The sequence below is a fragment of the Micromys minutus genome (assembly GCF_963924665.1).
Source record: "Micromys minutus genome assembly, chromosome: 1".
Taxonomy (NCBI): domain Eukaryota; kingdom Metazoa; phylum Chordata; class Mammalia; order Rodentia; family Muridae; genus Micromys; species Micromys minutus.
The window spans coordinates 126,801,912-126,946,090 of record NC_137969.1 but is presented as its reverse complement, the minus strand read 5'-3'; the positions used below and the strand labels follow the sequence as shown (position 1 = coordinate 126,946,090).

At 34.7% G+C, this 144,179-nt stretch overlaps 1 protein-coding gene across 1 annotated transcript; it reads left to right on the top strand.

Moving 5' to 3' along the window:
- Positions 1 to 30,437: 30,437 nt before the first annotated feature.
- Positions 30,438 to 115,058, top strand: GABRG1 (gamma-aminobutyric acid type A receptor subunit gamma1; the record flags this gene model as incomplete). Its single annotated transcript, XM_080941726.1, has 9 exons — positions 30,438 to 30,541; positions 60,863 to 61,011; positions 86,215 to 86,282; positions 97,504 to 97,724; positions 99,225 to 99,307; positions 101,694 to 101,831; positions 101,956 to 102,108; positions 104,641 to 104,852; positions 114,789 to 115,058. 9 exons carry the CDS (start codon positions 30,438 to 30,440, stop codon positions 115,056 to 115,058), a joined length of 1,398 nt encoding a protein of 465 aa, XP_080797852.1.
- Between the last annotated feature and the right edge of the window lie 29,121 nt (positions 115,059 to 144,179).

Sequence of the window (144,179 nt, the reverse complement as noted above, 5' to 3'; positions counted from 1 at the left end):
TAATGAAAATCAATTAGTCTGTAATATCCATAAAGATTAGTTTTACAAAATACAATATTGTCAGACCGCTGGAACTGTAACCCATTACACTGAATTAACAGCAAGTACTCTCTGTGTACTGCAAGAGTGGAGAAGCCTGATGATTTTATAATCCTATCTTTTTGTTTCATACTTCCCTAAATATTTACTGAGCAAGTATATATCCAAGGTCATTCCTGTACATCTAGGGCCAGTTTGGTGCTGAGAGACTGCGACATAGTTATTATCAGTATTGTTCAAAAACTCCAAAATATAAAGATGTACTGTTCACAAGGGATGCCAAGATAGCAGGTTCTTCTTTGTCCAAGATGGCAGTTCCTAAGGGCATTAAGATTTTTGTACAATCTAGGGTAGACATACTGCTCTCAAAGATCTAAGCTGTTGCTTTGGCTTTAACTGGAAGCCTAGTCTGAACACAAGAATGGCTGTTTCTACCCATTACCAGGAGCCAGGTTGAGGATGAAGCTCTTTGTTCTCAGTCTTCATCGATTTTCACAGGGAGAGAAGAGTAGATGCATAAGTAGCAAGCATTTTCTGAGACTTTAATCTCACCAGTTCTTGCACAAGAAAAGGCAAGCAGGTATATTGTCCTATGACCCAAGATCATTCAGAGTGTAAACAAAGTTTGGTGCTTTCAGAAAGTTAATGGGCACTTCCAGCAGAGTGGGATTTTGTGAGTCCATATACAGCAAAACTCACACAGGCTCTTAAAGAAAACAATAACTTGATGACTTGAGTCCAGAAGTGCAGTGACAACTGATGCATCTGGTAATTTATCTGAATTCTGCATAACACCTTCTGCAGAAATTTTCAGGCCTCTTGTAGTTCATTCCAGAAATTCAAAGATTTATTTTCTATCAAGTAGAATAAAGATCTATGGTCTTAATAAAACTAAGGATTATCCTTCAAACTGACAGTGTTAACAGACTTCTGACTCAAGTAATTGCTCATCTGTATTTGTTGAATCTGAACCAGATGATAATAACATGTGTCTTGTCTATATATTAAAGTATAACAGGTATGCAATGAGATAGGATCTTGTCTGATCTTTCTAGGCTACCTGGAAATTATATAGCGTCCATGGAGAAAGGGTTAATCACTAATATTTTTGAAATCATAAGACAAAATAACTATTCCTCTAGTATGTTGTTTAAGTGAGATGTTTTCCAAGTAATAGAAAAGTAACTTAATTTCTAAATTAGAATTTTTGCTCCATGTCTTCAACCCTTCCTTCAGTACAAATACTAAACTCTTTTCATGTGGATCAAATATTTTATACATAATTTTTACAAGTACTTCCAAGAATTCTGTGTATAAATGCTAGCAACTCTTTTGATGTTTGTGGCAGCTTCTTATGGGACTAAGAAGAGTCTTGTTAATAATAAATATTTTATTCAATTTTATGTAATTATGTTGTTTCTCAGTGGACCAATGATCTCTGCTTCATTCTCTCTGTGTGTGTGTCATAATGATTACGAAAATTTGTTATTCTTCATCTGTTAGTCAAAGTCACATAGGTAACTTATTATGAGCTATAAACCTGATAAGTAGGAAGTTAGGTACCAAATAGGACCATCTATACCTGCCCTAGAGGCTACTATTTCAATGTAGATCTGCTAGCAAGACATTTTAAAAATAAAATATATTAGGCTATATACAAGGTGAGCTGAGTAACTACATAATAAAGCTCTGAGGGTTTTCATTAAATGTCAGGTTGCAATAAATCTTCAAGTACTGAACCCCTTTCCTACAAGTGTCTTGTTCCTCAAACAAGGCTATATACCTTTGAAAAATAGCTGATTGAAGGTCATTCTTCAGAAATTCTTTCTCACTTTTGACATTTTTATGAGATGACCCTTTAAAGTTAAAATATGAAAGGTTTTCATGTCAAATATGCCCTAAAATGTAGCCACTGAAATAACAGTATCAGATAACCAGAGTGGAAACTATAGTGTTGGAAAAAATATGAGTTGTTTTCTTAAACACATGTGCCATAATTCATTTCTAGACATTACCATCAAGCAGAAATTTCAGATATGGATTTTCTAACCTTACTTTCTAGGTTCAAGCCCTGCTTCTGCCTGTCACTTAATAAGTCAGGAAAGTTAACTCTCTGTCCCAAGATTTCTCACTTAGTGAATAAAGAAATAAAAATAATTGACAACAGATAGGACTTTTAAAATATTTAAATATGTCAATCTCTCCAAATAAACAAGAGAACCAATCCTAAGTGAACTATGAGTATTATCTAATTGTCAGCATTTGCAAGTTTGTATTTCTAAAGAGTAAAAATAATATTGTGACAGTCTAGAAGATAAATGCAGTCTGAATTAATGATTGTAAACATATTTAAAGTAAAATATAATAATTTAATAAATACCATAGTATATGATAGAATGCCATTTTATTCATTTTGGTGTCTTTAGCATATTAAAGAGTCCTTGAATCTCAGGTGTTCTGTGCCTTCTTCAGTTAATTGAATCAATGAATTATTATAAGGCAGAATAGTGTCAGGAAGTAAATGTGCTGAGTGCCACTGGATGTTAAAATTGGACAATTAATTCATATTGAGAAACAAAAGATTCTTGGAGGACATTTTCTAAGTATAAGAAATGATTGAGTATGTTAAGCAAATTTAAATATCAGAATTGTCTTTGTAAATAAAATTACTTATACACACACACACATACACAAGCGCGCACACACACAAACACATACACGCATGAATGACAGATAAACAGACAGTCATTGTAAATATCTAAATAAGAGCTGAAGCCACTTTGAATAGTTGTCAATAAATATCTAAGTTGTTGTGTTATAGTATTTACAATTAATTGTGATAAATGCATATATTCATGTAGATTAGATTGAATATGTAAAATATTGGTATATTAAGAAAATAAGCTAAAGTGATATTTCATGAAGACATATTAATGTTTAAAAAGATAGTATAGATAATATACTAAAACATAGCTAAATAAATGGAGAGATGAGATAACAAGATACTGTGAAGCACAGAATTTTGAAAATAAAGAGATGGCCAGCTCCACCAGACACACATCAGAGATCATATTGGGACATTCTCTCTTCATATTTCTCACTTGAGCAATAAAGAAATAACATCAATAAACATTAGAAAAGGCTTTAAAAACATTTAAATAAGCCAAACTCTCCCAAAAATAACAGAGCCAATCATCAATGAACTATGTGTATTTTCCAGTTGCCAGCTCTTGCATGCTTGGATTTCTGAAGAGGAAGAATAACACTATGATAGTCTAGGGGATAAATGCAAGAGCATCATTGGTTCACAGAGACAAAAGCCAATGAGAGTGTTTAGTGAGGGGACATGAGATGAAGCAATAGAAAATGGCTATGGATGAGAGTCACACCTCCAAAGACAAAGAGGAAAAGGACTTTGTGTTTTTGTAATTTTTTTAGATTAAAATTTATATATTTTTTCTTCTTTCCCCTCCTCCAAACACAGTTGTGTATACCTCACAACATATACTGACAATACCAAAAATAGACAAAATGTGTTAGCAAATAAATACCCATGTTAGGAATGGACTATCTCTCATTGAGTATTTGACTTTGTGGTTGCACAAGCTCTCAAAAATTATATTGATGATATTCTTGATTACCCTCCAGAAATTAATGGTAATTTCTATTGTTAAAGACAACATAATCAAGTCATAAACCAGAAAATGCAAGTCAGACCTGATTAAGGTACGATGGATGGTATTTTAAGATGCAAGTAATGAATTTTACCTAGTCTTAAGCTACTAGAATGCCTTTTCTGGTACATTAGTATCACTTTTTAAGTTGGATTTATGGCATGTTCTGCAAGATACAACACCTTAACAAGAATTGGTGACTAGCTAAGTCATAGACCATAGAAAACATCCAGTACTATTATTTTGTTAAATGAAAATAGTATTAAAATGACTCTTACTGACTTACTGCTCTAACAATAGACTAATTCATATTTCAACCCTTATTCGAGTTGATTATTTCTGCTATAGTTTACAATTAACAGAGAGCTTTAAATCTAGTCAAGATTCCGAGAATTTGAAAACAAAGAATGCTCAATTCTAAATAGGGTATCATCTAATACACTCCTTTCTAAAGCTTGAAGAATATAACAGAAGATGGAACAAAACTCTTCCTAATTTTCAGTTAGCTTCTGCAAATCAAAAACCTGATTGTGACAAAAAGTATGGTCTTCCCGTGAGTAATGAAGTATTTTCTCCAGCTAGATTTCAGAGTGGCCTTTTTTCCCCCTGTCTTCGGATTTGATTAGAAATATCAATTGTTTCTTGCCTTTTGGCCTGCTGACGTTAAATTTGGTATTAACTGGTAAAGTCCTGGGTTACCAGCTTGCCAATTCACCCTACACATGACGAAAATAAGCTGTGTTCATAACCATATGTGCAAATATTTTGATGCCTGTTTGTATCTTTAAGTGATGTTTTCAGATCGACACTGAAAGCTTCACACAACCCAGTCTTATACATAACATGTTCTGTTCTATAAACATCACACATAACCTGTAAACGAGACAGCTAAGAGATTAATAATTACTACTAATCAAATAGAATGATCAATATACTATAATTAAAGCCATGTGATCACACACACACAAACACACACACACACACACACACACACACACACACACACACACAAACACACACACAAGACTCAGACTTGGTTGATGAATTCAAAGAACCAATGTTTTCTGACTAAGAATGGTGACTTCATAAACTAACTAATAGCACTGATGACTGTGTATGAAAAACATCAGCAACATGGAGAAAGAAGGTGGAACTGAAATTAAACTCCTATATATAGATAGGTAGAGAGCTATCTATCTGTCTGTCTGTCTATCTATCTATCTATAAAATAAAAACGAATGACACATTTTCTTCTAAGTGCACAATCAAGCCATGATGTAACTTTTTCCAGTAATAAGGTACTTACTTATACATAAAGGAACAAAGAAAGAAAGATAGAAAGAAAGAAAGAAAGAAAGAAAGAAAGAAAGAAAGAAAGAAAGAAACGAAATGAAAGAAGTAAGAAAAAAGAAAGAAGGGAAGGTGGAAAGAAAAAAAGAAAAAATGAAGAAAGGAAGGAAGGAAAGAAGGAAGGAAGGAAGGAGGAAGGAAAGAAAAAAGGAAGAAGGAAAGAAAGAAAGAAAAAGATGGTACTAAACTTTGATTGGATTACAGAATAGAAGAAAGAAAAGTACAGACCTGGTGAGGATCCTTGAAACTTACAAAAGAAGGTGTTACTTAGTTATCAAAATGTGTTCTCTGACCCCAATAGGCAGCAGTTTAATAAGAAAATGACAACCAAACACTTAATTAAAAAAACTGAAAAAAAAACTAAAAGAGAGTAATAAAAATAAAATAAATACAAGTGACTAACATATGTGAATGAAGCTATAATGTAAATAAAATTATATATTCCTAAATCTAAATCTAGGTTTCTGCAAATTTTGTGTTATTTCTGTTTTGTTTAATTTTATTCCCATTTTTGTTTTTCTTTTATCTTTTTTGCTTCTGAATTGATCATGTTTCTTTGCAATACAAAACACACTGTGATTCTAGCTATTGGTTTCTATAAGATATTTATGGACCATTGTCTCAAAAGTTATGAATGAGAAAATCTTATCTTTCTTAGTTGTAAGTTATTTATAAATTATTTGTTCCAATGATGAAAAAATATAAACACAAATAACTATGTATAACCAGTACTTAAAAATGTGATATGACTGACTTATACTACAGAATATATTTAGTGATCCATCAAAGATTTCATTACAAATGCCAATAACAAATATGAAAAAGTATTAAGTAGACAATGGGGATGAGAAAGAAGTCATATATGACAGACAAAAATACTGTGCTATTTAGCAGTTAAATTAAATAACAATGTAACCTTTCTCCTAAGAAGACAAATATTCATATAACATTGAGAGTATAAAAGATCATTTTCATTCATTTTCTTTCGACTTCAGACTTGAACTGTGCTGTACCATGGTCAGAACAAAATTCCTTATATTTGAAATATAGCATGAATGACATAAAAATAGGTAACTAATATTCATAGTTATTTCTGTTATCTAAGCAATTAATTAATTTTATGAACCACTCAATGTAATCCTAAAAATGCCTTTGCACACTAATAAGAACTCACACACACACAATCATACACACACACACACACACACACATTCACACAGATATATACAATGGGTAGATAGTTAGATGACTAAAAGATAGTCCATTGATAGGTAAATGATACATAACTATGAAAGATGGATGATAGATAGATAGATAGATAGATAGATAGTGAAACAATAAACAAGAGCTGAAAGGTTGGCTCAATGGATAAAGTGCTTGCTTTCCAAGAGTAAGGGATGGAGATTAGATCCCTGACAATACTTCTAAATAGTAAGCATAGCAGAGAGTCATTTATATAGATCTTGTATTGTGAGACATAGGCAGGAGAATTTGGGTTTTAATACAGCCTCTCTGGCAGTAAGTCAACTCTATTCTTAAGCTCCCTTTTAAGATGAGAAACTTCCTAAAATTATAAAATAATATAAAAAGTATTAGAAGTGAATGACTATCTGCTGTTGGCCTCTGGTCTACCCATGTCCATGTATATCTGAATCTACATACACACTTATATTTGCATATTCACACCTACACATACACACACACACACACACACACACACACACACACACACTTGTGGAAACAAACTTCCTACCACACAAAACTAAAATAACAAAAGAAACAAAGTCAAAAAGCAGTACCCTTGCCACTATATTTTTTATTGTAATTTATTTCAGCATGACCCTAGCCAGTTCTAAGGCTGAAAGGCAGTTTTAATTCTTCCAGTCTGCTTTAATACCATTTTTATTACATACAGGTAATAATGAAGTCAGTTCTAGGCTAATGGAACAAGCATGACAATGAACACAAATAGACAGGGAACAAGCAAGGCTATAAACAAAGTCCCATGATCACTATTTCTAAGGTCTTGTAAAGATGAGCAGAATATGAGTCTACTTCTATTTTTGTTCTAGCCTAAAATGAGATTCCTCTCTGAGCTTACTTCCCTGTCCTAGCCCAATGTCAAATTCCTGCTAAGTGACCCCAAAAACTTTTTACCCCCCCCCACTTTGTATTTCATGAACAAGACTGCATCTATCTTAGGTTGTTCTGAAATGAGAGCCTTCCTTACCTATTCTGGAATATGAATTATCAAAAGCCATGCATTTCTGTCTTAAGTTGGTAAGGCTCTGTGCATAATCTTTCTTGTCCAACTGCCAGCCTGTTATTACTCTCAGGGTCCATTATTAGTTTAAAGCCATGCATTTTGGCTTCCAAAATATTGATGTTGTTAAAGGCAAGCTTTATCACAATAGGCAGGAATAAAAATATTCCCAAGAGAAGAAGGGCTAGCATGATCACACTATATATGCATTTCTTGAAGCTTGACAGAGATAGAAATACTGATTTCAGGCCATGAATAATTTTATCAGAAATATCTGCAACATAAAATCTTTGTGGAGCAGCATTCTTTAAATTTATAATCTCAACATGCAAAGTTAAAACATCTAGAGAGGTGTTAGTATCATGCAAAATACCCGGCAAATGTCTTTAAACTTTTTCCAATTATAATTACTATAATTGTAAATTTTAGAAGTAACACAAATTCATTAGTATTTAGCATAGGACTTAAGATGGCTTCTTAGTTTTAAACTCTAAACTCCCTCTCCAAAGATTTGAATGGTATCAAAAGAACATCAATCCACTGTTCCATATGTCTATCAAATTTCTTAGATACTCAGAAAATTAGTAACATTTTGTGCTAAATGTTTAACAAAAGTGTCTGTTTTAAATTATTGTGTCAACGCAGTTGCAGAAACAGTGATACTGGCTATTAATGTAATTAAATCAGCTATACCAGCAATAACTAAGCCCACTAACCTCTTCATTCTGCTTAAAGTCTGACTCACTTCTTATAGTACTAGCAGGCCTTTTCCAGAATACCAGTGTCCTGTAATATAGGCCATAAAACAAAGGCTGGTTGATATACCACAATTACAGACATAACATATTTTACTGCACTAACAGTTATAAAGTATATAAATCAATACAACTTACATTAAATACAGTAGAAGAAACAAAAGTAATTTTAGCATGACTAATTAATAAAAGTTTGGAAGCTGTAACACATGCACTAACACTTGTTCAAAGTCCAAATTCTGTCCCAATTTTATCTATTTCTAACATATCTCCATAAAGAACTGCAGCTAACTTCCAAATATGTCTCGGAAAATGCACAGAACTGGTGTTCCAATGAAGACTATCATTTCCTATATTCAAATTTTGAATTGATTTCTAGATCAGTCCATGATTGACTCAGAATAACTTGTCACATTAAAGAAAACAAAAAAGACATTATAAATTCTTTTTAAGTTTTTTAAGATGGGTTCCAGTCTCCATGTTTTCTGTCACACAAGGTCTAAAAGTTTGAAGCAAGGAAACTTTGTCCAATCTGAGACACAGGCAAGCAAATGTGGGTCAGGAACATATGCCCAATTGAGCTTTATTGTCACCATTGTCAGAGCATTCAGTAGACTCACATGATAGCATCATTTTTTGTCCCAGCATCAGCATGTCTCACCAATTATTCTGAAATCCATCACTATCCTGCAGCATCCTGAGAAAAAAACAGAAATATGCCCTCTTCCCCATATTAAATATCTTATCAGGATCATGCCATATACCAGTATGTGGAACTGTCCATTTCACCTAGACATAAGTATGCCTAGTTGTAGCGTGCCATAGAAACTCAGAATTCCTTGGCATCCAAATTTGTAAAATTTAAATAATTGGTTCATAACCTCTGCTAGTTTCACTGCCTCATGTTCAGTTTCTGCTTCCGTAATCTATCCATTGATGAGAGTGGGGTGTTGAAGTCTCCCACTATTATTGTGAGTGGTAGAATGTATGTTTTGAGCTTTAGTAGGGTTTGTTTTATGAATATGGGTGCTCTTGTATTTGAAGCATATATGTTAAGGATTGAAAATTCCCCGCATAAATTTTTCCTGTAATGAGGAAAAGTGTCCTTACTTAACTTTTTTGATAATATTTGTTTGCAAATCTATTTTATTTGATATTATAATGGCTACTACAGCTTGTTTCTTGGGGCCATTTACTTCTTAGGGTTTTTTTGCCCCCAACCTTTTACTCTGAGATAGTGATTGTCTTTGTCTCTGAGATGAGTTTCCTGTATGCAGCAAAATGCTGGGTTCTGTTTATGTATACAGTGTGATAGTCTATGTCTCTTTATTGGGAAATTGCGTTCATTTATGTTAAAAGATATTAAGGAATAATGGTTGCTGTTTCCTGCTATTTCTGCCTTTAAAGGTAGAATTTTGTCTGTTTGTCTTTCTTCTTTTGGTTTTCTTGTTAGTAATTTCTTGATTTTCCTATAATGTAGTCTCCCTCCTTAAATCTGAAGAAGGAAATTAAAGAAGATCTAAGAAGATGGAAAGACATCTCATGCTCATGGATTCAAAGGATCAACATTGTAAAAATGGCCATCTTACCAAAAGAAATATACAGATTCAAAGCAATCCCCATCAAAATTCTAACTCAATTCTTCATAAAGTTGGAAAAAGCAATTTGCAATTTCATCTGGAATAACAAAAAATCTAGAATATTGAAGTGCACCCTCAACAACAAGAAAACATCTGCGGGAATCACCATCCCTGACCTCAAGGTACATTTCAAAGCAAATGTGTTAAAAATTGCATGTTACTGTTACAGAGATAGGCAGGTTGATCAATGGAACAAAATAGGAGATCCAGAAATGAAACCTCACACATATATTCACTTGATTTTTGACAAAGGAGCTGAAAACATTCAATAGGAAAAAGACAGCATCTTCAACAAACGGTGTTGGCTCAACTGGCACTCAGCATGCAGAAGAATGAACATAAACCTTTTCATATCTCCCTGTACAAAGCTCTAGTGCAACTGTATCAAAGATATCCACATAAAACCAGGTACACTGAAACTATTAGAAGAGAAAATCTTAGAACATATGTTCTAAGAACATAGGCACAAGGGAAATTCTCCTGAACATAATACCAATGGCTTTTGTTCTAAGACCAAGGATCAATAAGTGGAACTTAATGAAATTGCAAAGTTTCTGTAAGGCTAAGGAGACTGTCAAGAAATCAAATTTGCAGTCAACAGATTTGGATAAGATCTTTACCAATGCCACATCTGATAGAAGTCTAATATCCAATATATACAAAGAACTCAAGAAGTGAGCCTCCAGAGAATCAAACAATCCTATTAAAATATGGGGTACAGAGCTAAACAAAAAGTTCTCAACTGAGGAATATTTAATGGCTGAGAGGCATCTAAAGAAGTGTTCAACATCCCTAGTCATCAGGGAAATGCAAATCAAAACAGTCCTGAGATTCCACCTCACACCAATCAGAATGGCTAAGATCAAAAACTCAGATGACAGCAGATGTGGGCAAGCATGTAGAGAAAGAGGAACACTTCTCTACTGTTGGTGGGGTTGTAAGATGTTACAACCACTCTGGAAATCAGTCTTTTGATTCCTCAGAAAATTGGACATAGTACTACCTGAAGATCCAGCTATTCCACTTCTGGCCATATACCCCAGAGATGCTGCAACATACAAGAAGGAAACATGCACCACAATGTTCATAGCAGCTCTATTTATAATAGCCAGAAGCTAGAAAGAACTTAGATGTCCATCAGTAGATGAATGGATAAAAATATCATGGTATATTTACACAATGGAGTACTACTCAGCCATTAGAAACAGTGACTTCATGAAATTCCTAGGAAAATAGATGCATCTAGAGAATCTCATCCTGTGTAAGGTATCCCAGTCACAAAAAAGCAGTCACTGATAATTGGATACTAGCCCCAGAATGCTCTGAACACCCAAGAATCAACTCACAGAATATATGATGCCCAAAAAAAGAATGGCCAAAATTTGAAACCCTCAGCCCTTCTTAGAAAGCAAAACAAAACCAAAACAATAAGTGTATAGCACTCTTTCAGAGTGTGGTACACCTAGACCTTAAATCATTAATAATGCAAGAGCTAAGATTATAGCCTTGTGACAATTTCTGGTGTTCAAAGATCATTACTTTTAATCTCACCAAGAAAACTCTGACTGTTTCCATGTTACATTCTGTTCTACATGTACACTATGCTTATTGTAACTAGTGGGATTTCAATATATGCTATCAAACCTCTACAAGAATTACCAAAATGCTTTTAAAAATCTGTATATATACCTCTCTTCTTTAAGTGAAGTTGCAAGAAAAATTTAAATAAAAAGCATGATTTAAATAAATTTATGGTGCACAGGGAATATAACTCTCCCTTTTTTACTTTATGAAGATATTGTTTAAAAGTTCCATGGGCTCATTCCACAATAACTTTTCTTTGAGGATTATGACAAATCCCAGTAATATGGGTAATACTATATTGTTGACAAAAAGTCTCAAATGCTTGATTGCAGTTGTTCCATTAACTACTTTAATCTGATTGGGAACACCCAGTGCAGAAAAACAATGTAAGCCATAACTAATTATAATTTTAGTTGCTTCTCCTGTTAAGGCACTTGCAACTATAAAGCCTGAGAAGGTGTCAATGGGCACAGATAAATAATTTAATATCCTAGAACAGAAAAGAGTTGAAAATAATTTAAAGTAGGTAAATTATACTTTCTTATTTGAACATTTTGTGTTAACTTGTTTAGAATACAACTGATGTTCCAAATATTACAATAAATATTACACCTGTGTCATTTCTGGAGAAACAACCACTTCCCAAATTTTTAAAGCTTGTTGTATAAGCGCAAATGCTTTTGGTAAAACTTCTTCAGAGGGTTCAGCTAATTAAAATATACATATTATGAATCATATATACTAAAGGATTCAAAGTACTAACTTCTTCTATTAAAGAATCGACAGATTATTTTTCACATAATGAAGAACTTTTACCCATTCTTTGAGGCAAAAGTTTCTAATGATATCTCTTCATGTGTTCTTTAAAATTACATGCAGGTACATCAAATGCAAACCATTTACAATCACCAGGATGCAAAGGAACAGTATTAAAACAATCCTCCAAGTCTATAATTCTATATGAATTTTGTAGAATGGCAGGCGAAGTAGGCAAGCCTCATCACCCCTTTAAAAACTCTACAACAATCTCCACCTGCCCAATACTTTCTTAATGACAAATATGTGTGTGTTAAAATCATGAGCATGTGATCAAACTGCAAACTCTAGCAAATATGAGACAGAAAGTTTAGTTATAATTTTCAAATTTCCCTTACAACACCAGAGCACAACTTTATGTTTGGAAAGAAAAACTCAACTCCAACAAACAATCCAATCTTTCCAAAATCAACATGAAATGTATCAACCCCATATTACAAATCTTGGCTTCCAATTCCTGCACACAAATGCACAACAGTGTAGCCTCCAAAGAGACACTGCCCTAAATCCTCTATTTTATAATCTGGTTTCTAGGATAAGGAAATATTACTCAATTTAGTTGTATCTTAGGGATACCTTTCCCACATCATGTGTTGGCTCATGCCGTGTGGTCACGTGTTGTTTTGAATTACTCCAGCCCTGAATTACCAGCTTTAAGCCAATTTTCTCTTACTAATGTTGTAAGTTTTAATCATACCCAATAACTTAAGCCAATAATTTATAGAAAAGACATGCAGAACATATTTATACTTTTAAAACAAGTCAGAAACAAAAAATAAAGTTGCTACACACATTTACTTATTTAAACCACACAAAATTCTTATTTTAACTAGCTGTAATTTCAGGAGAGGAGTACTTTGTCACCTACTAAACCCAATAATCACAGATTTTTTTTATAGGAGAAACAACCATCTGCTTCCTCACCATAAAAGATGAGAAGCTGCTGCCACCTTTAAGAGCAGTTTATCGGGATAGCCCTAGCAGGGCTTTTCCAGCTGAGCTAACCTCCTAAGTACAGGTACAGAGCTCCAAAGGCCAATTGAGGCTAATTTTTATTTTACCTTTTGTTTAATGGGCTAAAACTAGATCAAGGGGTGAAAAATCAGCAGATAAAATTTAACCATTTTTTCTTGGAAATGTGAAACACAAAACAACATTCAAGAAACAAAATAAAATCCACAGACATAAACTGACAGACATGAACAGATTGGTGCTCTATAGACAGAGGGGAGAGGGCTAGATAGTGTCTCAGAGGTGGCTTTCAGTAGCTCTGTTAACTACTAAAGGAACAAATAATATTGGAGTGATTTCTCCCAAAAAAAGAAAGAAAGAAAGGAAGAAAGAAAGAAAGAAAGAAAGAAAGAAAGAAAGAAAGAAAGAAAGAAAAAGCTGAGAAGGCAATCTTAAGAAGCTGAATAAATCCAAAATCAGAGAGGAAAAAAAATAATAACAAAGCCACATTTTCTACACATTTTTTTTTTTCTCATGCATTTGTTTGTATCTGGATTGGTCATCAGTTTTATGTGGGGTTTACATTGAGGACTGTAGTTTCACCCTGTGTTTCCTTAGCCCAACATAATTCCCTCTCTAAAATTCCATTTGTGAACCAGGCTGTTCAGTATTAATCAGAAACCAGAACGTGAAACTAAATGGAAAATGTGTCTTTGAGAAACAGTTTACTTCTATTCTCCACATGCCTTTCTCAGATGAATGCCAGGAAGAAAAGACTTGGTATGACACTGTAATACAGTGCTAGTATTTGTTTTGTTGGTAGTGGCTGTGAAACATTCTGTGTAGTATGTTTTGCTTCATGAACAATAAATCCAAAGTATTTCTGAAACCTTAAAAACGGCTTAAAAGCTGGTTTCAGTGGGAGGGGAGTCTCTTGATCCTGTGGAAGCTTGATGACCCAGTGTACGGGATTGATGATATGCCACTGAGGTGAAAGTGGTTGGCTGGGAGGGGACACACTTATAGAGGTGGGGGGAGAGCAGACTTGTGGAAGGGAAGCTGGAAAAGGCGATAATGTTTGAAATGTAAATAAATAAAACAACCAATAAAAAGTTAAAAAAAAACTGTTAAGCAGTCATATAAACAAATGGATTGCAAAATCATTGTGAGGCCTCTTTCACATACAACAATTACTACACATAATCACGGTGTCTGTCTCCTACAGCACTGAATGATTCTGCTTTTTTCACTGTTCTGTTTTGTTTTTAAACTCAAACCTCAGCAAAACATATCTTTAAATGTTTATCTCACTTGGTTTCCCAGTTTTCAGATTTACTGAATCATTTAACTGAAGAAGCCTGTTTTGTCTATATGTATATTTTAGCTCTTCAGCAAACTATTAATGCTTTAAGTGAGCTGATCATGTACAGATAACTCTGGACAGTCTACTGGTGAAAAATCTTAATAAAGTTCCTGACCAGGGTACAATACTTACATACTATACATAGGGCTCTGGGATCAGTCCGCACATGATTAAAAAAAAAAAAAAAGCTGAATAAGATGCAGCTCTGATTTTATTTTAACTGAAGCCTTCAAATTATGATTGAGACATTATGTTCACAAAAAAAATTGTAAAACGTTTTGTTATTAATGTTTTCAATTAGTTATAAATACTTTCAATTTAATGGTTATTTGTTCTTATTTTAAATGTGTATCTCTGTGTTGAATATATATTTAAATATTTGCTTGTATCTTATAAATCTGGTTATGTACGATATTTTGCACACATAAATGTGCATTCACATTTGATAAAGCCTTTACTATCATTTTTCACTTTAATAAACTGAATGACATTCATATGTATGTTTACATTTTAAATATTTGCAATTTTAATATATTATATTATGAAATTTTTGTATTGTTTTTAAAAGAAAAAGATGATTATAAAAAACTGCAGCATGGCCACCAGCTATCTCTGGAGATAAAAGGCCAATATTCTGAGTTTATTTTTATTTTTATTTTTCTTCTTACAACTTTATTTTTTTAAAAAGAGGGATACATATATAGATTTTTAAAGGCATTTTGGCATCACACTATAAGAATATTTTTGTCAGTACTTAATTATTTTAAAGGTTTGATAGCATGCACTGAAAATCCCACTAGTTACCCTAAGCATAATGTACATGTAGGGCAGAATATAAGATAGAAACCGTTTTCTTGGTGAGTATAGATTAAGCATAATGATCTGTGAATGCCAAAACTTGCCACAAGGCTGTAATCTTAGCTCTTGATTTACTAATGATTTAAGGTCCAGATGTACCACAGTCTGAGAAAGTGCTATACATTTTTTTTTTAAAGGACCGAGGCTTTCACTTTTTGGCCTTTAGTTTTCTTGAGCTTCATATAGCCTGTGAGTTGTTTCTGGGTTGTTCAGAGCTTCTGGGCTTAGTATCCAATTATCAGTGACTGCATGTTATATATGTTCCTTTGTGACTGGGTTATCTCACTAAGGATGATATTCTCTAAATGCATCCATTTTCTGAGGAATTTCATAAAGTCATGGTTTCTGATAGCTGAGTAGTACTCCATTGTGTAAATATACCACAATTATTGCATCCATTCATCTATAGAAGGACATCTGGGTTCTTTCCATCTTCTGGCTATTATAAATAGGGCTGCTATGAACATTGTTGTGCATGTGCATTTTTGTACATTGGAGCATCTCTGGGGTATATGCCCAGAAGAGGGATAACTGGGTCTTCAGGTAGTACTATGTCCAATTTTCTGAGAAATTGCCAGACTGATTTTCAGAGTGGTTGTACCAGCTTAAACCCCACCAATAGTGGAGGAGTGTTCCTCTTTCTCCACAACATCGCCAGCATCTGCTGTCATCTGAGTTTTTGATCTAAGCCAATCTGACTGGTGTGAGGTGGAATCTCAGGGTATTAAAGTGGGGTATTAAAGTCTCCCACTATTATTGTGTGGGGTGCAATGTATTTTTTGAGCTTTAGTAGGGTTTCTTTTATAAATATTGGAGCTTTTGTATTTGGAGCATATATGTTAAAGATTGAGAGTTCCTCCTGACAAATTTCTCCTGTAATGAGTAAAAAGTGTCCTTCCTTATGTTTTTTGATGACTTTTGGTTGAAAATCTACTTTATTTAATATTAGAATTGCCACTCCAGCTTGCTTCTTGGGGCCATTTGCTTGGAAGTATTTTTTCTCATCCTTTTACTCTGAGTTAGCTTCTGTCTTTGTCTCTGAGATGAGTTTCCTGTATATAGCAAAATTCTGGGTTTTGTTTATGTATCCAGTCTGATAGCCTATATCTTTTTATTGGGAAATTGAGTCCATTCATGTAAACAGATACTAAGGAATTGTGGTTGCTGTTTCCTGCTATTGTTGCTTTCAGGGGTAGAATTGTGCCTGTGTGTCTTTCTTCTTTTGGTTTTCTTGCTTAGAAGTTTCCTTGATTTTACTAGGATGTAGTTCCCCTTGTTGTATTGGGGTTTCCACCTATAAATTGTTGTAGTGCTGGGTTTGTGGTCAGATATTGTGTAAATTTAGTTTTGTCTTGGAATATCTTAATTTCTCCATCTATGGGGATTGAGAGTTTTGCTGGGTTTAGCAGCTTGGACTGACACTTGTGCTCTCTTAGGGTCTGCATGATGTCTGTCCACGCTCTTCTAGCTTTTATAATCTCTGTTGAGAAATCGGATGTGATTCTGATTGGTCTGCCTTTATATGTTACATGACCTTTTTTCCTTACTGCTTTTAGTATTTTTTCTTTGCTTTGGGTACTTGGCATTTTGGCTATTATGTGTCAGGCAGAATTTATTTTCTGGTCCACTTTATTTGGAGTTCTGTAGGCTTCTTTTATGCTCATGGTCATCTCATTCTTAAGAGTAGGGAAGTTTTCTTCTATGATTATGTTGAATATACTTACTGTACCTCTTAGGTGATATTCTTCACTCTCTTCTATTCCTAATATCCTTAGGTTTTGTCTTCTCATTGTGTCTTGAATCTACTAGACATTTTGTGTTAGAATTTTTTGTTTTTTTCATCATTTCTGACTGTTTTGTCTATGTTTTCAATGTTGTCTTCTGTCCCTGAAATTCTCTCTTCCATCGCTTGTAGTCTCTTGGAGATCCTTTTATCTGTGGCTCCTGATTTCTTTTTTAGATTTTCTATTTTCAGGGTTGTCTCTTTTTGTGTTTTCTTTATTGTTTCTATTTTCATTTTAAATTCCTTATTCAATTCCTTCATCTCTTTGGATCTGTTTTCCTCTTGTTCATTGATTTTTTTTTTCTAAGAAGGATTGAGGCTTCCACATTTTGGCCTTTTTTTTTTAAGCTTCATATGGCCTGTTAGTTGTTTCTTGGGTATTCATAGCTTTCTGAGGCTAGTATCCAATCATCAGTGACTGAATATTGTGTCTGTTCTTTGTGACTGTGTTTTCTTACTCAGGAAGATATTCTCTAGATACATTCTTTTTCCTAAGATCTTAATAGAGTCATTGTTTCTAATAGCTGAGTAGCAGTTCACTGTGAAAATATACCTCAATATCTGTAGCCATTTATCTACTGAAGGACATCTGGGTTCTTTCCAGTTTCTCACTATTGTAAATAAGGCTGTGATGAACATTGTGGAGCATGTGTCCTTATTGTATGTTGAAGCATCTTTGGGGTATATGCAGAGAAGTGAAATAACTGACTCTTCAGGTAGTATTATGTCCAATTTTCTGGCCAACCCCCAGAATGATTTCCAGGGTTACTAGCTATCAACTGCACCAACAGTAGAGGAGTGTTCCTATTTCTCTTCGTCCTTGCCACCATCTGCTGACATCTGAGTTTTGATCTTAGTCATTCTGAGTGGCATGAGGTGGAATCACAGGGTTGTTTTCATTTGCATTTTCCTGATGATTAGGGATGATGAGCATTTCCTTACATGCTTCTCAGAATACTCTCATGCATGCTATCAGATCACCATGGAATACGGTTGGCATTTAAAAACAATGAAAGACAATGAAAAGCCCACATATACCTGGAAGCTGAACAATACTCTATTTAATGATAGCATGATCAAAGTAGAAAGAAAGAAAAAATTTAAAGATTTTCTAGAATTTAATGATAATGAAAGCACAACATACCCAAACCTATGAGATTCAATGAAAGCAGTACTAAGTGGAAAACTCATAGCTCTGAGTGCCTCCAAAAAGAAACTGGAGAGAGCATATACTTGCAACTTGACAGCACAGCTGAAATCTCTAGAGCTAAAAGAAGTAGATACACCCAAGAGGAGTAGACAGCAGGAAATAATCAAACTCAGAGCAGATATCAAGAAAGAAGAAACCAAAAAAAAAAAAATAAATAAATACATAACATGCAAAAAATCAACAAAACAAGGATGTGGTCCTTTGAGAAAATTAACAAAATCAATTAACCCTTAGCCAGACTAACTAGAGAGCAAAGAGAGAGTATCCACATTAATAAAATCAGAAATGAAAGGGGAGACATAACATCAGAAACCAAGGAAATTGAAGAAATCATCAGATCCTACTACAAAAGTCTATACTCAACAAAACTGGAAAATCTGGAAGGAAATATAAATTTCTAGACAGATACCAGGTACCAAAGTTAAGTCAGGACCAGATAAACCATTTATACAATTCCTTAACACATAAAGTAATAGATGCAGTCATAAAAAGCCTCCCCCCAAAAAAAAGAAAGAAAAAAGAAAAAAAAAAAAAAGAAAAAAAAAAAAGCCCAGGACCAGATGGATTCAGTGCAGAATTCTATCAGACATTTATTGACAACCTAATACCAATACTCTACAAATTATTCCACAAAATAGAGTCAGATGGAATAATACACAACTCATTTTTGAAGCCATAATAACTCTCATTCCCAAACCACACAAAGACCCTACAAGGAAAGAGAACTTCAGAAAAATCTCCCTTATGTACACTGATGTCAAAATACTAAATAAAATTCTTGCAAACAGGATCTAGGAACGTATCCAAATGATCATTCACCATGATCAAGTCGGTTTCATCCCTCAGATGCAGGGACGGTTTAATATATGAAAATCCATCAACATAATTCACCATATAAACAAAGGAAAAAAAACCCACACGATTATCTCACTAGATGCTTAGAAAGCATTTGACAAAATTCAACACTCCTTCATGTTAAAAAGTCTTGGAAATAGCAGAAATCCAAAGTCCATACCTAAACAAAATAAAAGCAATATACAGCAAACCAATAGTCAACATCAAAGTAAGTGGTGGGAAACTTGAAGCAATCCCACTAAAATCAGCCTCTAAACAAGGCTGCCCAACCTTCTCTTACCTATTCAACATTGTATTGGAAGTCCTGGCCAGAGCAATTAGATAGCAAAAGAAAAATCAAAGGAATACAAATAGGAAAGGAAGAAGTGAAAATATGACTGTTTACAGAAGACATGATAGTATAATTAAGTGACCACAAAATTTCCACCAGAGAATTTTTACAGCTAATAAACAACTTCAGAAAAGTGGCTGGATATAAAATTAACTCAAACAAATCAGTAGCCTTACTCTACTCAAAGGACAAACATGCTGAGAAAGAAAATAGAGAAGATACCCTTCACAATAGTCATGAACATCATGATTAACCTTGGTGTGACCCTAACTAAGCAAGTGAAGGACCTATATGACAAAAACTTCAAGTCTCTGAAGAAGAAAATTGAAGAAGATCTCATAAGATGGAAGGATCTCCCTTGCACCTGGACTGGAAGGATCAACATTGTAAAAATGGCCATCTTAACAAAAGCAATCTACAGATTCAATGCAATCCCTTTCAAAATTCCAACTCAAGTTTTCATAGAGTTGGAAAAAGCAATTTGCAATTTCATCTGGAATAACAAAAGACCTAGAATAGTGAAATCCATGCTCAACAACAAGAAAACATCTGCGGGAAGCACTATCCCTGACCTCAAGCTATATTACAAGGAAATTGTGCTGAAAACTGAATGGTACTGGTACAGAAATAGGCATGTGGATCAATGGAATAGAATAGAAGATCCAAAAATGAGCCCTCACATATATGGTCACCTGATTTTTGACAAAGGAGCTGTAAACATTTTATGGAAAAAGGACAGCCTCTGCAACAAATGGTGTGGGCTCCACTGGCAGTCAGCATGCGGAAGAATGATAATAGATCCTTTCTTATCTCCTTATACAAAGCTCAAGTGCAAGTGGATCAAAGGTCTCCACATTAAACTAGGTACACTGAAACTATTAGATGAGAAAGTCCGGAAAACCTTAGAACTCATAGGAAAAGATCCTTACCAATCCCACATCTGATAGAAGTCTAATATTCAATATATACAAAGAACTCAAGAAGTTAGACTCCAGAGAATCAAACAATCCTATTAAAAATTGGATACAGAGCTTAACAAAGAATTCTCACTTGAGGAATATCTAATGGCTGGGAAGTCAATTTGAATTAGTCAGCTCAGAGAGGAGACTTTTGCCATAACAGATGAGTTGAACCAGCTCTTCAGATTTCTGAAACAACTAAAAAGAGTGAGATTATTTATCAGCAATACTCTAAGAGGATAATAATCACATCCATTGAATAAAAGTTACTTTTACACTAGTTATCACAAGTCATTTTGTAATATGATTTAATGGCTAAAGGGAGATAACCCTGGAGATAAAAAACAGAGAAGAGATCAGGAGTCACAGATGCTATCATCACCAACAGAATACAAGAAATAGAAGAATCTCAGGTGAAGAATATATGGTAGAAAACATGTGCACAACAGTCATTGAAAATGCAAAATGCTGAAAACTTCTAACCCAAAAGATTCACGAATTCCAGGATACAATGAGAACGCTAAACCTAAAGAAAAAAATAATGTAGAAGAGATTGAAGATTCCCAACTTAAATGGCCAGTAAATATCTTCAGCAAAATTATAAAAGAAAACTTCCCTAACCTAATCTAAAGAGATTCCAATGAGCATACAAAAAGCCTATGGACCTCCAGATCCAGAAGAGAAATTCCTTCTGTCACATAATAACCAAAACAGCAAATGTACAAAACACAGAAAGAAAATCAATAGCAGTAATGAAAAACAAAGTCGAGTAACATGTAAAGCAAACCTATCATAATAGCACTATACTTCTCACCAGAGACTCTAAAAGCCAGAAGTTTTCATACAGACCCTAAAAAAACACAAATGCCAGTCCAGGCTGCTATACTAAGCTAAAGTTTCAATTGCTATTGATAGACAAACCAAGATATTCTATGACAAAATCAAATTTACACAATATATTTCCACAAATTCAGCCCTAAAAAGGTTAAAGATGGAAAACTTCAGCACAAAGAGGAAAACTATACCCTAGAAAACGCAAGGAAGTAATATTCTTTCAACAAATCCAAAATAAGATTCCCAAAAAAACATAATTCAACCTCTAACAACAAAAATAACAGGACGCAACATTCACTGTTTTTTAGTATCACTTAATATCAATGAATTCAATGCCTCAATACAAACTATATAGATTGCTTCTGGTTTCTGCCTGTACCCAGAGCTGACCTGGTGTCAGAGTCCATGGTACAGACACCCTGCTGAGAGAGAGCCTCCTGCACTCCCAGGAGTGCTGACACATTGAGCGCACAGTGAGACTACCACCTCCATTCAAATCCCTGGCCCAAAAGGAACCTGCCCAGAGCCCCTAGGGCACAGGAATTGAGAAGCAGTCTGGGACAGGATCCTTGAGGTTTCTGCATGTGCCTGCTGCTGACCCTGTGCCAGATCTCTCTTTATCCAGACTCCTCTGAGAAAGAGTTGCTCTCCCAGAAGTACTGACACACCTGAGATCACATGTAAGTCCACAACTTCTGCTCAATTTGCTGGGCCAAGAGGAACCCACTTGGAGACCTCAGGACCCAGGAACTACAAAGAAGTCTGGGACAGCATCCTTCCAGTTTCTGTGTGCATCCCAGGCTGACTCAGTGCCACAGCTCTCTGGACCCAGATGCTGCTGGGAGAGAGCTGGTCCCCCAGCAGTGCTGATACACAGGCCTACAGGAGGGCCAAGCCACTCAGAATCAGCAAGACAAGCTAACCCCAGAGATAAGAAGATGGCTAGGGGCAAGTCCAAGAACCTAAGCAACAAAATCAAAGGCCATATGGTATCATCAGAACCCAGTTCCCCCACCACAGCAAGTTCTGGATACTACAATACACTGGCAAAGATTCTGATTTAAAATCACGACTCATGATGATGCTGGAGGAGTTTAAGAAGGACATAAATAACTCCCTTAATGAAATACAGGACAACACAGATAAACAAGTAGAAGCCCTTAAAGAGAAAACACAAAAAGCTAATGGAATCGAAGAAAACCATCCAGTATCTAACAATAGAAATACAGACAGTGAAAACAAAACAAAGCGAGAAAACCCTGGAGACAGAAAACCTAGGAAAAAGATCAGGAGTCATAGATGCAAGCATCATCAACAGAATACAAGAGATAGAAGAGAGAATCTCAGGTAAAGAACATAGAGTAGAAAACATTGGGACAACAGTCAAAGAAAATGCAAAAGGTAAAAGGCTCCTAACTCCAAACATCCAGAAAACCTGGGAGTCAATTAAAAGGTCAAACCTGAGGATAACAGGTATAGAAGACAGAGAAGATGCCCAACTCAAAGAGTCAGAAAATATCTTCAACAAAATTATAGAAGAAAACTTTTGTAACCTAAAGAATGAGATGCCCATAAATGTACAAGAAGCCTACAGAACTCAGAAGAGACTAGACCAGATTTAAAAAGAAAAAAAAAAAAGAAACAGACCTTCTTAATGTCACCTAATAATCAAAACACCAAATGCACAAAATAAAGGAATATTAAAAGCAGTAAGAGGAAAAGATCAAATAACATATAAAGGTAGACCTATCAGAATCACATCAGACTTCTCAATACAGACAATAAAACCCAAGAGATATTGAGCAACTGTCATATCGTTCCTAAGGGAACAAAATGCCAGCCCATCTTACTATATCCAGCAAAACTCTCAATTACCATTGATGGAGAAACAAAGATATTCTATAACAAAACCAAAGTTACACAATATTTTTCCCACTTATCTAACTCTACAAAAGATAATAGATGAAAAACTCAAACACAAGGAGGGAAACTATACACAAAAAAAGGCAAAAAAAATACAAATAATCTTTTTTTTTAACTAAGCCAAAAGAAGAGAGCCACACAAACATAATTCCACCTCTAACAACAACAACAACAACAACAACAACAACAACCACAAAGACAGGAAACAAAAACCATTGGTTCCTGATATAGCTCACTATCAATGGATTCAATCCCCCAATAAAAGACATAGACTCACAGACTGAATACGTAAAGAACCCAGAGTTTTGCTGCATTCAAGAAACAAAATTCGATGACAAAAACAGACTCTACCTCAGAGTAAAATGCTGGAAAATAATATTCCAAGAAAATGGTCCCCCCCCCAAAAAAAAAACCAAACTAGAGTAGCCATCCTAATATAGAATAAAATTGACTTTCAACCTAAATCTATCAAAAAAAGATAAGAAAGGACACTTCATACTCATCAAAGTTAAAATCCACCAAGATAAAATCTCAATTTTGAATAGCTATGCTCCAAATGCAATGGCACCTACATTCATAAAAGAATCTTTAATAAATCTCAAAGTACACATTACACCTCACACAATAATGGTGGGAGACATCATCACCATACTCTCATCAATGGGCAGATCATGGAAACAGAATCTAAACAGAGACACAGTTAAGCTATCACGAGTTATCGATTAAATGGATTTAACAGATATCTATAGAACATTCCTAAAACAAATGAATGTATCTTCTTCTCATCAGAAAACTCAAATCTAAGTGGATCAAGGACCCCCACACAAAACCAAATGTACTGAAACTAATAGAAAAGTACTTGTGGAAAAGCCTTGAACTCATGGACACTGGGGAACATTTCCTAAACAGAACACTAATGGCTTATGCTCTAAGAACAAAAGGTGACAAAGGGGACCTCATAAAATTGTAATAGTTTTGTACATCAAATGACAGAATCAATATGACAAAAGGACAACCAACCAACTTAGAAAAGATCATTACCAGTCCTACATCAGATTGAGGACTAATTTCCAATATATACAGTTAACTCAAAAAGTTCGAGCCCAGAGAATCTAATAACCCTATTCAAAATGTAGTACAGACCTAAAGAAATAATTCTCAACTGAAGAATATTCAATTGTCGAGAAGCACCTAAAGAATTTTCAACATTCTAGTTCATCAGAGAAATGGAAATCAAAACAACCCTGAGATTCTACCTCATGCAAGTCAGAATGGCTAAGATCAAAAAACTCAGATGACAGCAGAATCTGGTGTGGATGTGAAAAAAGAGGAACACTCCTCCATTTTTGATGGAATTGCAAACTGATACAACCACTCTTGAAATCATTCCAATATTTCCTCAGGAAATTGAACCTAGTATAACCTGAAGACTCAGGTCTCGCACTTCTGGGCATATACCAAAAAGTTGCTCTAACATCTAATAAGGACACACGCTACACTACTTATAGTTCCACAAAACTGGTAAGAACCCAGATGTCCTTCAACAGAGGAATGGATACAGAAAATATGGTATATTTACACAATGTAGTACTTCTCAGCTATTAAGTATAATAATTTCATGAAATTCTTAGGGAAATGGATGTAACTAGATAATATCCTCATTGACCTAACCCAATCACAAAAAAACACACATAGCATGTACTCACTGATAAGTGGATATTATCCCAAAAAGTGTGGATTCTTCAGTTCATCTTAGAAGCAGGAAGAAAGTACTCACAGGAGGAAACAAGTAGACAAAGAGTAGATCAGAGACTTGAGAAAAGGTCATCCAGCAACTGCCTCATGTGGGATTCTTCACACATACAGTCACCAATCCCAGATAACATTATGAATGCCAAGAACTGCATGCTGTCAGGAGCATTATATAGCTGTCTACTAAGAGACAAGACCAGAGCCTGACAAAAACGGAGGCTGCATGCTTTCAACCAACATTTGGACTGAGCACAGGTCCCCACAGGAGGAGTTAAAGAAAGAACTGAAGGAGCTGAAGGGATTTTAGGAAGAACAGCAATATTAACCAACTTGATCCCAGAAGCTCCCAGGAACTAAACCACCAACAAAAGAGTACACATGGAGTGACCCTTGGTTCCAGACTGATATGTAGCAGAGGATGGTCTTGTTGGATATCAGTGGGAGAATAGTCCTGTGAAGGCTTGATGTGCCAATGTAGATAAATTCCAGGGCTGGAAGACAGGAGGGAGTGGGTGGATACAGGGGTACCCTCATAGAAGCAGGAACAGTGGGAAATGAGGTTTCTGGAGGGGAAACTAGGACGGTGGATGACACTTGAGATGTAAATAAGGAAAATATCTAGTAAAAGAAAAGAAAAAAAAATCTTTAAAAAGTCTTAAATCATTAGGTTCAGTAGCTAACCTAAGTTTTTTTTTTCTGTGAGTACACCAGACTTTTTTTCTAGATGAAAAGCAGAAACAATCCTCAAATCTTTTAAAATTACAAGTCATATGACTATGAGTTGATAGTCACTATGCCTATGTAGAATTTTAATAGATATGTAGTCGGTATAATTATATATCATATATAAAGAACAGAAAGAGAGAACATTTATATTCTAATACATCATTAGAAATTACTTTATGACTATGTTCCCCTATCAAAATAAAGTCAGAGTATTATTTAGCCCTCTTTAGGGTGGAAGCTTCTTCTTCTTCTTCTTCTTCTTCTTCTTCTTCTTCTTCTTCTTCTTCTTCTTCTTCTTCTTCTTCTTCTTCTTGTTCTTGTTCTTGTTCTTCTTCTTGTTCTTCTTCTTCTTCTTCTTCTTCTTCTTCTTCTTCTTCTTCTTCTTCTTCTTCTTCTTCTTCTTCTTCTTCTTCTTCTTCTTCTTCTTCTTCTTCTTCTTCTCCTTCTCCTCCTCCTTCTCCTTCTCGTTCTCCTCCTCCTTCTCCTCCTCCTCCGCCTCCTCCTCCTCCTCCTCCTCCTCCTCCTCCTCCTCCTCCTCCTCCTCCTCCTCCTCCTCCTCCTCTTCTCCTCCTTTTTTTTTCTTAGCAGATGGTAAGTAATAGATGGACACATAACTGACAACATGGAGAATGTAGTAGTCTTTGGAGTATTCAGGCCTAAATCTGATATATTTATCAAACCTTCCCTTCAAATGTCAGGGATCTATATAAAAAAGAAGACAAAAGCTATAAGAGCTAGAGGTAATGTATGATTCCAAAGAAATGTTTGCTTCTTCCATACACAAATGACTTTAAAGAGACTCTGAAGGTACACATAAAACCTCTATAGGCTCAAAACAGACACATTTCCATGACAGAAAGGAAGAACAACACACAATGTTTTACCCCTAAACAAAAAACTGTTGGTAACTGATAGCTCTTAGGAGAGAGAAAGCAGTATTAAACAACGGAGTGTTACTGGTTCTGTCAACTGTACTTCATGTCATGCCCCATTCTGTGTAGTTCATGCCAACCACTGACTCCATATCTCCATTTCATTTTATTTATTTTATTTTATTTTCTTCTCTCTTCTCTTTTCTTCTCCCCTCCTCTCTCCTCTTCTCTACTCTAGTCTCCTCTCTTCTCTTTTCTCTTCTCTTTGTTTCTTTTTTGTTCATTAGAAAATTTCAGTGTAGATGAGTAAGTGACCCACTCATTTCCAAATTTTTAACCCAAAATTGCTTCCATTTATAGGAAATAGGAAGACAAAGTGTGGAACAGAGACTGAAGGAATGGCCATTCAGAGACTGCCCCTCCTGGGGTTCTGTCCCATATATAAACAGCAAATGCAGATACTATCAGGGATGCCAGTAAGTGCTTGCTGACGAGAGCCTGATATAGTTGTCTTCTGAGAGCTTGTCTGCCTAATCCTGACAAATAGAGAGGTCGATGCTTGCAGCCAACAATTGGACTGAGCACAGGGCTCTCAATGAAGGAGTTAAGACTGAAGGAGGTGAAGAAGTTTGTAACCTACAAGAATAACAGCAATATTAAACAACCCCCCAAGAACTCCCAGGGACTAAACCACCAACCGAAGAGTACACATGGAGAGACCCATGGCTCCAGCCACATATGTAGCAGAGGATGGCCATCAGTGGGAGTAGAGACCCTTGGTCCTGTGAAGTCTTGATGTTCCATTGTAGGGCAATGGCAGGGCAGAGCCAGAAGTGGGTGTGTGTGTTTGGAGGGGAAGCACCCTCTTAGAAGCAGGGGAAGGAGGTATGGAATGAGCAGCTTCCAGAGAAGAAACTAGGAAATATGATAACATTTGAAACATACATAAATAAAATATCCAACTGAAAAAGAACTTTAGTGTAGGTGACATTTTAACCATTTTTTTGTTCCTTATTTTATTTTCATTTCTTTGTCTTATTTTTTAAGAAAATAAAGTACATGAAGTTGGTGGATAGGAAAATGTAAATGACCTCAGAAGTGAAATATGGTCAAAACGCATGGAATGATATTTGTTTAAAAAGATAATTGCAACCCAAAACTCGGAGGCAATGGCTGCGGCTCAGTCATTCAGAAGAATGTGTAAGGTAAGGATGACTTTAACAGATATTAACAAAAAATATTTTGTAACTGTGGTCAAGTCTAGTTAGCCAACCTCTGTGCTCATAGCAAAGGTTGGCACTACTGAGACTTCACATTTGAATTCTTTATCACAAGAGGAGTTTTGTATATTTCAGAGTATAAATCAAAAGCAAAAAAAAAAAAAAAAAAATGTTAGCTTCAATTTACTAGCATTCAATAACCTATTCCACCTTTCCTCACTCCAGAACTGCAACAAGAAAAACCTGCCTCCCAAGGTTACTGAATCTCATGTGAGCAAATTATCCCCAAGTGATAAGAAGATGCCTAGTGGTTCCCTGCCACCTCTTGCATTCATAGCCACTTTGCACCTCCTAGACTTCAGTCAATAGGACATATGACATGTTCTTCCTAAAAACTTAGCATGCCTTTTTTTCTTTTTTTTTCTTTTTCAGGTTGCAAAGCGCTTACATCTATTTTCTGTATATCAGAGCAAATTGGAATTAGCCAATGTAGCTATAGATAGTAAGAATTTTGAGAAAATTGGAAAAAAAATATTTTGGAAAACCCAGAAAGCTCCCATCATTTTATCTCTCTCTCTGTTCTGTGAATGTAAGCAGGGACCTTATCACTATCCAAGGAAATGTCCTTGTCCTTCGCTTTTCCTTTCCATTAATTTCTTATAACTGCCTCCAGAGCCTTCCAGTCACATATGAGAAGAGTGAGATATTTCTGAAAGTTATTGATAGGGCAGCATAAGGTTACTGTTGGGTGACATTAGATGGTATCATATATTGATAAAAATGTGGAGAAAACCCACTTAATATCAGCCAAATGCAAGGAGTAACCAGGAAGGATTTGCTATTCATTATGTAGTAGAAGTGAATTAATTCCTGCTGTAATGGCTAATCAGATCGGTGGATTTGTGTGTGCATCCTGTAAAACAGTTAAATGATCCTTCAAAACACTGTTAATTGACAGAAAAATAATAAACTTAGATTTATTTATATTGACGTCATGGACTACCTCAATGCACTCGGTTCAGAGTCTATTATAATGAACTTTAATTGCTATTTGAATTATTAGGCTTGAACTGCTTTAATTAACATACTTTATGGACAAGAACAATGGTAAATAGTGTGGAGTAAGAGAAAAGGAAGAAGGAAGGTCAATACACATTTTCTGATGATGGGGAGTCCCAAAGAAGAAGGGAAAAAAATAGCAATCTATGCTATTCTGAGCAACATGACAGAAAGGATAAAAAGAAAGGCAGAGAGACAAAGAGAGAAAGTCAGTCTCTTGCCTGCCATGCTCATCTGGTTCCTTTAATGGATTTCAGCGGCTACTGTAGCAACAGTGTCCTTACGCCTGGCATGCCCAAGCACTATTACTTTAGCTTCGAACAGTTTGCTTCTCACGTGAGTACATGGTACATTTCACTTCATTTCTGAAGTTGGGCAATTCCAGGTGGTGTGGAGTGATTAATGATGCAGCCTAGGACCCCATCCTTGGGCGACAGCCCTAGGAAGCACGGATTTAGCAAGGCGTAAAAGGCAGAAGATGGCTGGGCACTGAGCCTGTTTCTCCACAGCCATGGGTCTTTGCAGTACAGTTGTTCCAGCTGCCAGAGGCTTTCTGGTTGCCATGGCAACCCCAGGCTCTCTGTTGAGAACTCAAAGCAGAGCCTCTGAAGTTGGGAAGGGAACACAGGAGCTCCACAAATGCAAATGAAATGCGCTTGGGCAGGGGTAACGCAACAGGGTCTTCCATGTGGAATGTTCCAACGTCTTTGACTGAAGGAGCCAGTACAATCAGTGTTGTGAGTTTTGTGTTTGTAAAATAAGAGAGTGCTTGCCTGGTATTCTTCATTACTGTCATTTTCCAGGGACTGATGAGAGATGTACATTGCAAACCGGCACACTAGAACGCAGGCTGTAGGAGGGGGTGGGGATGGAAACGTGCTTAATGGGAATGAGTCCAGCCTGCCCATTCATTCTCCGAGTTTTACATTCCCCAGCTCCAGAGAGCTCATTTGTGCAGAGCATCGAGTCAGGTCCGACCGATGTCTGCAAAGAGGAACAAGACACTGCCCGGTATCAAAATTAAGTAACAATAATTAATCAAAAAATAATAATAACAGCATTCTCGCCAGCTCAGAGTAAGGCTCTGTCCACATAGAGACACTTCCCGGAGCTCTCTATTGAAAACAAATTAGGAATAAAATAAACATAAACAAATAAACAAGAGATTCCTAGCGAAGGAGAAGGAAGAGGTAGTGGTCCCGTCATAAAACCGCAAGGCAGCGAGAGAAGCAGCGTTTCCCTTGGGAACACGTCTCTCAAGGCCACACCAATGTTTCTCAGGGGCAGGGACTGAGAAGAGGTTTATTTTTCTTTTACAAAAAAAAAAAAAAAAAAAAAAAGAGCCCTTTTCCCCACTGGGCTTGATTTCTAGTATGGGAAACCCCGCCTTTCTGGAACGCTTATTGGTCCAATTCTTTTTGAGATAATTTATGCCTCATCTATCCTGTCTGATTGGCTCCTTAGCTCAGTTCTGCTGGGAGTCGCATCCTACCTGCTTCGGAGGTGTACTGCCTATCCACACTGCTGTACTCACTGTGCTGCTGCTGAGGTGTGAGGGAAACTCTGTGCCTGTGTGCTTGGGGACTGAGCTAGTGGAACAAGGACCAGGAGAGCGACCTGATGGGTTCTGGGAAAGCCTTCCTCTTCTCTCCTTCCCTCCTGTGGAGTCAAACTAGAGGAGTGAGGTTGATATTCTTGTTACTAACCCTGCATCTGGGAAACTGGTGAGTACATTCAAGGACTTGAAACTGTCTCCATAATATTCTCTTTTCTTTACCAATATCATTCCAAGTAATTTGCATTTTCCCAGAATACGAGCAATGTTTGCCATCACTGTATATATATATATATTTATTTTTATTTTATTCTACTTACTTGGAGAGAACATGAACTTGGCCTACTTCTGAAGAAAGACTGTTCTTTTTTTTTTTTTTTTTTTTTTTTTTTTTTTTAGTTCTAGAGGGTTATAAATTAATGTAGGCTCCATTTCCACAAAGAAAATTAGGAATAGAAATGACTTTGCCAATATATTTGGGGTTGAATGCTGTTGGTTAACTTTCTGGATGATTCTGCATTTTAAAGACAAAGTTTTTCAGAAACTTTGTGTTAGATAGCATGATGTTTATGCTGTTTGTGTATAAGCAACTATTTTGTTTTTTTTCTCAATTATTTTTGGGTAACATTCTTGATTAGACTGTTCTTTTGTAAGCTAAGTTTGACTATGTTCCTATTGGCTATAAAATTATATATTCGTAAATACGAGAAATAACTCTGTATTTTATTAGAAACAACTTTGAAAGTCTTGCAGGACAGTATGAATGTCTTGCTGTATTTCTGTGGAGCACTACCATACGTAAACTTTCAGTGTGACAAGACTGGGCTGTAAAGCCTTTCAAAAACTTTAAATTCATCCTGGGAGTGAAAGAAAATCTCATATTTGGGCTGTGGAGGAGGCAGAGTATAAAAGATGTTGTCATGTTTGGTTAAGGCATAGATACGTTAAAAGTTTTTATATACCATTCATGCATGGTTTCAGTTGCTTTAAATACATTTGCATTCATGTGATGATATTCTATGCTTTATTGCTGCTTAGAACTCCAGTAAAGCACAATGAAGATAATTTTTATATATGGATTTTTTGTTGTCATTGTCAATAAATAGACCATCTGTATATCCTTATATACAGAAACGTAAGCAATATTGGCCTTTCTGGATTCAGAATTTGATACTTAGTATGTTTAAGTTTTATTTGAGTATTACAGTTCTATTTGTTCCTTTGCCTTAGACTTTTAAATGTTCTCTATGTACAGACAATGTAATGAATGATTCATCCTATAGTCTATGCTGTAATGGCTTAAGTCTTTGAATATATCAGGTTTAATGGAAGGTATTTAAGGAGAACTGGTACTTTCATACCACTGCCAAGGAAAACTCAGATTGGCTCAGGGGTTTTCTGGAGTAATGACCTGCACACGCTTTTTATCTTTATCACTTCACATTTCTATTTCAGTCATGTAGGGATTCTGTCTCACAAAGAGCATATTGTCTATCCGAATAGATGTTTTGTTCCGAGTAGATTCACATCCCGTTCATTGTAGCTGGCTCTCAAATTCTCATCAAGCTGCTTGGGGTAAAGGGCTCTGTAGTGCAGTGGACAGGGACCTCACAGGATGCATGCTTTTACCTGCCACAGCCCTTTAAACTCATTCGATACAGTAGTTTCGTCTACAATATTTAGAATAGCAATGCAATATATGTCTTCCTGCTTTAACTATTCACAGTCGGCACATCTGAGATTTGAAATGAAATATGCAGTGATTTAAGGGTCTGTTTTTGAGTCTGAGTGCTACTGAAGAGAAACATTCTAATGTGACTACCACCCCCATTTTTATTGTATGCACGAAAGAGTGAAAATAAGTTACAAGGTTTAAATTTACAACTAATTCATTAACAATAATTTATATAGACAAATTGGATTACTTTTGTCAGATGAACAAATACACATTGAAACAAATATAAATATTGCCACTATTCCTATGGTCTGAGTGTCTAAATTATGAACACTTAGGGCTTTATTTAATAAAGCAGCCAAACTTGTGATGAATTTTATAATTTTCTAATGCGCATTTGTAGAAAATTGTCATCAATACTTATAAACTCTGCGTAATCATAGATATTACTCTTCCCCATTAATTTAAGGTTTCTCTTCATGACATATTAAATGTTCTGTCTGTAAGAATTTCAATGTCATAATTGTTTCTAAAACACACATTCAATGTCTCTAATTAGAGCTTTACTAACTTAGGTTATATTACTTTTATAGCAAATCAATGGAGAGGTCTTGTTTCCATATTACTTTCCATAAGGAGCAAGGGGAGACAGTATATTGACTTTTCATATTGCTGAACTATGAAAACTGATCCTCTGGTATCTAAAAGGTCTGGTCATAGATCCTAGGCTTCATTCTCAGGAGGGTCTGTTGTATCTTGAAAACTTGGTGTATGCTTCACCAGCTTGATTTCACTATTGTTTGTGTGTGTATGTGTGTATGTGTGTGTGTGTGTGTGTGTGTGTGTGTATGTGTTAATCATGTTTACATATAGTTGCAAAAAGTCTCTTAATTTCAGCTGTTCCAGAAAAAAAAAAAAAAAAAGGCCATTGTAACCATTGTCTGAGAAGTTACATTTTGGGAAACCTGAAGAAATATAATATATTTAAACATTTCCAGTGGGTTAAAAAAATCCACTGTAGCACTCAGTTTGTCACATGAAAATATTCAAATGCATCTACTTTTAAAATATATTATTTTAGGTCATTACAGAAATAAATTTATGAGTGTGTTAGTTAATTAAATACTTTTAAAAACATTTTCTAGCTTTTAGGCTTATATTTTTAGTACAATGCCAATGGTAACCATGTAAATGTCCCATACTTGAACATACTGAAAGGACATCAGAGACAAATTGATTTTGAAATGAGATTATAGTTGATGAAAGTTCTTGATAGAATATCTTTTAGATTGTCTAAACACACAATTTCTGTCCAGTTGAAACACTTTGTGCTAACCAATAAAGGAAATGCTTTTTAGTGCAATCAGAGTTCATAGACATTTTATATTTATGTACAAGGGGTTATACTTGTTTAGTCGAATAAGAATGAACGTAGGGTCCCAAGAAATAGGAGTGAGTCAAGGTAGGAAAGGAAACAGAACAAGTTCTGTTGAGGTCCTGGGAAAATGAAGGTCACATTTGGCAAGTGAGTTCCTAGCAGGGAGGGAATGTGTGGGAATACCTTAAATGAAAGACTTCTGTAGAGTATTCCTAAACAGAAAGTATCAAGAGGGAATCCTCATCTTCCTTATCAAATTTCAATTTCTCTTTCAGCTCTCATTTCTTTCTGAATGATTTCCCAGGAACCACTGGGGCATAGAAAACTCATTTTCCAAAATTAACTCTAAAACATTAGAATATTTAGGAAAATTCCAGCAAATAATAGTTTAAGAAGGACATAGTCTCAGATAGTCTGTAGACTTATCATAATTCTAACATCATTTAACTTTAAAAGTGTTTTTAAATGCAGTATAATTAAATATTAAGTTATATTTTAGATTTTAATGAGATGATTATTTATTTCTTAAAACATATTTGTTGAGTATCAATGATTACAAATGAAGTGAATAATGGTAGATTTTATTGAGCAAATGATGTAAGCACAAATGAATCTGATCTCTCTGCTAAGTTCTATAAGTGGTGTATCAAAGAAAAGTATATAGCCCAAATAAGGGAATGGAATGTCAAAAGTTCAAAGAAATCTTGCTTATAGATCTTCACCTAAGGGTGAGTTTCTGTGGAATTTCCTTCTCTCATGCTGGGATGTCAAATGGCATTTTGTTATTTAAGTTTTGTTTAATCAACTCGATTGTAGAGATTTAATGTGGTTAGCTTCCATGGCCTATCAAAGAAAAGCTCTCTGTCACAGTGGTTCTCAATCTGTGGGTCAGCACTCCTCTGATTTTGCATATCAGATATCCTATACATGAAAAATTTAGATTATGATGCCTAACAGTGGGAAAATTACAGTTATGACCTGGCAATAAGATAGATTATATGGTTGGGGGCCATCACAACATAAGAAATTCTATTGAAGGGCCGCAGCATTAGGAAGGTTGAGAGCCACTAGTCTATCTGATAGTGTCCTGATAAATTGGCCTTCACAACCTTTTCACCTCCTCTTATTAAGTTTTTCCTTAGATTTCACAATAGAAATTTCATGGAGGAGATAGAGGAGATGTATAGAGAGAGGGTCAGGAAATTGAACAGATGTGTTTAGCAATGGGGGATGAAAAAGTGGGGGTAGCAACTAGAAAGTCACAGATATCAGGATAGGAAGAAGAGCCTTCCAGGACTCCATAAGGATGACATTAGCTGAAATATCACACAAAGGAGAGGGAGAACCTTTTGAGACCATATCAAGAGGTTAGGCATGGCCCAGGCTGAGGGATAAGACCACCCCAAACATCTCCAAAATTTTAAACCTGAATTGCTCCTGTCTAAAATAAATATAAGGACAAAGAGTGGAGCAGAGACTGAAGGAAAGGCCATCTAGAGACTGCTCCATCTGGAGATCTATCCCATATGCTGACACCAAACCCAGACACTATGGTTGATGTCAAGAAGTGCTTGCTGACAGGAGCCTGATATAGCTGTCTCCTGAGAGGCTCTGCCATGTCCTCACCAATACAGAGGCAGATGCTGAAAGCCAATCACCTGAATGATCACAGGAACCTCAATGATCGAGTTAGGGAAAGGACTGAAGGAGATGAAAGGGCCTTATCTGGCATCAGTGGAAGGTGAAGCCGTTGTCTTGTGAATGCTTGTTCCAGTGTAAAGGAGTTCTAGGGCAGTGAGGCAGGAGTAGGTGGGTGGTAGGTATAGGAGCACCCTCATAGAAGGAGGATAAGTGGGGATGGGCTGGGGATTTGCAGAGGGGAAACTGAGAAGTGGGATAACATTTGAAATGTAAATATCTTTAAGTTTCTTCCATTTGCCTAGGAATTTCAGGAACTTGTTTTTAATAGCTGAGTAGTACTCCACTGTGTAAATATACCACAATTTCTGTATCCATTCCTCTGTTGACATCTGGGTTACTTCCAGTTTCTGGCTATTATAAATAAGGCTTCTATGATCATTGTTGAGCATGTGTCATTGTTAGATGTTGCAGCAAATTTTGGGTATATGCCCAGGAGTTGTATAGCTGGGTCCTCAGGTAGCAATATGTTCACTTTTCTGAGGAACTTCCAAACTCATTTCCAGAGTGGTTATACCAGCTTGTAATCCCACCAACAGTCGAGGAGTGTTTCTCTTTTTCCACATCCTCACCAACATGTGCTGTCATCTGAATTTTTTATCTTAGCCATTCTGATAGGTGTGAGGTGGAATCTCAGGGTTGATTTTGTAGCGATCGCCTATTTCACCAACAAGGAAGACTTGCCACAACAGGATCCTTCTACAGGCGTTTATTGCGGGCTTGATTGCAGTAGCGAAAGACCCGAGCCCAGAAACCAGCCCTCCTTATATATGCTTTGGAGGACTGTGCCGCCACCTGATTGGTGCATTCTGTGCGCCCTAATTAGCATACTCAGAGTCACCATGATTCAGCAAAAACAGGCAGGCTTGCATGCACACTCAGGTTGTTTATCTCAAAACTGGCCACCCTCCCTTCCGGCTGGGTGCCATCTTGTAATGGCGGATACAGTGACTTCCCACAGATTTGATTTGCATTTCTCTGATAACTAGGGATGTTGAGCATTTCTTTAGGGCCTTCTCAGCCATTTGATATTCCTCCACTGAGAATTCTTTGTTTAGCTCTGTACCCCATTTTTAATAGGATTATTTGATATCTAGAATCTAACTTCTTGAGTTCTTTGTATATATTGGATACTAGCCCTCTGTGAGATTTAGGATTGGTGCAGATCTTTTTCCAATCTTTTGGTTGCCGTTTTGCCCTTTTGACAGTGTCCTTGGCCTTACAGAAGCACAGCCAAGGCACTGAAGTGGAGAGGGTGATTGAGAGAGGGAACACCTTCATAAAAGCAAGTTTAGGGGGAAGAGGAATGGAAGAGCAGGATAGGGTATAACATATAAAATGTAAATACAGAGAATAACCAATATTTTTTAAAATAAAAATTAATAAATATCTAATTAAAAACAGGAAGTAGAAATAATAGTCAGCACATATAGGTATATTTATCCACAGTCTCAATTCGTAATGTGTTTGACAACAGAGACCATATAGCAACTCAAGCTAGAATGCATTTATTTATTTTTCTCAAAAGATAAATCTGGGAATGATTGTTCCTGGCTCTGCTGCTCTGAATCATTTTCCTGCTTTCAGGTTCTTTGGTCTCTGGGTCTTTGTTCTTAGCAATTATTAGTTTATAATGAATATTACATTTCCAAACATTGTAACAAAAATTAGAACAATAAGAACAAGACAACAGTAGTCAGCTCTGACCTTCATTATTATAAGAGAGAAGGCTTTCCAGAATCACATCTACCCAGTGGAAACCTACTTACAAAGTTTTGTTGATCATAATTATGCTACAGGGACACACTGAACTGCAGACATTATTTAGAATCTGGTTTTATTCCTATAGCCTCCAAAATTATCCTGTACATAATGAAATTGTGAAGAATTGTCAGAAACCATCTAGGAAAGGCTCAGGCTTGCAAGTGCATTTTCTGGAGATGGACAACCATTTTGCATTACCTGTGATGGGTAAGCTCTGATATACAAGGTCATCAGAGACATCAGCCCAAGATTGCATCTTGCTTTTTATATGTCTTTTTCTGTCATTACATTAGCCTCATGGGATTCCGAATTGGAATCAAATCATTTTTTTAGAAATCAAAGCTACCTTTCTATTTATGTGAAATTAGAGTGTATGCTTTCTATTTTAATTTTTCATTAAATTTATTTATTCTCTCTTAAATATAGGCTCTCTGTAAGCAAAACATTTGCAGTAGTTGTGTATCTATGTGACGCCATAATAAATTGAACTCAACTTTTCAATTTCTTAAAAAATTATTTATTCAATGTATAACCCAATATTAGCTCTTTCCCTGTTCCCAGTACCCCCCCCCACACACAAAAGTTGTCTCCCCATTTTACATCCTCCTTCTCTTATGTGAAGGAGATAATTCCGATAATTTTTTTATTGTTTTTTTTAAATGACTTTATTTTACAAAACAAAGATAAATGTAAAGATTTTAAACATTTTTTGCTTAAAATTATACATTTTTGTCAGTACTGTTTTTTCAGACATTAAAATAATTTTTACATAAGAAAAAAGTTTAAAGAAATAGTTGTAGTTGTTTTGCTGAAAGATACAATAAAAATTAGAGTCAAGAATACAATGTGCCTCCTCCTCATAGAATAGTAAGTAAAGGCTGGATAATGTAGAATACAATTAGCTTTCATAAATTATAATAAGAGGAGGTATAGGCTTGGGACAAATTTGTGATCAAGGAAAACCATTCATGCTAGATCAGGTCCAAGGATGAAGTCACAGGTGTGCACTGGGATAAAGTGAGGTTATATGAAACTATTGTTCAAGATTGTACTTCTGTAACTCCCCTTTTATGTAACACTTTGCCTAAGAGGTAACAATTACATAGAGAACTTTTTGTCTAAAAGCTATAAAAGGATAAAGACAATAATAAAGTTTTGGTGTAGCCATTTTTGCTACATAAAGAATAAAGAAAGAAAGAAAATGTCTCAATTGAGTATAGATACTCAATGGAGTGGGCATTTTGACCAATTGTGGATCTCAGAAATCCTTTCTATTTGTAGCATAAAAGCTTACTTGTTGAGAGGTTAGAGATACTTTTATCTGTAAATATAAGAATAGTTATTGAGAATAAAGTTAACAATTTTATTGGTTTAGGGAAAAGGTAGTAAGATGTGCCTGATGTCTCAAATCATGAGTAGTTGGTTAGTTTGTAGACTCAGTCATTACTTTCCTTCCACTGAGCAATCCTTAAGAATGATAACAAAGCTTTTTGTTATCCTTCAATTAAATATAGTATTACTGTACCAGTGATGGTATCTCATTGGGTTGGCAACTGTGATGATTTATTCGCTTTTGTGATGGGTAAAACTACCAACTGACTGTCTTCTCTGGGAGATAACTCAGCATTTTCTGATACCGTAGGAGCTAATCCTCAAAGAGGAGGTTGTTAGAGCACTTCCAGCTTGATTGCTTCAGGTTCTTTATCTGGAGTTTGTGGAGTCTTCAGCAATAGAGTTTTATCTTTGAATTTTGTGAAGCAGCCAAATGCAGTGGTAATAGAGTATATCATTTTGATAGTCTATTGAAGTCATCTGATCAACTGTGCTCAACAGGCAGTTTGTTATGCCTGTTATTTGTTTGTTAGCTAGTATTTGGTTTCTAGGGTATGTATTATGACCCCATAATGAGCAACATTTTATATATATATATCAGATAATGCAAAAATGGCTTTTCTCCAAAAATAAGCTACCTGTGAGTTTATCTAATCTCATTGCTCAGCCACTTAAAATTAAGAGCAACACTACATGGGTTCTATTGAAAATACATGTAGTTATAGTGTTTATGAGCTTTGTATATCTATAACTAGCATGTATATGAAACATGAAAGGAGATTATATTCTGGCTACTGCTCTTTGAGTAATTTTACAAATAGAAATGAAAAGGCATAGATACTTTTAGAATCATAGAAGAGATAAATCATAAAAATTCACATGTTCACTGACCAGAACCTGCATTTTTAATACCATTTTATATAACAAATGCATTGTAAGCCAAATCAATGAATATAGTTCTTGAAGGATGGAGACTGGAGAGGAACGAAACAAGGAAAATATATATAATGAGGGGGGTAGACAGAAGAAAGGGAAAAACCATGGAAGTGTATTTGTGAATTCATTGATGCAAACACAGTAAGTAGAAAATCTAGTGTATACCTCTGTCATAGGTTATTGAATTATGCTATATTCATTATGTTATGGAGAAAAGGCAAACTGGAGTCCTGGATCATTAAAAATGACAAGAATTAAAGCAAGAACTTTCAGTTTAGATATAATTTGTTTTAAGGAGCAGTTACTTATTGTTTCAGGGTTCTGTAGAAAATGACTGTGAGACTGACTATGTATAGGTGTATCACACACTAGAAGAAAGTAATGAAAGTCACAGGAAGCCACAGCTTCTCTACAAAAAGATAATAGATGCCTTATCACCAGACCCATTCAAGCAGAAGCTTGTTAGAGTGTTCTTGTACTCAGTGGGAGGTTGATGAGATTTATGGTTTTTATCTATTTTTAAGCAGTATCTAATTTTCTCCATACTAAAATAGTTTGGCCAATTGAATTCTAATGCTTTAACAAATAGCCTTAGCTATTAATTCATTCAATGAGTATTTCATGCCCATTATTCATCTAACAACTATTTACTCATTGCTCACTATGTATTAACTAGTGTCCTGGAACTTGTTGCTAAAGAGGTAAGCAAAAAAAAAAAAAAAAAAAAAAAAAAAAAAAAACCTTTGGCCCCTTATGTTTTTAAGAAAAACAAACAAACAAACAAACAAACAGACAAACATTGTTAAGACACAGGGCAGATATATGAGTTCTTCTTACAATTGAGGTCAAGTCCTGTTGCTCATTGTGTTGAGTTTGTTAACAGAAATGAATACATACAATAAAACCCTGTAAATTGTTCCACATGTGCTAAGTGCTAATGGTTAATGCCCTGCTATCAATGCAAATCCAAGTAAAGATCATATGCTCTGGACTATGTTAGACAGCAATTGGTCCTGAGAGCTTGAGAAATATGCCACAGTCATGTGTGTGTATGAGTTGCTATTAGGAATTTTTGGTAGTTTTTTAGAAACTTCACTGCTCTGATCATCTCATGTAATATTATAATAGAAATAACATTTTTGTAAAGCTTTCATAATTTTCTCTAACAGTCAAGTTCTGAATTATAGACATCATTTTCTCCTAGAAACAACCCAGTCTGTTAATGGTCATATCTCTTTCTGTTTTGACAGCCGAGTAGCAATGTTAAGTGACTACCAAACCACAGGGGTATGGAAACACACTTAGAGATTCTAGATAACTTGCAGCTGCATGGGTACATTAGAAAATCAATGCTCAATACATGTTGGGTTTAATATTAACATTTTATTCTTGGTGTGGTCAAGTTTCTGAAATAGATTCAGAAGTGATAGCATTAATGATTCTGGCCATTAAATAATAATTGTGTATACTTTTGAGAGGATCACTTGAGGTTGTGCTATATGAGAATTTCTTAAATGCATTTTCTCTGCTGTCATAGGAAATGCATGTAATTTACAGAACATTCATCTAATATATGTAATTCAGTGTTTTCAATAAAGCATATATTTTTTCCTAAACAAGTCATGATGAATACATTAAATTTGATCTCATTGAAACAACTCCAATTTATAAGGTATTTTGTTATTTGTGCAGGTGATTTATGAACAAATGTATATTTCCAGGATTTACTTAGTAGCTATCCCATTTTAACAGCACAGATTGTCACAATTAGCATATATAAGAAAAAAAATGATTGCTTCTTTCTGTTACACTCAATTGTATCCCTAGCCTTCTGGAGGAAGGGTTTCAAAGAATATTATATCAATAAATCTTATACTCTATTAGATATCAGGACAAGAAACTGGCATGGTCTTCTCTTTGGTTGAAATAAATCTAAATCCTTTTCATTTAAAGATTTTAAAAGTATTCTATAATTGAATAAGAATCAACATGATGACTTGACTTTGAAAAACTCTTGCAGCTTTAAAGCATGAATGTGATGTATAAAGGCATCAGACTTTAGAAAATGTGTCTGGAAGGATTGTGTCATATAGAAGCCTAATTTATGTCTTGTCAGACTCTATGGATGTCAATTGTAATGGAGACTTTGATGTGCCTTTTAATATAATTTATACACAGTGACTGACCACTTGAAACAACTGGATTGAAGATTGTGCTTGCTTTCTCTTCCTCAAACAAATAAAAAAAAAAAAATCTCCAAGGCAATGGGGTGGAATGGGTGATAAGAAGGGAGTGTACCTTTGTGAAGGCAAATGGAGGGGGAAGGAGGATGGGAGAGGAGTAGGGTAAAAGGATAACATTTCAAATGTAAATACAGAGTATCTAATTTAAAAAAAGAGATACAAAAATCTCCTATGGAAGTGGTTACAAAGGACATTTATAATATTTGGATATTCACTACATCCCTTAAGACTTTTCAAAAGATCCTTGGTTCTTAATTTTCTTTTTTTAAGTCAGCTTAAGGGTCTGAAGAGCTGATCCAACATTTAGGGTAGTGTGATTTCAGGAGACCAAAGTTTGATTCTAGGAATTTGCACTGGGTGACTGGAACTTTTCTGTACCTCCGTCTTCAGGGTCTCCACCATCTTGTTCTGTTTTCCAGAGGCACCTGTGCTTGTTTGTATATCCCACCCCACATACACACAGACTCCAAAAAAATCTCTGATTTTAAGTACCAAGTTAACCCAGAAAATAATAAAACAGACAAAAATCAAAATGCTGGCAACTTGCATGCCTTACTATTAATATTCGCTACTGTTTTACCATAGTATATATCAATAAAATAAATATTTTGAAATGAATATAAAATATTAAGAAAATATTTTTATCATTTTTGTGCTTCTAAATATATGTGTCAAGTTATAATTTTTTTCAAAAATCTACTCTGTTCTACTTCTTTCTCTTTCTCCTTAGTGTAAAAGTTTTCAATCTTGCAGCTCTAATCTGACTTAATAAACTATGTTGCAAAAGCTTAAGAACTGTTTTAAATCCTTTTGGAAAACAATGACTGGAGAAGACTTTACTCCTATGGAAAGAGCCATGGAGAGGTGAAACTGGGAAGTCAGGGAGAATCACTCGCTGTCCCTTTAGGGACCTTTCTGCTGGTAGGTTATTCCTGCCATTGATGGAATGGAACTAATATGTGAATGGGTAGACCTCATAGGACCTAGCCGCTTATTAAAAATAAAAGCAAGATATGAAAAGAGGGCATGATCTGGGAAGGAGTTGGGGTGAGCACTACAGGAGGTTGGTATAGTCAGGTGGTAGGTCTGGTTTTGATCAAAATACAAATGTGATTTTAGTATAATAAGAATTTATAAGGTAAACAACGGTATTAAAACATACTCTATGAAAAAAAGGCATATCTATAGATAAATAGAGTTAGCAATTCTCCTTTTTTATTGTTTTATTATTCTATACTAAAAATGACCATTAATTATAAAAAGTTTTTTTTTCACAATATATTCTGTCTCAGTTCTATAAACATGAATTTTGTGTTTGTGTCTGCATATGTTAATAAGATATATGACTTTTACTTCAATAAATTAATCAATACTTACAAATTTAAACAGAGCAAGTCTCAGAGACTATTATGTGTTGTAAATGCCATTTATCCATCTTTTTACTGGTGATGGACTATTTAATAATTTGACAGTATAATGCTTAAAAGTATTTAAAAATTTTAGTGTATTTTATATTATTATCAGTGAATGTTAACCTTGTTCCATATATTTAGTGGTTTTTACAATCTTTGAATTCTTATATGCATGTTGTACTGTGTATTTCTTTCTTGTCTTTAGTGATGTCTAAAGTGAACTTTCTTGTATATCTTTTTTATTTTTCCTCTCTTTCCTATTGTTGTTTACATATGTTCATTAAGAATTGTAAGTTTATTGGTTTTCAAAAGTAACTGAATCTTCAATTTTCTGTTTACAATCTAATTTTTATTTCTCATAACTGAGGTAAGTACCAATACATTTTGCTAGATATTTCACTATTTTATTTCTAAACAAACTAGACATTCTTCTTCTACCTCTTTTTTGTAATTTAGCAACGGTTTTATCTCAGATTTTCTCAGTAAATTCTACACCCCATGAAATGTCCACATCATGAACTCAGAGCCAAATGATAGGACATAATTTGCCCACCTAGACAAGACAAATCACCATATACAAATCCATCTTTTATAAAATATTTATAAAAACTTATGGCTATACAGAACCACAGAGATATGGTCCATGCTTGTCTTCCTCCATCTTGACTCTTCCTTTCCCCCTTTCTAAAGCTATGTTCCAATCTACCCTCTCTTCTTGTCAAATGGCAGGCCTTGTTTTATTTTGTGCATAGCTTTACCTGCGTAAAGACAACCACATACACTTCCTTAGCCTAAATTACAGTCTTTAGGTGATTGCATGTAGCTGTTTTGTCATCAGACACTGAGAGGATACATTCATCAAGACACTTTATTAAAACACAAGATTGATTGAGGAATCTCTTCATCACATCTTTATAACTTGATATTCATAAAGAAGCCAGAAAATAACAATTTATTGACATAAAGGGTTAATAACATTTCTTTACATTTTTTAACAAATTAAACAACTTTATTTTAAAAAAAACAAAGATAAATGTACAGATTTTAAGCATTTTTCATAAATGTATATGAATACATTTTTGCCAGTACTTGATTTTTTTAACGGTTTGATAGTATGCATTAAAATCTTACTAGTTACAAGGACCACAAAGTACATGTAAAACAAGATGTAACCTGGAAATAGTCAAGGTTTTCTTGGTGTGTAAAGATTAAGCATAATGATTTTTCTTTTTTCTTTCTTTCTTTTTTTCTTTCTTTCTTTCTTTCTTTCTTTCTTTTTTTTTTGGCCTTTGTTTTTTCTTGAACTTCATATAGCCTGTGAGTTGTTTCTGGGGTGTTCAGAGCTTTCTGGGGTTAGCATCCCACTATCAGTGACTGCATATTATGTCTGTTCTTTTGTGTCTGGGTTATCTCACCCAGGATAATATTCTCTAGATGCATCCATTTCCTTAAGAATTTCATTGTCATTGTTTCTAATAGCTGAGTAGTACTCTATTATGTAAATATACCACAATTTTTGTATCCATTCCTCTACTGAAGGACATCTGAGTTTTTTCCAGCTTCTGGCTATTATAAATAGGGCTGCTATGAACATTGTGGTGCATGTGCCTTTTTTGTATGTTGGAGCTTCTCTGGAGTAAATGCTCAGAAGTGGAATAACTGGGTCTTCAGGTAGTATTATGTCCAATTTTCTGAGGAATCGCCAAACTGATTTCCAAAGTGGTTGTACCAGTTTACAACCCCATCAACAGAGGAGAAGTGTTCCTCTTTCTTTACATCCTCACCAGCATCTGCTGTCATCTGAATTTTTGATCTTAGCCATTCTGGTTTGTGTGAGGTGGAATCCCAGGGTTGTTTTGACTAGGCATTCTTCATACTCACCAAATTTCCACATCATTGGATGTGATTCTGAATATTTAATTTACTCCCATTGACGTATTTTTGTTGTCTAAGTTTGGAAAACTTGTGAATTTATTGTTAACATTACCATTATTTGAGAATTTTTGCATGCATACAGTGGTCGTTTGAATAAGAGATTTCCCTATAGAGTCCAGCTTTTGAATATTGTTTCTACTTGGTGCTGCTGTTTGAGGAGATTTAAGAGGTATGTCCATATTTTTTCCTGTGAGTATTTTGTTTTTCCTTTTAAGGACTGAAGCATTCACATTTAGGCTTTTCTTTGTCTGGAGCTTCATGTGGTCTATGAATTGTATCTTGGGTGTTCTGAACCTTTGGACTAATATCCTCTTATCAATAAGTGCAAACCATGTGTGTTTTCTTGTGTCTGGGTTATCTTTATTCAAGATAATATTTTCCAGTTTCTTCCGTTTGCCTAAGAATTTCCTGAAGTCATTATTTTTAAGAACTGACTAGTATTCCAGTGTGTAAATGCATCACATCATCTGTATCCATTCCCCTGTTGAACTATATCTGGGTTATTTCCAGGTTCTAGATGTACTAAATAAGGCTGCTATGAACATGATGGTTCATGTACACTTGGAACATGTTGGAGCATATTTTTTGTATATGCCCAGGAATAAGATAGCTGGGTCCAAAAGTAGCACTATGTGCAATTTAATGAGAAACATTAAGACTTTTCCAGAGGATTGTAGAGGCTTGCAATCCCACAAATAATGGAAAATAGTGTTCCTCTTTCTCCACACCCTTGCTAGCATCTGCTGTCACCTGAATTTTTGATGTTAGCTATTCTGATTAGTGTGAGGTATAATCTTAACATTGTTTTCATTTGCATTTCCCTAATGATTAAGGAAGTTGAATATTTCTCTAGGTACTTTGTGTCCTCTCAATATTCCTCAGCTGAGAATTCTTTGTTTAGATCTGTACCAAATTTTAATAGAGTTATTTTATTCTCTGGAGTGTAACTTCTTGAGTTATTTTTATATATTGGTTATAATCTCTCTATGAGATAAAATATTGGTAAAGATCTTTTCCCAATCTGTTCATTGTTACTTTTCCTTAGTGGCATTTTTTTTGCCTTATAGAAGCTTTGCAGCTTTAAGAGGTCTTATTTGTTGATTGTTGATCTTAGAGCATAAGCCATTGATTTTCTGTTCAGGAAATTTTCCCCTGTGCGCATGTGTTCCAGGATCTTCCCCACTTTCTCTTCTATTAGTTTCAGTGTATCTGGTTTTATGTGGAGACCCTTGATCCAATTGTACTTGAGCTTTGTACAAGGAGATAAGGATAAATTTATTTATTTCTGCTCTTCTACATGCTAACATCCAGTTTAACCAGTAAAATATGTTGAAAATGCTGTATTTTTTTAAACTGGATGGTTTTAGCTCCTTTGTCAAAGATCAATTGACCATAGACATGTGGTTTCATTTCTGGGTCTTCAATTCTATTTCATTGTTGTACCTGCCTACCTCTGTACCATTCCCATGTAGATTTTATCACAAATATTCTGTAATACAACTTGAGTTTAGGAATGGTGATTTTCCCTGACTTTTTAAATTGTTGAACATAGTTTTCATTATCCTGGATTTTTGTTATTCCAAGGAATTTGAAAATTCTTCTTTCTAACTCTTAGAAAACTTGAGTTGAAATTGTGATGGGGATTGCATATCAAAGGAGGAAATACAGAGACAAACTGTGGAGCAAATAGTGAAGAAAAGGTCATCCAGAGGCTGCCCCACCTGGGGATCTATCCTATATACAGTCATTAAATCCAGACACTCTTGTGGGTGCCAAGAAGTGCATGCTGACAGGAACCTGCTATACCTGTCTCCTGAGAGGCTCTGTCAGCCTGACAAGTACAGTTAGATTAAGAATGGAATCTGAGAGTTGGTTCTTTGTGAAAATCAACAAGATTGATAAACCCCTAGCCAGACTAACTAGAGGGCAAAGAGAGAGAATCCAAATTAACAAAATCAGAAAGGAAAGTGGGGACATAACAACTGAAACTGAGGAAATTCAAGAAATCATCAGATCCTACTACAAAAACTTATACTCCACAAAATTGGAAAATCTGGAGGAAATGGACGAATTCCTAGACAGATACCAGGTCCCAAAGTTAAACCAAGACCAAGTAAACCATCTAAATAACCCTATAACACCTAAAGAAATAGAAGAATTCATCAAAAGCTTTGCTTGTCTATAGTTTCTTGTTTTCCTAAAATATCCATGTGTTGTGTATTTAAGAAAAAATAAATGATGCATGCTAAAAGATTAAAAAAATCCAATAAAAATTAATTAATTAATTAATTAATTAATAAATAAGTATGGGATCTCCAATGGAGGAATTAAAGAAAGGACTCAGGGAGTTGAAGAGGCTTCTAACCCTATAGGAAGAGCAACATTATTAACTAACCTACCCCTGCTAGAGCTCCCAGGAACTAAACCACCAACCAAAGCATACATATGATGCAACCCATGGTTCCAGCTGCATATGTTGCAGAGAAAAAACTTGCTGCACATCACTGGGGAGAGACACCCTTAATTCTGTGAAGGTTAGATTTCCCAGTGTAGGGGGATACCAGTGAATGGATGCAGATGTGTGTGGATAGGTATGTGTGAGAGCACCCTCATAGAAGCATGGGGGCTTGGAGAGGTGTTTTCTGAAGGGGCAATAGAGTAAGGGTATAATATTTGAAATGTAAATAAAGAAAAAAATTCAATAAAAGACAAGAAAAAAATGAGGTATGTCTATGTTGTCAGGTATTAGTCACCGTGGCAGGCACTGAGCTTCAAAGCCTCACACTATCTCTAGTTCACTATTTTTGCCTACTTTTCTCTGTATCCTGTTTCTATTTTCATCTCTAAAATTTGCTTCAATGCTTTCTATAGTGATAGACTCTTAACCTTCAGAAACTCTAAGCAGAATTAATTCTTTCACGAATTCTTTAGGTCATGGGTCTTTTGCAGCAAAAGAAAGGTAGCAATTATACATGCAATGTATCTGATAAAGTTAATTCTCCATTTCTTTTTTCTCCAATTACTACTCCATCCTCCACCATTACTCCATTTCAAATATATTCATTCTGTTTTTCTCATTTCTACATCAAATCTATACAGCACTGCCAGAGGTTATGTAAACAGCTTGAGAACATCTACTAAAACAAGTTCAAGAATTGATAAATGAGACCTCAGGAAATGGGAAAGCTTCTGTAAATCAAAGAACATAGTAAATATGACATATTGGCAACCTATAGATTGGGAAAAATCTTCACTAACTCCACAAGTGCTAGAGGGATAACATCCAAAATATATTAAGAACATAGGAAACTAACCACCAAAAAACCAACTCCCCAAAAATGGTATATAGAAATAAACAGAGAATTCATGACAGAGGAATCTCAAATGGCTGAGAAGTACTTAAGAGATGTCCAAAGTCCTTAGTTATCAGGGAAATAAAAATCAAAACAACCCTAAGATTCCACCTTACAATGGAATGGCTTAGATCAAAATCACAGGTGACAGAACATGTTGGTGAGTATGTAGAGAAAGAGGAAGACTTCTCCATTGCTAGTCAGATTGCAAACTGGTACAACCACTCTGGAATTCAGTTTGGAGATGCCTCAGAAAATTGGAAATAGATCTACCTAAAGAACCAGCAATATCACTCTTGGGCATATACCCAATGGTGCCCCACAATACCACAAAGACACCCTGTTCTACTATGTTCATAGCAGCCTTATACATGATACCCAGAAACTAGAAACACACTAGATGCTCTAGTTGTCTCACAATAGAAGAATGGATACAAAAAATGTTGTATATTTATACAACGAAATACTACTCAGCTATTAAGAACAAGGACATCCTGAGTTTTGCTGACAAATGTAGAGAACGAGAAAATAGCATCCTGAGGTAACTCAGACCCCAAAGAACATGCGTGGTATGTACTCACTAATATATACATAGTAACCAAAAAGTACAGAATACCAAGGATATAATCCACAGAACTTGAAAAAGTTAACAAGCCAAAGGCCTAAGTAAGAGGACCTCAATCCAAAGTGGGAGGGCAAACAAAACATTTACAGGAGGGGGGTAACAAAGGGGAAAAACTAGGTGGAAAAGGGGGCAGGGGGTGAAGATGGGAAATGATAAGGCATTGGATGAGGGGACTATTATTGAAGCTCTGAGGCCAGGAGAAAGAATGGAAACAGGAAACTTTGGTAGGTAGGAGGACCTTCCAGTGTATACCAGAGAAATGGGGGGTGAGAGACTCTCAAGACTCAAAAGGGGACCCTTAGATGAAATGCCTTACAGGGGGAAGAGGGAACTTGTAGATCCCACCTCCGATAGAAAGATAGGGCCACAAATGAGGGTTGGGGTTGCTATCCCACAGTCAAAAATCTCTGACCCAGAATTGTTCCTGTCTGAAAGAGCTCAAGGGACAAAAATGGAGAAGAGCCTGAGAAAAGGAAGGTCCAGTGACCAGCCCAAATTGGTATCTAACTCAAGGGAAGGCTTCAAGGCCTGACATTACTACTGAGGCCATGGTTTGCCCACAAAAAGGGGCCTATTATGACTGCCTTCTGAAAGACCCAACAAGCAGCTGAGTCAGATGTAGACATTTGCACCCAGCCAATGAAGAGAAGCTGCTGACCTCTATGGTTGAATTACAGAAAAGCTAGAAGAAGCTTAGGAGGAGGGTAACCACGTAAGAGGATCAGCAGTCTCAATTAAGCAGGACCTTCAAGATCTTTCAGACACTGGATTTCCAACCAGGCAATAAACACCAGCTGTTATGTGGCTTGCAACACAAATATAGCAGAATACTGCGTTGTTCAATCAGGGAAGATTTACTTAACCCTCAAGAGACTAAAGGCCATAGGTAATGGGGAGGTTTGGTGAGGTGGGACCTGGGGGTGTGGGGACATCCTCTCTCTTGGATACTGGAGAGGGTGATGTATGGAATGTTGAACAGTCAGACAAGGAAGGAGAAAAAATCTGGACTGCAAAAAAAAAGATTAAATAAAAGTAAAAACAAAATAAAACTCAATAAGAGCAGCAAATAGATAAAAAATAAACATATATAAAATATACTAATTTCTTTCCTTTAAAATGTGAAATTTTTCCCAGTCATAGAATGTTCTTTGTAATTTTTTATTCCACATTTATTGTCTTTTGCACAAAAGCTTGCTTTAATATTTTTAATTGACAATGGAACAAGGACAATTTCTAACACTATTTTTGGAAAATATTTACATGTTTAATGAATGCTTAGAATGTGCTAGGCAATTTTCTTTTGTTCACCTTATGGTTTTGTAATCATATAATTTTTGCCTCTTTTCTGCCAATATAAGAGAAAAGAACCATGTATCCTTCTTCCCTTAACTTTGTCAAAGTGTTTTGAACTATATGATGATTCTCATCTCAAAACAAAAGTGCATTCAAGCATACTAAATAAGCTAAGTATCTTCCATTTGGTCTGTGTGAAAGAGGAGATGGAAAGAAAAATCTTAGGGGCAAGAGCAATTGACCCCAGAAAACAGCATCTTCCAGACACAATAAAGTTGTTAAGTAAAGATTCAAAAATTTGCGAATTCACAAGACATGTACAAGTTCAGTCAAACCAGACCAAATCATAGCACAGAGAATAGGAAATTGGTATAAATTCTCACCCCAAGAGAAAATTACCGCAATTTATTTTATAGATTTATGAGAGTTTCCTATTATTGTGTTACAATGAATATAGCAACACAATTTAGGACAAGGGGTTCATCATGCTTAAGAATAGCCGATGAACACAATATGGGTATCATGTTGCATGAGAAAATGAGTGTGTGTGTGTGTGTGTGTGTGTGTGTGTGTGTGTGCATGTGTGTGTGTGTTTATGTATTTATTTATTTAGACTTTTTATTCTTTAAATATTATTGTTATGTATATGAGGGAGCATGAGAAGGGAGGATTTGGGGTAGGGGCAAAAGTATCATCCAAATAAAGTATATGTAATGGAAGAAAACGCTAGCCAGTTGGCACATGACAGCAAACTGCTTTAGAACCTTGAGAAGAAACATAATCATTCTGGCCCATTTCCTGTTTAAATTTGATCATTTTTAGGATCTCTTAAATCTTAATAATTATATACAACTTCACTTATTTGAACTTTCCTAAGACTAAAGGTGTACATGTCTTGAACGAATGTTATGTTATTGACCAAATCCATATTATTATTTACATGAATTATGGTGATATTAACATATTTGAAATTTTTTCATAACCAAGAACCAAAATCCAAGACTAGATAACCTAGAGACTTCCAAGAAAATCAAATATTCTTCTAAAAGGAAAGAAAAAATAGGTATTAATAGAATGACTCCTAATGATGTTCTATTATACCCATTTTATGGTTTTGCTTAGCCATGAGAGAAAAAGTGTCCTCCTGCAGCAGATGGTAACGGAGGCCCACAAGCCATCTTTGCTCAGAGAGTAAGAGACCTTGGAACACTCAGCCCTTACATGGATGGCTGCATCAGCTCCTTCCCCTCATTATTCAGAGAAACTTTCCGAAGGGAAAGTGGTAAGGGGTAAGGGTAGAAGAACCAGCTGGATAGCAAATGTCAAGAAAACAAGGCCCTCTCAGTCCCCATGTGAGGAACCGAAGTACACGTGATGAACGAACTGAGATTGTTGCAATATGCACTATGCAGGGGCATTCACAGGATGGCATCAAGTCATCTTTGCATATATTATGGCTTTTGGTTTGGTGTTCTTATCAGATTTCTGAATGAAGAATGACTGGGTCTCTAATATGTTTTTACCTTCTTCTGGGCCATTTTCCTTCTGCATGTTTGTTTTGTTCAATTCAGTTGTGTTAGATTTTATTTTATCTTACATATTATTTTATTATATTTATTATAAATTATTATCTACCAAAATTTTATTTGTTTTATAATATGAGACAGAAAGTGTGTGTACCCTGATTGAAAAGGGAGGTTGGGAGGGACTGGGTGGATTAGACAGCGGGAAAGAATAATCAAGATACATTATATGAGAAAAAAAAAGATGAATGATTTTGTCTTTAAAAAATTCTCAGGAAATAGTTGCCTTTAGAACATTATTTTGAATATAATAATTACTATGTTATTCCAAGTTACTCTCAACAACATTTATGTATGTAGGCAGTCAAGGCAGGGCTCTCCATGGTGAAAAATCCTCTCCTTCTTCTGTAAGAACAGCTGTGTGTTCTGCAGCTGTTACTGTCTGCTGTTTTCTCAGCCTCACTGAATTTTATTTTATTTTATTTTATTTTATTTTATTTTATTTTGTTTTATTTTATTTTATTTTATTTTATTTTATGCAAGTCTTACAGAAAGAACTTGTATGGCTGCAAAGCCATTTGTTTAAAATCTTCATGAAGAATTTGCCCCTACCTATAGAATGGAGCATTTTTTTCTAGACCCGCCGATGTGTATATCCCTCTACTTACTGTGTAGTCTATGTTTGATATGTTTCTTTACTCATTAGTGGTGATGCTTGGGAAATCATCTTCCATTTTGCTACTTCTTATTGGTGTCTGAGAAACACAGAATACCATACCAATGTGCCATTCCAAAATGCATTATTTGTCTAGATTTTAAAGATTTGCAAATATAAACTGTAAAGTATAAGAACAATCTGGATAAAAAATACTTTTAATGACTTCTTTAATTTCTACAGTTTCATTAACATATATTAGACCTTATACATTCAATGAGTTTTACTCTGGGGATATTGTATTTACCCTTCTATGCTCATCAGCCAGAAAGATGCCAAACCCACAGTAATCACTCGATAGTTATTGTAAATAAGAGATCATCATTTTGCAGATATTCAGAGCCAACACTGTGCGCACAGGGTCTCCAATGAAAGAGTCAGAAAGATACTGAAGGAGCGAAAGGAATTTTCAAAGCCATAGGAAGAACAACAATATCAACCAACCAGACTCTCCACCCCAGAGCTCCCAGTGACTAAACCACCAACCAAAGAGCACATTTGAAGAGATCCATGGCTCTGGATACATAGGTAGTAGAGGATGGCCTTGTTGGGCATCAGTGGGAGAAGAGGCCCTTGGTCCTGTTAAAGTTTGATGCTCTATTGTACAGGAATGCCAAGGCAGTGAGGTGGGAGTGGCTATCTGAGAGGGGGAGCACCCTCATAGAGGCAGGAGGTTGGGTGATGGGATAGAAAGAGAAACTGGGAAAGGGGATAAGAGTAGAAATGTAAATAGAATATCAAATAAATATTACTAAGGACTATAAAATATACCATCATTTATAAAAGTAGCATTAAAATTGAAGTTCAGGTGTCTAATCATTTTTTCCAAATTAATAGGTGCTATATGTTCGTAATTTTTCTATTTTACTGATGTGTCATTAGCAGTAACTTATTTTCTTAGCATTCACAGGGATTACATAGTGTTTCATACACATATTCACAAAATGAATTATGTGATTAAGTCTATTAATATATGATATACATGTGTCATTTAGTGATAAATTTGTATAGATTAAAATAAAATAGCTATAACATTTTTAAGTTTTATAATATTCTGGCATCAATTAGAAAATAAAATAGACTATTTTACACCTTAAATGCTTGTTCAATTCACACACAATTGATAACTGTATTACTATTATAATTCCGTCATTCCTAACAGATTTCTTTCTCACACAATCTCATCCTTTTAGCTCATCATGTTTGCTAGGTTTATAGTATGATACAGCTCTGAATCTCTTATTTGAATAGAGACCCGCACACTTATATAACTAAAATTTTACCCACTGAATCATGCTGACTCTGTGTACATTCAGAACCTTTGGAGAAATCATTTGTCTCTCATATTCAAGTTATTTATATTTAAAATTAAATTATATTATTCTCACTAAATTAAGAGCTCTTTACCAGGATTTATTTGCTGAAAGTTGTATTAATATAGTAAAATATATATTTTATAGCCACTTGCCCTTGATAGGGTATTTAATCACTATACCTTTCTATAGCTCAGTAAACCAACACCAATTACTATACCAAATATTTAGCAAATTTTATTTGCTAACATTAACATGGTGATATGTAAAAGTTAGGCTAATTTCCTTAACAGATTGAAGTGAAAATAAGATGAAAACTTGTAGTCACAATATTGAAGTTGTTAAATGGTGCTAATTCGGGTTCCTTGACCAAGTACGCTTATCCTGTTGCATTTAATGTCCATTGCTCATTCTTATTTCTCAAAAGCAGAGTTATTATACTCCCCCAAAATAATGTAATGATAATGTAATTTGCCAAATTTTTTGGTTTTAATAAAGGTGGTAGTAGTAGTCCCAACCGCAGCAGCAGTAGTAGCTTTCATAGGAATTTTGTTTGTGATGATGTAGTGATCAAATTGTTGGTCCAAAATTTTTGAAGTGTGAACAATGTACCAAAAATATGGATTATATTTATTTTCCAGAGATTTTTCTCCATATATTCTCAGTACCATACGCAATATTGTACTGAATTCCTGTCCTTGTCCCGGTAGCATATAGGGAATACCAAGGCAAAATTTATGACCCTGTCAGTAAACATCTCTTGATATTTTAACCTTTCTTTTTCAAACCATGAACAACAGGCAGATAATACTCTGTTTTTAGAGTTTAGAGAAATTCCTTAGGAAATTCATTAAGATGGTCTGCATTACACAGTGTTTTTTCTTAGATTAATGGGAGAGGCTCTGTTGTGTGTCAGAAACAGAACACACTGTTCTTTTTGTGTGAACTATCTATAGGGTTACTCTATAATTCATCATGCTAAGTAGGTCATTTTGTAAGTGAGAGAGAGGTATTTAAAAATAATTCCAGGACTACAGGTTTGAAATAGACTTGTCCTGAGAAAAGTTAAGGAATTTGCATCTTATGAATGAAAATTGATTTATGGTACTTGATTGACTTGCTTTAGGCACATGTACGCTCTCATTGTGTTAAACATAGCTCATCTTTTGATCATATGACAGAGTCCCACTTGTCTCTTTCTGCTCTTATCTCCTTAATATTAGGTAAAAAGTCTTTCTACATGAAAAACAATTAAGTTTCGTAGCCAGCAAAGCACTTTCCATATGCAATAATTTGTCTTCAGAGAACTTCATGTAATATACTACCTCTAGAGTTTAGGAAGATATGGGAGGCTCTGTCAGAGCCTTGCTGATACAGATGATGATGTTCGTAGTTAGCCATCAGACTGTGTACAGTGACCCCAAATGAAGGAGTTAGAGAAATGACTAAAGGAGCTGGAGGGGTTTCCAACCCCATTGGAAGAACAATATCAATCAACCAGAACCCCCAGAGCTCTCAGAGACTAAACCACCAACCAAGAATACACATGGGAGGACCCATGCCTCCATCTGCATATGTAGCAGAGGATGGCATGTGTGGCATCAAAAGGAGAAACCATTGTTTCTGTGAAGGCTTGGTGCCCCAGTGAAGGGGTATGCCAGGGTATTGGAGTTGGTGGGTAGGAGTGGGACCATCCTTATAGAAGCAGGGGGAGGAAGAATGGCAGAAGTGCGAATCAGAATAGGGGATAATATTTGAAATGTAGATACCTAAGCTATCCAATAAAAAGTAAAGAAAGAAAGGGAAGCATCACACAAGAATAGGTGTAGTACTGCTCTGCTTGTTCTATTATTTCCTAGAGTAGCTACTGGTAGCTAAGGCCTGTAAAGTCTCAGGGCTGTTTGCAGATACCTGAGGCTGGATTGCTACCTGCAGCTGCAGGTTGGAGAGCAATGTTCCCAGGCCATGGAATCTATCATCAAATTTCAGGGCTATCATGATAATTATGTCGACAGACTGATGTTCTGTGTCTCCCCAGAAAAAGCTCCATTTAATTATTCAGTTTTTATGATTAGAATATAATTTCAGAATGCTTTTCTTTGTATAGTCTAAGCAGAAGTTCCTTCTTAGGATGTGATCTCTCCTGTATTAATTTCTCTCTGTTCATTAATATTATAAAATATATATTAAAATTGTATAATACTAGTAAATAAAGAATAACATCTGTGGTTTCACTTCTATAAAATTTTGAATAAATATGCTACCTATTTTCTTGTACAATACTTAGAATCACTTTATACATAAGTGATAAACAAATTGATTAATGTTATATTCATATGTCTTATAATCATAATGCCATATTTTCAAAGATTTCGTAAGTAAGTGTAGAGATTAAATTAAAGACTTCAAGCATGCGAGGCAAGTGAGTTCTCAACTGCTTGGCAGTGTTTCTAGCCCATTTTTTTAGATTATTTTTAATCATTAATTTATTACACATGAATGATTCATTATGTGAATATTTACTTATTTAATAAAACATACTCATATTATTAAATGTCTGCAGTTTATTAACTCAATAAACTCTGTTGTGTGTGAAGTTTCTCAGTATTATTTGTTTGACTACATCTGCTCTGCTTTAGGGAATCTTGACTAACTCAGGAATGCCAAGTTATTTGTCTTTGCATTTCCAGAATTTCACACATTTTAAATACATGGTAATTTCTCCGTAAATGAATGAAAATTGTAAGTTAAAGACCAATCTCCTTAGAAAGCCTTTTTCACAGAGAATGTGTGATTCCTTAATATTCACACTATCAGAAGTGTTATCCCTTGAGGTTATTATTTTACGTCCTTGAAGGCAAAGGAGAGGCGAAGAACCATTCTAGACTTACATTTTTCTATAAGCTTCATACACACCTTATACTGTCTGATACTCCAAAGTAACAAATCCACATCCCATCATCTTTAGTGAATATTAATTGGGTGATTCAGGGAAAGTTCAGAAGAAATGGTTTTTAGCTTATATAAATTTTTAGACACAAAAAATAAATTTTTGTATTATTTAATCCATAATGCATCCTATAAATCAAGCTCTTTCTTATCGATGATAAGGGATGTTTATGTTTCTCCAGAATTAATGCATATTAGATGATATAACAAGTCAAAGAAATCAACACAGGGGAAGGTTAGGCAAAGTTTAAAAAAACCATTGGTATTTAGTAGGCACAGTTGCTGATAATAACATTGAAAACATTAATTATCATAATAGACAATTAGGAACATTCCATAATCAAGACTCAAAGACTCATTGAGGTTACATTTACATGAATTTGAATTGCTTATAGACTTCTTTAAGAATGAATCTAGAAAACTTCTAATGTTAGTAAAGAAAATTAAAGTAAAGTAAATAAAAGTAAATGAATATTTACTTCCTATTGTTGCCCAAAATATGTCGATTTTAGAGTAATCTCCCAACTGTTTACAAGATCTACATAACCAGTTGAGCATAATAATTACATTTCAAAAATAAAATTTTTTTTAAAGTTAAACAACTTTATTTTTAAAACCAAAGAGAAATGTACAGATTTTAAGCATTTTTTGCAAAAAAAGTATACAAATACATTTTTGTCAGTACTTGATTAATTTAAAGGTTTGATAGTGTCCATTAAAATCTTACTAGTTACAATGAGTATAAAGTACATGTAAAATGAAAATTTTAACTATCCAAGTAAGGCCAACATGATATTAAAATACTTAACAAATATCTTTAAACTGTTTTGGATAGCTTCAAGCAAAGTGTAGTGAAATTAGAATTAATTAAATTTATTTTATATAATGAGATAAAATGAGAAAAATAACTCTATAATATTAACAAGAAAAATTTTCTGTGCTGCATATTGAAGGAATAATATAACTCACTATAAATGTCTGTTTTTGTTTATCAAAGCTTTCCATCTAAACCAGGGTGAAAAAATTTAATTTATTGAGAGATTTGACTACAACTAGGTTTCAAGAGAAGGTTATATACTTATATATTCTGTGTCTCTTCTATAACTACCAAACATGTAATTCTCTACAACATGGGTTGAGAGATAAAAGGGAGTTTATACATAGCTTATTAACAATGTCTCAACCACTATAAGTTTACCAACTTATAACAATAACATTCAAAGTTGTCACACCAGAATGAATTCTAGGGATTTCAGTGTTTTCGATGTCTTAGTTTGCCTAGGTGTATACTTATTTATTTTAAGAGAAATAAATGAGATATATTTAAGGAAATTTTATAATGTTATATAAGAATACTTTGCAAAATACATAGAAGTCAACTGAAGCAATAAAACACTTATATAAAATTTTAATAACTAAATATTCATGGAAGTTTACCTTTTATTATTTGTAAAAGCTATTGCTTTATTTGAAGTATAAGAGAAAGCCTTCATTTTAATTTATAAATGTTCCAACTGTGAAAGCAGCATTTCTTTATCTTTGCTGAGCAGTGCAACTGTATGAATCTCAGATCCACCAACAAATCAGAGTCAAATCAACTAATCCCTCAGGTGCTGTTCCCCCATAGATAATGTACTAGAATGCCAATAATATGGCAGAAGCATCGAGCTGTCTATCACCTTGTAACTCTACAAAGGAGATTGCTCAAGGTGGTAAAAAATACATTCTGATATAGTTTGTTTCATCATTTAAGTGGGATAAAATGAAAGAGCAAAGATCAGACTAAGCCTTCCCGTGTACAGGATGTGCCCTTGGTGAGAGAAACTGATGAAAGTTTGGAGAAAACAATCAGAGGCAAGAGTCACAAGGATATGTCTACTTGTTTCCTACGATAGGAAATAAAGACCATAAATGACCACATTGGCTCTATAAGCAGGAAAATACCAGGTAAAACTATGTTGGTTGCAAACTGATCTGAAAAGCATGCGACTTACAAACCACTGTAATTCTTTTATAGCTTCTCCTTGCTGTCTTCATTCTTGGACTGAAGAGACGAAGTGCCCTTTTATAGAACTAGTTATATGCCATGGTAAATTTATATGACATTAGACTTTCTGCTTGGTTATGATTAATAATTTACTTTTTAAATCATTTAAAGAGTCAGATATTAGTTCATGAGACCAAGGTTTGTATAACTCTTTCAGGAAGAACTGACCAAGTCTGAAGCTATTCAGCTGAGAAGTATGTCTTGATAGAGAACAAACACAACGAAAAGAAACTAAACACAACTATTAGCTCAAAACATCAGAAACTGCAGAAATGATTAGGAAACCAAGTTCTTTAAAATTAAGCTTCCCTTTTGCAGTGTAGAAATCGGCTAAAAGTTCCAAGCTCCATACCATGGCACTCCAGCTACTTTCTGTCCCTGGTAGGGGCAGCTCTCTTGGCTAATCTTTGCCCCTGGTGAATTTTCTACTGTGGACCCTGGTCACATTCCCAGTGTCTGCCCCCTGTGGTTATAATGACAATCCCCAGTAACCTGGAAAAATCAAAATTCCTGTTGTTTGTAATTTATCAATAAGCTTTATATCAGTAAATTCTTACTCCACAAAACATCCACACAATAAAAATATCAGAGATAAGAATATAAACTGCACACCTAGGTAAGATAAATTGTCCTATAATAATCTTTCACTAGCAAAACCCAAAGGATTCACCAACTGCCTGCTGTGATGCCTCCACTGGCTGCTTCCCTTACATACATGTTGTTTCCATCTTACTTCCCATCCAAAAGGAAGGCCTCTTTTTGCTGCCTTCAGAAGTCCTGTCTACTCCTTGCCCAGTGATTGGTCCCATGACATCTTTTTCACTGCCTAATCACAGACTTGCCTTATCTTGTACCTGGACTCACCTGCATATAGACTTCAAACACACCCTTTATTGTTATATTTAATGTAGCATTGCTCAACATTTTATACTGTAAAGAACAACAGATAAAATCAGTGCATAAAGATAACAGGCTCCTTTTGTTCCAGGATTTTGTAGGTTTCAAAAAAGTAATTGTTGATTCCACTATGTTGGGTTAGTAAAGCCACACAAATGAGAGATAAAAGCAACAGTGGCCAGCTTGCTAACCTCTTGGAAATCTGGAAGCAAGGTGATATGAAGACAAGGAGATTGATGTTCCACTATACCTTTCAAAAATAAACCCCAATTATGTAGCTATACCATTAGAATCTGTCTTCGAAGATCCTTTAAAGTCCCACAGGCTAGAGATCAAAGTTTTACCCATGGGTCATCAGAACACACTTAACATATAACCTATGAGTACACACATATTTAAATTTACAAAAAAAGAGTGTGTATTTAGCAACAATTTATGTTCACAGCAATAGCTATGTAGTAATAGTGCATAATGACATAAATACACTACGATAAAACCAATGTATATTATTTAGAGCAGCATATTTCCTTGAGTTTTTCAATGTTAGGTTTAGTTGTTGAGCCTCTTTCACTGAATAACTAAAGGGTAATAAAATAGAGTTTGCTGCCTAGTTCCAAATGATTTTCTTTTAACTAGAATGGGGTGGTTAAGCTTTGTATAATAAAGAAATCTATTACTGAATTCTTATGCTTATCATAGATGTATGTATGTTTATATGTATAAATGGAACCAAATGCACATAAGAGTGTAGGACAAGAGTATGTACCCTACAGAAAAGAAAAGAGGAACAGTTAAGAGTATGAAGATGAGTAAGGACAGGATGTAGATAATGGATGTGAGTCAGGATAAAGAATATAAAGCTAATTTTTTTTCTAGTTCCAATTCTGTCATGAATTTTTTTAGTCTGGAGGTATTGAAGGAAAGGATTAGACATAAAAATTCTTACTCCTTGTTTGGTAAAATGTTTCTTCATATGTGTTCTTGATTCTTATAATATACTCATGTTTTATATATTTTGCTAAATTATTATAAATTTCCTTATGATTATTCACTGTTAGTTTTTATCATTTACTGTAGGCATTACCATGTAACCACATACAGATTTGGTATTACATGCTGAATAAGTCTAGGGAGCAAATTCTTATTTTTACTGAATAATCTGTTTATGTTATGAGCAGTTTAAAGACATATTCCATATTTGCTGTTGCATCCTTAATGTGCATAATTTTAATGTGTTTCTTATTTTAGTATTACCTTGTAAATTATTACAATTAAAAGTGTTATATATGCTCACCCTGTTTTCATACTATCATGTAAATTACAATTTTGAAGTGACTTACATATTTATAAATATATATTTAATAAAACTTTTTTTCCACAACATTCTCTTTGAATCATTTAGTGTTGATAAAGCAGATGATGAAGATGATGAAGATTTAACTATGAACAAAACATGGGTCTTGGCACCTAAAATTCATGAAGGAGATATCACACAAATTCTCAACTCTTTACTTCAAGGTTATGATAACAAACTTCGTCCAGATATAGGCGGTAAGTGTGAGGTATTATTCTTAGATCTTTTAGTCATTAACTCACATCCAATAAATGTTTCTGATTGTTATAGTTGAGCATTGTTAGTCGCTGTGGCCAGAGTCTTTGAGGAGCTCATGGTCTGAGAGGAAACAAAAAAACAAACACATTTAATGTGGTTGTGTGTCAACTGGTATCATAAGAGAGAGGCGTTAGCCTGGAGTTTTGATTAAATGTTTTGGAAGACTAAGGAGAATCATAAAAGTGATGGTATTAAAAATAATTGAGGGTTCTAAACCCTGGCAAAGGAACACAAGGGCTGTAAGAAGTGATGGCATAGTTACTGAAGGAATCAACTCTGTTCAACATTTCATCTCCAAGGTCCTCATGAGTAGGTCTGCATTTATCAGAAGGTTCTCACATTAATTTCAAAGCAAAACCAAATAAACAAAAGCCTCCAAATACTTTAATTAAAATTGTCCTAAAATTATGGTTAACAACAAAATCCAAACAAGTAGAAAAATTTCCCGAGACTATAATTCTTAATGGTATGAATTATTTTTTTAAAACTATTATAAGAAATATTCTTCAATGTAATAGATATGTTTAAACAATATTTTAAGAACAGTAATTCTGTTTTCCTAAAATACACATTCAGTCTATATGAATAAAATGAATTTTGTATATGTACTCAGAAGTGATTAACCATTACTTATTGTACAATAGCTCTGCATTTGTTTTAAAGATGTAATCATCTTCTCAGTGATGACTATTTTACTTCTTCGATGCCTTTCAAAATTTCATGGCAGAACTTGAATGCTGTGTCCAGGAGTTTTGGGTTGTTTCTGATCCCAGAGGCCCAATTCACAGTTCAGTAGTTTATAGAAATGATGACAGCTATGAGAAAATGATAAGAGACCCTGCTTATGACATTCCCCTCTTGTATTGTAGGGGTTTTTATCCCCTAAAACTTGAGATAATTTCTGATATAGAGTGTTTTATCAGTATTTTATATAAGCAAGGTTTAATTATTTAAAATCTTTAGGGAAGTTTTAAATTATATATATGTATATGGTGTACTTCAGTACTCTTTTATCGATTTGCATGTTTACCTTAGTGTAAAGCACACATACTAACTTGCAGTTCATACCTCATTTAATGAGATAATATCCGTGTCTGTGTAGGATAGTGATTGGCCTTGTGGATGCTTGTAGTCTCTATTTAAATTTTTTTTTAGTGACATAGACTAGTGAGCTACATTATTCATCTCTTTTATCCTTAAGATGTCTGACCAGAATGTACATATTTCTTAAATATTTGAAAAAAAACATAGGAAATATATGCTTGAATAGAATTTTAGTTGAAGGAAGTATCTGCATTATATAAAAGTTTTAGTAGATTACATGCAAAGTGTAAACTTCTGTGCAAGTTTTAATGGAAATCACTGAAATAAATATGCTATATTTTAAAATTACAGATCTTAAATTGTTTTATATGGATTTTTATATTTTAATTTTTTTGGTTCTTATTATTTTTTATTTGTTACTCAATAATCTCTTTATTTAAAAAATTGAATAACATTTCAAATTTATTTTTATCTTAGGTCTAGTAATTTCTTTGCCAATTTTCTGTGGTGAATAATTGCAAAACTTCTTTGCTGCTATAAAATATTGGATTTATTGCTTTAGGCTATATTAGTACTTATGCCTTGTCTCTTTTCCTAGGTTGTTTAAATAATATATCAAAATAGAGCAAAATATGTATGTATACCTCAATAATCTGCAATGTTAACATTAGAAACACAATTTAAGAGAAATTAGGACAAGAACATTGACATAGGCCTACTATTTAAACATCAGAACTTCCTGCAGTGTTTGTGTTTATATGACATTAGTTACTTAATTAATAGAGAAAAGTATTCTATGGTTAATCAGATTAAAGCAGTCAGCCCTAAAATCTCAGATACACACACACACACACACACACACACACACACACACGTAATCAAATATGTATGAATATACAAGCTAACAGTAAACACTAAGCATTCTAAGCAGAATGTACTTTTATTATTAGACAAATACATATCTATATCACTTCCTCCTTGCTACCCTCAATGTAGTTTTACATTCTTTCTATCTCTTGTTAGAAAACATGAATTTGAAGAATAAAGATAAAATAAAATGCAATAAAATAAATCAAAATGAGTAAGTCAGAATATGACAAACCAACCAAACACAAAAGCCAAAAAAATGCACAGGAAATGTATACACACACACACACACACACACACACACACACACACACACACTCACTCACACACACATTTGCACACACAGGAATTCAAGAAAGTCTCAAACTGTACACCAAACTATATATTCAAAGACCTGTAAAGAACTTAAAAGTAAAAGAAGCTCAACATACATATATATGTAGTACAACATACATTTATTTATGTCTTCGTTTCTTTGCATTGGGTATCAGACAGAGTTAGCTTGTGAGTTAGGATGAAGCCCTGTGTCCCCTTCTTGTTACAGGTCTAGGACCCCCTTGGCTTCAGTTTTAGAACCCCAATTAGCTCAGACCTTGTGCATGCTGCCAAATCTGCTTCTGAGTTCATATTTGCACCAATTCTGCTGTGTCTCAGAGGCCTTGGTGCTTTGGTATATGTGATCCACTCTGGCTTCACCACTGCCTCTACAGCCTAGAACTATGGAACATCTCATTGACAATTTCAACTGGGAGCAAGGTGGAGTGCACAGGAGGGATTCAAGGGAAGAAAGAGAGTGGAAAGTTAGGTAATTATATTTGAATTTAAATAGACAAAGAACACTGGCCAATTAAGTGCCCATAGGTCTGAATTTGCCTAATAGTTTTGTTAAAGTCATGTTAATCTTTTTGCCTAGAATCTCACAACAGTGACTTGATCTCTTTCAATGCACTGCATCAGCAAGATGTGGTGCTGCATGATCCTAGTCTAACTTCTGCTTGTGATATTAACATTGTTAATATACTTAATTATCAAGCCTTCCATGTGTCTCTACTTAAAAGGTGTATGTTCCCCTTTACTGATTAATTTATTTTAAAGTAACACTGTGAAACTCTGCTAAACTTTCCAGTAGAGTCTTGTCCATTATTCTTGAATCATCAGTGAGTCATACCTGTGACATTTGTTAATACCCTATCTTCCAAAAAGGCTCGATATTGACATTGTTTATTCTATGTGTATTGACTGCAATTCTATTATAAGGTACAGTGGCTCCTTCTCTTGCAATTGCTTACCTGTGATTACTATCATCAAGAAAGACCATGAGCAATTATTTTGCTTTGTACTTCATAATCCATCATTGTCATTGTTGATTTTCTTGTACAATGTGAAACGTTCAGCCACAGGAGCCTTTTATAATATGTTCCCTTGGTGTGAGTATACCTATTGTTTTATAACCTTATGATTTCTTAGCATCCCATCAGACATACCAGTTCATCTTGACCTAGAACAATAATTCACTCATCCTCCAAAAGCATTAAGTTCTCTTGTACTTTTATTTGGTTTTAGAATGACATTTAGAATTCAAGATCTAAGACTTAGGTGTATTCATTACTATTGGGTATCCCTAATTCTTTATCCTCTCAGTGGACTATGGTAGAAAATTACATGTTTTCTATGTACATACTTAGGCATCAATACTCATAAGTATTTCTTTTATACATGTATGATGAGGCACAGTTTTGCTTTGTAGTTTTGGCCTAAATACAAACACAGCATTCATTCTTTTTTTTTTTTTTAAACAACTTTATTTTACAAAACAAAGATAAATGTACAGATTTTAAACATTATTTGCTTAAAATTATACATTTTTTGTCAGTACTTTTATTTAAATTTTAACATAATTTTTATATAAAATTATATGAATATATTTTTAGTAAGTACTTGATTTTTTTCAAGGTTTGATGGTATGCCTTGAAAACTTAATAGTTACAATGAGCTAAAGTACATGTAAAACAAAATGTAACATGGAAATAGTTAAAGTTTTCTTGTTTTGTAAATATTTTTTGTTTTGTTTTGTTTACTTTATTTCTTAGACTTCATACAGTCTGTGAGTTGTTCCTGGGGGAGTGCAAGCCTCTGGGGTTAGCATACCACTATCAGTGACTGCATATTATGTCTGTTCTTTTGTGACTGGGTTATCTCACTCAGGATGATATTCTCTAGATGCAGCCATTTTCTTAAGAATTTGGTTAAGTCATTGTTTCTGGTGGCTGAGTAGTATTCCATTGTATATGTGTACCACAATTTTTGTATCCATTCATCTTCTGAAGGACATCTGGGTTCCTTCTAGATTCTGGCTATTATAAATAGAGCCGCTATAAACATTGTGGTGCATAAATCTTTGTTGTGTATTAAAGTGTCTCTGGGGTATATGCCCAGAAGTGGAATAGCTGGGTCTTCAGGTAGTACTATATCCAATTTTCTGAGGTATCGCCAGACAGATTTCCAGAGTGGTTGTATTAGCTTGCAACCCCACCAACAGTGGAGAAGTGTTACTCTTTCTCCGCAGCCTCGCCAGCATCTGCTGTCATCTGAGTTTTGGATCTTGGCCAATCTGACTGGTGTGAGGTGGAATCTCAGGGTTGTTTTGATTTGCATTTCCCTGATGGCTAAAGATGTCAAGCACTTCCTCACATGTTTCTCAGCCATTCGGTGTTCCTCAACTGAAAACGTTTTGTTTAGCTCTGTACCCCATTTTTTAATAGGGTTATTTGATTCTCTGGTGTCTAGCTTTTTGAGTTCCTTGTATACCTTGGATATTAGGACTCTATCTGATGTGGTGTTGGTAAAGATCTTTTCCCATTCTGTTGGTTGCCTTTTTGTTTTCTTGATGATGTCCTTAGCCTTACAGAAATTTTGCAATCTCATTAAGTCCCTTTGGTTAATCTTTGACTTTAGAGCTTGAGCCATTGATGTTTTGTTCAGGAAATTTTCTCCTATACCTATGTGTTCTAAGGTTTTCCCTACTTTCTCATCTAATAGTTTCAGTTTATCTGGTTTAAAGTGGAGATCTTTGATCCACTTACACTTGAGCTTTGTACAAGGAGATAAGGAAGGGACTATTTTCATTCTTTTGCATGCTGAGTGCCAGTTGGACCAGCACCATTTGTTGAATAGGCTGTCCTTTTTCCATTGAATGTTTACTGCTCCTTTGTCAAAAATCAGGTGACCATATAGATGAGGGCTCATTTCTGGATCTTCTATTCTATTCCATAGATCCACACGCCTATTTCTGTACCTGTACCATGCCGTTTTCAGCACAATTGCCTTGTAATATAGCTTGAGGTCAGGGATAGTGATTCCCGCAGATGTTTTTTTGTTGTTGAGGATGGATTTCGCTATTCTAGGTCTTTTGTTATTCCATATGAAATTGCACATTGATCTTTCCAATTCCATGAAGAACTGGGTTGGAATGTTGATGAGGATTGCACTGAATCTTTACATTGCTTTTGGTGGGATGGCCATTTTTAAGATGTTGATTTTTCCAATCCATGAGCATGGGAGATCTTTCCATTTTCTGAGATCCTCCAAATTTCTTTCATTAGAGATATGAAGTTCTTGTCATACAGGTCCTTCACTTGCTTAGTTAGAGTCACACCAATGTATTTCATAGTTTTTGTGACGATTGTGAAGGGTACGTTTTCCCTAATTTCTTTCTCCACATGTTTGTCCTTTGAGTATAGGAAGGCTACTGATGTGTTTGAGTTAATTTTGTATCCAGCCACTTTGCTGAACTTGTTTATCAGCTGTAGGATTTCTCTGGTGGAATTTTTGGGGTCACTCAAATACACTATCATGTCATTGGCAAAGAGTGTGTTTTTTATCTCTTCCTTTCCGATTTGTATCCCCTTGATCTCTTTTTGCTGTCTAATTGCTCCAGCCAGGACTTCCAGTACTATGTTGAATAGGTAGGGGGAGAGTGGGCAGCCTTGTCAAGTCCCTGATTTTAGTGGGATTGCTTCAAGTTTCTCGCCATTAAGTTTGATGTTGGCTGTTGGTTTGCTGTATATTGCTTTTATTATGTTAAAATATGGGCCTTGGATTCCTTTTCTTTCCAGGACTTTTAACATGAAGGGGTGTTGGATTTTGTCGAATGCTTTCTCAGCGTCTAGTGAGATGACCATGTGATTTTGGTCTTTGAGTTTGTTTTTATGGTGTATTACATTGATGGATTTTCTTATGTTAAACCATCCCTGCATCCCAGGGATGAAGCCTACTTGGTCATGATGAATGATCATTTTGATGTGTTCTTGGATTCCGTTTGCAAGGATTTTGTTGAGTAATTTTGCATCAATGTTCATAAGTGAGATTGGTCTGAAGTTCTCTTTCCTTGTAGGTTCTTTGTGTGGTTTAGGTACAAGGGTTATTGTAGCCTCAAAAAATGAGTTAGGTAGTATTCCATTTGAATCTATCTTTTGGAATAGTTTGGAGAGTATTGTTGTTATATTGTCAATAAATGTCTGATAAAATTCTGCACTGAACCCGTCTGGACCTGGGCTTTTTTTGGTTTGGAGGCTTTTGATGACTTCTTCTATTTCTTTAGGTTTTATAGGGTTATTTAGATGGTTTACTTGGTCCTGGTTTAACTTTGGGACCTTGTATCTGTCTAGGAATTCGTCCATTTCCTCCAGATTTTCCAATTTTGTGGAGTATAAGTTTTTGTAGTAGGATCTGATGATTTCTTGAATTTCCTCAGTTTCATTTGTTATGTCGCCACTTTCCTTTATGATTTTGTTATTTTGGATACTCTCTCTTTGACCTCTAACTAGTCTGGCTAAGGGCTTATCAATCATGTTGATTTTCTCAAAGAACCAACTCTTTGTTTTGTTGATTTTTTCAATGGTTCTTTTTGTTTCTATTTGGTCTATTTCTGCCCTAATTTTGATTATTTCTTGCTGTCTACTCTTTTTGGGTATATCTGCTTCCTTTTGTTCTAGGGCTTTTAGCTGTGCTGTCAGGTTGCTGATGTAAGCTCTCTCCATTTTCTTTTTGGAAGCACTTAGGGCTATGAGTTTTCCTCTCAATACTGCTTTCATTGCATCCCATAGGTTTGGGTATGTTGTGTTTTCGTTTTTGTTGAATTCTAGAAAATCCTTAATTTCTTTCTTTATTTGTTCTTTGACCCTGCTATCCTTTAACAGAGCGTTGTTTAGTTTCCATGTGTATGTGGGCTTTTTGTTGTCTTTGTTGTTGTTAAAGACCAGCCGTAGACCATGGTGATCTGAGAGGATGCATGGGAGAATTTCAATCTTCTTATACAGATGGAAGCTCGTTCTGTGTCCAATTATGTGGTCAATTTTTGAGAAGGTGCCATGGGGTGGTGAGAAGAAGGTGTATTCTTTTACTTTGGGATAGTATGTTCTGTATATATCTATTAATTCTAGTTGGTTCAAAGTCTCTGCTAGTTTTGGAGTGTCCTTGTTCAGTTTCTGTTTCCCTGATCTGTCTATTGTTGAGAGTAGGGTATTAAAGTCTCCCACTATTATTGTGTGGGGTGAAATGTGTTTTTTGAGGTTTAGTAGGGTTTCTTTTATGAATGTGGGTGAATTTTTTTAATTTGCATTCAAAATAGTTTAATAATAAAGAATCATAAACTTCAATAATTCATTTCTAATGGTCAAAAAGTTCAAGTTAAAAAAAAAACTTTGAACTTTAACATGTATTGCAAGTAACAGCAACAAAATGTAAGTAACTGAATACAATAAAAATTCAGATAAAATATAGTTATTTTATATTTAGGTCACAAATATAATAACAAATCTTATTTATGTAATTAATTTTAAAGTCTGAATTCCTTGGTAAAGTTTGGCTTTCTGGGAAAAAAATAAACTATTTAAAGTTATTAGTCTCTATAACCAACATTGATTTTCTAAAATTAAGTAAATAACTTTTCTGCTTCCTTTAGTCTTCTTTTCCTATCAATTTTAGCAATCGTTGCCCAACGGTCTTCTTCCATTTTTTTCAGACTTCCAAAGTTTGTAAAAAGATGCAGGAGTTGATAGAGATAAAGGAGTCTGTTTGGGGGTTTTTACTAATAGAATCTGGAGGCTTATTATTGTAAAGCTTGTTTGATATATCTTCCTCTGAAACCAAACTCAGGAGATCAGTAGTTTCTGAACTATCTGAATTAACATCAAATTCAAAGACTCTTTTTCCCTTTTAATTACTTCCTCCAGGAGGTATATACTTCTTTTCTCTTTGATATAGGCTCTTTTTAGTTGGTGTCTTCACTGTATATTCCTTTGTAACTGTTGTAGATAAAATTCTTTGGGCTGGTGTCCAAAAGATTATCTCTGTTATCTTTGGATTTGCCACTATCCATTGATGAGGAAAGCCAAGATATATTTTGTGAAGGAGTTGTTTTAGAATCAAATTTCCAACTAGTAGCTTCAGATGATTCCAGTAAAGATGCCTGTATTTTCTTGTCTTTTTTATCTTTGGGAATAGCTGTATTTTCTTTTGCCATTTTTAGTTTCTCTTTTTCTTCTCTATCTACTTCAAGTTGCTTCTGAAGGGATTCAAGTTCATTTCTGATATCAGTTAGTTCAGCCTCCAAAGCAGCCTTCACTGATGACTGTTCTTGTTCTCTAGTTTTATAAAGTCCTAATTCTGAGTCTCTTTCTTCAACAATCTTATCATATTGGTGCTTTTTTATTTGGAGTGATTTTTTATTTGGAGCATATATGTTAAGGATTGAGAGTTCCTCCTGACAGATTTCCCCGGTAATGAGTAAAAAGTGTCCTTCCTTATCTTTTTTGATAACTTTTGGTTGGAAATTTACTTTATTCGATATTAGAATAGCCACTCCAGCTTGCTTCTTGGAGCTGTTTGCTTGGAAGTTTTTTTCCCACCCTTTTACTCTGAGATAGTGTCTGTCTCTGTCTCTGAGATGAGTTTGCTGTATGCAGCAAAAGGCTGGATTTTGTTTATGTATCCAATCTGATAGTCTATGTCTCTTTATTCCGGGGTTGAGACCATTTATGTTAATAGATATCAAGAAATAGTTGTTTCTGTTTCCTGCCATTATTGCTTTTTTGGGTTGAGTTGTGTCTCTGTTTTTTTCTTCTTTTAGTTTTCTTGTTTAGGAGTTTTCTTGTTTTTACTAGGCTGTATTTTTCCTCATTGTGTTGTGTTTTCCATCTATAATTCATTGTAGTGCTGGGTTTGTGCTCAGATATTGTGTGAATTTTGATTTGTCTTGAAATATCTTCGTCTCTCCATCGATGGTGATTGATAGTTTTGCTGGGTATAGCAGCTTGGGCTGGCACTTGTGCTCTCTTAAGGAGTGCATGATGTCTGTCCAGGCTTTTCTAGCTTTCATAGTCTCTGTTGAGAAATCGGGTGTTAGTCTGATTTGTCTGCCCTTATTTGTTACCTGACCTTTTTTCCTTACTGCTTATAGTATTCTTTCTTTACTTTGGGGGCTTGATGTTTTTACTATTATGTGTCGGGAGGTATTTCTTTTCTGGTCCAACCTATTTGGAGTTCTGAAGGCTTCTTTTATGCTCGTGGTCATCTCATTCTTGAGGGTAGGGAAGTTTTCTTCTATGATTTTGTTGAAGATATTTACTGTGCCTCTTAGTTGATACTCTTCTCCCTCTTCTATTCCTATTATCCTTAGGTTCAGTCTTCTCATTGTGTCTTGTATTTCCTGGACATTTTGGGTTAGGAGCTTCTTGTTTTTTGCATCTTCTCTGGCTGTTTTGTCTATGTTTGCAATGTTGTCTTCTGCCCCCGATATTCTCTCTTCGATCTCTTGTAATCTATTTGAAATGCTTGCTTCTGTGACTCCTGATTTCTTTTTTTGTTGTTCTGACTCTACGGTTATCTCTTTTAGCGTTTTCTTTATTGTGTCAATTTCTGTTTTAATTTCCCTCTTCCATTCCTTTATTTCTTTGGTTCTGTTTTCCTATAGTTGTTTGAGTTCTTTGAGTGTTTTTTGTGTTTCTTCTTTAAAAGCTTCTGAATCTTTTTGCTTTTTCTCCCTTTCTTGTTTAAGTATCTCTATCAGCATCTTGAGGTATGATTTCAGGTCTGTGTCTTCTTTTTCTGGAGTGTTTGGAATTCTGATGTTTGCTGTTATGGGAGAGCTGGGTTCTGGTGTTGATAGATTGTCTTGGTTTCCTTGGGATATACTCTTTCTCTTTCCTCTTGCCATTTTGTTGTCAGTGATATGTTCTTGCCTTTCCCTTGTATCTGGTCTGTGTCCCTGGTTTTCCACTGGTCCAGGTGTCAGATGGGCCAAGCCCTGTATTATGCCTCAGTGTCGTAGGGTGTGAGCAGAAGTTCCAACGTTCTGTTTCTGATTGCTGGATCAGGCATGGCAGGGCAGGGCTTGCAGGGGGTGCACTTTCCTTGTGCACTCAGTAGAGATCTCTCTGCTCCCCGGCAGCTCAGGTCTCCCACCCACCAGTTGCTCAGCCTCTATGAGCCGCCCTTCCGGGTGGGGGATAGGCCAGGCTCCGCTCTGCGTCTTGAAGTCCCCTCCGGGTGGAAACAGAAGTTCTAATTTTCTGTTCCCAATCGCTGGATCTGGCAAGGCAGGGCAGGGCAAGGTAGGGTGTACACTTTCCGTGTGCACTCCGCAGAGATCTCTCTGCTCCCCTTGCAGCCTAGGTCTCCCACTCACCAGTTGCTCAGCCTCTATGAGCTGCCATTCCGGGTGGAAGATGGGCCAAGCTGTTCCTTTCCAAAACTTTTTTTTTTTAATTGATATTTATTTATTTATTTATTTAATATATTTTGTGTGCCCTCTTTACATTTATATAGGGACTCAGAAATAAATAGGATGTTTTGTTACTTTGATTTCTAAGGGGCTGTTACTGTTTTAAAATACACAGAGTTTGAATTGAATATTGAGTATTCAGAGCTTTTTGGGCTAGTATCCACTTATCAGTGCGTGCATACCATGTGTGTTCTTTTGTGACTAGTTTACTTGGCTCAGGTTAATAGTCTCTAGTTCCATCTATTTGACTACGAATTTTATGAAGTCATTGCTTCTAATAGCCGAATAGTACTCCACTGTGTAAATGTACCACATTTTGTTTATCCATTCATGTGTTGATTGACATCAGGGCTCTTTCCAGCTTCTGGCTATTATAAGTAAGGCTGCTATAAACATGGTGGCAAATGTGTCATTGTTATAGGTTGAAGCACCTTTGGGGTATATTCCCAGGAGTAGAATTGCTGAGATTTCAGGTAGTACTATGTTTGATTTTCTGAGGAACCTCCAGATTGATTTCCAGAGTGGTTGTACCAGCTTAGAACCCCACTAAAAGTGGAAAAGTGTTCCTATTTCTCAACATCTTCTCCAGCATCTGCTGTTACCTGAGTTTTTATCTTAGCCATTCTAACTGGTATGAGGTTGGATTTCAGGGTCGGTTTGATTTGCATTTCCCTGATGACTAGGGATGTTGAGCATTTCTTTAGTTGCTTCACAGCCATTCAATATTTCTCAGTTGAGATTTTTTTGTTTAACTCTGTGCCACATTCTTAATATGATTATATAATTCTCTATACTCTAGCTTTCTAAATTCTTTGTATATATTGAATACTAGCCTTCTATCAGAAGAAGAATTGGTCAACATCCTTTCCTAATCTGTAGGTTGCCATATTGACTTCTTCACAGTGTTGTTAGCCTTACAAAAATTTTCCAATTTCATGAGGTCCTATTTATCAATTCTTTTTTTTAAACGACTTTATTTTACAAAACAAAGATAAATGTACAGATTTTAAACATTTTTTGCTTAAAATTATACATTTTTGTCAGTACTGTTTTTCAGACATTGAAATAATTTTTAAATAAAACCATGTGAATATATTTTTTTAGTAAGTACTTGATTTTTCTCAAGGGCTTGACAGTATGCATTGAAAACCTAATAGTTACAATAAGCATAAAGTACATGCAAAACAAAACGCAACATGGAAATTGTCAAAGTCTTCTTGTTTTGTAAATATATGTATATTTTTTGTTTTCTTTATTTCTTGGACTTCATAAAGTCTGTGAGTTGTTTCTGGGGGAGTGCAAGCCTCTGGGGTTAGCATCCCACTATCAGTGACTGCATATTATGTCTGTTCTTTTGTGACTGGGTTATCTCACTCAGGATGATATTCTCTAGATGCAGCCATTTTTTTAAGAATTTGGTTAAGTCATTGTTTCTGGTGGCTGAGTAGTATTCCATTGTATATGTGTACCACAATTTTTGTATCCATTCATCTTCTGAAGGACATCTGGGTTTTTTCCAGCTTCTGGCTATTATAAATAGAGCCGCTATGAACATTGTGGTGCATAAATCTTTGTTGTGTATTAAAGTGTCTCTGGGGAATAGGCCCAGAAGTTGAATAGCTGGGTCTTCAGGTAGTACTATATCCAATTTTCTGAGGTATCACCAGACAGATTTCTAGAGTGGTTGTATTAGCTTGCAACCCCACCAACAGTGGAGAAGTGTTACTCTTTCTCCGCAGCCTCGCCAGCATCTGCTGTAATCTGAGTTTTGGATCTTGGCCAATCTGATTGGTGTGAGGTGGAATCTCAGGGTTGTTTTGATTTGCATTTCCCTGATGGCTAAGGATGTGGAGCACTTCCTCAGATGTTTCTCAGCCATTCAGTGTTCCTCAACTGAAAATGATTTGTTTAGCTCTGTACCCCATTTTTAATAGGGTTATTTGATTCTCTGGTGTCTAGCTTTTTGAGTTACTTGTACACCTTGGATATTAGGCCTCAATCTGATGTGGTGTTGGTAAAGATCTTTTCCCATTCTGTTGGTTGCCGTTTTGTTTTCTTGACGATGTCTTTAGCCTTACAGAAACTTTGCAACCTCATTAAGTCCCATTTGTTAATTTTTGACCTTAGAGCTTGAGCCATTGGTGTTTTGTTCAGGAAATTTTCTCCGGTACCTATGTGTTCTAAGGTTTTCCCTACTTTCTCATCTAATAGTTTCAGTGTATCTGGTTTAATGTGGAGATCTTTGATCCACTTACACTTGAGCTTTGTACAAGGAGAAAAGAACGGGTCTATTTTTAATCTTTTGCATGCTGAGTGCCAGTTGGACCAGCACCATTTGTTGAATAGGCTGTCCTTTTTCCATTGAATGTTTACTGCTCCTTTGTCAAAAATCAGGTAACCATATACATGAGGGCTCATTTCTGGATCTTCTATTCTATTACATTGATCCACATGCCTATTTCTGTACCAGTACCATGCAGTTTTCAGCACAATTGCCTTGTAATATAGCTTGAGGTCAGGGATAGTGATTCCCGCAGATGTTTTTTTGTTGTTGAGGATGGATTTCGCTATTCTAGGTCTTTTGTTATTCCATATGAAATTGGACATTGATTTTTCCAATTCCATGAAGAACTGGGTTGGAATTTTGATGGGGATTGCATTGAATCTGTAGATTGCTTTTGGTAGGATGGCCATTTTTAAGATGTTGATTTTTCCAATCCATGAGCATGGAAGATCTTTCCATTTTCTGAGATCCTCCTCAATTTCTTTCTTTAGAGGTTTGAAGTTCTTGTCATACAGGTCCTTCACTTGCTTAGTTAGAGTCACACCAAGGTATTTCATAGTTTTTTTGACGATTGTGAAGGGTACGTTTTCCCTAATTTCTTTCTCCACATGTTTGTCCTTTGAGTACAGGAAGGCTACTGATTTGTTTGATTTAATTTTGTATCCAGCCACTTTGCTGAACTTGTTTATCAGCTGTAGGAGTTCTCTGGTGGAATTTTTGGGGTCACTCAAGTATACTATCATGTCATCGGCAAAGAATGATGTTTTTATATCTTCCTTTCCGATTTGTATCCCCTTGATCTTTTTTTGCTGTCTAATTGCTCCAGCCAGGACTTCCAGTACTATGTTGAATAGGTAGGGGGAGAGTGGGCAGCCTTGTCGAGTCCCTGATTTTAGTGGGATTGCTTCAAGTTTCTCGCCATTAAGTTTGATGTTGGCTGTTGGTTTGCTGTATATTGCTTTTATTATGTTTAAGTATGGGCCTTGGATTCCTTTTCTTTCCAGGACTTTTAACATGAAGGTGTGTCAGATTTTGTCGAATGCTTTCTCAGTGTCTAGTGAGATAACCGTTTTTTTTTTTTTTTTTTTTTTTTTTTTTTTTTTTTTTTTTTTTTTTTTTGAGTTTATTTATAAGGTGGATTACTTTGATGGATTTCCATATATTCACCATCCCTGCATCACAGGGATGAAGGCTACTTGATCTTCAGGAATGATCTTTTTGATGTGTTTTTGGATTCGGTTTATGAGTATTTTGTTGAGTATCTTTGCATCAATGTTCATAAGTGAGATTGGTCTGAAGTTCTCTTTACTTGTAGGGTCTTTTTGTGGTTTAAAAATGAGGGTTATTGTGGCCTTTAAGAATGAGTTAGGTAGTGTTTTATCTGACTCTATTTTGTGGAATAGGGTGGAGAGTATTGGTATTAGGTCATCAAAACATGTCTGATAAAATTTTGTCCTGAAACCATCTGTACCTGGGCTTTTTTTAGTTGGGAGGCTTTTGATGACTGTTTCTATTTCTTTCGGTGTTATGGGATTATTTTGATGGCTTATCTGGTCCTGGTTTAACTTTATATCTTTTATCTCTAGAATTTCATCCATTTTTTCCAGATTTTCCGATTTTGTTGAGTATAGGCTTTTGTTGTAAGATGTGATGATTTTTTTAATTTCTGTCTGTCTTTTTCTTCGAGATGAGTTTCCTGTATGGAATAAAATGCTGGATTTTATTTGTGTATCTATTCTGATAGTCTATGTCTTTTTATTTAGGAATTGAGTCCATTTATATTAACAGAAATTAAAGAATAGTGGTTTTGTGGTTATTGTTTACTGCTCTTTTTGCTGTTAGAGGTAGAATTGTGCCTGTGTGTCTTTCTTCTTTTGCTTTTTTTCTTAGTAATTTTCTTGTTTTTACTATTATGTAGATTCTCTCCTTGTATTGGTTCTCCAGGTATAATTCTTCATAATGCTGAATTTGTGGTCAGATATTGTATAAATTTAGTTTTGTCCTGAAATATTTTGGTCTCTTTATTTATGGTGATTGAGAATTTTGCTGGGTATAGCAGCCTGGGCTGGGTCGTGTGTTCTCTTAGGTTCTGCAAAATGTCTGTCCAGGATCTTTTAACTTTCATAGTGTCCATTGTGAAGTCAGGTGTAATCCTGATTGTTCTGCCTTTATATGTTACATGACATTTTCCCTTAATGTTATTAGTTTTCTTTCTCTGTTTTGAACACTTGGCATTTTGACTATTTTGTGTCAGAAATAATTTCTTTTCTGGTCCACTCTATTTGGAGTTCTGTAGGCTTCTGTTTTGCTCATGGTCTTCTCATTCTTAAGGGTAGGGAAATTTTCTTCTACTATTTTGTTGAAGATATTTTCTGTGCCTCTTAGTTGATATTCTTTACCCTCTTCTATTTCTATTTTCTTAGGTTCATTCTTCTCATTGTATCCTGGATTTCCTGGACATTTTGGGTTAGGAGCTTTTTGGCTTTTGCACCTTCTCTGACTGCTTTGTCTATGTTTTCAGTGTTGTCTTCAGCCCCTGAGATTCTCTCTTCCATCTCCTGTAGTCTGTTGGAGATGCTTGCATCAGTGATTCCTGGTTTCTTTTTTGTTGTTGTTGTTTTTTGGTTTTTTTTTTTTTTTTTGTTTTGTTTTGTTTTTCCACCTCCAGGGTTGTCTCTTTTAGTTTTTTCTTTATTGTTTCTTTTTCCATTTTCAGTTCCTTCATCACTTTGGTTCTGTTTTCCTCCAGTTCTTTGATTTCTTTATTGTTTTTTGTGTTTCCTCTTTAAAAATTTCTACTTGTTTATGGTTATTATTCCCGTTCTTGTTTAGGTGAGTTATTCATGCTCTTCCCAAAGATCCCCATCATCATCTTGAGGTATGATTTCATGTCTGAGTCTTCTTTTTCTTGACTATTTAGCATTCCACTGCTTGCTGTGATGGGAGAGCTGGGTTCTGATGTTGCCAGTTTGTCTTTCTTTCCATTGATTAAGTTCTTTTGCTTTCTTTTTGCCATCTAACCCATAGTTTCTTATATCTTACAGCTTCTTTTTCCAACACTAGAGCATGATTCAAATGTCTCTACAGTGTGTTTTCATATTTAACCATCATAAGTACATATGGTTTTAGAATTTAATGTATCCCTGTGCATTTTATGCTTCAAATGTAGTTTACTCACATATTTTGAATTAATTCCTGGATTTGGTATAAATCCTAAATCTAACTATATTTTTCAAATTCATATTCTGTTGGCAGCATAACATAAATTATTTTAATTACTTGAGCTATTTTCTTGTTATATATGGTAATTTAATTGTTTTCTTTCCTCATTTTCTAGCATATTTTATATATTAGAACTATATAACATAATATTATAGTATATACTATATATACTTTAATATAATAGCATATAATATATACATAACATAGTATATTATTATAACATATTGTATATATATCATAGCATAGTATATATATATATATATATGTATATATATATATATATATAGTATATAATATAAAAATTATTCTTATTCATCTTTACCTAGAACTAGAATTCACTTGTCCTCTAAAGACATTGAGTTCTTTTGAACTTTTATTTGGTTTTTGGAATGACATTTAAAATTTGAGACCTAAGCCTCAGATGTATTCAAAACTATTATACTGTTAATGTATAATATATTTTAAAGCTATTATCATCTCATAATTCTATAGTGTTTTTGAGTTTTAGAGTTACCTGAGTTACATACATGTAAGTTTGAATATACCAACTTTAGTACCAATATATCTGTCTAAAATTTTTGGTATTTTTAATGGGAATTGTAATGTATTTGTAAACTTGCTTGAAAAAAATCTGACATATTGATAAGAGGGAATTTCCCAAGAGAAGTATGTGGACTGATTCTCCATTTGTTCACACTTACTTTATGATTTTTAAGAGTTAATTAAAATGCTTCCTATGTGGTTTACCTTACATGTACTCCATCTAGTCTGAGGTATTTGTTAATGTTACAAGAAATGTTTTCTCAACCATCATACCAAGGAACATTTATTAATAAATCTTCATTATGTGTTATGCTATTTCATGCTTTTTATTTTGATCATCATTTTATGAGTTTTCACAATATGCTATCTGAGCATATGTAGATAATTAACCCCCTGCTTTCTTAGTTAATATGTTGTCCCATTTAATAATATTCACCAGTAACTACTTGTCTTGCTTTGTTCTGTTATCTCACATAAAACAGTATTTTCAATTAGTTTTCATTTGAGTTTAATATCTTATCCTGTTTCTGCATTATTATTCTTTTAATCAATAACCTTTCCTGTCATTTTTGATGCTTTGAGTCATTCTTCCTGTGGGTAGATTATCCTCACATCACTTATGAGTGGGAAGCCATTGCTGTTGACTTTATCTTAAGTGTGGGACACATAGATGCAGAAGCCTGTGCACCCTTTCTTCACTGAGTTTCCTCTCCTAGGATACCGTGCTTCTGGCATGCTCAGCGTTCTCACTTTGGAAAGTGTGGTGACAGTTCAATGCTTTATTCCTTGATTTGATTTTAAGCTGTCCTTTCTGCGATGGGGTCCTTTTAATTGGTTTTTAATATTTCGAAGGAATAGTTTTACTAATATATACTCAAGAATCATTCTGTTTAAGTAGATTTCCCCCAAACACTTGAGTGTTTTAAAAAATCTATTATTCTGTTTTTAATCCCAACAAGATTAATTTGATTCTTTACTTGTTTGTTTGCTGGTCTGTTTTATATGATTCCATTGCTATTTCTATTCCAATACAATGGTTTCTTCAAGGTTTCAATTATCAGTAAGTTCATCACTCTTGTTTACCTTGTATTTATCATGCGTTTACCTCTGTTTATAATGATTATAATCTAATTTCTAAATTTCTAAAGAATACACTATTGGTCATCCTGTGATTCCGTCTTTTTTTTTTTTTACAAGCAACTGGCATGTGCTTCTGTCTTTTAAGGACAGGGACTGTGCCTCAGACTTATCATGTGAATTTCTGATCCAAAGTGAATAGTGATCTTTCTAGAATTCTTGCTTGAATACTGCTACTCTGAGTATTTCCCTTTGAGCTTTCTGCAGTTTACTGCTTGTAAGTATTTTTTCCCCAAGTTGCATTATTATGATTTGAAATCACCTTTGAAATAATTTTTTTGTCTAATTATTTTGTGATTTGTAAATATTTTACCATAGCTTCAGCACATTGATGTTCTCATGTGGTGATGCACATAGCATTAATGGATTTAGTAGCTGTGATCGTGAGGTTTCTTTTGTGCTGGACAAGGATTGAATGACATTCGGATTATTGGATTCTGTTCCTTTGTAGAAACATATAATTCCCCCTTTGCTATTTTTTCCTCATTCAATTTTTAAAGCATGTTTCTATTTTCACTCTTGACATTGGTCTCCGCTCAGAAACATCTTGTTTTGAAAAATGTTCTTTTATAACACACTTAGTCATATATTTCTTTCTTCTCACATTTTTTTCTAGCTTCAAACACATTCTTAAGTACCTTTAGATGGACGACACACAGATTCTCCTCAGTGGGATCTTCACATCATTCTGAAGCTTGTTACAGACTTTTCCTACCACAAGCCTTATTTTACTCTGTCAATCATAGAAATGTTGTAGACAGAGTGAGATGATGTTTAAGATATTTCTCAGAGAATTTGTTCTCCATTCTTTTTCCCTCTCACTTATTTTGCTTTTCCCTGTCTGTCTACCTCAGATAGCCATTTTGGTATTGTAGCATGAGATGCTTTCTTTTTTCTCTGTACAACTACATTCCCCATATTGTTGGGAATGCTTGAAACTTGGACAGAATTATAAACATTACTGTAAGTAACACTTTGTCACACAATTCATTCTTCTTTAATTTCTTCTCAGCCATATGGAAAATTAAGTGAATATTGCCTAAGTTTCAGAGTTGAGAAGTGTCTTAGAAATATTCTTTTAACTGACTATTTCTCCTCAACAATAGCGATACGTTTCAGTTGTCTGGGCCTAGGACTTGTATTTAGAACCTGCTTCCTTGGTTGCACAGATATCTGGAAGAAATCCACATTATTATAGAAACTTATCAGCTTTTTCTATTCAGTTTGTCAGATAACTTTGGGGTGCCAAATGTCTGAGAACATTTCATTCAGGATATCCAACTTCACTAATGGCTATTTTCCTTGTTGCAGATAAATCTTGATTATCCCAACACACTAACTCATGTTCTTCTCTAACTTAGTGAGATAGTACAAGCTTCTCGATGGGCATGAAGCCTTCTTTGTTGAAAGATGCGCAATCACAATTCAATGTCTTTAATAATTCAGTGATTCTTCAGTAAGTCCTATGAGCTCTCTTAAGGCTATCGATGTCTTTACCTTACTTATATTTTAAAACACGCGTTTCCCCAGATTTTTCCTCATCTCTGCTTTATTTTATACACTTACATCCAAAGTATTTTTATATACAAACATATGAGTTTATCACCAGATATCTGTATTTATTGTTATTTTGTGTGTTCCCTATACAACCATCAGAACCATAACGATAACACTAATATATTGATACTGATGACCCAGATCCCATTTCCAATTATTTTGATAATGTGTGTACAGTCTGATGAATCAGTGAAATAACAAATACCTTTTTTGTCAAAATTTGAGAATTTGCCAAATTGGTAGTAAATGAATGAATAATGAAAACTATCTCAAAATTATGGTTCCTGTCTCATTTCAGTTTGTGGGAAAAATCCATTAAACAAACCAAAGTTAGACATTTCAAAAAAAAAAAAAAAAAGAGTTGAAAATTACTCTCTTATTATACAATGTTTGTAAGATAGTTCCTCAGAGAAGTAATTTTCTGATATTTAATTCCATAAAGAAATGTGATGGAAACTTTATAAAACTCTGACCATGATTTGGTAACTAAAACTTAAATTTAAAAAGGAATATGAAAATGTAAAAGTAGTAATTGTTAAAATTCCTTAAACAATGTGGCTCTTTACAAGGAACTAGGTTAGAGCCATTTGCAAACAATACTATATTTGATTTTCTGATGTTATTTCTATATGAAATATAATTCATAAACATAGTTTTTAAAAACTATATTTTTGTGTAAAATGTCTCAGTTCATTATGTGGTTTAATTGCTTTAAAGAGTATTTTGTGACAATTATAGAAAACTGTAAAATCTTCCTTCCATATTATAGGTTTGATTTAAACAAACTGCCATAATAAAATATAGTGGGCAAGTAGTAATCTGCTTTCACAAATTAAAGCAAAATCATTCCAAAATAAAATAAATATTCAAATCAATGTAATTGAAAAAAATTGATATTCTGCCGAAATTGTCTGAAATGTACTGGAAACAAAGAAATGCATGTTGAGAACTCTGGAGAAAAGACATTCCATAGATGCCCCACCCCCTTTTATATTTTATTTTATTATTTTTACAAATAAGATTTTATTCCCCTGTCACCCTCTTACGCCACATCCCATACCTCCTCCCCACCCACCTGTCTTCATGAATATGTTCCCACCCCACCCGCACTGCCAGACCCTGAAGTTCCATTTTTAAATATAATTCATTTTTTTTTCTTTCTTTTATGTAGATGGTCATTTTAACCTGTACCTCTATTCCTTTTGTCTATTTATTTCTTCTGGGATGTCTCTTGCCCTCTTGGTGTATGTTTATCAAAGTATATTTAGTCCAAATGTGAGCCCAACATCGACATGCTAAAATATATGTTACAAGGTCCGTGAGGATGTAATCCTTTGCAAAGAACCAGAGGCAACTGAGGAAAGCTTGGAGCAGGAGAGGTGGTCATTCACAGGAGGAGCAGTCAAAGCGGTTGTCCCATGCCAGATGATCATCTCTAAAACCTACATACAGGCAGTATTATACTGATAGAACAGATTGTATTTAGGGATATACATATATACACATACATTCATGCATGTGATAGTAATTAGTGAGAAAAACAATTCATGGATTTGAGACGTGTTGCAGTAAATATTAAATAAAAAGCTGAGTTATCTCTTTATTGGCCCCCGAGGTCTCACTCCATGGGTGCCGCTTTCAGTACTGAGTGAGTGAGCACCGACTCTCACTGGGTCCAAGCTGCTTTTTCCAGGGAATTCCTTCCCCACATAGTTCACTCTGCCCGCCCTGATGCTTCTACCCTGGCATGTTCCTTTACCCCACTGCCCAGCAAAGACACGACTCTAAGGCCGGATAGCTTTTCATACAGGTTTATGTATCAAACCCTCAAACCACAAACCTTCTACACAACAAGATTACATCAAATGGACAAAGATACAAACTGCCCTTCTATATGAGATAAGTGATCTATAAAATCACTTAAACTACTTATATCTACCTAGAGCCAATGAAGTTCATCGGGGTCCAGATCTCCCTTTTTAGGCGCCATCTTGATCTCCCTCTTCTCTCTCCCTCCCCTTCCAATTTCCTCCCTTTTCTCTGCCTACCTCCCCATGTCCAGTCATGTAACAACTTAACATAAATCTACAGAAACATGTTGGGCAGATGAAAGTCTTAGAAGGAATAAATGGAAAGAAGAAATGTAATTATGTTATAATCCCTGAAAATAAATAAATGTTATATCAAACCAGAAAAGAATATGTAAGCCACATCTCAGGAAGAGACCTTAGAGAAATAATACAATGCCTTCTAGTTTCTTGTCAGCGTGTGTCTCTCTTGTTATTGTTAGATGGTTATGGGGAAGATCTTTTCCTGTGCATATTGACAGGTTAAACAGAATCTGTGCTGACTCTTAAGAAATAACTTCTGAGGCCAATTGTCATTTCCCTCTAAATTGCTTTTGTCTCATATTGATCTGGGATGTTTTTCTTCCTAAATATCACAGGAATGTTGCTGTTGTCCCACTTTGCATAACATGATTTCCAGAAGATATTTTCTCATAAGTCAGTCATAGAGGCAATGGGTCACTGTGATAGAGAAGTTACAGAATTGTGTGGGTTTCCCTTAATTCTATGTTTTGTACCTTATACCCATTAAGCTTAGTTTTCAAATTACTGTGAAACATCTTCTTCAATTTTCATATTCATATTTCCTCATCTTATGAAGGACTACAGTTTAATAAAGATCGTAACTAAATACTAGATGGCTAATGTTACCAAACTATATATATATATATTATATATATATATAAACTATATTATATATATATATATATATATATATATAGTTTACAAAATGTATCCCATCATTGTTAATGAAATATATTTGTCACCACTGAGAACAAATGGGAAAAACTAAAAATAGTCCATGTTCTATAAACAAACATGGATACTGTTTTCTCATAATATCTTTCCCCTTTTCTGGTCTTATGAAAACACAATTCTGAAAAATACATTGCACATTTCTTATCCAAATGTAGTTTCCTTATACAATTAACCAGTAATTTGCCTCTTAAGAAACTATTAAAATGAGCCATGAAACATCTATATCAACAGCAAATATTTTGTCTTGAACTGAGAATGATCCTTCCTCTGTGGGACCCTCAGAGGCCTTGCTTTTATATGTTGATCAGCAATTCTCCCTGTAGCCAAATGTTATATAGACTGTGCTGACACCCAGAGCTAATATTTGACTAATGTTCACAGTTTCATCTAATAATTAGTTCAGAAATATTGATATTATAGAGTCAGGGTAACTGATTAATATGTAGAAGTTCCTACATTTTAATGTGATAAATATGTCTTGCAAAAATAAATACCCCACAGTCATTTGTTTTTACTAGGCACTAAGTGTTGTGCATTAAATGCAGAAACCAAATATTTGCTGATTTATGAGTATAAATGAAAAATCTGATTGTGAAAGAGTTTTGTGTTTAGATCAGTTGTAATTGCTTAGAAACAGCAATAAGTATATTTACAAATTCAACTGAGAAACCGCTTATATTTTTGTTAATTGGCTTCATAGAAATTATCTTTTAAATCTTAGCTGTAATTAGCTTAATTATCTATTTATTGCCATCAGTAAATAGTTAGCAGAAATGACAATTAAAGGCACTCTTCTTAGATTTCATTAGTCTCATATAGATTCCAAATCTCTAAACCATGTGACCTATTTCTACTTAAGTCAGACACAGGAGGCTAGCAATTTAAATTACCTTTTCTTATCCAATCTTAGTCTGGAAATTCAACTTTATTTTATGATAATTCAAAATGATTTATTTATATTTCTGGTTAGGTAAATAGGTATAACAGTCAATAGCTCTTATCAGAGGGGACACAGAAACAAACATATGTATCAAATCAGTGATTCCTCTCCTTCACATGCTAATCATTGTCTTGTCTTTGTGAGTACAGTTTTGCAAAAATGCCTACAAATTTCCACTGAAATTTTGCAGCTTGAGGTTAAAAAGGGAAAGCTTAAAAGGCTTACAGTGGTAGAACAGTGAACTGAACAACATGCCTCCAGCCATGCTGTGATTACAGACAATCTTCTAACTACAAGGTAGCTTTCCCCATTTATTTCCTACATCGAGTTCTCTGGTAGACATGGTATATCATCTTCATGCAACTGTCTTTTTATTTACATTCCAAATGTTGCTCCCATCCTTGTCTCCCCAATCTCAGAATTCTTCATCTCATCTCCTCTCCTCTTTGCCTCAAAGATGGTCTCTCCACTTCACTTTTCTTCCTTCCCTTGGACACCAAGTCTCTACCGACTTAAGTTCATTCTCCCACACTGAGGCCAGACAAGGCAGTCCTCTGCTACAAATATGCCCGGGGACACATACTATCCTGTGTATTCTCTTTGGTTGGTGGATTAGACTCTGGAAGCTCCCAGGTGTTCCTGTTAGTTGAAAGCTGATCTTATTGTGTTGCAATCCTCTTTAGCTCCTTCAGTCCTTCTCCTCACTCTTCCGTAGGCATTCTGACCTCAGATCAATGGTTGGCTGTTAAGTAGCTGCATCTGTCACTTGCCACTCTTGTCCTCTCATGTCGACTTTGTGACTATGTTTTGTGTTTTCTCAACTAGAATCCAATGAACCAAAACAAAATGGTCCTTTCCATGTATTATTATGCACATGATGAGTAGAATTAAAGAAATTATATAAAAGTATTCTCTATGGCAAAAAAAAATTGTCAATATTTTGTGAAATCTTGTTAGTGGGGGGTTTAATATGAACAAATGACTTCAGTCCCCATCAGATATAGGACTATAGTGAGTACATTTTAATTATAAATTGTATCATTTTATAACAATTTAAAATGCAGACCACTGATGTATATTATGATAGAATTTGCAAAATCAGATATATTCTCTGAAGACTACCTGAGAACCCCCTCTTGGCAACACACAAAGCAAAATAGATGAGGACAATAGAGACATCTCCCCAGTGATCAGTAAAAGTGGGTATCAACTAAATAAATTAACACTTTTACAAATACATAAAGTAAGGAATGAATGAATGTTTGTTAAGATCCTCATGTGACTCATGTCTGGAAGCAGCTTCTTATATTACCTCATTCAATATGTATGCTAGAGTTTCACTATGTGCCCAAAGTGGCTCTAATTAGTAGACACTTATTCTGATTCATCTCGACTCTATATTTAGTGTGTTCACATTGTATCTTTAAATTAGCCATCCTGGATTCTATAGCCACTTTGAAAACAGCAAAAGTTCAAAGTCAACATCTTTCTCTTTTACCCTATGAGAACAAGATTACTATATACTCACTAACAAAAGACTCATTAAATTTAAGTATATATATTATTTATATATAAATAGAAATATATATTGTTTATATATAAAAATATTGTCAAATCCTAAAGGCCTAGAACTAACTCAGAAAAAGTGTGATAAACATTTTTTGGAATTAAAATTGTAATATCAGTGAACAATATTTTTTGGTGAACAATTTTAGATATGCTTATTTTTTTAGATTGTACCCATGAAATATTAACTCTATGATTTATATTCATATAACTGATTTCAAATTGAGATTATTTTCAGATTTTGTAAAAATTTTTGTTCCTGTATTTCATAATGAGATAGGTTATTTCTGAAATATATAAATAAAATAATGCAAAACTAAATTTAAGGTTTCTCTCAATCCTTGAGATCATTAACCATTCTGTGCTACTTTCCAGTGAGACCCACAGTAATTGAAACTGATGTTTATGTAAACAGCATTGGACCTGTTGACCCCATCAACATGGTGAGTAAGAATGGTCACAGTGCAGGGTTCATGAGTAGGTGCCTCGTAGCAGCATGAGGGAATGTGTGAATTCAGATGGTGGTCTGTAAAATAACTATGTTTTAAGACTGAAATTGCTATCATCTTGGTTAGGCTGACAATTTGACATAGAGTAAGTTCATCTGGGTGGAGCTGACCTCAGTCAAGAGAGAAAATCAGTCATCAGATTGTCCTGAGTGCAACTGTTTGGGGAATTTTTCTAATTGCTGTGGATAGTGCCACACCTGGGCAGAGAGCTGCTGGGTTGTTTGAGAAAACAGAATGAGGCAGCTCAGCTCGGGAAAGCAAGCCAGTAAGCAGTAGCCAGCCAAGGTCAGTGCTTTGGATGCTTTTTAAAATGTTGTGGCCTGCCTGAACTCCTGCCAAGACTTGCCACATGATGAACCTTGACCTGTAAACCAGATAAACACAATCTTCCTCAAGGTTTTTGTTTGTTTGTTTTGTTTATTATTACCTGTGGTCTTTATGACATCTATCAAAAACAAACTAGGAGAACTATAGGGCAGCAGAGCTAAGGCACTCCTTATGGAAGAACTAGTAACACCTTATTCCACTGGGTTCACCTTCTAGTCCATAAATAATTATCACCCAATTCATTAAGAGCAGATCTCTGCTGAAATCTAATAAAATGAGAATGACCAATGAGAAAACAGACTGAAATTATGAAGGCTTGGTAGAAAAACAAACATAGTTTATGTTAGCAATTTTGTGATTAAAGTTACTAAGAATAAGCTTTTATTTATTAAAAAGGCTTTTATTTTAATTGCTTTTATTTATTAAATAATAATTATTTATAGCTTCTAGGAAGCCACTAAATCCCACTCTAGTACTCCTAGTCCTGTGTACATGTGATGGGGTCAGTAATATAGTGTAGTATGTAGTTCCTCTAACACTGCCATCAGAGATTAGTTTTCCAGGGTGTCTAACCAAACAGAGACTGTTGTGAGAGGAATTCACTTCACAATGGTGGAAGAGAGAAGTTCCAGTTCTTTGTGTACATTGTTGTTTTCCTTGGGTTCTAAGCACTTCTGCAGGCTTACCTACTCCTGGTGTCTCATTCTCCATGTTCTTAAGTTTTTGTCGTTCCTTATAAAATTATTTGTATACTTTAATGTGAACGCAGTATTCAGGTGTGTTAAAAAATAAAAAGTTTAAATTTTAAAAATGCATGTGTGTGTCTGTGATTGTATGCTCTTAAGTGTAGGTACCCTGGATGCCAAAGACTTCAGATGCTTCTAAAATGGAGGTTGTAAATTGTTTTCAGTAGCTCAGTGTTGGTGTTTAAACTGAATTCTGGTTCTGTAGAAGAGCAGTACATGTTCCTTACCACTGAGCCATCTCTCTAACCCCATTTTCAGTATCTTAATGTTATATTCTAGTTATAAATCCTATTGGACTAGGACGGAAATTAAAACTTTTCTTTTCAAGTAGTATTTTTCTTAACAATTCCTGTTGGCAAATGCAGTCACATTTTGAGGTAATGAAAAAGTAGAATTCAATATGAATTTGAGGAGTATATAACACAATCCAAGAGACTCTGAAAATTAGAAGGGATATTTTCTCTTATTATAGCCCTTAATTGATTGTCTACACAGTATATAGTAGGAATTGAATTCATGCTGATCAAGTGTTGTGCAAGTGATTTAAGTGCCTAGATCATTTGTTCCTAGGGACACTATCATGATATATTAACTTTTATCTGAATCTAGTCATCCAACTCATACTTTACCATAATTCATTTCTCACTTTCTTCTGGATCATCAGTTAGGGACAATGATTGCCTCCCCAGAAAACCTGGGTTTGATCCCAACACTCATATAAAAATTCACTTTCATTGTAACTCACATGCTAGGGTATCTGATGCCCTCTTCTAGGGAAGCTGCACACATGGAGTGCCTAAAAAACATACATACATACATACATACATACATACATATGTAAATACATGAATGCATATATTCATACATGTATATATATATATATATATATATATATATATATATATATATATTCATGCATGCAAACAAAACATTAATAAAATAAAAATGAAAATTCCTTTTTCAAATATGTTATTTTCCTGGCTAATACTAACTTCCACAGCTGTCTACACTGCTGGATGTGATGGCAACATTTTGGCTATATCATAACTGACTTACTAGTTACCTTAAAGTAATTGAGTATAAACAGGCTGCTGTTAAATAAAATTTAAGATGATAATATGGTGACCCATTGGAATGGCCTGAAAGATGATATTTTTTTCTGGGATAACACTCAGGAAACAGACAAGTCCATACTCAGGAATTTAAGAATTCTCTAAACCTCTTTCTTCAATGCTAATTCAATGAAATTGCTATTGAATCTAATGACAGCCAAAATATGTGGGAAAGAAAAAATAACCTCCATGGTAAAGAACATAGAATTTATTGTAGAAAAACGAACAAACAAAGCAGAAAACAAAGTCAATCAAAAACTCACAGTTACAAAAGGGGCTAGTAAAAAAAAAAGCCTGTGTAGATGACAATTTTAACTAGGGAATTTAGGACAAATAGAGCTCACAATTCGTGAAGTGAACAGAATTGCTTTGCTGTGAGTTTAGTCAAGCAGGGGAACAGCAGGATGCTCTGCAGACAGGAGCACAGCTTGACTCTTATTTCACTAATTGCCCATTCATTGCCATGGGAGTGTTTGTGCACTGTTATATCTGCTTTATGCGACCAGTTTTGCTTTGTTATAAAATGTTATCTCGATTTACTCTTACTTTATCTGTACTGGTGTTTTGAACAGACAGCTGTGAGTTGCCATGTGGAGGCTAGGAATTGAACCCTGGTCCTCTAGAAAAGTCAGTGCTTTTAACCCCCGAGCCATGACTCAACAAATAAATGTTATTTTTCCTTTGAAAATTGCCTGTGTTAAGTTGCACATTATAAACCTAAAACTTCATTTCACAATTAATTACAGATTTCTTTCCTGTGTTTCAGGATTGAATCAGTTTGAAATATCATATCCCTATTTTCAAAAGTAGGGCTTTTGATATTAACTACATAAATGTTTAAGCTAATTAATAGATTTTTTAATTTTTATTTTGAAAATATTCGATAATGAAATAATGAAGGCTGAAAATAACTAATGTGAAGAAGCATTATAGTTTTGCTTACATTCTTAATAAAATCCATAAATGTAGACTTGAAAGTAGGTGTCTATAGAACCAAAGCAAGATGATATAAAAAATATTAGTATAATGGAAGCAAAGCACTTCCCTCCTTGTAAATTTACTATCTTTGAGAAGGAAGTATGGTTTCTTATTGATGATCTCATACAGCTCATAATTACCTTCCGACTAGTAGATAAAACTACCAAGGATTAAAGAATTCAGAAAGAGGGACAGCACTTAAGTTGTAAATAAATAAAATAACTAAACAACAACAACAACAAAAACCATGTCTCCAGTGAAGGCAAAAGAAGAGAAGCAAGTAGAATGTACAAGCAGATGTTCATGTATAGAGAGTAGAGAAGGAGATTAGCAGGTGTAATGCCGCCATCTCATTGAAAACTGCAAGCACACACTGGTTATGAGTTTCTCCATGCAGATCACTAGAAATGGAGAGCATAGACATAAACCTGTCACGGGGTAGAACGCAGACCACATCTTCAGAACATAATCCCTCCTCTCCCAGTTCACAGAGTGGCCTCCCTCATAGTCACGGAACACAACTGCTGAAGACCCATAGATTCTTCTTGCTAGAATTTCCAACTGGTGTTGCTAACAAAGATAGAGCTGAGAACAAAAAAAAAAAAAAAAAAAAAAAAAAAAAAAAAAAATCGAGATACAAGGTGTGTAAGCCTGCAATGATCTGGAGAATCTGTGGGATTGTATTCCAAATAACAGACTGCCACAGTGGGCTACTGGGCTAATGATACAAACAGAATTGGGTCAAGTTGGTAACTCAGTGAAATTGTATTAGTCAATATAAAAATATTTCACAGAAAAGATTCATTTCAAGTTAGTTTTAAAAGGAAAGGAAACTCAGGAGATTTTTAAAACAATGTACATGTAGAGCTGCAATGTCAGGAGCTCTGTTCAGAACAAATGGGAATGAAGGGTGGTTTGCTTCACGCAGGAGGAAGAGATTTTGCTCTGCTTAATTTTCATGAATTTCATGAAATAGAAAACTGTCAAAGCGATGTGTGTGTGTTTGTGTGTGTGTGTGTGTGTGTGTGTGTGTGTGTTTGTTTTGGGGATAATTAGGTAATGTGTCTGCATTCTCTTATGTATCAGAACAGCAGATACATTGCTGCTAATCTCTCTGTGTTGCTTCCCCAACTCTTTTTCCTCTTATCTTCTGCTTCACAGTTACTTCTATATTTAAGGAGAAAAAAAAACAGATTTAGCTTTTACACTCAAAGAACATGTTTTCTTTTCTTTTACTATATTAATGGGAAATGTGATTATGCCAAGAACATTAACTTGAGAAATGATGGACAAGAAAAAATGGCAGAGGAATAAAGCCTTGTTTTGTTCTTAGCAGATTAAGTAGTCTATATGTGCTATGGAGTGGAGAAAATAGTTTGGGAATTAACTGGTGAACACATTTGAATTTGAATACACTCACCTGCAGTGTTGACTTTTAAGTTTATTCCCTTGGTTTTTATGATCATTAAAACCTTTTTAAGCAAAAAATGTTTAAAATCTGTACATTTATCTTTGTTTTGTAAAATAAAGTCGTTTAAAAAAAAAACCTTGCCATCATAATTAAATTTCTTTACTTATGCACTTGATATTATTTTTTGTCACCAATTACTAAAAAATGAATTTAACCACAAATCATATTTTAGAACAATAGGAAACATTTTTAATATAGCACTAGCAGAGAAAAATCAACTGTATATTTTCTCTCTTGGCCTCAGTGATCTGTTATGCTCATTTTCCATGGACTTACTTATTTCATCAAAGTTATCTTAACGTTTAAGTAACCAAAATTCAAAATAAATTTCATCTTTCCTTAAACAAAACAATATTTTTGTTTTGGAAACTTTGCTTTATATATTTCTGAAGTGTTCGAACTCATGATATATGTGTATGTGGGTACATGCACTCCGACATGGAAATGGAGGTCACAGGTCAGCTCTGTGGAAATAGTTCCTGTTTTACATCTATGACTTGGCATCTGATGCTCAAATTCAGACTATACACAGGAAGCACTTGTACCTGATGAACCATCAAACTGGTCCAAAATTTTTATTTTTATTAAGGTTTGTTGTATTTAATGTTGCTTTGCTGGTGAAAGTGTGTGCGATCACTTCTCAGTTTGAATAGAGGCTCTTTCTATGAGGTATGCAAAAGAAAAATTAGCAGAAAATATGCCACCTTTCTTAGCAAGTAGATATATTGGGTTATTTTATTATTTATTATTTATTTATTTCACTATTTTAGCAAGTAGTTATTTTCAGCAAGCAGAAAAGTAAATATATGTTAAGATCAATGTATAAATCCATATCAACTTAGGTTGTTAATGGTAATTGTAGTGGCATTTTTTAATAAAAAATTGATAGTAGTGTTTTTTTTTTATTGCAAAATAAATGTGGGGCTGGTTATTTAGCCTAATACAATCAACTGTAACTCGTCTAGGGAGAGAGAAACTTTGGGAAGGAGAGAGGGAAGAAGAAAGGAAATATAGAAGAAACGAAGTGAGGAAGGGAGTAAAGGAGCAAGGAAATGAGGAGAGGGAAAAAAGGTGAGAGGAAAAGGGGCAGAAAGCTCTTGTCAAAGAGAACTTACAGTTGGCATAGTTGTGATCTTTTTTTTTTTTGTTTTTTTAATGTTGTAGGCTTCTATGAAGTTACTTCCTTGCATCACAATTAGGGCAAGAAAAAACAGGGGAGCATAAAAAAAACTGAGCTTGAAAATGTAGAACAATTATTTTGCAAAAAAAAAAAAAAAATTATAGACTCTAGAAAGAAATGAGAATGCTTTGAGGAAAATTATATTTAGTCAAATGTGCAAGTAAATATTTAAATGTGGATATGAATACACTTGTATCTTACAAATGTTGCTTCACACCCTCAAATCTGATTTCTAATAGCTTTCCAGATTTCATTTTCTGGAAATTTCTTTGAATAACACATGTCTTCGGGGTTAGTCATTCCTTTCTAGAATTAATGATCATTTGGGTCACACTCAGCATGCAGTGAAAATGCAATCATGAACTGATCAGCAAAAAGCTTTAGTTTATGTTTTCCACTCAATTGAGAAATATGAAACGAAGCAGAATTTAAAATGAAGTGAGACAAAATGTTAGAACTGTAAACACTCTTAGAAACATGGTCTAAATTCTTCCTCCGACCAAAAAGACTCATTTCCCTTGACTAGAAACAGAGAAGTGGATATTTTTTGTTAGACATTTCAAAGCCAAAGAACGCTAGATACTCCCATTCTGATGGCACTCTGAAGAATAATTGTGTGTTATTTTGCCTTGGGTAAGATCAACCCTTATTTGTTCAAAATAAAATCCCAGATCTTTTTTAAAAGTTTTTTTTTTTTTTCTTTACTGTTACCAACACATTAGAACAGTTTTAAACAAAGCGAACTACCTTCTATAGTGGGGGTAAGCCTCCCAATATCATAAGAAAGCCTTAGAGAACAAAATCAGTTCCTCAAAAGGAAACTTAGCTCCCAGAATGCTCCGCGTGAGAATGAAGCATCAGCATCCCCTGCTCTCCAGCTGTTTGCCTGCTCTGCAGCTTTCAGACTAGTCATACTTCCCAGGTCCCCGGAGACAATTCTATATTAGAGGCTCACCTACTCTCTCTTTCACAGGCCATCTGATGTATCCACAGAAACTGATCCCATCACAAAACCATGGAGACAGTTGTGTGCAGATCTGGGTGCTAAATGTTTAGACCCAGGAGCTAGTACTGGCCTCCCTGTTGTGCTCCAGTCTCTCTAAGGCCGGGGAAGTTTCTATTTTCTATATCACGCCAAGAAGTTATCTGTGCCTTTACTAGGTTAGATATTTTACTCATTGACAGGACACATAGATTATTATGAAACTTACACCTGATAATAAATGCATGGTTAAGCACGATACTAATAATCAACAAATAATTTATTAAGAATTTAGGGTCTTATCTCCAATTGTAGTAGTATATGGATTTAGAACTATATTTATATCTCAGAAAATTGAGATTTTGATATTAAAGGGATAAAAATTTACATGTGTATTTTGTAAAAAAAATTGACACACACACATACAGAAAGTCCATTTCTTTTTTTTTAATTGATCGACTTTATTTTATAAAAACAAAGATAAGTGTACAGATTTTAAAAGCATTTTTACATAAAAGTATATGAATACATTTTTGTCAGTACTTTATTTTTTAAAGGTTGATAGTATGCATTAAAAACTTACTAATTACCTTGAGCATAAAGTACATGTAAAACAAGATGTAACCTGGAAATAGTCAGTTTGCTTGGTGTGTAAAGATTAAACATAATTATGCAAAACATGCACTCCTTCACCATTTTTAACATGTGCTAAAATTTAGACTCTTATTACCAATTTATTAATCAAGGTGCCTTATGCCTTCCAAACTTCCTGACCCTATGTATCCTATATCACTAAGTCTTTGTAAATTATTTCCAGCTAAAATTAATTTCTACCTGTTTGTTCCAGTTAGCTGTACTTATCCCAAATTTGATTTTCAGGGGTTAATTGAGCGCAGATTCATATCACACAAATAGAAAGAGTGCAATAACTCAACCATCGAAATTTGTTTGTTGAATGGGTTAACAATTAATATTTATGATACTGTGTGATATTTGCAAACTGTGTTCATAGATACAATGCCAGGGACAAATGAATTCAGGACTCATGGGAATTTCAAGATCCTTATTCCATCATTTCATGACCTCCATGTTCTCATTGAAACTTCTTAGAAAGAAATACATTACTTATTTTACTTATTGTTATATTCTTAAGTCTCCTGTTTATACAGCATCGGTTGAAATGCAATTAATTTTGATAAGTTTTACCACAAACACTCCTATGGGTTCAGTATTCATCTTTCCTCCTGTCTGGATCTTTATTTTTGCTTACAGATGACCAAGTAGCATAAGAAAATATTAATATGAAGGTAGAAAGACAAGATCAGGATCAACCAAACAGTACAATAAATTTATAACTCTATTAATATCTAGGGATATTAAATATTATACAAAGATTTATTCCACCCTAAAAAGAAAGAAAAATATCTCCTGGCCACCTACAAACTGATTTCTTCAAAAGGTAGCTACAATATACAACTTTAGTTTCCATACAGATCCACTTTGATTTTTGTGTTGCTACCTTATAAATCAGAGTAGCACATTTTCCCTCATTTATTCATTTTGTTGGTTAAATTTCAAAGAGACAGTAATATTTACAAGGCATGGCAGATCTCAAGTATTAAATGTACTGTTCCTTACCTAAAATGTTTCTGCTAGAAGCTCTTGTACTTGTTCTGAGTCAATAAAAACTCCATTTCAGATTTTTTCCTTATTTTTATACAGATGATTATAACCTTTAAATAGGAACATAAAGTACAAGAGCATAGTTTGATCATTTTTCTGGAAATTACTCTAATATGAATGAGTAAACAAAAGTGGGGCTTTTTGATTACATATAAAATGGCACAGACTTCAATAACCTTCTTATCTCGGTAAGACATTTATTAAGGATTAGCAGTTTAAAAGGGCTTGGGGGCTAAGCACCTGCACAGCTCTGCGAAGGACAAGTGATCAAGAAATATGTTCTGCATCACTTCCTTTGACCACAGATTAATTCTGAGTTAAAAACATTTCACTTTTCTTTAATATTTTCTATTTAGGAAAAATCTGACCTCTTCGAAGCCATAACCTCTCTAACAGCGATGAACACATTTAGAATTACATATAATGAAACAAAGTTCCATGCTGAGCACCTGGCCATGCAGGTAGAAATCCCTGGGTTCATACAATCCTTGAAGTGTCTGAGTGGCATTTGTGTTGCTTGAACATTTCTATTACTGGGAAAATTGTTCTCAAATGCCACTTTTGATGCTATCTTAGGAATCTGGGATTTAATTATACCTAAGAATCGTGATGTTCTTTTTACTAGCCACATTTTCTATTTGGTTTCATATAAATTCTATGCTGTAGTTGCCCATCAAATGTGTAGGGCAAAAAGGAGCTGGCCTGGGCAGACCTACTTGAGAGGTGTTATTCATAGGTTTTTCAGGGGGAGAATTTATGGCTTTTTGGGCACAATGTGCCTTTCAGTTCCTGAGAAACCTAGGCACTCCACCAGGGAGTGAAATGTTCAGGATGCTTTGTGTTTCTCTGTATGTTTCCTTAGTTTACAAGGAGGCATGGAAACTTGACAGGACAGTTGGTTATGGATATTAATCTTGGGTAAACAGTGCAGCTTACAAGCTTTGAATGTCCTGGCAAACACAACAATATTGATCCTGGAAATTGTCTTTTAACTCAATTTATAAAGCTATAAAAAGCTTTTTTTGAATAAAGTTGCTGTAGCCTCAGTTTTGCTGGGGAATCCTTCAAATGGTCTGAAGTATGTACAAGCAAATACATGAAGGTCTGACCTGACTCTGCTAAATTGCATTGGCCACATTCTCTTCCCAGGGTGTACAGAGCTATCACTCTGTTTTTATTTGCTGTTACAACCCAACTTTCCATCATTTGCAAATTTAGTGTTTATCCTCAAAGACTTAATCATCTGAGTCAAAGAAAAAGAAATATAGATAAATATCAACAATATCAAATGTTTCTTAGGGACATTAGTCCTGACCAGGAATTGAGAAAGAGGTTAAATATAATAAACTTTTATTTTATTGATAATAATCATTTTCACAATAATTCAAGGAGCAGACAGTCTAGTGATAGTGTATTTAGAAATAGTCTTGCCTTTCGAAAATACTGCTGAGATTATGTAGCATACCACTGATAATATTCAGTAAGATAATTAAGAACCTCTATCATGTTTGTGATAAAATAGTTTCCCCTCTTAACTTATCTCTATATTCCAGTAACCAAATGATAAATATTCTTCCTGCAATCTAGGATTTTAACCAACTTCACTATTGATAAGTTGGTTCCCTGACTGTTTACTCTTTAGTCTCCCTGGCATAAAGAAAAAAAAAGAGAAAAAAATAGATATTAAATATTTATTAACCAAACTCACAGTCATGATTGCATTTCTTATGGTAAATATTTCCTTTTAGGTAAATTGACCAATTGCAAATATCACATCAAGAGGACATTCTATTGTTAAACTGCTTTAATTCCACATTTAAAGTCAATGTTTTGAACACAAACAAGCCAAAGCCCACACTGAGGCATGTTTACAGTATCTTTCCTTTATCATTTATTGTCCTTTCCTCATTATTTATGAAAAATATTAACATTCATAAGATGGCAGGCTTTCTTTGTTACAAAATTAGGTGATATGTGATCTGATATTTGTGATGTAGCCACACTTGTCTCTCTTAGTAGTACTTCCTGTCAATAGAGCATTGCAACCTAGGTCTCACTATGAGAACTCTATTAGGAATTTAATATTCAGCCTTGTAAATGTCCATTTGACATCATGATATATGTTTCACAAGAAGTTGCCATCACAGAATAGCATAGGGAGCCATTAATGTGATATTTCAGATGTTACAATTGCTTGGTAGTCAACAATTAACACTATTGTATTCAAATAATGGAGTTGAAGTTTTAGACAAAAGATGTTCTGAGTGACTGATAAATTGGTGGATAATTGCCTCCTAATTTTGGACATGTTTATGTATGTATGTATGTATGTATGTATGTATGTATGTATGTATGCATGTACGTATGCATGATGCAAATATATCCAAACTTAACACTGTTTACATTAATTATTAACTGCTAAAACTGAAGATTATGGAACTAAAGAAATTAAAAAAGATTAATACCACAGGAGATAGCTGCAGTTTCTGGATTTCACTTTATGGGAATCACTTGGAATCATTTAAGAGAATGTTTAAAATTCCAGAATTATTTCTTCAAAGAGACAGTATCTATGTGCTGTTCATTTATATGAAATTTGTACTAAAACTTAAATTTCTTAGGAAAACCTCTAACGTGTTAGCATTATTGATATATCATTATGGTTTAATGTTGCAGGAGTACACAATAGATATCATTTTTGCCCAAACCTGGTTTGACAGCCGCTTAAAGTTCAATAGCACCATGAAAGTGCTAATGCTTAACAGCAACATGGTGGGGAAAATTTGGATTCCTGACACTTTCTTCAGGAACTCAAGGAAATCGGATGCACATTGGATAACAACGCCTAACCGCCTGCTGCGAATTTGGAGTGATGGAAGGGTTCTCTATACTCTAAGGTAATATTGATAGTAACCTACAGTTATGTTGTCAGCTACCAAACAGGCATTCTTTATACCAGCTGAACAGAACACGAGGGCCCCTTTTATTTGCTAAAATCTCAAACTATTTTGGTGACACATTTTCATAAGCAGAGTTGCTCTCATGTGAAAGGTCTGGGGAAAGTCCTTGGACTTATTACTTAGAAAAGGTTTTCATCTAGTAATGTAGTATTCACTCATTCATTTATGTGATGTTATTTTAAATTCTTTTAATTTTAAACCTCTAGTACTTTTGTTTGCATTTCATTGAGGCAGGCTTTATTTGTGTAGCCTTGGTAGCCCTAGAACTCATTAAGTAGATCAGACTTGCTTTGAACTCACAGAGATCCACTTGCCTTTGTCTCCGTAGTTCTGGGATTAATGGTGTGGATCACCACTACCCAGGGTTGCTTGCGTATTTTTCATAATCATGCCTGATATAAACCAAAAAGAAGTATTTGGATCTCCTGGAACTTGATCGATAGATAGTTATGAGCCACTATGTGGGTACTGAGAACCCATTTAGGTGCTCTGCAAGATCAGTGAGTGTGCTTACCTGTTCAATCATCATTCCAGTCTTGGCTTATATTGCTGTCTGTGACATTGGACATACTGTCATTTTTCCACTGTGAATTTAATATTGTTCTGATTTTTAACACTGTATTAAAACATGACCATGAAAAGATTGATGTGTGAGTTCAAATATATTCAACTTATTCACATCAATACATAACTTATTAAAAAGTAATGTCTTAAATTTTTACCCTCCCTCCAAACCTTCTCGTATATTCCTCCTCATCCTCCTTCCAATTTATTCTTTTATTATTTATTACTATTACATGCATATATGTATATGTATGTATATACATGTGTGAATGTGTGAGTATAAGCATGTAAATATATATTTTTAATTATGACTTGCTAAGTCCATAGAGTGTGTTACTTTTATGAATTTGTCAAGGCTTACCAAGGTCCTGGGCACTGGGTATACTCTTCCTTGGGAAACCTTCTTGACAGACAATGAACACACTCTTCCTTGGGAAGACAACCTCTCTTGCTCCAAGTGTTCCTCAGTTGCCTGCATTTATGTGAAGCTTCAAGACATTTTCACTTTGATATGTTTCTTAGTGTTGCCTTTAAAGATTATTATACAAAATTTAGAGAAAAAAATCATAAATATCTTTAATATTCATATATATTTAAAATATATGTATTCATGAAGTTACAGAAGTTTCTTATGTACATATAGAGATTGAAGCATATACATTAGTAGAATAGCTACTTAATTGGCTTTAAAAATGTTTGGATTTCATATTCAATAGTGATTGATGTAATATTTATCATTAAACTTTAAGGTAATCTTAGTATTCTATTATGGCATACTCCATTAGAGGTTGACCAAATGGTATTTTAAAACATACATATTTTTTGATGATTTAAGAATTTTCTTATATATAATACCTTTTTCCCATTTAATAGGTTAACAATTAATGCAGAATGCTACCTTCAACTTCATAATTTTCCTATGGATGAACACTCCTGTCCACTGGAATTTTCAAGTTGTAAGTGAAAATAAAATAATTCTCCAAAGTATAATTTCAATATACTTTATTAATATACAAAATGAAATAGACTAATATTAGAAATATGATAAATATTTTTCAACCTTCTAATTAAAATAATAATGCATACATTTTTATTGATTTAAATAAAAATGAAATTAAATATGTTGTAAATATAAATATATTACAAAGTAAATTCACAAATTTTAGTTTTATTTCAATGCTTTTAATTTTCATGTGATTTTACTGAAAATAGGATTTAACAAGGAAATAGAGTTTTTATACATACAATATGTCCTGCTGACAGTTTCTTCTCCCCAATCCCTTCAAATTACCATCCACCTCCTTTCCCATTTGAATCTGTAGAAAACAAACAGGTACTGAAGAATAACAAAATAAGATAAGGCAATCCAAACAACCCATATACAGAAGAACAGAAAAAGAAAACAAACAAAACATTACTCATTTTGTCATATCAAAGACTGTGAATCTTGCTTTCCTTTCAAATAACTTCACTAAATTATCTTTTAAACTATGTTTAAAATAGGCTGAGTGAAAAGTATTTACTGTGTAAATAGCAAACATTAGACTGTAATGGGCTGGAAAAGCCAAGGTATACATGGTTTATTTAATTAGTGAATACTAGGTGGAAAGGAATAGAATATTTAGATCTTAATAACCTGAAAATAAAAATTAATTTACTATTTTTTTAAAATGTGATAGTTATAGTGTTTATTGAAATATTAATTACATTCAATAATTATTAAATGTGTATACTCATATATACTTTCTAAAAATACATATTTTATTAGATAATAATAAAGTATTAGGAACATGTAGTCATTTGGATGGTACCATAGTTTATATTGATAGGTTATTAAGGCTCTTTTTCTTTCTAACAAATCATGATTATTTGTTAAGAGGCTCATCTACTCCCTGCTGGACTGTGAGTTAACCATTCCCAAATTTTACCCAAATTTGTTTCTTCTTTACCTCTTAAATATTTTGTAATTTGCCATTAATTTCTGAAATTTTATTAATTAATTTGCCAAACTACCACCTAACTCTATACTAATCAGCTCAGACCTAGGTTCTTCATTTTACAAACTTTACCTCAGGGAGACAAAATTCAATTTCCAGATAAGATATAATCACTTATTACCTACTTTATGGGTAAAGATTTATGGTAGGTTTATCATTGTTCTCTCTAAACTCTACACTCTGGATATGATTTCCACTTGCATTTGATTGACATTACTTTGGGCTACTATATCTTGGATAGAAATTTAGCACCAATGACACACAAACACATTAATTATAACCAGAGTCCAGAAAAAAATCAAATTTTCATGTCTGGTGCTTTACAGCAACATAAAAAAAAGTCTATTATAGCATAATTCAGTCAATGTCAGAATCCCGAGTGTTAGTGCTCGTGATACTGTATAAATCTATCATCTACTTTCTCTACCTATAATGAATAAGAGCAAGCAAAACATAGTGAGATAAAAAAGAAAGAAATGAAAAAAAAAATGAAAGAGCAAATATTCTTATATAGTTCTTTAAGATTGACACATTTCATTGAATGAATGACAGAATATCCTGAAAAATAATGTACTTATTGGAAAATATCTACAGTGATTAGTATATACAGATTATGTAATATGCATACCAACTCTTGAGTGGAAACAACCAAAACTTTCTTTTTCCTAAAATATTTTCAAATGCTACAAGTAATCACAAACAAAACATTTTAGCTACAAAAATTTATATTAGGATTTCTAATCAGAAAGGTAGAATTGTAATTAATTAGATTTGATGATATATTTCAAAAGACGTTGATTTCATGTGTTGGTTTGATAGTATTTTAGGAATAACATCTAATAGAAAATAGAAATTACCAGGGCATGGTGGTGTCCACTTGTAATTCTACTACATGAGACTCGGAGATGTTTTCCAAGATCCAGAACAATGATGTCCAAGAAAAATAGAGAAAAATAAATAAGGATAATAGGGCTACATCCATGAAGTTCCATCATTCTGAAATTAATACTGCTAAATGAAATCAAACCTACCTGCAATCACCATAACTGCTATATAGTACTTTAAGGCACAAACATACATACATGTGCATACACACAAACACACACACACACACACACACACACTCACACACACACACACACACACACACACACACACACACACACACACACACACACATACACACACAGAGACTTCAGGTAGCATTATCTATATTTGATAAACTCTGCAATATTGGATGAAAGAAGACATCCCAATAGTAATTGTTTGAATGTGCTACTATTGCAATGGTAACTTGTTTGCATTTTGATACATTACATATATTTTATTACAATTTTCTCCCTAGATGGATACCCTAAAAATGAAATTGAGTACAAGTGGAAAAAGCCCTCTGTGGAAGTAGCTGATCCTAAGTACTGGAGATTATATCAGTTTGCATTTGTAGGGTTACGAAATTCAACTGAAATCTCTCACACAATCTCTGGTAAGAAGGGAATAGAAGTCACATGAGTAATGCTGGCAGTGATGTTCATTATCACTAAATTTTATAAAGTAGAATCTGTATTTTATATATTTTACTCAATTTAAAACATATCTATTTTTTATAGGAGACTATATTATCATGACTATTTTTTTTGACCTGAGCAGACGGATGGGGTACTTCACGATTCAGACCTACATTCCCTGCATTCTAACAGTTGTTCTTTCCTGGGTGTCTTTTTGGATCAATAAAGATGCAGTGCCTGCTAGAACATCTCTGGGTAAGGCTATGCTACTACATCATAAACTTAAGGAGTAACAAATACAAAATTATTGATGCATATGTTAGAAACATTCCCTAGACTACAATGAGATATTCATAAATAAAATAGTTTAGTATTATACTAAATTGAAAGAACATTTAAAAAAAAATACTGTTAACCAACCAAGCCCTGTTCAACTCCCATGGACTAAAACACCAACCACTGAACACACACACACACTCACTGAGAAACCTATGGCTCCAGTTGCATATGTAGCTGTAGATAACAGTGTCTGACTGCAATGTGAGAAGAGGCCTTTGGTCCAGTAGGACACATGTAGGGGAATGCCTAGGCAAGGAGGTGGAGAGGGTGATTAGGAGGGAGTTGATCTTCATAAAGACAGACAGAGAGGGGTGGTAGTGGAGTGGGGGGAAGGGAATAGCATTTCAAATGTAAATACAAAGAGCATCTAATTTAAAAAAAGAAAAGAAGTATGTTTTCACGAAACTGAAAAAAAAAAAAGAAAAGAAGACAAAGAAAAACAGAAAATTATACATTAAAAACTTTGAATTAGGAAAATTATATATTTCCTGTAAAGAGTACTTAAAAATATATGAGAATTTAAACTGAAGAGCAGAGAAGGAAACATATCTAAATATCATTTAATCAATATTTTAATTGCTTTATAATAAAACTTGGTTTCTTTTAGCGGAATCACAAAAGTAATCAGCATTCATCTATTGGTCAATCCTGGAATCACAAATCAATACTCAGCTCTTCGAAGAGACAGATATCTGGTAGGGACATGAAGCTTCCTGGCTTCTGTGCCATAAAAAACACTGATTAATTTGTAACTCTCAGGCTTTCCTGTGCAATAATTAAGAGATTACTTTCTATTCGTACATTAAAAAATAGATGATTCTCTTCCTGTGATTGTGTGTTGTATTCAACATGCTATATAGGAAAATGAATGATGTATTGTATATGTGTTTATAAGAGAGAGACTATGTCCAATTTTCTGAGGAACCGCCAGACTGATTTCCAGAGTGGTTGTATCAGTTTACAACCCCACCAACAGTGGAGAAGGGTTCCTCTTTCTCTGCAACCTCACCAGCATCTGCTGTCATCTGAGGTTTGGATCTTGGCCAATCTGACTGGTGTGAGGTGGAATCTTAGGGTTGTTTTGATTTGCATTTCCCTGATGGCTAAGGATGTTGAGCACTTCCTTAGATGTTTCTCAGCCATTCGATATTCCTCGATTGAGATATAGCATTATACTTGATACAATTAAGAGAGTTAAGTACTCCACTTGTAGATCTATGACTGGTAGAATATAGGCACTGGAATAAGGCAGATAGGAGCTAGAGAGGTAACTTGGTGGTTAAGAGTACATGCTGTTCTTGCAGAAGACCCAGGATTGGTTTCCAACATCCTTATAATGATCCACAACCATCTGTAACTACAGTTTCAGAAAATATGATCCTGTTTCCAGCCAATGTATGGTGTACATACAAACATAAAACAAAACAGGCATAAGGAATAGAACTTAGATAACTTTGTTCATAGATCAATGAGAATGGCTGTGTTTTTGGTGCAAAGGAATTAGAGTTTCTTCTCATGTATGTGTCCTTATACTCACAGAGGAGAGAATCCTAATATGTAAAAAACAGAGAGCTGAGTACAAAAATGGACTGATGGGCTCGGCTCTGATATATATTACAATTACACATATAGAACTCTTGGAAATAAAAATTCATCTTGTTTTTGAAATACAAAATTTATATAATTTTGGATTATATTTGGAGTTTTAATTAAGTCCAAGTTACCATATTTAAAAAAAAAAAAAAAAAAAAAAAAAACTTTTCTAGTCTATTAGGTTAGGTTATTTTCACTAAGTGAGTCAAAACAAAATAAAACAAGTAACTTGCAGTAACTGTTGCTTTAAGTAAGTTGAAAAGTTCTATTTTAAAGTTGTACAAGTCCAGAATGTGGTTTATTGTGGCATATATAGTATGGCCAGAAGGATTCAGGGACATTAGGTTTTCAGGTATGTTGTGGGGGAATTTCCAGTCTTCTCATAGTTTGAAGTAGTTATACTGACTTCTGGATTTTGTATCACAATGAAGTTAGAAGACAGAGAAAAAGCAGAGCATCATCAGCAGGGAAGCTTCCTCCTCTAGTCATTCATTTCTGGCTTAGATCTCACTCTGCAGCCATGCTCAGCAGCAGAGAAGGTAGACAATGAAAACGTTTCTTTGAGAAAACCACCTATCAACAAAGAATGGTTATTTCTTTTTAACTATGGAGGAATAGAAGATAGGATATTAGGAACCAACCTGCAATCCATCGTAATTTAAATCATTAAAATTTCCTACACAAAGAACACAGTGAATGTAATGTAGCCATGGTTACTAGCAATTCTTTCTGGCAATCATATTCTTTTGTTTCTTTTATTTATTTCGGCTGACAATATTGTCCAATTAGACAAAAGGAAACAAATCTTCTGTTAAATTACTTTTAATCATCTATTTTTCTCCCCTTTCTTCACAGGTATCACTACGGTGTTGACGATGACAACCCTCAGTACAATCGCTAGAAAATCGCTTCCTAAGGTTTCATACGTGACAGCAATGGATCTTTTTGTCTCTGTGTGTTTCATTTTCGTGTTTGCCGCACTCATGGAGTATGGAACCTTGCATTATTTTACTAGCAACAATAAAGGGAAAACCACCAGAGACAGGAAGCTGAAAAACAAGACTTCGGTATGTTGTATTTTTAGATTTTAATATGATGATAACTTCACACAGGAGGGAACATTATATCAACATCTCTTTCCTTATTTTCTCCTGCTTTTTCTCCCCTTTCTAATTTCACAATTTCTCCTTCAACTGTTCTGGTTACATGGACAAACACATTTGTACATAATATGTGTGCAGATGTACATGCAGCGCTGTGCATACATTTATAATGCTGGCATATATATATATATATATATATATATATATATATATATATATAGAGAGAGAGAGAGAGAGAGAGAGAGAGAGAGAGAGATGATAGATGGATGGATGGATGGATAGATAGAAGAATAGATGACAGGATGGATGGATGAATAGATGATAGATAGATAGATAGATGATAGAAGGATAGATAGATAGATAGATAGATAGATAGATAGATAGATAGACAGACAGACAGACAGACAGACAGATAGATACAGAGTAACTGACATGGCTTTTGAAGCCCAAAAGCTGACTGTCAGTGAAACCCCTCCTCTTCAAGGTCACACCACTTAATGTATCCTAACAGTTCATCAGTTGAGAAGAAATATTCAAGTATATGAGGTTGGCGTGTTTATTTTTTTCCAGATACTTCAATCCCCCATCTCCACTTAAACCATTATTCTCCCACTGTTACCTCATATCATATGTGCTCTATTATCCACACTCATTGTATTTTTACTTGACTTGCGAGATCATAGGTTTCCAGTATGTTCTCATGCCTTCCCATGGGCCCTCTTGTCTCCAGTACTGATTACTTCACTACATGCTGTAATGTTTCTGTCCCAAGAATTCTTCTGTTTTCTGTTCATTTTATATATACTCTACAACTCTCTGTTCAACACATGCATCTCCCTCCTCAAAAATCCACTTTAATTTTCCTATTCTCCACATGCTAAACATACAGAAGCAGATGATTGGCAGAAAATAATGTAACATATGTCCATATGTGTATATATATATATATATATATATATATATATATATATATATATATACACACAAAAAACATAACCAGCATTTTTGTAAATGAAGATAAACTCAGTTACTCTACTAACATCAGAAAAACACACAAATTTTGACAATTTCTATTAAATTACTGCAAGATTCTTTTGTATTACATTATTTTATAAAAGTATCAAAAGTTATTTAAAATACATTTTAACATGCTCTTTTTACACCTACTATTTAAGCAGTTAGAAGGTAGAGGAGGGGGATTGTCACGTGTGCTGGGCTATAAGATAAGGCCTCATGTCAGTGCAACAAAGAAAATATTAATAACATCAAAGATTTCTCTTTTATTTCTATTTCTCAATACATTTAGATTTTCAACAATGAATAGCACATGGAATTAACTTACTTTTAGAAAGTAAGGTCATATTTAAGGTTAAAACCCAGCACTAGCAGAAAGTCAGCTGTTACATTCTTTCTCGTTTCTGTAGATTTGTAGACCTTCACTCCACATTTCCAATCACAGTGACTAAATTACACACTGAATAAATTGATGCTAAAATTTATCTTAATGATTCTAATACATGTAGCAACTTGATGACTGACAGTAATTTTATTTTATAAAAGCAATTATGACAACCTGAATCCAATCTTTAACATTCATTGAGGGTTCCAGGAGCTGATTTGAGCCTTATATATGATTTCATTTATACTGAAAGACACCATGCAGGCACAGTTTTGGTGATTTTTCCCAGGACGGGTTTGTCAATCTTGGATCACAGACTGATGCACAGGACATTTGAGAGCATACAGCTTCCACTTTCTGCCCTTCATTTTAACATTGCCTCTATTCAAAGCACTTATTCAAAGTAAGTTTTCACTTCATCAAAATTGACAAAGTGACTGTACATCACTGATTCTAACAAAAACTCTCAGAGAAGATTATGCCAAAGCTTAAAAAGAAAAAAAGACAGTGTAAGACACCTACTCTCGAGAAACAGCTTGTAACACTGCTGTAATGTGTACAAGATGAGATTCCTGGGATCAATTCAGTCACTGTAAGTGTGGGACTTAATGTTTTAAATCTCTTGTGTTGTTTTTTATATCATTTGAGTTACAAATTCGGATATGTATTTAATTCATCTCTTATATTTTTAAAGGTAGAGCATAGTAAACTTTGCTTTTAAGCCTACACAAGCTATGCCTAGCATTTATGGACTACTTGAGACAACATGAAAAGTGGTCTGTGAAGTACAGATTTAATAGCCACATAGTGTTGAGAAAAAGGTTATGTGAATGTGGGTCACACGGTACTCGGAAAATTTTCCTTTCATTTTAAGTGGAAAGAATTCTCTTGTAAGGTCTTTAAAAATAGGTCTTCCACTCGACATTTGGTAGAGAAAGTTTTTACAGAGAATGTAGCAAGGTTTAAGTAGTTGGTTGTCTACAGAATAAATTGTAGTTTTCAGAAGAATACATTTTGGAGAAAAATTTAAACAGAGAAAAACCACCTGAACCTAGTTAAGGCTTGTAGATTGGAATGAAGGAAGACTAGGTTATGCCCAGAGATGTGACATCTAGGATGTTAGGAACTGTTTAGTTTGATTCCAACTGATACAAGCTGAAAAAAAATTCTAAAGGTAATGTCTTCATAGCATTGTTGCATGCATGTTAATCTGTGGCTGCTATTCTGGGTAGAGCTGATAAAGGGTATCCTGCAGCTCCTTTGGACATGACAGCTTACAACATAGGAGCTTCCTGGGCAAAATTTCCCATGTTGAAAAAAGACAAGTAGTTTGTGGATAGCTTGTGCATTTTTAGTATTGTGTTAAGATTATAGTTTTGTTCCTTTCAGCTCTGGTGTGTGACAGACATTTCTAAACAGAATGGAATAGTGGTGTCTATGTATAATAATGATAATTTAAGATAAGTACATAGTATGTATGCTTAAATTGAAAAAGAGGTGGCCCCTGAATCTTGTAACTACAGTATTAGCTCAAGAAACAATGTACTATGAAAATAAGAGCTGGAATTTCAGGGAAAAACAATCTGGGAAATGGCCTCCAACCCTTCAGTTCACAGTTTCCTTTCTGAAAAAAGGCTAACACCCTTTCCAATCAGCACATGTCTGCATGAATAAACATTCAGAGATCCTTCAGAAGATATAATAAAATAACAAACACTTGGGTCAATCTTCAATCTCACAAATCATAGAAGATATGCTTTTTCTTTTGAAATGGACTTTGGCAAAGCTCCCAGGAGGTACTTTGTGATATTGGCAAAGTGTAAATACAGCAACTACCAAAGATGGCAGCAGCTTAAGGAATTAGAGAATGTCACTGGATGGTGGGATAAGATGGTAATCAGTTAATGTCCACTGCAATATCAGTTAGATAGTGTAAAGAATGGGTAGCTCTGATATACACATGGCCACAGATTTCAAATTTAAAATTTATCAAAATTTTGTTTTTATCTCCAGGAATAATCTCACCTATTTCTAATATTTTAAAACAAATCTCAAAGCAAAGATGTCAGAAAAGGGGAATAGCACTTATTTTATATGAAAGATAGCTTTCCAACTGTCTTCTTTTCATATATATATATATATATATATATATATATATATATATATACACGTATATATATAAATATAAATAAATATATAAGAATAAATGCATTAACCCATGTATTTAGTAATTTGTATATAGTTTAACTTTATTTTTTAACATTTAAATTCATATTTATGACAAATTTTGATGCTACTTTCTTTCTTCTAACCTGCAAATTTTATTATATTTTATAATGTAAAATAAATGTGAAATGTATGATTGATAATTTTATTCTTTTTCTTTTCTTATTAGTAGAATAATTTTACTTCCTTGTTTTCAATTTTTACTAAATATTTTATTTATTAACATTAATACATTATCCCCCTCCTGATTTCTCATCTGGAAACACTTTATACCGTTCCCCCTTCCCCCTGCTTCTATGAGGGTGCTTTTACAGTCACCAACCCACTCCTGCCTCCCCCCTGGCATTTCTCTACACTGGGACATTGAACCTTCACAGGACCAAGGGCCTCTCCTCCCATTGATGTCCAATAAGGCCATTCTCTGCTACATTTGTGACTGGAGTCATGAGTCCTTTCACATGGAATCTTTGGTTTGGGCCCTGGGAATGGTGGGAGGTCTGGCTGATTGATATTGTTGTTCTTCTCATGATTGCAAACATCTTTAAGTCCTTCAGTCTTTCTCTAACTCCTCCATTGCAGACAAACTACTCAGTCCAGTAGTTAGATGCAAGCATGCCTCCTCTGTTTTTGTCAGACTGGGCAGAGCCTCTCAGGAGGCAGCTATATCAGGTTCCTGTCAACGAGTACTTCTTAGCTTCTGCAATATTGTCTGGGTTTGGTGTCTGTATATGAGATGGATCCCCAGGTGGGGCAGTCGCTGGATGGCCTTTTCTTCGGTCTGCTCCAGACTTTGTACCTGTATTTCCTACCCAGAGTATATTGTTTCCCATTCTAAGAAGGACTGAAACATCCATGCTTTGGTCTTCCTTCTTCTTGACTGTCCTGTGGTCTGTAAATTGTATTTTGCATAGTCTGAGAATTTGGGCTAATATCCACTTATCAGTGAGTACATATCATGGGTTCCCTTTTGTGACTGGTTTACCTCACTCAGGTTCATATTTTTTATTCTATCCATTCGCCTAAGAATTTTATGAACTAATTGTTTTTAAGACCTGAGTAGTATTTCTGTATCCATTCCTCTGTTGAAGGACATCTGGGTTGTTTCCAGATTCTGGCTGTTATAACTAAGGCTTCTACAAATATAGTGGAGCATGTGTCCTTGTTATATGTTGGAACATCTTTTGGGTTTATGCCCAGGAATTGTATAGCTGAGACATCAAGTAGTAATATCCAATTTTATGAGGAACTGCCAGATATATTGCCAGAGTGGTTGTACCAGCATGCAATTCTACCAACAATGGAGGAGTGTTTCTTTTTCTTCACATTCTTACCAGTATCTGCTGTCCCCTGAATTTTTTATCTTAGCCATTCTGACTAGTGTGAGGTGGAAGCTCAAGATTGTTTTTATTTACACATCCCTGATGACTAAGGATGTTGAACATTTCTTTAGGTTCTTCTCAGCCATTTGGTATTTCTCCTTTGAGAATTCCTTGTTTGCCTCTGAACCCAATTTTTAATAGGGATATTTGGTTGCATTCTTTTTATATGTTGGATATTAGCCCTTTATCTGATGTAGTATTGATAAAGATCTTTTCCCAATCTTTTGATTGCTGGTTTTGTCCTATTGACATTTTCTTTTGCCTTACAAAATCTTTGTATTTTATGAGGTCCCATTTCTATTGTTGATCTTAGAGCATAAGCCACTGTTGTTTGGTCAGGAAGTTTTCACCTGAGCTCATGTGTTTGTGTTTCTTCTCTACTTTCTGTTCTATTACTTTCAGTGTATCTGTTTAAGTGCAGGTTCTTGATCTCCTTGGACTTCAACTTTGTAAAAGGAGATATGAATGGATCGATTTGTATTCTTCTACATACTGACTGACAGTTGAACCAGCACCATTTTTTGAAGATGCTATTTATTTTTTCTGGATAGATTTTACACTTTTGTCAAAGATCAAGTGACCATAGGTGTCTAGGTTAATTTCTAGGTCTTCGATTCTGTTCCATTGATCTACCTGCCTGTCTCTATATCATTACCATACAGTTTTTATCACTATTGCACTCTAGTAGAGCTTTAGGTCAGGTAAATGGTAATACCCCCAGAAGTCTTTTGTTGTTGAGAATAATTTCCCGCTATCCTAGGATTTTTTGTTATTTCAAATGAATTTGCAAATTGCTCTTTCTAACTCCATGAATAATTGAGTTGCAATTTTGATGGGGATTGCATTGAATCTGTAGAGTGCCTTTGGCAATATGGCAATTTTTACTATATTAATCCTGCCTATCCAAGTGCGTGGGAAATCTTTCTGCCTTCTGAGATCTTCAATTACTTTCTCCAGAGACTTGAAGTTCTTTTCATAGAGATCTTTCACTTCCTTGGTTAGAGTCACACCAAGGTATTTTATATTGTCCTTGACTATTGTGCAGGGTATTGATTCCCAATTTCTTTTCAGCCTTCTTATCCTTTGAGTAGAGGAAGGGTACTGATTTGTTTGATACTATTTTATCATCATGTGTATGGCTGTGTATATGTATATGCATATGAGTACAGGGGTCCTTAGGGTTCAGCCGATGACATGGATCACTTGGAGGCAAAGTTTCATGTGTCTGTGATTCATACATAGAAAGAACTAAGACTCCAAACCAGGTTCTCTGAAAAGCAGTATGCTGTATGCAGACTTAAACAGTGGGACATTTTCCCAGCTTCTTCTTCAGTCCTATTATGGAAATGTCTATTTACTCCTGTAAACATCCTCATTGGGATATTAAGATATTTATCTTCTTGGCAGCTAGTATATGCTATGTGGTTGGTGGCTCAATGTCTGAGAGATCTCAAGGGTCTCGGTTAGTTGAGACTACTGGTCTTTCTATGTGGTTGCCCTTCTCCTCAGCTTCCTCCAGCCTTTCTCTAATTCAAACACTGTGTTTCCTGGCTTCTACCATTGGTTGTGTATAAGTATTTGCATCTGGCTCAGTCAGCTGCTTGTTTGACCTCTCAGATGTCAGTCATCCTAGGCTCCTGTCTATAAGCACACTGTAGCATCAGTAATAGTGTCAGGTTTTAGAGCATCCTTTTGGGATGGATCTATTTTGGACCTGTCACTTCTTTCCCTCAGTATCTTCTCTCCATTTTTGTCCCCGTAGATCTTTTATATGGGAAAAATTCTGGGTCAGATATCTTGGTTTTGGGATGGGAACTCCATTTCTCCACTTGATGCCCTGTCTTTCTACTGGAGGTGGGCTCTACAAATTCCCTCTCCCCACTGTTGAGTATTTCATCTAAATTTCTTTTCCTTTGTGTCCTGAATGTTTCTCACCTGCCAGGTCCCTGGTACATTCTAGAGGGTATCCCCTGACACACAAAGTTCCATCTGTCCATTTATTCTACAAGCTCTCAGGGCTTCTCTCTTGCCTCCCTTCAAAGACCTGATTCTGTTCACCTTTTCTCCACACACTCTCTCCTTTTGCCACCCAACCCCTCCCTCCCTTTCAACCCCACCCCACCTGGTTTCATTTTTTCTCCTTCCCACATATGATTGAAACATTCTCAGTTGACTCCTTAGGCTTGTTAAACTTCTTGAGATTGGTGGATTGTATCCTGGGTATTTTGTACTTTTCTGGCTAATATCCATTCATTTTTTCTTTGTACTTAGTTATTTTCATAACCATGAACAAGTGAGTACATGCCAGACATGTCCTTTTGAGTTTGGGTTATTTTACTCAGGATGCTATTTTCTAGTTCCATCTATTTGCCTGCAAAATTCACAATGTCATCATCCTTAATAACTTAATAGTATTCCATCGTGTAAATGAACCACATTTTCTGTATCCATTCTTTGTTTGTGGGACATCTGGGTTGTTTCCAGCTCCTGGTTTTCACAGATAAGGCTGCTGTGAACACAGTGGAACATGTACCCCTGTGGCATGTTAGGGCATCTTTTGGGTATATGCCTGAAACTGGTATTAATAGATCTTCAGGCGGATCTCTTTCTGATTTTCTGAGAAACTTTCAGATTGATTTCCAGAGTGATTTTCCTAAAACAAATACTCTAAAACAAAGATAGAAAGCCAAGGACCTGAAAACAGTACAAGTATTCTTGGTATGTATAGATTAAACATGATTTTTATTTTATTTTATTTTTTTGAATACTTGTACTCTTTTCATGTTACATTTTGTTTTACATGTACTTTATGCTTATTGTAACTAGGAAGATGTCGATGCATACTATCAAACCTTAAAAAAATCAACTACTGACAAAATATATTTATATATTTTATGCAAAAATGTCTTTAAAAATCTGTGCATATATGTCTGTTTTTTTTAAATAAAGTTGTAAGAAAAAAAAAAAAAACAAAGAAAGCCAAGGACCTTCATTTTATTGAGTTGAGGTCTTCCATTGAACTTCTGCATTGGGATTCAGCAGGGAGGCTCAGGGAGGAAGGCAGCTTACCCTGGGAGCCCCTGACATTTGTCTCCCAAGCACTGTTGTAAACTGTAAACCACAACATCCACCAGGCATTTATTTCTGCTTAAGCAATCTGAGCCTTACTACTCAGACCTGAGGGCAAATGATCTATCTGCAGAGCTATTTTTTCTCAGTCAGCATCTGCTCAATTTTTAACATCTTATTTGTCTGTATTCCCTCATGATTTAGAAACACGATAGCTTTGAATAACAGTTCAAATTTGAAGAAACCTACATATCATTTGATTTTTAATTTTTTCTTCTAAAATAAATCATGCCTGTGAGAGGGATATGTTTTGAAATTTTAATGCAAAAAGAAAACTGATAGGCACCTATGTGAGAAAGAATTTAGGACAGTAAGATGATTTTTATATTCTTTACTTCTAATGTACTCTGTGGGTGACCAGGAAACATTGCTTATAGTGAGATTTACAAGCCACAGCTCAGTAAGATCATGCCATCCAGAAGTTATGAAGACAATGGCTAACTAAAGCTGATGTCTTCTTCTTGCCATTTTTATGGATTGAATTTCTTTTCCTAGTACCCACTCTTCTTGTCAACAGAATGTGTTTGTGTGTTTTGCCATATAATTGATGGTCTGTTTGACATGCTCTTTTCAGAAAGCAATGGCAACATAGAAGCAACAGCAGTAGCACGTTTGGTCTACTTCCCACAAAATTCGTGCTAGACATGCTCTATTTAGTTAAGCTGGTCTGTAGCATTGCAACAGTCATGTCTCTATGACAGGGGTCTCAGAGAGAGAGGAGCAGTCATATTTCTTCTTTATGTGTTTGGAATACATACAGCCTAAGTTTTTCTGACGCTAAACTACTTGCTCTATATCACCCAATATTTTGACCCTTTCCTGGGCTATGACATTTTCAAATATTATTTTTATCACTTATAAATATTCATAGCCTGAATCAGTTGGGTTTGTCTGCAGGTAAATACACATTTTACCAAGACTAACCAACGAAGTTCAAGCTCAGGTCTCTACATATATCCTGTATATTCATTATTTGCAGATGCCCATGAATATACAAAAAATAATATAAATAAAAAATAATAATCAGAACCTATTATAAAATGTTAATTTAATATGGATTTCAAATAATCCTTGAGCTATTGTTATCATCAAACTGAGTATTGATTGTTGAATAATACCTTATAAAATTTACTTAGGCACCAATATGCTTTTCTTAAAGAAGATTGCAACACTCCTCAATGAACCAAGTTTGACACATTCATTCCTCCTAAATCTGAGTTTATAAATCGTTTTGACATGTCTCTATGCACTTACTCACCCTTACACATACTATATATGTCTTTGTCCTTTCTAGTGGTTCAAAGTGATTTTCCAGTAGAATATATTTTCTTGCTATTTATTCTCATTATATCTAAGATAAGTAAATTCTATAATATCCAACTAGCATCCAAAAGCAACATCATAATTGTTTGTATGCTCAATACCATAGAACATTTTATACCACCTTACTGCCATTTTATACTTAGATTCATGGCTGACAAACCTTTTGTAAATGAAATTTCTAGAGGTACACAATAGGTTATATTTCCGAAGTTATTTTTCCTACATAATTTTCTGACTAGAAGAAAAGTTTTGTATAACAAAGTAGATTGAGATCTGAAAATACACTTTAATGGAATATAAACAGCATTTTAAATATCATCAGCATTTTGAAGTCAAGGTATGCTTTTTTAATTGATTATTGGTTTTCTAATGAGTCATTGGCGGGAGTAAATTTATTGTCCTTCCTTCTATTTTTCTGTCTCACAATCACTCTTATTTCCTCAGGTGTCCCCAGGTCTCCATGCAGGATCTACTCTGATCCCCATGAATAGTGTGTCTTTGTCTCAAGGGGAAGATGATTATGGTTACCAGTGTTTGGAGGGCAAAGATTGCACTAGCTTTTTCTGTTGCTTCGAGGACTGCAGAACCGGCTCCTGGAGAGAAGGGAGAATACACATACGCATTGCCAAAATTGATTCTTACTCCAGAATCTTTTTCCCAACAGCCTTTGCCTTGTTCAATCTGGTTTACTGGGTGGGATATCTGTACTTATAAGTTCTGCCACTAGATGAAAAAAAATCATAAAAGTCTGGATGTGTCCAATATAGTCAATTATATTTCATAACCTGAAGTTCAAATTTGAAATGAAAGTCCACTAGTTAAAATTTGAATGGTTTGGTTTTATGCAATTAAGGTTTTCATAAATAAATAAGAAAAAATTATTCAGGTTAATTTATATAAATAAACATAAATTGGATTGTCCAATATAGCACATTTAAATCAAAAACTTATATTTTTAAGTTTACTATGTTTCTTGTATACAACTAATATTGGACTTAATACTTATGTGAGAAATATTTTGAATATGAAATAATATTAACACATTTTATTTAAGTTTATCTATGGCTTATAATAAAGGATTACTGCCTGATATTAAAGTATTCTTTGCTGAAAGTTGTCATTAGTTTGATTTTATTTCTTGCTTTATATTTCCCTGGTTAGGGTGTAGGTTCTTTAAAACAAAGCCATGGTTTTCTCAGATTTATATGAAAGATATGTTATTCTCCAGAGTAAAATAATGTGTGTATTAATTACTTTTAAAATAATTTCTTTTGTGAATTGACAGTTTGTATACATTTACATATTTAAGCACTGTCATGTCTTATGTTTGAAAAGTAATCAAATCATGCTACTTGGCAATTATGGTTTTCAAAATGGACAATGTTTATCTATAATCCAATTGATTTTCTGCTCAATGTTAGCCAGAAGTCAAGCTGCATTTAATTTGAGGATTTTCAAATTTGAATAGGAAACACTAACATTATTTTTTGTTTCGCTTGTAATGAAAGTTCAAAAAAATCAAAGTTATTTTCTGCCTTGTAGGATTTATGAGGGATTAAGGGGCCAACACTAAAATGATACAATGTAACAGCAATGAAATCAAGTAGGAAATGTTTTGGTTTTCCTTTAGGCTCTACAAAAGAGATTCACAAGTTCAAAGAAGCATTGGGTAAAAACGCTTGATTTAATAGGGCTTAAAGAGCCATCTGGAAAACTAAACTGTAGGTTGTCTTGAGAATACAGACTTAAATACACACTATTGATATTTTATAGAGTAGATATATTTGGGAAATATTCAGATTACTTATCTACCCATGGATTCATTAGCTGACTTTTACAACTGTATTATTATCAGTGTGTTCTCTCTTTTAGGCATGTGAGGTTTCCCAATATTTATTTTACAAATGGACTTTGTGAGAGACAACTATAATGAACTTGAGTAGGGATATTAGGAAATCCATACAGTGAGGAAAAGACTCTAGAGAGTCTCACTGCAGAGACAGCTTACACAATTGCCAATGCATTATCTGTCAGCAGAAGCTTTAGCTTGGAAATAAGCAGTAAACATACTCACTGGTAGGTCTTGCAAAATGGCTCAGCAAAGAAGAGTTTTTGATGTTCTTGCTAAGGACACAGGCTGAGTCATCAGCCTCCACTGGGCAATTTATTATGTCCTGTAATCAGGAATCTGAAGCCTTCTTCTGGAATTTGTTGATACTATATGCAGATGATATATACAAGCGAACAAACACATAAAATAAAAATAATAAATCCTACAAAGAAAGACATGTTCATTGTTGACAGTAGTTGTCACAATAAGCGTTTTCATAAACTAGGGTATGTTTATTTTGAAACGAAGCCTACCCTGTGGCTGTTTGACACACATGCTTTTAATTAAAAAAAAAAAAATGGTTGTACCATATATAGCAGTCACTGGGGGAAACTTTGATTTGTATGTGAGAATTACAATTCTCCAGCTAACTATAACTCTTACAACTTCCTCATAAACACAAAGAATTTGAAGGACAATAAAATATTGAGTTTTTTTTAACAAATGGAGATCCAAATATAAATTTGACTACGTGTATATTAATTTTAGATATTCCATGCATTTATGTTGAAATATTAAATATTGGTAAATGATAATGAAATAAACATCATTTAAGGGATAAATGAAGTATGGGCTATCCATTAAGGCATAACATGCTTCACTATATTTTTATGGCTACTTCCATATTTGTATTGATGGCTTTCTCACTGTTCGATGTTTTAAGGTGTTTAGAAGCTCTTTCAATTGTATATAAGCATGACTATATGTTAAAAACCTTTTAAATGCTTGATATGATTATGATTAATTTTTCATTGCTGTTTTATTAACTAGGCTTTAAATGTTCACAATATTTACAAGTGAAAATAAAATTGTTAAAAATATTATTTCTTCTACATATATTTCTTTTATACATATGATCCAATGAGCACTTTGATTCAAAACCAGTGGTATTTTATTTAAATATAATTATTAGAAAAACAGAAAGTAAATTTAATTATTTCTAAACCTAGAAATAAAAAATTAATATTTTTATTTATAGCTTAAGATATCCTACAGAGCCTAGAGCTTATCCTCAATGGAGTAAAATCTAATACTTTTTTTCTTATTTTAATTTTTAAGTCAACTATGAAGAACTATTTAAATAAATAAATCATTTTTCTAGATGAGTTGAAATAATTTATTAGGTTCATTTTTTTGTACACATGGGAAATTGATTTTTAATACTAACATAAACCAAAAATATAATCACTAGGCATGACAAGAAATTGTCAAGCAGAAAGATGTAAGGGCATATGAAAAGGAGTTAATTCATGTAGCCCCAGTTTCTTTTTACAAGACCAGGATTGAATTTCTTTGAAAAGCTGAATATGCAGAGCTGCATTTTATTCTCCTAGATAAAACAGCACAGTAACCTTTATGTGCCCTTGAATTGCATCCTAAGTAGTTTTCTCTATATGTTCCATTTTATCCCAGAACATTATTTTGAACAGCTATATGACCCTCATATTTCTGAAGACCAGCACAAGAAGAATCAGATTTGCATTTGTTAGCAAAGCCAGGCCATTTGGAATGACCTTAGGAAGTGAATTGTGTTCTCTACCATGTTAAAGTAGCATGCATACCATCCTGCAATTGAGATAAACAATTGCAATCATATAGTAGGATTCTGAAGAGCTAAGAAGAGAGATTGAGTGTGTGTGTGTGTGTGTGTGTGTGTGTGTGTGTGTGTGTGTGTGTGTGAGAGAGAGAGAGGGGGGGGGTAAAGGGAGGGAGGGAGGGAAGCAGGGAGGAACAGAGACAGAGTCAGAGACAGAGTCACAGAAAATAATTTGAAATATATGGTTCCGATTTCCATTGGAAAAATGCTAAATATCTTACTGTCTATTGAGACTCTTCAATCCTAAAACTAATAGCATGAGGTAACTATTCCTGGGGCTTCCTACTTGAGAAAATTTGGCAAGGATAAAGTAAGAACAGAAATTTGATACGTGTGTATGTAGGTATGGACATAGATACAGATTACATGCATCTAGATATAAATACAAAACTGTTACTTTGTTGTTTATTCAATTACTGGTTATTAACTTAAAATTTTACTTTAATGCTATGTTCATGTGTAATCGAGATATAGGTCATACTTAGTCAAAATAGATTTATGTGAGCTACACATACTGAGAGGGAATCCTTTGTGTAAAGGACTGTCTGTTCTTCCCATGATGCTGAACTACCAGCAAGAATGCAACTTTCAATGTGGTCTTTTTTATAATAAAAAAAGAACCATCCATTTAATCACTGATCAAAGCTATCAGAACATGAGATGACATTGAAAGGAAAATTTAAATTTTTTTACATACTCAAATATATTTGCATTTCAACTTGATGGCCTTTATAAATTAATTCATAATGCATCCAGATGATTCTGAAACTTTTATATTAGAAGTTGATTATTTTAGTTAGTTGGAGAATTTTTCCTTTTGTCCACTGAAATTTTAGATATTCTAACCCCTAAAATGTTGAGTATAGGGATAAAACTCAAATAATATTAATTTAACATATTTTTAGTTTAATCTAACTTTATTTTCATGAACATTGCCTTTAAATACTTGGGTATAAAAATGACCATTGATAAAATTTCAATGAGCTTATGCTATGAGTGAACATGGGTATTTGGGTGATTAATTAATGAAGAACAGTATAGGACTGAGAAAATGTAGAGCACATTGTTGACAGAGATATCAGTGATGAATCAAATAAAATGTAAATAATAAAATTAACGAAGATATACTGTGTTTGGGAGCCTGCATAAGCATGTCTTATGTTCAGTATTTGCATTCAGCATGGTTTTAAATAGACAGTAAGGCACATTCTGTCCTGTAGTCTTGTTTACTGTTCTACTTCAATCCTACTTTAATCCATAGGACCTATCTCATTATGGATGAAAAAAAAGGGTTGTTTCCCAGAATATAAATGGTAGGTGAACTACCTACACAATTATTATTTTGCAATATGTCATCACTATTAAGATGTTCATTTTGTAATCACAGTTTTGGGGATGGGGACAAAGACAGGAAGGACACTAAAATTCATTGTCTAGTTAGTATGTTCAATTCAGTCAGCTTCAGGTTGGATGTGAAACCTTTTTTCAAACGGTGAGATGGAGACCAATCAAGGAAACCTCTGTTGTAGAAGTCTGGCCTTCACACACACTGACAGGCACATGAGTACATACATACATGGACACACACATGCATTACAGACACATATAACTTTCCATAAGAAAAACACACAAATACATACACATTTTTACTGTAAATAAACCATTATTAATCTCCATTAAACCTTTTTTTTTTTTTACATATAGAAAACCTCTTCTCATAAGAAATAAATTTTCCTTATTAGGCAGTGAAATTTTCAAGGAGTCTGTGAATAAGAAAATTTGTGATAACTGGAAAACAGGACTAGGCAGATTATAAAGAAGAATTTACTTAAAAGAAAGTAGCTCATGTCTTGATAAATCACTGTAATAACAGTTATTTGCATCCATTAAATGTGCACAGCCACTTGGCATAATAAAGTTCCAGGCTCATGATTACAGTGACTTTTGTTCTGCTTCTGCCTCCTCATTTTTTGCGGAACACTTGCAAATGTCTCACAAAACAAATTGCAATTTTTGAAAACATTTTGTACCTTCCTGATTCTAAGTATAAAGTAAATCCAGTAATGTTTTAAGGTAGAAAGAGGTCCGGATTACATTCTCTTAATACTTGTCTTTTTTGATAGCTCCATGCATTCTTCCTTGATCTAGTGACACCAGCATATGTTAAATTCTGGTTAATTAAACCTCAATTAAAATCAATGTCTTTTCTGTGAGTAGAAAAATTTAAAGGCATTAAACTGTAAGAGACTGGGTAAACATGGGTGTTTTTATTGGTAAGTATATACTTTAGATTATTCTAAGTATAAATTTTCTTCCTATCAGAACTTCCTCAGTGAATCTAAAGAAAGGACAGAAGGTGAGGTGTTTTTGTGTATCTCTGTGTTCTGATCCTTTATTAAATCATTTGTTAATATTGCAATTTTCAAGGAAAGGAGGGCTGTCTCCCATTGGGAAGAGGCTCAGAAGAGGAGATTGACTCTCAAAGGTTATGTATTTGGAAATAAAATTGAATTTGTACACCTCTGGTGGTATAAAGTATCTTTCAGTTATAGCCAATTATGCTGGTAGCAAAAGGAATACACTCTTTCTAGCTGTTGAATATAGTGCTTTCATAACAGAGAAGAGGGTTCCGGAAAGAGACAGCTGGTTCCATTCTATTTAACATTTTGTCTTGAGATGCTCTTTGATAGAATAGGGGCTCCTTTGTTATTCCCTCCTTGGTATTTCCAAAGTGCATTTTGTTTCAGCTGAAGTACAACTATAACAAAAAAGCTTTTAAAGAAACAACCTGGTCAAGAGTGGAGCACATGCCATGAAACTTAGCTTTGGATAATTTTAGACAAAATGATTTTGAGGTTTAAGACAATTGGGTTACACAAGGAGACCCTGCAGTTAACTAAACAAAACAAAAAAAAACCCAAAAATACAAAGCAAAAGTAATATGATACCAAATTAAAATACAGAAGTGTAGGCTTTGGGGGGAAAATGACACTATAAACTACAGGATACCAGGCCTTTTAGGTTAAATACAGACATCTTCATTTGCACCTTACCTAGGGTGGCTTTTCAGCCACTGAGTGAAATTGGTAGACCAAAATTAAGTAGACCAGACACCTAGATTATTATTTACTCTCTATCAATTTACAAAAAGTTTCCCAATATGCTTTTCACAATGAATTTACAGTCCCAATTAGAAAACAACATATTTAAAATGTTTTTTCAATACAGAATAAATGTAGAAAAATTAAAATCAATTCATTCTTATCTCCTTGTACAAAGCTGGAATCCAAGTGGATCAAGGACATCCACATAAAATCAGGTACAGTGAAACTAATAGACAAGAAAGTGGGGAAGATTCTAGAGCACATGGGCCCAGAGGAAATTTTCCTGAACAGAACACCAATGGCATTTGGTACTGGATCAACAGTAGACAAATGGGACTTCATAAAATTGCAAAGCTTCTGGAAGGCAAAGGATACTGACCATAGGGCAAAATGGCAACCAACAGATTAGGAAAAGACCTTTACCAATCCTACATCTGATAAAGGGTTAATGTCCAATATATACAAAGAACTCAGGAAGCTAGACTCTAGAGAATCAAATAATCCTATTAAAATGGGTTACAGAGGTAAACAAAGAATTGTCAACTGAGGATTATACCTAAAAATGTTCAACATCCTTGGTCATCAGGGAATGGCTAAGATCAAAAACTTAGGTGACAGTAGATGCTGGCAAGGATGGGGGAAAAGGAGAACACTCCTCCATTGTTGGTGTGATTGCAAGATGGTACAACTTCTCTGGAAATACAGATTGTGGAAAAGAGACTGAAAAAAAGGCCATACAGAGACTGCCTCTCCTGGGGATCGATACCCTATACAGACATCAAACTCAGACAATATTGTGAATACCGAGAGGTGTTGCTGAGAGGGGCTTGATATAGCTGTTTCTTGAGAGGCTCTGTGAGAGCCTGACAAATACAGAGGCAGATGCTTGTAGCTAACTTTTGGACTGAGAACAGAGTCCCCAATGGAGAAGTTAGCGAAAGGACTGAAGGAGATGAAGAACAACCCTATAGGAAGAACAATATCAACCAACCAGACCCCCAAGTGCTCCCAGGGTCTAAACCATCAACAAAAGATTACACATGGAAGAACTCATGGCTCCAGCTACATATGTGGCAAAGGATGGCCTTGTAGGGCATCAGTGGGAGAAAAGGCCCTTGTACCTGTGAAGGTTCAATGCCCCAGTGTAGGGGTTGGGAGCAGGAAAGGAGTGGGTAGGTGGGGAAGCACCCTCACAGAAGCAGGGAGAGAGGGAATGGGATAGGGGTTTCTACAGCAGAAACCAGGAAAAAAAGATTACATTTGAAATGTAAATAGATAAAATATCCAATAAATAATAGAAAAATATAATCTTTTTAATTTTTAATTAAAATATAAACCCCTAAATATAAAGATCTTTATTATTTTATAGGTCTTTTCAAAAGAGTGTAGATGTGATTAATCAGACTTTGTTAGATTAACTAAAGACCTATAAGTTAACACGTGTCTGTTTCATTAATAGAAAAAGTTGATTGATTAAAATTATTTCAATATTATTTGCTTAGATAAAGCAAGATAATTTAGAGATGGGTTCGAAATGTTTATGTACAGTGAAGTTGCCACAGATTATTTAAATAAAACATACACGATGACTGTAAATATTATTTTTTATATTTTTTCCTTGAAATAACATTGTTTAATCATTAAAATTATTAATAACAACACACACTAATTCTTTCGATTTGCCTAGGAATTTTGTGAAGTCATTGTTTCCAATAGCTGAGTAGTACTCCATTGTACAAATCTACCATGCACATTTCAATGAATTAGATTTGCATTTCATATACACAATAGTTAAAAAAAAACACACACATTACTTTAAATAAAAACCAGACATTCTTATATTTGAAGCTGTAAATTAGGTAGTGTGATCCCTTGTGGGACTTGGATTTGTAATCTTTTAGCTTCTTATTTATTGTTATTATTATTATTAGTTATTCATTTACTTTAAATATAATTAAGATTTTTCTCCCTTCTCTCATTCCTGTCCCACCCAAACAAATTTCCCGTGCTATTACACCCCCCTTTCTCATCTGAGAGGGGAACTTGGGTATGACCCTGCCCTGGGACATCTAGTCCCAGCAGGACTAAGCACATCATCTCCCACAGAGGCCTCTACACACACACACACACACACACACACACACACACACACACAGCTTTATAAACCTGATATTCATGAAAATGTTCAATATCCTGTAGAAAAATATTTAAAGTGCCTTCTCTGATGTTTATGTGAGGTAAAAAGTTAAGAAAGAAGTAAATCTGTGGGACTGATTATCCTTTAACTCTGAACTCTAGTTGAGCCAGCACCAAGAATCAAGTAGAAATGTGGCTGTGAATTTAGAATCTCACTTTTTCCTGCAGATGTGTCACTTACTAAACATGTGACAATGCTAAGTACACTGCTTACTGCTCCAAGCTCCACCCATCTTGTAAACACAGTACGGTGACACAGTAATGGTAGATTCCCCACTGAGCGTTCAATGCACACTCTACACTGAGCCCTAACAAATGCATTTTCAGATTTTTCTCTAAATAGAAGCAATGTATATCTCCTAAATTTTTCCCTATCCACTGAGGATAAATATCAGTTTGTAGTGTTCCTCCAGCTCAAGGCTCATGTTCCAGGACCAATAAAATTGGTGATCTGGTATCTGTTTGAAATCCTAACATTAGGGTGGTAGACACAGGATGAACAGAAATTCAAAGTGGTCCTCAAGCACAGTGCTAATCTGGGGTCAGCTCTCTCATAACTGTCTCAGCATGTGAAATAAAAACAAAAGACACAAAATCTAAACCAAGAAAACAAGCTGTTTGATAATTGGAGTTTGATCCAAGTGGTGAAGGACTAGAACCAGATCTGCAAAATGTCTCTGATCTCCACATGAGGATGCATATGTCCATTAGATACACACACACACACACACACACACACACACACACAGAGAGAGAGAGAGAGAGAGAGAGAGAGAGAGAGAGAGAGAGAGAGAGAGAGAGAGAGAGACAGAGAGAGAGAGACAGAGAGAGAGACAGAGAGAGAGACAGAGAGAGAGAGAAAGACAGAGAGAGAGACAGAGACAGACAGAGACAGACAGAGAGAGGGAGAGAGAGACAGAGACAGACAGAGAGAGAGAGAGAGAGAGAGAGAGAGAGAGAGAGAGAGAGAGAGAGAGAGAGAGAGAACTTTAAAATGAAAAACAAAGATCTAGGCTTTTCCTTATTAAGTTTTATCATTATTCTTAAGGAATTCATTATGCTGATCTCTGAAGCCAGTTTTTAGAGCTAACAGCCCTTTCATCCTTACTAAAATTAAGACATAAACCCAAGAGGGGAAAGAGTGAATACATGTAAGAGTGAATAAGTGCCGTTTAAATCTTAGACTGATGATTTCAGATTTTTCTTGTCTTTATGGACTAAATAAATGTCATGTGTGTTTGAAATAGCATAAGTCCACAAGATTAAAGGAAGCAAATTATAGAGAACACTTTGTGCAGTGACTTAACTCCCCACAGATGGGCATGCTAGTGAGTGCACCTCTCAGAAGTTTTATCTTTCACATGCTGTGATGTTGAGTATTGGTAAGAAAATGTGTTCACAGAGAATCTAAACTTACGTGATAACCGATACTTTTATTAATCTCTTATCTCTTTTTAGTAATGCTGTCATGAAAAGCCAATTGTACCCTGTGTTTTGTTCAATCACCTGGAGTTTATTCCAACCCATTATTTTGCCTTTTGGTTTTTGTTGTACCGGCTTGTAAGCCAGATTGCTAGACCTTGCTTTCATGACCCAAACTTACTGAGTTACCCACAATGACTAATACTAAGGGTCGTTTTCTTTAGCCTCCCATACACAGCTGTATTACTACAACTGCCAACTTAATCTGATTGATTCATTGGAAAGTTATGAAAACAGATATTCAAGGTCATGAAAATATAATGCAAATATCTCAAAATGAACTGAAAAAAATGTTCCTTGTATGAGTCTCACTGCTGCATTTGGTTTGGACAACGTTGATGACTCTTAAAATATCTTGTGGGAAGTAGAATGTTCTTGCCATATGCTGCTGCCTTAAGTCATTGGTTGGTTTATTGGGCTGTGCTAACTTCCTAGTGTAAAGCCGATTAATTTTATAATTTATCATAGGAAAAGCTAATGAAAACCTCAGATGCTTTTTCTGCTCTCCTGGAATATGTGTCTTTCCTAATGGCTTTTAAATGGTGTGGCTCTCAACCATGACCTTGATTTCACATCTCCAAGATAAAAATTAAGATAGCATTTAAATTAAAATGTGGTATTCAATGAAGTAAAAATGTTTCTGGTTCTTTGAAAGATGCCTGGACCCTATCAGATTTCAGAGTTCATTATTTACTTAACTAGCCTGTTCCAGTGTGGTTTTCTAAAATGGCTACAACATTTCCCAATGCATATATTCTAACAGTAAGATTTTGACCTATCTCCCATTAACAGGTCAGACCTAAAATGCTTCTTCATCGACCGGAGACTAGAAAGGAAGGCAAAGGATGGCAGTGAGACCTGGCACAACTTAAAGACTAACTGGGAACTATCAGTAGCAAAGAAATGGTGAAGCTTCAGGGTTCACATGTCAGTATCAGCTGCAACAGTAACGTCAGCAGTCTGCTTTAAGGGGTAAGGACCCTGGTGCCAGAGAAAGTCAACCTTAAATTAATGCTATATTTCAGTGGATAGCCTAGGTAAGAATTTGAAATCATACAATTTGACTGTCATGGGAATCACTTCCTAAAATACAAAAGAGGAAAACTCAGAGCTAAGAAAACTTCACTGTTCTTCACCATGAAGCATTAATGAATGTAGGTAATGCATCCTCAACTAAAATGCAAGCAGATAAAATTCATCAGAGTTTCATGGCAAAGAAAGTGTGTGCTAAATATTGGCATTGTCTGAAATGTCAATGAAGAAGTTTGTGACCAGCAATAACTCATCGAGATCACAAAGCTCTAGCTTCAGCAAACATATTCTCAGGCTGCATTTCTGACTCTAGGGAATTACTTCAAAATAACATCTCATGCAAATAAAAAGATTTAAAAAACTTAGTATGTATGTGTATATATAGGTTTATGCATGTGTGTGTCTGTGTGTGTATGTGTACTATATGTGGAAACATGAATATGAGAGTGCATATGTACACCAGAAATCAATGTGAAGTGTTTTTCTGCATCTTTCTCACCTTTACAATTTTAAAAAGGGTTCACACACTGAGTCCAGAGCATATCAATTGACTACTATAGTCAGAAAATTTGTGTCATAGTTTTAGTAGGCCTAAAAATTGGGGTAATAAGTAGTTATGTGCCAATTTTAATGAAACAGGATATAATATTCTCCCAGGTACCTTCAAATGTTCATTAAAACATTCCAGAATTATTTGAGACAATGTCAGTGGATTGCTTCCATCAGATGTATGTGAGATATTTTAATTGCTATAAGACTGAGAAAGTTCAGCAAGTGAGAAATACCATGCACAGGCAAGGGGCCAGGAAATTCATAATAAAGCAGGCCAGACCTAGCAAGCCACTAACCAGTATTATTTCATTCTTTGGGCTATAGTTAAGTTCCCACTTGGGCAACTATCCTGATTTACCTCATGATCTACTGTCTTGAAGTCTAAGTTAAATAATCACTTTCTTCAACTAGCTACTTTTTTTCCCTTTGCTTTTGTTTGTTTGTTTTTCTGGTATATATTGTTTACAATTTAAAGAGAAAATCAACTACAATAAGCTCATGTACTTTGAAATTTGTTTTGAGAATTTTAGCTTAGAGTTCTGTTACAACTTAAACCTGTTAATCATTCCTGTTCAGTAGGTATCCATATGAAAATTTTTATGCAGTAATATTAAAAATCAGTATAGCCTAGGTGGAGACAAAACATGGACTATCAAACACAGATAATTGCTGAATAAACCTGAATTGAATTTCTCAAACCTACATTAAAGGTGGAAGTTAAAAATGAGCTCAAAATATATCTGCTGGACACTACATGCACACTATAAAAACACATCTACATACTCACTCATAAACCTATACACAATAATAATAAATAAATATTTTTGAATAGCATTAATGTCGTAATTATTTATTTATTTGCTCCTTTTTATTGGATGTATTTATTTACATTTCAAATGTTATCCACTTTTCTGGTTTCCCCTCCTTAACCTCCTTAACCTCTTTTCCCCATTATCCTGCTTCTAGGAGGGTGCTGCTCTGCACCCTCCTCCCTCCCTGCCCTGACATTCCCCTAATAGGGAGCATCAAGTCATGACAGGACCCAGGGTTTCTATTCCCATTGATGCTCTACAAGGCCATCCTCTGCTACATATGCAGCTGGATACATAAGTCTGCCCATGGTCCATGTGTACTCTTTGGATAGTGGTTTAGTCCCTGGGAGCTCGGGTTGGCTGGTATTGTTGTTCTTATGGGGTTGGAAATCCCTTCAGTTCCTTCAATCCTTTCTATAACTCCTCCATTGAGGACCCTTTTCTCAAATTAATGGTTGGCTGTGAGCACCACCTCTGTATTTGTCATGCTCTGGCAGAGTCTTCAGGGACACAGCTATATCAGACTCCTGTCAGCATATACTTCGTGGCATTAGCAATATCGTCTGGGTTTGATGGCTGTTTATGGTCTGGATCTCCAGGTGGGGCAGTCTCTGGATGGCCTTTGCTTTAGTCTCTGCTTCAAACCTTATCTCTGTATTTCCTCCTATGGTTATTTTTGTTTCCCCTTCTAAGGACTGACACATCTGCATTTAGGTTTTCCTTCTTCTTGAGCTTCATGAGGTCTAAGAATTGTATCTTGGGTAATCTAAGCTTTTGGGCTAATATCCAATTATCAGTGAGTGCATGCCATGAGTGTTCTTTTGTCACTGGATCACCTCACTCTGGATATCTTCTCATCCCAACCATTTGCCTAAAGTCATGATTTTTAATAGATGGGTAGTACTCCATTGTATAAATATACTACATTATCTATATACATTCCTCTGTTGAAAGACATTCATGTTCTTTCCAGCTTCAAGCTATTATGAATAAGGCTGCTATGTATAAGGTGGAGCTTGTGTCCTTGTTATACGTTGAAGCATATTTTGGCTATATGCCCAGGGGTGGTATAGCTGGGTCCTCAGGTAGTACTATGTCCAGTTTTCTGAGGAACCACCAGACTGATTTCCAGAGTGATTTACCAGCTTTCAATCCCAAAAATGTTGAGGTCAATGTTTTTAAAATTGGCAAAAGTTTCATAGGCCCATGTCATGCTTTCTCCAGTACTCTCTCCTTGGCAGAGGATGCCCTCCTGCAACTCTTTGTTGTGAGTAGTGGCAGCCGCTTTGGCTCTCAGCTCCTGGCAGTTTGTCCTATGTGGATGCAGCTCACATTCCCTACAACTGCCCACTGTGCTTATTGTTAAAATTCCCACTAGACCAAGAAAATCAGAACTCTAGGAACTTGTAATTTATCACTTATATCAATAAATTCCCACATCAAAAATTGTTCATGCAATCAACTCAGAGCCAAATAATATTAACATAACTGCCTACCTAGATGATACAAATTGTCCTCTAATAATCCATCCCTTATAAGATATTCATAGTTACCTATGGGTATTTAAAACCACAAGGAGATGGATCATCTTCTAACTACTTTCTCCCTATATGCACACACACATACACATACATATGGTCAACTCATGCTACACCCACATATGAATGGGAAAGTTATATCTTAAAAGTGTAAATATCATTTTTAGAAAATAAAATAATTTGATTAGTAAGTAAAAAAATCAAAGTTACTTCAGCATTCTGGAGAGATCTATATTATAAACTAAGATTGTGCAGCTATTTATTTTAAGGTATAACTTAAAAGTTTACATGAGAAATCCAGCAAGTGCAATTACTTACTAAGGATTTATTGTAAGGCATTGTATGCAGTTTATTAATATATTTCACTGTTTTATACACAATTATTATTTTCTTTCTCAAATATACTCGGTATCTTCTTATGTTTAAATATTTCCACAACAAAATTTCATCCCTTTGTCTTGACTGTATTATCGGCCCCAATGTAAAGATTTTAATTTATAAAGTATCCTTAGATGCACTCTATAAATTCTGAATTCTGTTAGGAACCTCTGGCTTCAGGGACTGAACAATGAGGGAATTATTTATCATATTTTTCAAAGAGGATGGCATGAAAAATATTAGTTTTTATTGCTGCACAATTCAAGACTGTGACTATTTAAAAAATCTGCTTTCCTGTTTCCTCTCAAGTCTGTCTATTTGCCCTGGACTGTTGTAACGTATCAGTTGACTAGCTATGTATTTTATCAGAATAAGAACCATCTAGTGGAAGTATTAAATAAGTTTTCATATGTTATGATGGACTGGACTACATATATTAATTAGAAAAACAATTACCATCATCCTATCAATGCCTTAAGAATTTGAAAATAGGTATCTAACAGTGGGAGGTGGGAACTGGGGAACTGGAGGTAGCCACTAGAAAGTTCCAGTTACCAGGGATCCAAAAGGTTACCAGATCCCAACAGGAAGGACATTAGCTGAAATACTCAACAAAGAGAAGTTAGAACCTGTAGAGACCACATCCAGTAGATACCCATGACCCCTGGTTAAGGGATGGGGACACTCACCTGCCTCAAAAATATTAATCCAGAATTATTTCTGTCAAAGAAAATGCAAGGACAAAGATTGGAGCAGAAACGGAAGGAAAAACAATCCAGAGACTGCCCCACCTAGAGATCCATCCCATATGGCGCTGCCAAACTTACTCACTATTACTGATGCCAAGAAGTGCTTACTGGAAGGAGCCAAGTTTAGCTGTCCTCTTGGAGGCTCTGCCAGAGTCATATTAATACAGATGAAGGTATACACAGCCAAACATTGGACTGAAAGCAGGGACCTGAATGGAGAAGTTAGGGCAAGAACTATAGGAGCTAAAGAATTTGCAACCCTATAGAAAGAACAACAATATTAAACAATCCCCAAAACTTTCAGAGACTACACCACCAATCAAAGAGTACACAGGTAGGGGACCCATGGCTCCAGCTAGATATGTAACAGAGGATTTTCTTATCTGGCATCAGTGAGAGGGGATCCCTTTGGCCTTCTGGATGCTTGATGAGCCAGGATATTACAATGTTAGTGTACTGAAGCAGGTGTGGGTGACAGGTGAGGCGGGGGGGGGGGGGGGTTAGAGGGCTTGTAGAGGGTTAAGTGGAAAGGGGATAACATTTGAGATGTAAATAATTAAAATAACCAATAAAAAGATTAAAAAACCTGATCCTAAGTAAAAGTAATACTTTTTTGATTATCATTACAATAGAAATAATATTAAAATATAATTTATTTTTGAGATATAAACATTGCGACTCAGAGAGACAACAGAGTTTGGTGTTCTTTTTGTTTTTTAGTTATGTTAATGGATATTCTCTGTAGAGAGACAACAGTGTTTTTTAGTTATGTTAATGGGTATTCTCTGTATTTACATTTCAGTTGTTTCCCCTTGCCCTCTCCCAGCCCCCTCCCACTCCACTTGTCTCCATGAAGGTGTACCTCTCCCAACCACCCTCTCTACCTCAGTGCCTAACAGGGATTTTTAAAAAAGTCATCTATTAATAAGTTTTACAATGAGACATAACAACACACTTTGACACCTATAATCATTTAACTTTATCTTGCATAAAATTCACTAAACTGTGCATGTCATGTCTAGAACATTTTGTTGGCTTGACTTTTAATGACATTATTAAAAATACAACAGAAGAAATTCTTTTCAGAATAATACAATTATATGAACAAAGGCTCTCCTGAAAAATTCACAGTGTAGTTTAGCAAGTTTTGAAACTCCACCACGATGGTTAGATTTGATTGACATCTTGACTAGATTCCAAAAACACTGATGGTATTAATGCAACAGATTACTGTGGGTTTATTTCCAGACAGGAGAATGGAGAAGAGGAAGACCTACATAAATGTATGCCAGGCACATTGGCAAGACATTAAAAAGAGAAATAGAAGAAGGATAACAGGAGGCTAACTCTGCTTCCTCTTCACCGATGTGAGCATGCTTATGTCAATAAAGCTTTCAGCCATTCCTATAACTGTGCCTTCTCCACCATGACAAACTATATCCTAAGACCATGAGTCAATTAAGTCCTCCTTTCTTGAACTCTTTCTTGTGAAGTGTTCAGTCACATCAATGCATTGATGTAAAATAGAGCCACAATAGGATGAATAAGGAAGTGGAAAGTTCAGAGTAAATTACTTCATAAAACATTACAGGACATGGAAGGCATAGGAAGTCATTAGGTGTTTCAAGAAGAGTACTAGAATTATCTGATATTAGGCAGACCCATATCTAATGGAAAAAGTGAAAGTCATAAACCCAGGATATCTGCTTCTCAAAGATGCAGCAAGGATGAACCTAGTGATACAATCACTGTTTTGGAGGCTTGAACTTTGGTATTAATAGCCATATGTTGCCTGTTTAGGGGGATTTTAACATTTTCACAACTTCGGAGCTTGGGCTGATGAAAATATTCTTATGAATCATTTATTCCTTCAACCAGGAGTATTGCTTCTAAGCTTCCCCAAGAACATTCTGAGTTTACTGGCCCTTGGCCTTTTTAAAAATTGGACATATTTTATTTATATTTTAAATGCTATCCCCTTTTCTGGTTTTCACTCCATAAACCAACTATCACATTGCCCCTTCTACTGCTTCTATGAGGGTAAAGTCACCCACCCATTCCCTGATGCCTCTCTGCCCCTACATTCTCCCATAATGGGACATCTAGCCTTGGCAGGACTGATGGCTTCTCTTCCCATTGTTGCCAACAAGGCCATCCTTTGTTACATATGCAGCTGGAGCCATAGGTCCATCCATGTATACTCTTTGGATAGTGATTTAGTCCCTGGGAGCTCTGGTTGGTTGGTATTGTTGTTCATATGGGGTTACAAACCCCTTCAGCTCCTTCAATCTTTCCTCTAACTCCTCCATTAGGGACCACATTTACAGTTCAATGGTTGGCTGTGAGCACCCCCCTTTGTTTTTGTCATGATCTGGCAGAGTCTCCAGGGAGACAATTATATTAGACTTCTATCAGCATGCACTTCTTGCATTAGCAATATTGTCTGAATTTGGTGGTTGTATATGATTTGGATCTCCAGGTGGGGCAGTCTCTGGATGGCCTGTGCTTCACTCTCTGCTTCAAACTTTGTCTCTGTATTTCTTCCTATGGATATTTTTGTTTCCCCTTTTAAGAAGGACTGACAAGTCTAAATTTCAGTTTTCCTTCTTCTTGAGCTTCATGTGGTCTATGAGTTATATCTGTTATAATATAAACTTTTGGACTAATAGCTAATTATCAGTGAGTGCATGCCATGAGTGTTCTTCTGTGACTCATTCAGGATGATAGTTTCTAGTTCCAAACATTTGCCTAAGAATTTCAGAAAGTCGTGGTTTTTGATAGTTGAGTGGTATTCCACTGTGTAAATGTATCCATTACTATTTGAAAGACACCTGGGTTCTCTCCATTTTCTTTCTATTATAAACAAGGCTGCTATGTACATAGTAGAGCATGTATCCTTGTTATATGTTGGAGCATCTTTTGGGTGTATATCCAGGAATGGTAGAACTGGGTCCTCATGACCTCTGATTTTAAAGGAAAACATCCTTATCTGGTATTATTTGAAGGTTGTCCTATTGCCATGGAAGATGTCACTCAAGTAAAGATGCCAAAGATCTTATTATGAGGCTCTCATTCCATAATACACATACTAAGGTGCGTTTCTACTCACTCGTAAACAAGTTTATCAGAGCAAACCAAATTCGGTAGGCTAGAAGAGTTGGCACTGGGTCAAGCTTACAGCCTGTTCTTACCATACACTCATAACATTATCTGTCATATAAGATTGGGAGCTACATATGTTATGCCCCTATAGGAAAAGATACAACAACAACATTTTATTTCCTAAATTTATCTCTGCCCTACATAGGGGCATGCATTCATAGACAAAATTGTTTTGAATAAATGATAAAAGAATACAATATTAAGATTGCCATTTTTAGAAAAGTTAGGTCATGTTGGGTCATTGTGGTGTTGCATGACCAAGGAGCAAAGAGCAACATGATTATATGTATAAATAAATTCTACAAAGATATAAAATGTCAACATTGTTTTATGACAAAGTTGAATCATAACGACAACTACTTTGGCCTGAGGAAATTTCCTCAGCCTAATGACAATTAACATTCTGAACATTAATAAGTAATAATGCACTGCTTGGAGCATTACAATAAGCCCAGGTTGGATTGGAAATTTCTTTCTGTCTAGCACCCTTAAAATTATAAGGTTCTTTAATATTGGGTTATAGGGTTAATGGAAGGAAATGACTGTAAAATATAATGTTGCTCTGTCACTGTTTATCAATGATGACTAAACTTATGACCACGAGATTGTTAAGACACATGTCCAGGAACAAAAGTGATGATTTATGTTTTGTAACAATATGAATCTATCCATCCCTAGAGAGTTCTGTATAAATAAGGAAGTACTATCACTTTCTGTCAGTCAGGATGCAAGATTCCCATGAACCCCTATCCTCCCTTGCTGAGTCCTATTTCCCGCTGCAGGATCTAGTGAATGCTAGAGCTGGCCTCATCAAGATTTTCAATGACTTCAAGACATTCTTGTACTATGCTTTTAATAAAATGAAACAAACAAAGATACAATCAAGAAGGTTCAAACTGACACACTGTTGACCATGTCAACATAAGAAACTGTGTTCTCCTTACTCCTTACTAATAAAACCATTTTTAAAAATAGTATACTCTATCTATACAAAATGTTTTGAAAGAATGGTTTAGTTTTGACAACATTAATTCACCTAATTGTGATTACAATATATGAAAATCAATTTATCTGGGTAGATATATTTTGTCTTTTTTGATGTAAGAAATGCCTTTAAATATAGAGCCATCACTTCAGACCGAGACAGACACATTTTACTCTAAAACATAATGTTTTTTATGGAAGATAATTTGAAATATCTTAGTCTCTCACTTCACCATTTAAGAAAGAAAAAGTCATGGAGATATATAATAATTTTACTTTGGGTCAGATTGATCTATGCTGAAGTATATAATTCATATCCTTTATTATCTGTTCTTTTAAGTTTTTCTGTTAATAGCTGCAATGTTGAATTTTATCTAAATTTGGAGTTTAAGTAATGACAAAATACTTGTTCCATTTGACAGAATGTTTGAGCAGCTGAAATAGTATATTTTATTATATTTTATATTCAATTTGTTATATTTCATTACTTTTAATATTTATTTTGGAGATATTATTTGTTTTAGGAGGTGATCAAACAATTTAGTACAATGTTTGCTATGGATATTTTAGAACAATTACTTATGTTTGAGTAATCAGACACTTTCTGGCTCTCTAAGATGTTTCTGAAGTTTCTTTTTGGGGGAAACAGTGTTTACTTATTGAGACACATTTGTGTGGTGTGCTGACTCTTACTGGAATCTATTTATTCTAAAGCAGGTAAAAATATAAAAATCAGGAATTAAGTCTGTGCATGTGTGTCTGTGTGTGTTTGTGTGTATGTCTCTGTGTGTTTTTTATATGTGTGTCTGTGTTGTATGTCCCTGTTGTGTTTGTATATGTGTGTTATGCTGTGTGTCCCTTTGTGTGTCTGTGCTGTGTGTATGTACATCAATGTATCTGAGTATATGTGGGTGTTGTGTGTGTGTATGTATATATATATATATATATATATAAATATATATATGTGTGTGTGTGTGTGTGTGTATGTATATATGTATGTATATATATATGTATGTATATATCTATATCTAGATAGATAGATAGATAGATAGATCTCTCTCTCTCTCTCTCTCTCTCTCTCTCTCTCTCTCTCTCTGTGTGTGTGTGTGTGTGTGTGTGTGTGTGTGTGTGTGTGTGGTAATAGGATGGAGCAAATTCATAAATCTAGTGAGTGATTTGACTACCATAGAAATGACAATAAATACAAAAGGAAGGGGGAACTCTGTTATTGTACTGAGCTCAGTTTCAATATATCTGTGCACAGTGTTAATTTTATAAAGGAATTGTTGTTACCAGTTAAAGCACCTCAGTCTTCTGAAGTAATATTGCTCTTTTCATTTCTATCCCCATTGACATGAAGATTTTTCTAAGTGTTTTTTATGTAATACTGTTCCCATAAGATGTTGTCAGGCTGAATTGCAGTCATTAAATCTGGGGAATGTGTTCTTTTTTCCCTCTGAAGATACGAGCAGAGCTTCTCTAACCAAAAACCATAAAAGATTTGATCACAGAAGCGTTCTCCTCCATTTTTGCAAATGGAGAGTATCACAGAAGCATTCTGAAAAATGACAACCTAGAACATTTCTACAGAAAAATGTCCTAGATTGAGCCAGGCTGAAAAGAGCCTACGTTGTTCATATGTCACACTGTACATGAGAATTCTGTTTTAGACTCAGAAAAAGTATGAAAGTAAATGAGGTTCTTAAAGAAAAATTTAAGGAGGGGTTTATCCAGGGTGTCACCTCTTCCTTACAACAGATAAATTATATTCTGTGTTTTAGTGAGTTTGATACACTGGAATAAATCTATTGACATGATATTTTTATTATTTTGAATTAAATTCAAGACACAGTTTTTCATGTTCTCCCTGAAGAAACATTCACATTTCTTTATGTGGCAGCAATGATTCAAGCCACAAGGACTTGGACTTACAATGGGGCAAATGTTGCTACATGATTAGAACTATCTTCATAATGGATTTATTTCTCTGCCACAGATTTTGTTTCAGGTTAGAAAGAAAACTAAGTGCTTGAAATAATTCTAACACGCTATGACATGGAAAAAAGGAGGATGCACATGACTCAATCCTGGGAACAAGTTGTAATCGAGACCAGATCTTAAAGTGAGACCTTGTGAGCATACACACACACACATGCACACACAGACTCACATGCACACACAGACTCACATGCACACACAGAATCACATGCACACACACACACACACAAACACCTTAAAATCATAATGGAATTATATACATTCATAAATAGATGACATTACCTACTGTGATTTATTGCTTTACCTTTTCGTTTTTAATAAAGGTACTTGGAACATATCTAAAGCATATAAAGCCCTCAAAATATCATAGATTAAGAAAAATCTTTCTAAATTCCTAATTACTAAAAGCAAGCTTTGAATGTATAAATTTAAAAATGATGTTTTTGATTTTTATAATTTGGTTTTCAGATGGATGAATATCTATAGGCTCACATACATGTATGCAGAATTCTCAGTAGGATGATAAGTTCTCTTCTCTGACACCATGTTTTTCCTTGGGGACAAGCTCTCTCAGAGAACTGGGAACTGAAAGTTGTTAATCTTTAAGCCAGCTAAGATAAGGGATTCTGTGTCTGCACTGTTCCGCCCTGCACGAAGGTTCAGGCAAACATGGTCACATTGACATTTTATGCAGTGTCTTGGGATCCAAAAGCAGGTTCTTAAGGTTGCCCAGCTAATTATTTGCTAGCTCAGACATCTTCTTAGACTTTTTATGATTTTTATTTAATATACATGACTTACTTCTTTCAATATTTTGAAGTATATATTAATTCTTCAAATATGTGTGTTATCTTTACATTTTGCCAGATACAATGTCAATCATTTGAGATATAAGAATAAAGAATGCATGGGCCTGGGTAATAAGTTGCCTACAGTATAAAATAAACTTAAGCATGTAGTAAGGTATGGGTTGAAACATTAGAAAAAGTAACTACCATATATGTGTATGTGTATGTGTATGTGTATGTGCATGTGTATGTGTATGTGTATGTATATATGTATATATGGTATGTTCAAGGAAAAGGAAAACCAGGTATACTGATGAAGACTCCTACTGTGAGATGTGACAGATATCACTTTTGCCTATTTCAGGTGGAAGTCTGAGAAATCTATTGATTCATAAAAGGTAACTATATAGACCTCATTCATATTATAAATATTAAATTTACAATTCTTATATTTTTAATAACACCATTGAATATGATGGCAAAAAACAAAATAGTACATCCTGCTAGGAAATGTGGTATACCTCTATGTCTTACTAGAATATATAACTAATTAGCTTTATTTTATTATTATTATTATTATTAATAATAATAATAATAATAATAATAGTAATATAGTTTTGATTATTGGCATTTTGCAACAGGATCTCAATATTTAATCCCTTTATGTCTTTGGCTTCACTATAGCCAGGTTAAACTACCTTAAAACTAATGATCTTCTTACCACAGTCTACTGTGCTTGAACTGCAGATGAATCCTAAACCCAGTTAAAGTCTACAAACTCTAAATAACACTTGTGGAAAAACAAAGGGTATTGTTCCTTTGGGATGAAAAAAGATACAAACAGGCTAAGTTATGCAAGTGGTATTAGGAAAGATGAGAACAGGATCATCAGTTGCATTGGATAGCCAGACCTAGGCTGGTGTTTACTTCTTGGTAAACAGCACATATATCCAGCAGCAAACTCAAACACTGACCCGGGGAAAAGCTCTTTTTCTGGACAGGATGACAGATCACTCCTGTTGCTTTGATGAAACATTACATGTATGTGAATGAGAACCCTTGTCAAATTTGTGCGGAAAATTAGAAGGAAGCAGTTTGTAAGTGTTCTTTGGCTTTCTGAAAGTGTGGTTTATCTCTATCTAGATTGTTCTTTTTCCTGGGCATCCTCATGAATAAGCTGTTGTGGGGAAGAGCACATCAGCTAATAAGCCAGTTCTCTTTCTTTCCTTTCTTCCTCTAGGGGCTGATTTCTACCTCTCACTTTCAAATGAACTCTGCCTGGTCTCTCACAGTTCCATATTAAGTCTAATTTTCCTTGCATTACTCTCTAGATTCCTGCGGCAGGAATGGCTGATCCTTTTGTGGTAGTAGCTCAGCTAACCATGCTGTGTCAACCTTTTCATCAGCAAGGAGATGTGGGCTCATCTGCTCAAATTTTTATTTGCTAGGAGAACAAAATGAAAGCCAAGAAAAGTCAAGTGACATTGACTTCTCTCTTCCCTTTGATGTAGAGCAGCCACTATTGCTTCTTTATTCCCATAACCACCTCATGCTAGCATGTTCTGCAGCCCACTCCCCACACTGGTAAGTGGGTCCTCACTCAGAAATACACGTGGTCTCCCATCTCCTAATACAATTCCTCTCTTTTCTTTGTGAGCCTGTAGTTCACCTTTTCTCTTCTGATTGTCCACCTTAAATCATATCTCCCCTTGTATTTTCTAGCTATCTAAATCTCCCTATGTTCTTACATGATTCCAGGTCTTGCAAATGAAATGATTTGTGCCCAGCCCCATAACATGCTCTTTCACTTAAAACTGACTTTTCTAAACTACAGGTCATGATTGTCATTTTTCCTTTCTGTTTAGTGCACAAGTACCCTGAGCTGTCATTTTCCAACTTCTACTTAGCAATTAAATTTATGTATATAAATTGTGTTTTTTTTAAAAAAATAATTATCTAGTATACTGTGCTCCATGCTACCATGGATAAAAATGGTGCATAGTAAACTTGTGTTTTTAGATTAATGCTCATTTCCTTAATGCTAGATAATACCTTTCTATCTCTTATAAACCTCTTATGAGTTTACACTTATAACTTTGTTGGTGTACTGTACTTACAGGTTCTTGATTATCCAGCATTCCTTTAAAGTACCATATACTCTGGGTCCTCTTATTTCTCCTTGGTTCATTCAGATGATATTTATAAGTCACACCATTAAAACCGTGACAACTCCTCATCTTAAACATCTTTCTATTTTGTGCTTTAGCTGTACTTTTGATACTGCTGTCCAACATTTTCAATATGATGTTCCTTAGGGACATTACTATTTTGAACTTTGCATAAATCTATAGATTAATAATTTAAGATATATAGATCGTACTGTGTGTCAAAATGGCTTTTTATTGCTTTCAAAAGAACCTGAGAGAATCGACTTTAAAAGTATAAATATAATATGAGTCATGACTTCAGAGATTTGTGTTCATAGTCAATGTCTCCTTGTATTGTGCCCTGTAAAAGACACTTCAACACAGCAGAAGGCCCATAGCACAGAGATACTGTAATATCTCATAGTAACTTTGGAGAAGAAGCTGGACTACGGCTATATACTTTAAAGGTATTCTCCAGTTTACTTAATTTGTTTCCATTGTAACGTGTAACCTAATATAATGCTTCTATTATATCTTCAAAGCCTCCCAAGTTAAAGATGAACATTTTCATATTGGAGCTCTGGGAATGCTTTCAAATCAGAGCAGGTTATGGTACTCATATGTTTTAATGTTTGTATTAATATAAAAATCTGAGCAAAACCTCTTAGTTGTGGATTGTTTTTAATATGCAGGTGAGAGTATGTGAAATATGAAATTATAATCTATGATTGGACCATAAAAAAGGAAGGCAGGGCTGAGAGTTTCAGAGAGAGAGAACAGGAGACAAAAAGAAGATGAGAGAATACAGAGGAAGAAGATGAACCTGATCCACATGGCTTGAGATAGACCAGGTAGCTGTGAATAGTCTAGAAGATCATAGAATAATCTAGGGCAATTTGTCCAATTTTGGTGGGTAGTTTGTATCAATATCAATTGCCTCTGAGTTCATTGTGTGGGCATTTTGTGGGTTGAGAACTTACTGATAGAAATCTGCCTGATAATTTGAAAGCCTCTGGAGTTTTGATTTTACTGGGTTACTTGGATTTGTCAGAGCCAGTCACAGTAGGCATATGGTTTGGAAGACTGGAGCAGAAACACAGGGAAACAGGACCGACTTGCAGCTCCCAACGAGGAAGGGGGAATCTTGTTACTAGAGATAGCTGGCGATAGTGTGGGTTGTTTTTATTAATTACCACATGCGACACTTAATTGCCTTTGTATTGCCGTGAATAGATTACTGCAACTTATATAAGAAAGAGCTTATTGGGTCTTTAGAGTTCCAGAGTGTGGGTCCATAAGCATCATGGTGGTAAATATGGCAACAGGCAGGCAGGCATGGTATTGAAACAGATCCGAGATCTCACTTAAGACAAGAACCATGAGGAAAAGAGAGCTAACCAAGAACGACAAAAGCTTTCAGAGTATCAAAGCCCATCACAAGTGATACTTTCTCCATCAAGACCAATCTCTAAATACTTTCCAAACATTTCAACCTACTGAGAACCGAGTGGTCGTATATGAGCCTACAGAGGCCATCATTGCTAAATCCAAGACAGAAATTTTGTTTTCACATATTTTTCTCAACTTTTGCTCATGAGTAGTTCTTATTTGCTTATTTTAGTTTGCCTTGATAATGTAATATACTTCGTATGTTAACAATTCTTTATGAACACAGCACATATTATAATTTTTAGTAAATGGAATTATTGCATTATACTTAACAATAACATTTTCAGTTTTGCAGTTGAAAAAATATAAATCTTACAAATTATTTATATTATCATGTTAGCTAAAATGCTTTACAATCTGAAAACAAAGCTTTAAAATTTTATTTGTAGGTAAAATAATTAAAATCTTTCAAATTCCACAATAAGTATAACCGAATGTAATTTGCATAATCATGAATATTAACTTACCTTCTTTATGAGAATATAAATAAGGTCTACTCAGAGTAAATATTTCATATGGAATAGTCATATATTCTTGTATGCCCATGCAACTTTACTAATAACATAATTTACCTATCATTTTTAAGTGTACATTACTTTTCTTATTAAATTAAGTTCACTTTTTCTGAAAGTACCACATATGCTTCATTGACTGTGAGTGGTTCTCACTATTACCCTTTTTTTAGAAGCCATCTAGGAAAGACTAAGGCAATCAAGTGAATTTTCTGGAGATGCCCCTCCATCATGCATGACACTTGCAAAAAGTGTCAATAAATTACTGTAGAAAAGAAATAAAGTGTGGCATTTTGGGCTCACAAATGTGAGCAAATGTGCTTGTGTGTGTATATGGGTGTGCCTGTGTGTGTTCATGTATGTGTGTCAATATGTAGGTATATGCAAACATATGTAGGCGTATAGACATGGATGTAACTATGCATGAACTCCTATAAAATTGTTGAGACAGGTGGTTGGACAAAGTATATGTGTCTATGCATGTCTATGTGTAAGCGTGAATTCTCCCTGTTTTCCACCTCTCTGCTCTCTGGTTCACAAAAAGTGAAGGAACTCCAGTCTTCTTATATGGCCACTGACGCCCTCTTGAGTTAGAAAAACTAAAACTAAAACTAAAAGAAAAATAACAAACTTTTTTTTCTTAATCCCCCACTGCTCACCTTATGATTTAATTACCAGAAGACAGTGACTTTGTGCCATAGAATAACAAAGGGTTAACGAAAGAGAAAACTTACCAAAAGTAAGCTTCTTTTGCCCCTGCAACCACAACTTTTGCCCTTGCAACCACCAATGCCACCCATTACTGTCTGTCTCAGTTTACCTGGATGCCAGGCTGATCTCTGCCACCCTATCTTAAATATTCCAATAGGATTAGTGAAAATGTTAATATAAACAAGCATCATGGCATTTATTACAAACATTTATTCTGCTACCTTCTTCCTGTTGACTTTGTATCTTAATAATGTTTTGTCTCATATAATCATATTCCACTCTCCCCCTTTATTATGGGTATGAGCAGAGCTCATCTCCACAATGGCAACAAATAATTGTGTACTTTCATCACCTTTTTCTTTAAATGAAAACTACTGAACATGAAAATAAGATAAAAGATTCTCAGTTGCACATTTCGAATTCCATCTTAGCTTGTCAGTGTGTCATATTGTCTCTAAATTACCAAGTTAATCACACACACACACACAAACATACACACACAGACACACACTCACACGCACACACACAATGTGCCTTTATCTTAAAATATTCTTGGTTTTAATGTCTCTTTTCTACAGTTCTAAAGAATTATTTAAAAATATAACTATATAACTTATTTTTCATGATTCCAACAATTTAGATGGTTTTAGAATGTAGTTGATTGTTTCATTTCATAGTATAAAAAGGGTAATTTTATGTGCTAGTTTGAATCCTGATAATGCATGTAATTGATAAGGACTCATATGTTCCCTGTATTTTGGATAGGTATAGACAAATGAGTTTCTTGTATCATATATTATAGACAAGAGCAATTGCTCTTGCATTCGCGGTGCTCTCCGTTTGATATATGTCCCTAGCCACTGATCTGCTGGAATTGCACCTGACTTTTATGCTTAAAATAAAATTCAAAAATGTCAACTATGTATTTTTGAAATATCATTATTCATAGATGTTTTGTACAGGATTTCATAACAATTCTGATTTCCCATGAGTTGTATGAGAAAAAGGTTTTAAACTTTTGACATTGCTTTCCATGTAAACACAAAACCATGGGAGTTATTACAAAATACGCTGGTGGAACAACTTACTGTTCACAGCAATAAAAGTGCTAATTAAATGAACCTTCAGATCTGATTTTTTATGGACTATAAAAATGAGTTTAACTAATGCACTGATAAGAGACACTTCTTACAGCCTACCAATTAAAATGAATTTTAAACAGAGTAAAATTTATCCCAATTAGTGAAAGTGTTGATCGTGGTTTTGAATAACAGGTCACACTGTGCTAAACCAACCAAGAAAGGATACAGAGTCCTTTCATTTGTCTTATGCAGGGTGCTACAACAGTCATCTTGTTATTTGTATAGTTGTGACATTTTCCTCAGGAGATGCCAGGCGGGATTCTTTGCTGAAATGTTAGCTTAGAAGTCTGGACATCTCTCTGGGCATGTTTGCTTCTGATTTGCCCATTGTGGTAGAATACCATTAATGTATCATCCAGTACTGAAAAGCAACTGACCCAAGGTATACAAAGGAGGACCCTGGGTTGCTGTGATATAGTATCTGAAGGCATTATGTTTCAAAGAGCAGAAGTAGGACTCAAGATGTTCCCTCTGAGTTCTCCTTTCAGAATGTTTCATCCCTGTAATTTCTACAGATGTTTCTGAGAACATTGAGTAGAGAAGTTTAGAAAAATAAGTAAGATAATGGCTAGGAAACTTTTGCGGTACTGAAGCATTGCATAAGGTGTCACACAATATAAAAATTAGTGTGCATATCTTTATGTTAAAATATAGCCAGAAAGGAGATCAATGTGATTGTTATTTGATTCAATAGGGATTAGATTGTGAATATAAATCAAGAGACTGTTAGCTTCCTGAGAGTTTTCATGACAATTTTGTTTTCAATAAATGTTAAGAAAGAATAGGTTAAAATTGAGGTTATTTTTTTTTATATACTGGCATACATAACACAGTAGATAATAATGTCCTGATGTTATGGGATTACTCACCTGAGGATTGATGAGAAAATTTTGTGAGGCTTTACCTCACATAAATAAGAACACTTATCATTCTTGTTAAAATATGATTATTATTAGTGAAAATAAATCTTAAATTTGATATTTTAGGATATATGTTCTTGGTATTGCCAGTATTTGATTAGTAAAAAGAAGAAATGAAACAAATATATTTACAAAATGAATTATAATACTAACATATCAATTAGATAATAAAGCCCTGTTAGCAGAAATTAGAGAGGAAATTAGACAGGCAGATAGGTATATGCTGAGAATAAACATGGCCAAGTTATGAGGTAAGAGCAGTACAAGAACCAGATTTCCAAACAGTTAAATGTGCATGAAACATAGGTATTATCAACACAACAGATGATGTCTGACTACATTGAGGTCATAGAAAACTCATTTATCGATAAGGCAGATAACAGTTTAAGGGATCAATATAGCTTAATATATATTTAGAAAAAAAATGAGCGTATATTCAGAATTCTAAAGCACAATCCTCCAGTAATACTGT